Raw genomic sequence first — 144,179 nt, forward strand, 5'->3', positions numbered from 1 at the left:
CACAGGGCTACCACAGCATGGCAGCAGAGTATCAGGAACCAGAGCCACTTTAACTAGTTAGTTTTTAAACAAAGATGTCTAGCCAGCATTAGTTTATTTTTTTCTTTTCCCTATTGGTTGAACAGCCTTTGCACAATAGGATTAAACAATCAATACTGAAACAGCAGCCTGTTTTACATCTCTATTGCTACTTTCAGTTCCATATGCAGATAAGTCTGCTTCTCTCTCACACAGAGGGATGTAGGGACTGGAGGGGGTTACAGAGATACAGAGGGTGCTGTTAGTGGTCTGTCCCATACTCAGGCTCCCGAGGGTTGTCTCAGTCAAACCCTGGTTCCTGTTGTTCTGTAGGATTCCTTTTGCAGTCTGTGCTTTGCCAAGTTATACTGAGAGTGGCACTGTTCACCAACGCACTGAATCCAGGGGTCCCTCTGGAGCAACATTAACAGCAGCAGCAGAGAGTCGCTCAGCCCAGCCCAGCTCACTCTCCATCTCCCTTTAACCACAGATCACACACATCACTCAGTATCTCTCTCCGACTCTCATCAGCTTATCCTGCTGCCAGTAAACAGCACAGACAGACACACACAGCCTCTGCGTTACACCAAGAGATACGTCTACACACGAACCAAGTTGCTGTTGGAGCCCCTCGTCCTATTCCTTCCCTGACAATAATTGTTACCTTCTCCTTGGAGATGAAGTGAAGAGTTTGCGGATGGTGACAGATTGGGAAAAGTTTGAAGAGTGTTTGTTTTGCAAAGTCGCTATCCCCTCCTCCCAGGGACTGAGGAGGGGGAAAGCTGTCCTCAGGTTAATGAGACACAAGGACACTGAGGAAGTGAAGAGAGAGACCAACGTTGCTGATAATCTTTAGCTTTGAAGACCACCACAGGATGCTGCTGCTGCTGCTGCTGGGAGGATTTAAAATCAAGGAGGGTCACTGATGCCTTTGTGTTTAGAGCAAGAATCAAGGTAAGGAGGAGAAAGGCAGAATGATGAATGAGTGCTCTGTTTATACTCTTTCTTTCCCGCTCTCCTCTATGTCTTCATTTTACTTTTTCTCCCTTTCTCCCTTTCTCTTCTCTTCTTCCCTTCAACCTGCTCTTCATTTGTCCCATTTCTCTCCTCTCTCTCTTTCTCCATCTCTCTTTCCTTCTCTGGCTCCTCTCTCTTTCCATCCCCATCTCCCCCTCCCCCTCCACCACCCCCCCACCCCCGCTCTTATTTCCTCTTTCCCACTCAATCCTTCTCCCCCTCCTGTCTCTCCCATTCTCCTCCCCTCTTTCCGGTACAATGTTTCTGGGATTTTTCAATAAGGATAAAGTTCAAGACTTTTGGAAACTTGTAAACCTTGAGCATGTTCCTCTCTCATCAACCCTCTTCACTGTGATACCTCAACAGGTACATTGTTTCTGGCTACTCACTCCCTCACTCACTCACTCACTCACTCACTCACTCACTCACTCACTCACTCACTCACTCACTCACTGACTCACTCACTCACTCACTCACTCACTCACTCACTCACTCACTCACTCATCCAGTCACTGACTCACTCACTCACTCATCCACTCACTGACTCACTCACTGACTCACTCATTAACACACTCACACTCACTCTCACTCACTGACTCACTCACTGACTCACTGACTCACTCACTCAGTGAAAGACTATAATGATATTGATGGGGTTCTTTAAAAGGAGTTTATGAGTGCCTTACAGGATGTGATCATGTTAGAATGGAACCTAACAAGGTTCAAATCCATTTTACACTTGACTTTTAGGCTTGCAATTTGTAAGGTGGTCAGCTGAGATTTACTGTCAGGGATGAGTGGAACAGCAGATGAATATCTGGTGAATTGACTCAGTGTCAAATTGAGTTCCTGGTTCTGCACCAGAGGAGGGGCTCAGATTAAAATTCAAAAACCCCTCACCCTCATTACCCTGGGTTTCTATCTGCTCTGCCCATCCCAATCAACCTCACGGTTCGGGGCTGGCTGGGGGTAGGACAGTGTCTGGGGGTTTTTATCCAGACTGTCATTTGATGCATGAGGAGAGAGACAAAGTGTGTATTCCCTATATACTTGAGCGTAAGTGTAAGCGTGAGCATGTGTGTAGGTGTGTGTGTATATGTGTAAATAAGGATATGAGAACTAGGGTTGGGCATAGGCCATTCAGCCCCTCTAGCCGGCTCCTCCATTTAATACCATCATGGCTGATCTCACCTCAGCCTCAACACCACTTTCCTGCACACTCCCCATAATCCTTCAACCTGTTACTAATTAACAATCTGTCAATCCCCTCCTTAAATTTACTCAATGACCCAGCACCCACCACACTCTGGGGGATTCAGTTCCACAGATTCATGACCCTTTGAGAGACAGTTAAAAATCCCACAACACCAGGTTATAGTCCAACAGATTTATTTGGAAGCACACTAGCTTTTGGAGCGCTGCTCCTTCGTCAGGGAGCTATTGAGCGAAGTAATTCCTCCCCATCTCTGTTTGAAATCTGCTGTCCCCTTATTCTGAACTGTGACCTCGTGTTCTGGATTGCCCTCCCCCTCAGTTAAGAAGGGCAGAAAGTGTGGGAGGAGCTCTGAGAGCTACCTGACCATAACCCTTTCCACGGAAAATAAAGGGAGTGGTTACAGCAGTGAATCACCCAGTTTCACTTCTCCAGCCAAAGTATTAATATGGCCCTGAATAAAACATCTTGTTCCCTTTGGTGAATCAGTATGACTTCCACCGAGATCACAGCGGGACAGGCAGCTTCCATGGAGAGAGAGCAAACTAATGTTTTGAGTCTCATTGACTTTTCATCACAGCTGACACCTTGTGATGAAGACTCATCTAGAGGAGCTTGCTCTGACTTCAGGGATGATCCCGCTGGGATCCTCAGGATCTGTTCATTTCTGGACCGATTCCAGCAATTTGTTCCAATGCGTGGCCTCCATTTGTTTATCCAAACATTGATCACTCTCAGGGTGAGGACAAGTTAAAAGGATTACCAATTCTAGCCTGAACTGGTTGAAATGGTTAAAAGAAGGTGGTGGTGGTGGAGGCAATGGTCTAGTGATATGATCACTGGGCTGTTAGTCAAGCAATGTTCTGGGGACCCAGGTTCAAATCCCACCATGGCAGAATGTGAGTTTATTAAACATCTGAAATGGAGAGTCTAAGAATTGTTGGAGGAAAAACCCATCTGGTTCACTAATGCCCTGTAGGGAAGGAAACTGCCTTCCTTACCTGGTCTGGCCTACATGTAACTCCAGACCCACAGCAATGGGGTTGGCTCTAGACTGCCCTCTGGGCAATTAGGGATGGGCAATAAACACTGGCCTAGCCAGTGACACCCTCATCCCTTAAAGGAAAAGAGAAGATAGTGGTCTGCATTGCTGTAGCCCATAACGTGTTGGTACAAGTGTGTGTGTCTGGGTCCTGGCGTGATGGTGTGATGCTTGATGTTGGGGTGCTGCCAGTGACTGAACAGCCCCGAGCAGCTCAAGCTGCTGAGTATCTGGGTATTGGTGCAGCTTGTGGGTTTGGCAATAGTTATTGATCAAGTTTGATATTCATCCAACAGTGACCCTTACTGACAGCTCAACCTGTGGCTCCCTCTGGCGTCATGGTAACTGCAACTTGGAGGTGCCTGCCCCAATTCCTGACAGGGGAACTGGACGGATCAGCATGGACTCAATTGGCTGAAGGGTCTTTTGCTGTGGTCTGTGTTTCTGCTCAGGATTGAGCAGGATTGAGATCTGAAAATCGAAGCAGCTGTAAGGCATAAAGAATTCTGAAATGAACCAGTTTGATTATTGTCCTTTCTGTCACAGTTCTAGCCCTGACAAGGCAGAACATGGACTTTTGAAACAGACAGAGTTGTACACGGCCCTCTCAGTGTGAGATGACTTTCATATGGATCTCAGGTACCGGAGGTAGGCGATGTCCTTTCACTGTTGTGGTTCGGGGTCAGGAATTGAAGAACGCTCTAATTCCTGTTGAGACTGTGCCTGTTTAATGCTGGAAGCCACGCGACACCAGGTTATAGTCCAACAAGTTGATTTGAAACCATGAGCTTTCAGAGGGCTGTTTCCGACGTTGTCCATCTCAGTCCAACACCAGCACCTCCACGTCCTCTTTACTGCAGCCCTCTATCGCAGGCTTTCTGCTCCTCTTGGCCCCCCAGTGCCAGCAGAGGATCCCACACCCATCCCTCTGTCATACACCCCCCCCCAACACGCTCATTGATCTGGGCTGTGATTCTCCTCATTCACATGGGGGAGGGATGTTAGTGGAAGGCACATTGCAGGTGGCCGGCCCAAACTGGAGAACATCGAGCATGAGGCAGAGAGTGAGTAGGGATGGCACTGTAATGAGAGGGTTGGCTTTTCTGGGACGTGGATGTTCATCCAATCTCAATGACGGGCGAGGGACAGAGCTGTGGCCCCAAGTTCAGAACCGCCTTGTTCAAATCTCATCACAGTAGATGGTAAACTTTACACTCACTAAGATCTAGAATCAAAAGCAGTCCAACAACAACCCTGTAAATTGTTATTATAAATACCCAGCCAGTTCATAAGACCCTCTAGAGAAGGAAATCTGCCATCCTTACCTGGTGCGGCCTACACGTGACTCCACACCCACACCAATGGCATTGACTCACAATGGCTAAAACAAGTCACTCAGATGTAGAGCAATTACTCTGTACCTAACTCCGTGCTGTCCCTCTCCTGGGAGTGTTTAATGGGGACAGTATAGAGGGAGATTTACTCTGTATCTAAACCCGTGCTATCCCTGTCCCGGGAGTGTTTGATGGTGACAGTATAGAGGGAGATTTACTCTGTATCTAACCCTGTGCTGTCCCTGATCTGGGAGTGTTTGATGGTGACAGTGTAGAGAGACCTTTATTCTGTACCTAACCCCGGGTCATCCCTGTCCTGGGAGTGTTTGATGGGAGGAGACAGTGTAAAGGGAGCTTTACTCTGTATCTAACCCCGTGCTGTCCATGTCCTGGGAGTGTTTGATGGGGGGACAGTGTAGAGGGAGCTTTACTCTGTATCTAACCTCATGCTGTCCATGTCCTGGGAGCGTTTGATGGGGGGACAGTGTAGAGGGAGCTTTACTCTGTATCTAACCCCGTGCTGTCCCTGTCCCTGTGAGTATTTGATGGGGGGACAGTGTAGAGGGAGCTTTACTCTGTATCTAACCCCGTGCTGTCCCTGTCCCTGTGAGTATTTGATGGGGGGACAGTGTAGAGGGAGCTTTACTCTGTATCTAACCCCGTGCTGTCCCTGTCCCTGTGAGTATTTGATGGGGGGACAGTGTAGAGGGAGCTTTACTCTGTATCTAACCCCATGCTGTCCATGTCCTGGATGTTGAACCTCAGTAATTGTGTTGGTGCCTCAGGGTGAGATGCAGCAGACTCTGGTCACTGACATTGTTAATTGCAGAAACAAAGGCTGCCAGTGATAGTTGGGTGCAGGAGGTCAGATATTTTACAAGTTTGAAATGGAAGGTCAGAACCCACGCTACGTCCGTGAGGTGATGAAAGAATAGTGCAGAGAGACTCCCAGAGTTTGTATCAGGCACCCTGAATGTGTAACTATTCTAACAATACCTGCCCAGTCCCTCTCTAGGGGAATTGATGCTCAGATCATCAACCTGGGAAAATACCATAAAAATAGACTTGTCAGTGATTTATGTAGAAAAGCAATACAATTTGCATATGAAGCCAAACAGTGTGCTCTATAACTCTGCATATTTAGCTGCAAATAGATCATACTCTTAAAGAAAGTTGCTTCTACTCTCTGTCTCACAGACACTGACTCTGGTGAAGGGGCAGTGTGTGGGAAAGAGACTGGGGGTCAGTTTGTCCTCCCGCACCAGTATTGATGAACGTGTCTTGTCAGTGAGGTTTCGAATAATCCATCACAGTGAAGATAACCCATAACAATACTGAAGCAATTGTTACACTCCCCTGATGGTAGGAGCTGCCATTATCTCTCAACAAATCTGAAGGCGATTGATAGCGAGATTAAACCAATCTTTTTGTTTTAATTCCATCTTGGCCTCCAGTCATTGCATTTTAATCCTATTAAAGTAATATTTTCACATCTATTCAGCTGGAAACAATATTTCAAGGACCAACGGGGTGGATTTCAGCAAAGACTTGGCAAACATACAGGGTGCAGCCCTCGAGAGAGCTGATTAACTTTTGGCAAAGACGCAGTTCTGGATCCTGGACTGTTTTCAAGGCTCTGAAGAAGACAGGGAAAATTGTCAGAAAACCGTTGTTGATTTTAGATTGTCATGGACGGTCAGAACTGTCAAAATGTGAGCAGATTCTTCAGGGCAGATTGTTGGACATAGATTAGCCTGGAGCTACCTCAGTGAGATGGTAGTCTGGAACAATTTTGTTTTCAATTTTATAGTTACAGATCAGCAACTAGGCAGAGAAACGTTCTATATAATCCTAATAATGGCGGCACAGTGGCACAGTGGTTAGCACTGCTGCCTCACAGCGCCAGGGTCCCGGCTTCAACTCCCACCTCAGGCAACTGACTGTGTGGAGTTTGCACATTCTCCCCGTGTCTGCGTGGGTTTCCTCCGGGTGCTCCGGTTTCCTCCCACAGTCCAAAGGTGTGCAGGTCAGGTGAATTGGCCATGCTAAATTGTCTGTAGTGTTAGGTGCATTAGTCAGGGGTGAATACAGGGTAGGGGAATGGGTCTGGGTGGGTTGCTCTTCAGAGGATCGGTGAGGACTTCTTGGGCCGAAGGGCCTGTTTCCACACTGAAGGGAATCTAATCTAATTTTAAAAATGCTGGATTAATGCACGGGGGCAGACCCCTGTTCTTGATTGCGTGTCTTCTTAATTTGTGTAGCCTCTGAATCTTCTCTTCCCAAATTTCGGTCATATCGTACTTCAGTTGTTGTTTTTTATCCAAAGCTAAAACCTCGCTCACTTACCTTAAAATCATTAAAATATCATGAGTTGTTACGGAAAATTTAAGGAAAATTGTAGTGGCATTGGAGACAGTTGAGAGGAGGTTCATTAGATTGACCCCAGAGTTGGGTGGTTTGTATGAAGTGAGATTGAACAGTTTAGGCCTACACTGTCTGAAATTTGGAAGAATGAGGGGAGATCGAATTGAGGTATTCAAGATGATGAAAGGTGTGGACAAAATAGACGTGGAGTGGATGCTTCCAGTTGTGGGGCATTCTGGGACAAGACCTCATTGTCTTAGGATAAGGGGGTAGCAAATTTAAAACAGAGTTGGGGAGACACTAATTCTCCCAAAGGGTTATGAATCTGTGGAATTCTCAATCCCAAAGATGCTGGAACAGTGAGTAAATTCAAGGAGGAGTTAGACGGATTTTTAATTGGTAATGGGTTGGCGGGTTACGGGGAGAAGGCAGGAAAATGGGGGTGAGAACCATATCAGCCATGATTGAATGGCAGAGCAGATTTGATGGCCAAATGGGCGGCATGGTGGCACAGTGGTTAGCACTGCTGCCTCACAGAGCCAGAGACCCAGGTTCAATTCCTGCCTCAGGCAACTGACTGTGCAGAGTTTGCACGTTCTCCCCGTGTCTGCGTGGGTTTCCTCTGGGTGCTCCGGTTTCCTCCCACACTCCAAAGATGTGCAGGTTAGGTGAATTGGCCACGCTAAATTGCCCGCAGTGTTAGGTAAGGGGTAGATGTAGGGGTATGGGTGGGTTGCGCTTCGGTGGGGCGGTGTGGACTTGTTGGGCCGAAGGGCCTGTTTCCACATTGTAAGTAATCTAATCTAATCAAATGGCCTAATTTTTCCCCCATATCTTATGAAAATAATCTGAAAGGCCAATAGAATGCTGCCTTTATGTCCAGAGCACTAGGATTCAAGGGGACAGAAGTTGTGGATCTTTGTACACGGCGCCCAGAGTAGATCACACCGGGAGTGGTTTTGGACACCAAAATGGACATACAGCAAAGACCCAGAGATTCTGGAAATCTGAAATAAAAACAGACATTGCTAAAGAAACTCAGCAGGTCTGGCAGATCTGTGGAGAGAGAGAGAGAGACAAACAGAGTTAATATTTTGAGATCGGCGTTCTGAAGAAGGGGCAATAGACTCAAAACATTAACTTTGCTTTCTCTTCACAGATGCTGTAAAGCCTGCTGAGTTTCTCCAGCAACTTCTGTCTTTGCCTTCAGTGAGCCTTGGAGGTAGTAGATTTGGTGGAATTGGACTCCAAGGGTAAAGTATGTAAAAACAAAATGCACAAACTAAGATTGTTTTATTGTTCAAGGCTAAGATAGAAAGAGTTTAATCACGAAGGGAATTACAGGTAAGGTGGTCATTGGATCTCATTGAATAGTGAGGGAACTCAATGTGCCAAATGGCCTGTTCAGCTGTTATATTTTATGGTTTTATTGGAAATTGAGAAGGTGAAGGGGTGACTTTATTGACAATTTCAAAACAATACAGTGAACAGCTAAGATAGATAGGAATGATTTTCTCTTGTAAGGAGTCAAAACATTACAGCAAGATGGAATTGATGCTCAATTAATTAAAATGTGGAGGTGCTGGTGTTGGACTGGGGTGGACAAAGTCAGAAGTCACATGACACCAGGTTCTAGCCCAACAGGTTTATTTAAAATCACAAGCTTTTTTTAAACAAACCTATTGGACAATAACCCAGGGTTGCGTGACTTCTGATTTTGTCAATTAATTGATTCTGTGATTTTCTTCCGAACAAAAATGCATTGAGGGGCATTAGGCACAGGCAGGAATATGGCGCTAGGTCACAGATCACAGGAACAGGCTCAGAAGTCTGAATGGATTCCTCCTGTTCCAATGCTCCCAACATCAGTTGTCTTGTAGTTGGAGTGCTGGCTGAGATCATGTTGAGGTAGACCAATCCTAGATGTATGTCAACACAGTATGAAGCCACATACCTGGGGTTCCTTGGTGTCTCAGTGGTTAGCACTGCTGCTTCACACCACCAGGGACTTGGGTTCAATTCCAACGTCAGGTAACTGTCTATGTGGAGTTTGCACATTCTCCCCGTGTCTGCGTGGGTTTCCTCTGGCTGCTCCGGTTTCCTCCCACAGTACAAAGATGTACATGTTTGGGTGGATTGGCCATGGGAAATTTAGGGATGAGATGAGTCTGGGTGGGGTGCTCTTTTGAGGGTTGGTGTGGACTTGATGGGCTGAATGGCCTGCTTCCGTTCTATAAACCTTTAGTGAGAGCAAACTAACATATTATAGGAGCAGAGTCCTGTAAAAGTACAGAGATTGCAACAATACATTGAGAAATGATCCCCCAAGGCTTTGCACCTTGCCATCAGGCTCTGTCACTCTTTAATTAGATTACTTACAGTGTGGAAACAGGCTGTTCGGCCCAACAGACTGACCCTCCGAAGAGCAACCCCCCCAGACCCATTCTACTACATTTACTCTTTCACCTAACACTACGGGCAATTTAGCATGGCCAATTCACCTGGCCTGCACATCTTTGGACTGTAGGAGGAAACCGGAGCACCCGGAGGAAACCCACACAGACACGGGGAGAATGTACAAACTCCACACAGACAATTGCCTGAGGCGGGAATTGAACCCGGGTCTCTGGTGCTGTGAGGCAGCAGTGCTAACCACTGAGCCAAATATTGTCGGATGTATAATAGAGAGATAATCAAATGGTCCTGATTTGACTCCGCTATCAGACTTGGAAAGATATCACTGGGTCAAAGTCTTTGGATTTCCCTCCCTAAGGGTATTGTGGGTCAACCCACAGCACAGGGACTGCAGCGGGTCAAGAAGGCAGCTCACCCCCAAAATTCTCAAGGGGCAACTAGGGACGGGCAATAAAGGCTGGGCCCAGCCAGTGACACCCATGTCCCACAAATGAATACATTTTTAAAAAAATAGAGATTGAAAGAAGACACCAGCCTGGAATGGGTTTGTGAAGAAGGAGGATTTGTGTTCAGCAATCTGAAATACGATGATGTAAATTGAAGCGTATTACAGGTCTATCAGAAGTGGAGGAGCCCTATTTAAGATTAAGAACCCAACAGCCTCAGGTATTTAGATTACGCTGGCAACAATATTAGTTACAGGAAGGTGGACAGTGAGCTGTGAATGGCCTGGTGGGGACACTGGGGAAGCTGGAGCATTAGCCAAAAACAGGCTAATAGTGCGTCTCTTTAACCTGCGAGAGTTAACAACTGACACAGTAACAGAGGAGAAAGGAGGCAGGGGATGACTTTGAGTCAAATCAGGTGCAGAAAGTGAAATGCAGTGAGGGAAAGAACGATTGGATGAAGAGAAACAGAGAGAAAATGAGGCAGAAGGAGTAAGTGACTTCACAGGCTCTAGTTTCTAGAAAAAAGATTCTGAGCTTGTTCAATCATTTCTGATTGTTACAATCTTTCTCCATTTTAGTATCTCATGAATACCACTCATGCTTAACAGGAATCAGTCTCGGATGTTTATTAATTCTGGTGGATTGCCAAAAGATAATATATATTTCTAACGAGAAGCCACTCGATCTGAATTGTTAACTCTGATCTACTGAGTTTCCCCATCATTTTTTTGCTTTTTATTTCTGTAGCTAGCTGAAATAAGTATTAAACCCACCTAAGCAATAAAAACAACCCAATAAATAATCCAAGGTGGTGAAAAATGTTATTCTCTATCATGATTTGTTTCATCTCACTTAGCATGTTGGGAAGCGAGTGCCAGGAATATTATTCAGAGAGCAGAGAGGGTTGCTGACATTGAACGTTCAGATTAAAGGCTAATCTTAGGTCCAGAGTTGATCTTGAACTAAATCCTTCTGAATCCCATCACAAGCCAATGCTGGGGATATTTGGCCAAATTGTTTTCCACACAGAGGGAGCATAAGACCAGGGGTAGGCCATTCAGCCCCTTGAGACTTTTCCATCATTCAATAAGGTCATGGCTGATTTACTACCTCAGCTTTATCTTTACACATCGACAAAAAGCTACTCGGCGTACATCTGTCTTGAATGTACTTCATAGAATCCCTACATGTAGGAGCAGGCCATTCAGCCCACATGGACCCTCCAAAGAGCATCCCACCCACCCTATGTTTCCCATGGCTAACCTATATGTCTTTGGACTGTGAGAGGAAACCCATTTAGACACAGATTGCACGCAGCCAGTTGCCTGAGGGTGGAATTGAACCCAGGTCCCTGACGCTGTGAGGCAGTAGTGGTAACCACTGAGCCACTGTGCTGGCCTGGGATCAGGGAAGGTTCCCTTGACTCAGTCCGGAGCTTAGGACAAAAATTGAACCATGTACCTGGCGTTATGAGCCACCATGCTACTCCTGTGCCGCTGAATGTAGAAGGTTATGGTCTCGGACAAGTGGATAATAATAAATTTACAAGCACTGAGCTTGCACAGTGTTCTGTGATAGGGAATTCTTGAGATTCACAGCTCTCTGAGTGAAGAAATTCCTCATCCCAATCCTAAATTATTGATCCCCTCTACAATTCTGTATTCAGCAAGGAAAATTATTTTCTCAGTATTTATCTTGTCAAGTTTGTTAAGAATTTTTATATATTGCAATTAAATCTCCTCTCATTCACCTAAACTTCAGGGAATATAGAATGTTGACTCAATCTTTCTTCATAGAACCATCCTCTATGACACAATATACAAGTGAAAGAATTATTGTTAGGGGAAGGGGGGGGGGTGTATCTCAATGTAAATAGTGACTGGGGAAAAAACTGTACATTGTTCAAAACAGAATTAAAAGAGTGAAAAGCAGGAATATTAAACTGTACAAAGGAAGAACAGGGACTGGGAGTCGCTGTGTTTGTAGAATTAACACCAGCAGACATTCGTTAGATTGAAGGACTGTTCCTGGAGGAAGAACGCCTCATCTTCCGCCTCGGAACACTTCAACCCCAGGGCATCAATGTGGACTTCAACAGCTTCCTCATTTCCCCTTCCCCCACCTCATCCTAGTTTGAAACTTCCAGCTCAGTTACTGCCTCCTTGACTTGTCCGACCTGCCTATCTTCTTTTCCACCTATCCACTCCACCCTCCCCTCCCTGACCTATCACCTTCATCCCCTCCCCCATTCACCCATTGTACTCTATGCTACTCCCTCCCCACCCCCACCCTCCTCTAGCTTATCTCTCCATGCTTCAGGCTCACTGCCTTTATTCCTGATGAAGGGCTTTTGCCCGAAACGTTGATTTCGCTGCTCGTTGGATGCTGCCTGAACTGCTGTGCTCTTCCAGCACCACTAATCCAGTATTTGATTTTCAGCATCTGCAGTCATTGTTTTTACCCTATGTGTTGTAGAGTCTCCCCGATGCAGTAACTAAATAATATTTTGTGGATGGTCAGCTTGATGTGACATTCCCTTCTCTGCTGTTTTACTAGACTGTCATTCGTTCTGAAATAAATCACTATGAAAGGGGTTAAAACACTGACTGGAGGGTCATGTTAACATGCAACATTTATTCACTAATTCCGCCAATAATTTCCAGCCATTATCTCCTGCATCAACTTGTTCTTTCCCAAGAATCCAGGGGGGCCCTCAGCTTCCTCAATCTATGGATAACACACATGAGCTCTATCCCAATGCACCACTACATCCTACTGTATTCTGGGGGTCAGTGACACAGAGTGATACCAACAGTGTGGGTTCAATTCCCACACCAGGTGAAGTCACCATGAAGGTGTCACATCCTCAACCTTCTCCTTCACCTGAATTGTGGTTAAACTGCTATCAAATGCCTCTCTCTAATGCGAGAGTGTGAAGTTGCCCCTCTGTTCCTTCTCTAACTGGTGGCTTTGGTTTTCTCTGGCGCTTTCCTGGCGGGTTGCATTTAGATCAGGTTTCAAAGCGCAGAAGCAATCGCCTTGACATCAGCTATTTACGGTGCTTCAGTCCACGTCTTTGTAAAGCATCACTGGGAGGAGAGAAATGTTGCCATGGCTTTTTTGTCTTCTACAGTTTAAACTGGAGGAGAAAAGGTGAGGGGGAAGATAGATTGTCAATGACTGAGGGGATGAAGGATTATCGGCGACATCCAGGAATGAGGAGTTGAGGTGAAGGCTGGATCAGCCATGATCTTACTGACCATTGGAACAGTCTCTAAGGGCCAAGCAGCCTTACTCTTCTTTCTTGTCCATATGTTTATTGGACGCGGATTGTGTGCAATTCCGGTCTCCTTCCTATCGGAAAGATGTTGTGAAACTTGAAAGGGTTCAGAAAAGATTCACAAGGATGTTGCCAGGGTTGGAGGATTTGAGCTACAAGGAGAGGCTGAACAGGCTGGGGCTGTCGGAGTGTCGGAGGCTGAGGGGTGACCTTATAGAGGTTTACAAAATTATGAGGGGCAAGGATGGGGTAAATAGGCAAAGTCTTTTCCCTGGGGTGGGGGAACCCAGAACTAGAGGGCATAGGTTTAGGGTGAGAGGGGAAAGATATAAAAGAGACCTAAGGGGCAACTTTTTTATGCAGAGGGTGGTACGTGTATGGAATGAGCTGCCAGAGGATGTGGTGGATGCTGGTACAATTGCAACATTTAAGAGGCATTTGGATGGGTATATGAATAGGAAGGGTTTGGAGGGATATGGGCCGGGTGCTGGCAGGTGGGACTAGATTTGGTTGGGATAACTGGTTGGCATGGATGGGTTTGACCGAAGGATCTGTTTCCATCTGTACATCTCTATGACTCTATGACTCTATGACTGTGATCATTTGTAATTTGGCATTCATGCATTTGTCCTGATGAGTTCAAGATTAAAAAAAAGTCTCTCACCAGCATTCAATTCTGTGTGTCCTATTCCCCGTACTGCACGCATATTGCTTTAATCTGAGTTTTATTTATTGTTAAAATGATACAGAAAGCCATTTGGCCCATTGTGTCTGTGCCAGCTCAATGTAAGAGTTGTCCAATAAATCTCATTCTCCAAAGCTCTGCACATTCTTCGGTTTCAATTCTTTAACATTACTGTTAAATTCTTTCATCACTATTTTCAGTTCATTTTGAATCATAACAATTCACAGAGTTAACAAAACAACTCTCATCTCCTCATCTCCTGTCTGGTGCTTTTGTCAATTATCTTTCTTTGGATCATTACACAAGTTCCTTGGGTCTTGCTTTCCTTGTATATTTGTTTATGATTAGGCTGCATTCCATTAGAATTTCTCCCACTGACAGAGAGAGCCCAATTATAATCCTTCCATTTATCACAGTGGGAGGTGGTTCTGGCTTTATGTGATGCACTAACAGACAGCAATAGTGAATTGGGAGACCATATTATACTAACACAGAATATTTATTTCTGAAATGACTGTGTATCATGTCTCAAATTCTTAGAATACTATAAACTAAAATATAACTTTCACAATGAGATCAAATTAAATTGCCTCTGAGTGAATTCAATACTTACCTCATTTCCTGTCTCCCAAGGGTGCAGTCAGAAAATACTCAGTTCACATTACAGTTCCTTCCAGTCCAATCCTTCCAAGGCCCTTTCTGAGATGAGGAGAAATATCTTCAGCCAGAGAGTGAGGAATCTGCGGGACTCATTGTCGCAGAGGTCTGTGGAGGGCAAGTCATTGAGTGTCTTTAAGACAGTGATAGGTAGGATCTTAATTAGGAAGGGGATCAAGGGTTACAGAAAGAAGGCAGGAGAATGGGGTTGAGAAACATATCAGCCAATATCATGCATTTTGGGAGGTCAAGTGCAAGAGGATGTATATTGTAAATGGCCGGAACGCTAGGAGCACTGATGTACAGAGGGATCTTGGGACCCGAGTCCATGGCTCTCTGAAAGTGACCACACAAGGGGATAAGGTGATGAAGAAGGCATACGGCATGCTTACCTTCATCGGTCTGGGCACTAAGTACGAAAGTTGGTAAGTCATGTTGCAGCTGCATATAAGGCTTTGGTTAGGCCACATTTGGAGTAATGTGTGCTGTTCTGGTCGCCAGACTATAGGAAGGATGGGGAGGCTTTGGAGAGGTTTACCAGGATGTTACCTGGAATGGAATATATTAGGTATAAGGCGAGGTTAGACAAATTTGGATTGTTTTTACTAGAGCACTGGGGGCTGAGGAGTGACCTGATAGAAGTCTATGTGGATAGGCTGGACTGTTGGAGTCTTTTTCTCAGGGTGGGAATATCAAATACCAGGGGCCAGGGGTTTAAGGTGAGAGGGGAAAAGTTTAAAGGAGATATGTGAGGAAAGGTTTTACACAGAGTGCAAGGCCCCTGGAATGTGCTGCCAGGGGAGGTGGTGGAAGCAGATACATTTAAGAGGCATTTAGACAGACACATGAACAGACAGGAAATAGAGGGACACAGACCACATACAGGCAGATGGGATTAATTTAGAATGGCATCATATTTGGTACAGACATGATCAGCCAAAGGGCCTCTTCCCTACATGTTCTGTAGTCTATGATAGACATGGCAAATATCACAAAGTGCCAGCAGTAGTCCTTTGGGAATACACAAAATGCAGGAACATACAGTAAATTAGTTTGATCTGATACTCCCTTGTAAAGGTTTATTAAATTTTCTTTCCAAACAGCATTAATGTTTGGAGTTTTCTTTGTTGATAATTAGCCAGAGTCACACTGAAATGCTCCGACTGCAATCCCAAGCTGTAGTTACAGGAATAATGACATTTAAATAATTCACACGGGCAGATTGTAATTATCTTAATAATGTGACTGCAGTTAGTTTGGGAGAAAACCTTCCACCAGTCCCGATCTCAGAAGGCGATGAGTTGTTTTCTTCCAATTCCTTTCAGTTCTTTGCTGATGTCAAAAGGCTGCATACACATCAATACACAGTCTTTGATGATGTCAGAAGGCTGCATACACATCGATACACCGTCTTTGATGATGTCAGAAGGTTGCATACACATCGATATATAGTCTTTGATGATGTCAGAAGGTTGCATACACATCGATACAGTCTTTGATGGTGTCAGAAGGCTGTATGCACACCAATACATAGTCTTTGATGATGTCAGAAGGCTGTATACACACCAATACACAGTCTTTGCTGATGTCATAAGGCTGTATACACACCGATACACAGTCTTTGATGATGTCAGAAGGCTGTATACACACCGATACGCAGTCTTTGATGATGCTTGAAGGCTGTATACACACCGATACACAGTATTTGATGATGTCAGAAAGTTGCATACGCATCGATACATAGTCTTTGATGATGTCAGAAGGCTGCATACACATCGATACACAGTATTTGATGATGTCAGAAGGCTGCATACACATTAATACACAGTTTTTGATGATGTCAGAAGGCTGTATAAACACCAATACACAGTCTTTGATGATGTCAGAAGGCTGTATACACACCGATACACAGTCTTTGATGATGTCAGAAGGCTGTATAAACACCAATACACAGTCTTTGATGATGTCAGAAGGCTGTATACACACCGATACGCAGTCTTTGCTAATGTCAGAAGGTTGTATACACACAGATACACAGTATTTGCTGATGTCAGAAGCCTGTATACACACCGATACACAGTCTTTCATTTGCTGCTTGAGGATTCGTCCTGACTATGCCTCTGCAAATGTGTCTTTTCCCCTTTCCCATTCAGTGGGGGATTTGCAGAGGGAGTGCTTACAGAAGCGGCTGGCTCCAAGGGATGTTCTTTTACTTCTGCACACTGAACAGAGACAGAAACATAAGAACCAGGAGCTGGAGTAGATGATCTGGCCCTTCGAGCCTGCTCCACCATTCAATAAGATCAGGGCTAATCTTTTCATGGACTCAGCTCCACTTACCTGCCCACTCCCCATAACCTTTAGATTAGATTACTTACAGTGTGGAAACAGGCCCTTCGGCCCAACAAGTCCACACCGACCCGCCGAAGTGCAACCCACCCATACCCCTACATTTACCCCTTACCTAACACTACAGACAATTTAGCAGTGCTAACCACTGTGCCACTCAATTCCTTTAATTCCTTTACTGTTCAAAAATCTATTTATCTTTGCCTTAAAAACAATCAACAAGGTAGCCTCAGCTGCTTCACTGGGCAGGGAATTCCACAGATTCACTACCCTTTGGGTAAGTAAGTTCTTCCTCAACTCTGTCTGAAGTCTGCCCCTCCTTATTTTGAGGCTATGCCCTTTAGTTCTAGTTTCACTCATCAGTGGAAACTGTTTCTATCTTATGACAAATATTGTTCCATAATCATCCACGTACAATCTACTCTTAACTTGAAGGAAATTTTTTTTTAGAGTGTGGAAACAGGCCCTTCGGCCCAACAAGTCCACACCGACCCACCAGACCCATTCCCCTACATTTATCCCTTCACCTAACACTACGGGTAATTTATCATGGCCAATTCACCTGACCTGCACATCTTTGTACTATGGGAGGAAACCGGAGCACCCGGAGGAAACCCACACAGACACGGGGAGAATGTGCAAACTCCACACAGACAGTCACCTGAGGCAGGAATTGAACCCGGGTCTCTGGCGCTGTGAGGCAACAGTGCTAACCACTGTGCCACCGTCCCTCCATAATTTTATATGTTTAGTTTAGTTCCAGTGTATTCCATCTCTCCTCATAAGCTAACTCTCTCAATTCCAGAATCATCCCAGTGAACCTCCTCTGCATCCCCTCCTGTACCAGTCCATCCTTTCTCAAGTAAGGAGACCCCAAACCTGCACACAGAACTCCAGGTATGGCCTCACCAGCACCCTGTACACAGCTGCAACATAACCTCCCTGTTTTTAAAATCAATCCCTTTAGCAATGAAGGACAATATTCCATTTGCCTTCTTAATTACCTGCTGCATCTGCAAACCGACCTTTTATGATTCATGGAGGTGGAGACTTTCACTTCACAGATAAAGTTAAAAATCACACAACAGCAGGTTATAGTCCAGTAGGTTTATTTGGAAGTAGCTCCTTCATCAGGAGGTTGTGGAGTATAAGATCGTAAGACTCCACAACCTCCTGGTGAAGGAGCAGTGCTCTGAAAACCAGTGCTTCCAAATAAATCTGTTGGACTATAACCTGGTGTTGTGTGATTTTGAACTTTGTCCACCCCAGTCTAACACCAGCATCTCCAGATCTTCCCAGATAGCGTGTTTCTGCAGTATTCTTCACAACCAAGGCTGTGGTCTCCTGCCTTAGGAGCCAATCAAGTGATTGTTACCATGCTGCACGCTCCTGAACCCACAACAACTAGTCCTGATTGAAAAGCCAATTGAAAGACTGTCTGTGAACAAACACGGGCAGTGTCCATTTGTCTACAATTCTCCATCATTACTTGAATAAGGCAACAGAGAAAGCAAAGTTAACATTTCAGGCCCAGGGACTTATCTTGCAACTTGCTGTTCCACTAATTTGGTTTTAAAACTGCAATCTTCTTCTCACACATCTTCCTTGCTTTTAAGGAGTAACTCTTCCCATTTTACTCCATAGTCCAAAGAAAAATGGTCTTTACGGTTGGCAAGAAAGACTCAATCTGGTTTGATCTTGAACAAAATTTGTTTAAACTTGAATATCGGTTTGTGATTTTCTGGTGCTCTCTCTGTGGCAATACCTCTACTAATCAGGTTTTACCAACCAATCAGCACCTTCTCCTCATTCAATGTAAATTGTTGTTCCCTTTGAGATTTGGTCTTCTTGCTATTCTGTGCCGATGAGTTCTATACCAATAAAGAATGAATAAACATTACATTTTAGCAGATGATTATAGATAATCTAACCTTGTGTACTCCAATAGCACTGACTGGTATCATGCAGCCCACTGAGCCTGTGTTAGCTCTTTGAAGGTGGAATAATCTGTCTTTAATCTATGCACATTAGTCAGGACCATCTTCATATCACGAGCTCCCCCTGACTACAGCCAACTAAGATGTCGTCAATGGGACCACAGTCCAATTGCGGCTCCAACTGTTGGCTCTGGGGTTGGGAGTTCTGGGGAGAGGGAGTGCACTGTGGGTGGGGGTGAGGAGAGGCAATGTGGGGCTGACTGATGGGCCAGGCTGCAGCCAATCTGCACTTGGTCTGGCACTTCATGGAGGGACCCATCCCCACTCGGAGATATGTGGCTTACATTCTGTGTGATGCCCACAAATATTTTGTTTTTATTTCATTAATAATGCAGATCGGCAACAAGGCATTACATCAGTGACCCAATACTTCCATCTCAGAAATCTCTCCTTCTCTCACTCGGATACCCACCCTCAGACTCAGAAAATCCCCATTCTGAAAGTTCAATCCAACTTCTCTAAATCGGCTGCTGCTTCCCCATCATTTTGCCTATTTTTCCTTTTCAAGTTTAGACCTAATACCCTTATGGAAGTTTCACAAAGTGGGAAAAAAATCCCTTTATTATTCACAACCAAAAATAGAAATGGCTGGAGAAGCTCAGCAGGTCTGGCAGCATCTGAATGGAGAAATCAGAGTTAACATTTTGGGTTGAGTGAGCCTTCCTTAGACCCTGAAAAACTGGGGTTGAATATGATCGATTCAAGGACAGTTGCAAATCACCAACAAATGCTGCCCAGGTCCATGGAATGAATTTTAAAAAGTGTTTTGTAATTCTGACCAGGTAACCTGCAATTCACTAACGGCTTTCAAATGAGAATTGAATAAATATTTGAAAGGAAAACGTTTGCAGGACAATAGGGAAAGAGCAGCTGATTGAGACTCATTGGAGACTCCTGCTGTGCTCTACTGTTCTCTGACTGTCAGAAATCACCCACAAATCTGAAAATTTTGTGTCCAACCAACATTCGAGAATTCAAGGCTGGTGTAAGGTTGGAATGACCTTTATAGTCCTGCCCTTAAAGATCTGATTGCTACACATTGATAATCTCCAATCCCAATTAAGAAGCTGTCTTGTCGTTTAATGTGTAAATGCTGACAAGGCAACACGGTGACCTAAACACTGGTGTCAGTTTAAACACTGAGGGGAAACTCATACCTCAGTTAGTCAGCAGTGGATGTGAGGAAGAATTACAAAAGCAGATGTATTCATGCAATTTGAAGATTAAAGTTGTACCTGTTAATTCATCGCCCCCACACATTCTGTTCAGAAACAACCGTGAGAACTGCATTTTCACTGCTGCCGCCAGTAATCCCTGTTCCCAGGAAAATATTCAACAAGGATGAGGCCCCTGCAGTGATGCCAGTGCAGATAATGAGAAATGTGGTCATAGAGGCAGGTGAAAAGGCTGTCTTAAAGGAGGAGAGAGGCAGAGAGTCGGGAGAGACTCAGGCAGCACAAGGCTGCATGGAGCGATTAAAATCTGCAACACTGCAGATCTGCGAAGGTTGGAATTAGATGTTTTGAAGGACTGTAGTGATAGGAAAAGCTAAGACAGTGAAGAGAGAGGCCATGGAGGCAATTGAAACTGAGGATGAGAATTTTAAAATGTCGATATTTCTAATCAAGAGCTGGTGTAAGTCAGTGAGTGCTGATGAATAGGATACAGCAGGAGTTATGGCAATGAGTTTTCAGTGAGGACATCTCAAAAGTACTGACAAAAACTACTTTGCGAATGTGGGCATCACTGGCTGGGCCAGAATTTACTGCCCGTCCCTAGTTGCCCCCTGAGAAGGTGGGGATTAGCTGCCTTCTTGAACTGCTGCAGTCCATGTACTGTAGGTAGACCCACAATGCAATTAGGGACAGAATTCCTGGATTTTGACCCAGCAACAGTGAAGAAGATATTTTCCAGTCAGGAAGGTGAGTGGCTTGGAGGGGAACTTGTGGTGGTGTTCCCCTGTATCTATTATCCTTGTACCAGACAGTCGAGGTTGCTTGAATAATGCTGTTGAAGGAGCTTTGATGAGATGCAGACCTCCTTATCTGTGATACACACTGATGCTATCGTGCATTGGTGATGAAAGGAGTCAATATTGATGGTGGTGCATGTGATGCCAATCATGTGGCTGCTTTGTCCAGGATGGTGTCAAGTTGCACCCATCAAAGCAAGTAGGGAAGATTCCATCATCCTCCTGTCTTGTGCCTTGTACTTGGAGGACAGATTTTGGGGAGTTGGAGAAACATAGAAACTAAGTGCAGAAGTAGGCCATTCAGCCCTTCGAGCCTGCCCCACTATTCAATACAATCATGGCTGATCGTGCAATCTCAGTATCCCATTCCCACCCTCTCCCCATCCCCCTTAATCCCTTTTAGTCCCAGGGCCACGTGCAGCTCCCTCTTGAATCTATCTAACAAACCGGATCCAACAGCTTCCTGTGGGAGAGAATTCCACAGGTTCCCAACTCGCCACATGAAGAAATTCATCCTCGTCTCAGCCCTGAATGGCTTACCCCTTATTTCTAGACTGTGACCCCTCATTCTCGACTTTCCCAACATTGGAATATTCTTGGCCCATCGACCCTATCCAGTCCCATTAGGCTTCTATATGTGTCTATGAGATCCCCCCAATTCTCCTAAATTCCAGTGAGTCCAAGCCCAGTAGATCCAGTCTTTCCTCGTCTGTCAGTCCTGCCATCCTGGGGATCAGTCTGGTGAACCCTCACTGGACTTCCTCAGGAGCAGGAATGTCCTTCCTCAGACTAGGAGACCAAAACTGTACACAATCCTCAAGATGTGGCCTCACCCAGGCCCTGTATGACTGCAGCGAGACATCCCTACTCCAATACCCCAATCCTCTCACTATGGAGGCCAGTATGCCATTAACTTTCCTCACTGCCTGCTGCTCCTGCATGGCAACCTTCAGTGACTGTTCCACCATGACACCCAAGTCTCTTTACACTGGACCTTTTCCTAAACTGCCACCATTCAGATCATAATCTGCCTTCCTGTTTTTTGGGATCAACGTGGATAACCGCACATTTATCCACATTATATTGCATTTGCCAAGTATTTGCCCACTCAGCCAGTCTGTCCATGTCTCCCTGCAGCCTCTTAGCATCCTCCTCCCAGCACACACTGCCACCCAGCTTAGTGTCATCTGCACATTTGGAAATAGTACATTCAGTTCCTCTATCCAAATCATTAATGTATATTGTCAGATAGTGAATTATTCCCTGCAATATGCCTAACCACTGACCTGCTCTTGTAGTCATTGTATTTGCACACTGGAACCAGTTCAACTTCTGGCCAATGGTAAGTCCCCCGGGATGTTGATAGTGGGGGATTAAGCCCTGGTAATGCCATTGAACATCAAGAGGCCATGGTTAAATTCTTCTTTGTTGGAGATGTTCATTGCCTGGCATTTGTGTGGCGTGAATGTTTTTTGTCACTTGTCAGTCAAAGCCCTGACATTATCCAGGTCTTGCTTCATATGGCCATTTACTGGTTCATATGCTTCATTGTTTGTAGATCACTTTGGGAATTCCAGATGCTGTAAAAGACACTGTGGACATAAAAGTAATTTCTTTCTAGCAAAACTTCTAGAAACTTCCAATTTTACTCAAATGAAACTTTCTGGGACGTGCCTGTCTTATGTAAGAGTTTATTTTCTTTTATGCGAGCTGTAACTGTTTGTTTGAGAGAAGTCAAATGTTCCCAGGTGTGAATCCATTAACTGGATTTATTTGACAATACCTCTCCTGGCACCTTGCAAAACTGCCAAAGTTTGGAATGATGATAGATTTTACTCAATAATGAAAAAAATGATGCTACAATTCACGCACTGTGGCAATAAAATGCATCCCTGAAACCAGGTGTCAAAACTTCAAAATGTTCTGGGAGCTGTCATAAAAAAATACCAAATCTGATTGCTTCATTAATTTTCAGTTTCCAGAGTCAGTGATGATAGTGTCACCGTTTTGTTACTGGGTAGGTGAGACAGAACCTGAGAGTACCAAATGCACAAGAGCATTTGAATTAAGATCAAAACACCTGGTAATACAGGCGGATTTACAGCACAGAAACAGACCAACCTGCCAGTGAGCATGCTCAGGATTTTAACATCTGGCTTCACAGAAATCAATGACAAGTACTCCTGTCAGTTCTGTGCAGGTTAATGCAGCACGCAAAACAGCCAGCACATTTACCTGTACACCAGCCAGCAGTCACTGGTATCAATAAATATAGCCTTGGTCTCTCACTCTGTCTGTCTCTGTCTCCCACCTCTGCTTCCCACCACTCTGCTGATCAGCTTCACGAGTATTAACCTTAAAGCCACACTCCTTGCCAATTTGGACACATTCCGATGACAGGTCATTGACTTGAAACATTAATTCTGTTTCTCTGTCCATCCGCAGAGGCTGCTGAGTTTCTCCAGCACCTCCTGCTTTTATTTCAGATCTCTGGCATCTGGAGTTTTTTTGATTGATTGTCAAAGTTAGGAAGCCAGAAGGCTGGAGGATAGCAAACATTGTTCCCTTATTCAGGAAGGGGAGTAGAGACAACCCTGGAAATTATAGACCAGTGAGCCTTACTTCAGTTGTGGGTAAAGTGTTGGAAAGGGTTATAAGAGATAGGATTTATAATCATCTAGAAAGGAATAAATTGATTATGAATAGTCGACACAGTTTTATGAAAGGTAGGTTGTACCTCACAAACTTTATTGAGTTCTTTGAGAAGATGACTAAACAGGTAGATGAGGGTAAAGCGGTTGATATAGTGCACATGGATTTCAATAAGTTGTTTGATAAGGTTCCCCACGGTTGGCTATTGCACAAAATACGGAGTTTCGGGATTGAGGGCAATTTAGCGGTTTGGACTAGAAATTGGCTAGCTGAAAGATGACAAAGGGTGGCGGTTGATGGAAAATGTTCACCTTGGAATTTAGTTACCAGTGGGGTACCATTAGGATCTGTTTTGGAGCCATTGCTGTTTGTCATTTTTTTAAATGACCTAGATGAGCGTGTAGAAAGATGAGTTAGTAAATTTGCGGATGACACTAAAGTCGGTGGAGTTATGGTTAGTGACAAAGGATTTTGCAGTTTACAGAGGGACATAAATAAGCTGCAAAGCTGGGCTGAGAGGTGTCAAATGGAGTTTAATGTGGAAAAGTGTGAGGTGATTCACTTTGGTCGGAGTAACAGGAATGCAGAGTACTGGGCTGATGGTAAGATTCTTGGTTGTACAGATGAGCAGAGAGATCTCAGTGTCCATGTACATAGATAGATCCCTCAAAGTTGCCAGCCAGGTTGATAGGGTTGTTAAGAAGGCATAAGGTGTGTTACTTTTATTGATAGAGGGTTTGAGTTTCGGAACCATGAGGTCATGCTACAGCTGTACAAAACTCTGGTGTGGCCCCACTTGGAGTATTGTATACGTTTCTGGTCACCACATTATAGGAAGGATGTGGAAGCTTTGAAAAGGGTTCAGACGAGATTTACTAGGATGTTGCCTGGTATGGAGGTCTTACAAGGAAAGGCTGAGGGACTTGAGGATGTTTTCGTTAGAGAGAAGAAAGTTTTGAAGTGACTTCATTAAGACATATAATGGGCGGCACGGTGGCACAGTGGTTAGCACTGCTGCCTCGCAGCGCCGGAGACCCGGGTTCAATTCCCGCCTCAGGCGACTGACTGTGTGGAGTTTGCACGTTCTCCCCGTGTCTGCGTGGGTTTCCTCCGGGTGCTCCGGTTTCCTCCCACAGTCCAAAGATGTGCAGGTCAGGTGAATTGGCCATGCTAAATTGCCCGTAGTGTTAGGTAAGGGGTAGATGTAGATGTAGGGGTATGGGTGGGTTACGCTTCGGCGGGGCGGTGTGGACTTGTTGGGCCGAAGGGCCTGTTTCCACATTGTAAGTAATCTAATCTAATCTAATCTAATAATCAGAGGGTTAGATAGGGTGGAGAGTGAGAGCCTTCTTCCTCGGATGGTGATGGCTAGCACGAGGGGACATAGCTGTAAACTGAGGGGCGGTAGATATAGGACAGATGTCAGAGGTAGTTTCTTTACTCAGAGAGCAGTAGGGGTGTGGAACGCCCTGCCTGCAACAGTAGTGGACTGTTTAAATGCTCTTTGGATTGGCATATAGATAATAATGGAATAGTGTAAGTTAGATGGGCTTCAGATTGGTTCCACAGGTCGGCGCAACATCGAGGGCTGAAGGGCCTGTACTGCGCTGTAATGTTCAATGTTCTGGGATCTATGTTACTGGGATTGGAGAGATTCTGTGCCAATGATTGTCACTGTCACAATGAGGTAAATCCTCCATTGGTTGTGAAAAATTCCTCACATATCCAGCACAAAAGCAGGCTATTTAGTCCAAACAGTCCATGGCAGTGAAAGTTTGCATGCTTCATTTGGATCCACCCTTTCACCATTTGCTATTCCTTTCTCTGTCGTCTAACCTGCCTTTCAGTATCTTATACTCTTTGCACTAATACCATTGCTGGGCTCTGGATGTCTTTGAGAGGAGATAGCTGTCCATGATGTTGTCACAGATATTTCCACACACCTCTGGAACAGGTGGGACTTGGAGCCTAGCCTCTTGGCTCAGAGGCAGGGACACTGCCACTGCATGCTGTTATGAACAGATAAACATTGATTGGTATTTACACAGTCTGTGTGGTAGTCTGCAACAGACCTATAGCAGAATCTTTCCCACATTGTTTCCAATAACATGTGATCTGACGTTGTTCTCTAACAATGAGCGTAACAGCCATTAACCCCTTTCCACTACACCATTCACCTCCACCACTTGCGATTGGAAAAGGTTCCACGGTCTGAGTAAGAACTTACTCCTGAATTCTCTCTTGGAATCATTGTTGACTATCTGATAATTATGACCCTTTGAACCATAGAATCCCCACAATGTAGGGGAGCAGGCCATTCGGCCCATCAAGTCCACACTGACCCTCCAAAGAGAATCCCACCCAGACTCACTTCCCTATAACTGTGCATTTCCCCTGGCCAATCCACCCTAACCTGCATGTCTTTGGATTGTGGGAGGAAACCGGAGCACCTGGAGGAAACCCACACAGACACAGGGAGAATGTACAAATTCCACACAGACAGACATCTGAGCATGGAATTGAACCCAGGTCCCTGGGGCTATGAGGCAGCAATTAAGTATCTTCATTACTTCCACCCGATCAAACATATTCATAATTTTCAAAGACTTCTTTCAGGACACCTTCAACTTTATTATTTTGTTGAGAATGTAGCCCCAGCATGATCAGTATCTCCTAATAGTTCTCACCTCGCTGTTCTAGCATCATCTGGTCAAAGCAGCTACCATAATAAATGCTAACGTCCTCTGTAAATTCAGTGGAACAAACTGGGCTCTGTATAAGCTGAAGGCATATGGTCGGTCAGTTAATGTAAACATGCTTCTGGTAATGAAAAGGGAGCTCCTGCTCTGGCCTCCCCTACCGATCATTCTGTGTATGGCAACATGACAGTTGCGTTGCTAGAATAGTAATTTGGCTCAAGGTTGAGAACTGAGCATGGCTGTGATGGAGTTTAGGATCAGCTCATTCAATAAGTTTGAATCAAAACACAGGCTTCAACGATGGTTACTCTGAGTCAATTGACTTGCTTTGAAAATCACTAATGTCCTTCAGGGAAAGAAAGCTGCCATTCTTTCCTGGGCTGGCCTACCTGTAGCGTGAGAGCTGCAGCAATGTGTTCACTCTGATGTGGGAGACTGTGATATTCTGTTGTCAAAATAGTTCAAGGATCTACACCTTTTCAGGGGCATGTGTGAATGGGTGATAAATGTTGGCCTTACCACCGCCTTCTCCACCAGCTATACTGTAAACATATCTCATGGATAAATACAAATAAAAATTACAAATCAACTCGGGGCCATTCAGCCCCTCGCACCTGCTGTGTCATTCACTAGGTTGCTGGCTGATTGTGAGGATAATATATTTCCCATATCTTGGGAACAAATAAAATGATAATGGTGATGTGCAATTATTGTGGGGGTCCAGAAATGGGTTGTGCGAATGTTTCTGGGATGCCAGTCTTCAGTCACGGGAATAGATTGGAGCAGTTTGAAGATGTTCTTCTTGGAGAAAAGGAAATTAAGAGGAGATTGGATCGAGGGGGCCCAGAGGGAATAGATCGAGATCGACTGATCCTATTGTTGGAACAGGCAAAAAACAACAATATTTTAAAAGTATAGTTTGTTTGCACACAACATGAACGTAAACATTGCTAAAAGGAGACTGTTGGGGAAAACCTTTCACCGAGATCCTGTTGGAAACCGGAAGCAAGAAACCAAACTTTGAAAAGGAATACTAACTTACACAGCATGAGAAGGCAATGCTGATTGGTTAGCATGGAGACAAGCGATTGATGAGAGAAATGACATGAACAGAATGATTTTTAGGCGGCGTGTGGTTAGGATCTGGAAAGCACTGCCTGATAATGTGGTGGATGAAAATTCAATCGCAGCTTTCCAAAGAAAATTGGATTGTTGTCTGAGGAGGATGCATTTGTCGGGTTGTGGAGGAAGGTAGGACTAGTTGACTTGTGTTGGGCTGAATGGCCTCCTTTGGTGCTGGAATCATGCTGTAATTCTAGAATCTAACCTTGAGTAACTTGGAGCAGCCTCTGGCCCTGGAGTCTTAAACAATGATTGCTGCTTTTCCATTGTTTATTTGCTTGTTTCCTGAAGAAGGGCTCATGCCTGAAATGTCGACTCTCCTGCTCCTTGGATGCTGCCTGACCTGCTGCGCTTTTCCAGCAACACATTTTCAGCTCCGATCTCCAGCATCTGCAGTCCTCACTTTCTCCTGCATGTTTCAACTAACTGAGAGCCTTTGGCTATGGACAGGTTGCTAACTCTTTATGATTTATCCTGAAGACCTCCTGCCTTTGACATCCCCTTCACCATTTAAACAGCCTTTACAAAATTCCAGGATTTTTAGAATGAAGAAAAATATTTTAAAAGTATAGTATAGTTTGTTTGCACACAACATGATCGTAAACATTGCTAAAAGAGGACCGTTCGGGAAAACCTTTCACCGAGATCCTATCAGAACCTGGAAGCAAGAAACCAAACTTTGAAAAAGAATACTAACTTATACAGCATGAGAAGACAATGCTGATTGGTTGGCATGGAGATGCAGCGGGAATTGTAGACTGTTAATTATAGTTGAGGGTGTGTTGCTGGGAAAGCACAGCAGGACAGGCAGCATCCGAGGAGCAGGAAAATCAACGTTTCGGGTCAGAACCTTTCATCAGGAAAAGTCGATTCTCCTGCTTTTCCAGCAACACACTCTGAACTCTGAACTCAAGCATCTGTAGACCTCACTGTCTCCTAACTATTAATTATAGCTAACTAATCAACCCGAGCCCATTCAGGTAGGCTGTGATTAGTTAGAGAGTTGCCAGGGGGAAAGGGGCAGGGATTTGAAGTCTGAATAGTTCTTTCCAGGATTGAATGTTTACAATCTCCTTTAGCCTATATAGAATTCGGTCCTCTATGTGATTATGTATAGCCTGTAGCACACATTGCAATTTGACTGATAATCTTAAATTGACATCTCGTGTAATTCTGATCACAGTCTGGATTACTTACTAAGTGTTGTCCAATTGTACAAATAGATCAAGTGTTGGACACTACATTCTACATTTTGCCAGGTATGTCATTCAGCTTTGTGTCACTTTTTAGCAAAACTAAGAAACAAAGTAGATTTTATTTAAAATGAACCTGTTACTTTTCTCCTGGATCTCTCCTCACATCATTGACTCGGAGATGAATCTTTAATTTTTGGAGACTTTAGGACTAGCCTGGAGAGCTGCCAGCCCTACTCAAACTTGGTGAAGAAATTGTTCAAAGCTATTGGCTTTGTGTGATCATGAAAATAATGGGATTTCTTTTTAAGTCTTTTGCAATTTGAATTTAACAGACTGAGCTTTTCAAATGGCGAGTCAGGAGCAAAATAAACTCATATCGACTTTTTAAAATCTGGCTAAAGTTAAACAGAATGTGGAGGTTAGTAATCTTGGTGCAGGAGTAGTCCAAAGATCTGACAGACTCTTGCTGTAGTATAAGCCATGGAAATAAATTACATTTTAAGACATCAGTACATCCTAAAGTGCTTTACGTCAATTAAGTAGTTTTAAGGTCCAAATACATAGGAGACATTGTAGCCAATTTGCATGCAAATAATTAAATGTTTACAGCACCGACAGAGACCATTTAGTCCATCTTGTTGCTCTGTAAAGACAATTCAGCAATTGCCATTCTGACCTTTATGCTATCACAGATCATATTGTCAGCAGTTAACTGTCAGTCATCATCTAACTGGTGCTTTCTCTGTGGCAACACCTCTAACCATCAGAGCGCACGTGTTGACTAATTAGCATGCTGTTATAAGATATTATAAATATTAATATATGGAATATATCAGTTTATTATGTTTTTTTCCCACCTTACACTTCCTTCTTTTTCAAAACACATGAAAACTATACTCTCTGGTTTATCCTAAAGAGCAAATTAGATCACAATGAAATCCAGGTCCTTTCTAGATTCATCTCCGAGTCAATGATGTGAGGAGAGATCCAGGAGAAAAGTAACAGGTTCATTTTAAATAAAATCTACTTTGTTTCTTAGTTTTGCTAAAAAGTGACACAAAGCTGAATGACATACCTGGCAAAATGTAGAATGTAGTGTCCAACACTTGATCTATTTGTACAATTGGACAACACTTAGTAAGTAATCCAGACTGTGATCAGAATTACACGAGATGTCAATTTAAGATTATCAGTCAAATTGCAATGTGTGCTACAGGCTATACATAATCACATAGAGGACCGAATTCTATATAGGCTAAAGGAGATTGTAAACATTCAATCCTGGAAAGAACTATTCAGACTTCAAATCCCTGCCCCTTTCCCCCTGGCAACTCTCTAACTAATCACAGCCTACCTGAATGGGCTCGGGTTGATTAGTTAGCTATAATTAATAGTTAGGAGACAGTGAGGTCTACAGATGCTTGAGTTCAGAGTGTGTTGCTGGAAAAGCAGGAGAATCGACTTTTCCTGATGAAAGGTTCTGACCCGAAACGTTGATTTTCCTGCTCCTCGGATGCTGCCTGTCTTGCTGTGCTTTCCCAGCAACACACCCTCAACTATAATTAACAGTCTACAATTCCCGCTGCATCTCCATGCCAACCAATCAGCATTGTCTTCTCATGCTGTATAAGTTAGTATTCTTTTTCAAAGTTTGGTTTCTTGCTTCCAGGTTCTGATAGGATCTCGGTGAAAGGTTTTCCCGAACGGTCCTCTTTTAGCAATGTTTACGATCATGTTGTGTGCAAACAAACTATACTATACTTTTAAAATATTTTTCTTCATTCTAAAAATCCTGGAATTTTGTAAAGGCTGTTTAAATGGTGAAGGGGATGTCAAAGGCAGGAGGTCTTCAGGATAAATCATAAAGAGTTAGCAACCTGTCCATAGCCAAAGGCTCTCAGTTAGTTGAAACATGCAGGAGAAAGTGAGGACTGCAGATGCTGGAGATCGGAGCTGAAAATGTGTTGCTGGAAAAGCGCAGCAGGTCAGGCAGCATCCAAGGAGCAGGAGAATCGACATTTCAGGCATGAGCCCTTCTTCAGGAAACAAGCAAATAAACAATGGAAAAGCAGCAATCATTGTTTAAGACTCCAGGGCCAGAGGCTGCTCCAAGTTACTCAAGGTTAGATTCTAGAATTACAGCATGATTCCAGCACCAAAGGAGGCCATTCAGCCCAACACAAGTCAACTAGTCCTACCTTCCTCCACAACCCGACAAATGCATCCTCCTCAGACAACAATCCAATTTTCTTTGGAAAGCTGCGATTGAATTTTCAGGTTTGGCACAATCTGTGGAGAGAAAGCAGAGTTAATTTTTCAAATCCAGTGACTGTTCTTCAGAACATGAACCTTGTTTTAACATTTCGCCTAAAAGAAGACACCTCTGATCCTTTAACAGTGCGGCTCTCCCTCAGCAATGACTCTCCGACAGTGCAGTACTCCCTCAGTACTGACCCTCTGACAGTGCGTCACTCCCTCAGTACTGACCCTCTGACAGTGCGGCACTCCCTCAGTACTAACCCTCTGACAGTGCGGCGCTCCCTCAGTACTGACCCTCTGACAGTGCAGTACTCCCTCAGTACTGACCCTCTGACAGTGCGGCACTCCCTCAGTACTAACCCTCTGACAGTGTGGCACTCCCTTAATACTGACCCTCCGACAATGTGGCACTCCCTCAGCACTGACCCCCCCCAACAGTGCGCGTTCCCTCAGCACTGACCCTCTGACAGTGCAGCACTCTCTAGCAGTGCAGTATTCCCTCAACTCTGATCCTCTGACAGTGTGGCACTCCCTCAGTACTGACCCTCCGACAGTGTGGCACTCCCTCAGTACTGACTCTCATTAAGAACACAGAAATAGAAAACACACACCAGATCATCAACGCCACACTCACAGGAATCCGATTCACTAGAGTAAGGAAAGAACAACCAACTCCCATTCCCAGACGTGATGGTACAGAGAACACCGAATGGAGAATTCACCACAAAGGTTTACAGGAAAGCTACACACACAGGCCAAGTCCTAAACTATGAAAGCAACCACCCCAACACACACAAAAGAAGTTGCATCAAGACACTGTTCAAAAGGGCCACAACACACTGCAGTACACCAGAACTGCAAAAAGAGGAAGAAGAACACCTATACAATGTATTTGCTGAAAACGGATACCCGCGCAATTTCATCAACAGATGCCTAAGGGAAAGACAATGGAATGAGGACATGCCGCAACCCAAAGGACTAGCCACACCACCATACATCAAGAACATTTCTGAACTGACAGCCAGACTACTGCGACCACTAGGACTCATAACAGCACACAAACCAACAGCCACTCTCAGACAACAACTCACCAGAATGAAGGACCCGATACCCAGCATGAGCAAAACCAATGTAGTGTACAAAATCCCATGCAAGGACTGCACAAAACACTACATCGGACAAACAGGAAGACAGTTAACGATCCGTATCCATGAACACCAACTAGCCACGAAATGACATGACCTTAGTAGCCACACACATGGATGACAAGCAACATGAGTTCGACTGGGACAACACTACTATTGTAGGGCAAGCCAAACAGATAACAGCCAGGGAATTCCTAGAGGCATGGCACTCATCCACAGAGTCAATCAATAAGAACATCGACCTGGACCCAATATACTGGCCACTGCAGTGGACAGCTAGAACTGACAATCAGAAGCGGCAGAGACAAATCACTGTAAATGCCGGAGGAAACATCACAGAAGCGCTTCACAGGAGACTCCCAAGCACTGAGGATGTCACCTAGACAGGGGACGAAACGTCTGCAACACAAATTCCCAGCTTGGCGAACAGAACCACAACAACGAGCACCTGAGCAACAAATCTTCTCACAAACTTTGAACTGACTCTCATGACAGTGTGGCACCCCCTCAGTACTGACCCTGTGACAGTGTCGCACTCCCTCAGTACTGCACTAGCTGTGGTGGCTCTAATTTCTGCTTAAGCCTCTAGAGTGATGCCTGAGCCCACAATTGTCTGATTGGGAAGTGGGAATGTTTCCAACTGAGCGAAACATAAAAAAAAAAGTTGTGTGTGACCTGATTTCACATAAAACCAAACATTTCTCTTTATAGAACCCTCATGTATAAAGTTTAGCTTTAACCTGTTACCCAGCAGTGTTAGTAACTACAGTCTAACTATTGCTCATTGTTAGTTACTCTACCCGTGGTTCCAGGAAATGACATCACCAACCAAAGAAACCCAAACATATAAATAGAAAGCAGGAATTTTCAGCATTGCTTTGCCTGAGGCCCACTGAAGATGTTACCTAGTATGGTGATGAAATGTCTGGAAATGAACCTCCCAGCTCAGCAAGCAAACCTACATCCAGAACCTCAACTTGAGCGACAAATCTTCTCAAAACTCGTAAAGAGATAGTCACTCGACAGCATGAGTCCATGTTTACAAAGGCCGCTCCTTTCACTGCGGTGCTAGTGAATTCTGGGGCACATTCCTGTAAACTGGTGTCCCTGAAACCAATCCCCAGGGAATCTTTAGCAAGCACTTCCTGGTGAACCCCTCACCCTGTTGTGTATACCCCTTAACACTCATTCCTGCCCCATACTGAACTGATACCTCTGGGATTTGTCCCTGTGATAAATAGCTAGTAAATCAGGCAGCATTTTCCATTAATTATCCACAGGTTGGACAGTTATTTTCACTGTGTGGTGGTCTGCAGTTAAATTGTGAGGTTTTTATCTTTGGCTGACAATGGAAATATATCAAATTACATGAAATTCTTGTCCAGATATCAAAGATGCAGAATAACCTTCTCACTGTAAGATAAACCATTCCAGTCTATGTACTTATGTAGAGCTGAAAATGTGTTGCTGAAAAGCACAGCAGGTCAGGCAGCATCCAAGGAGCAGGAGAATCGACGTTTCGGGCATGAGCCCTTCTTCAGGAATGCTCCTTGGATGCTGCCTGACCTGCTGCGCTTTTCCAGCAACCCATTTTCAGCTCTGATCTCCAGCATCTTGCAGTCCTCACTTTCTCCCATGTACTTATGTAGTTATTGTTAAGCTGCAATAAGCCTTAATTATTGCCAGAGAAGCTCTCAGGAGAGTAAAAAATGATGTTTTACAAGTGTGAGATCTCACTCTGTCCAAAGTTAAATTTTGTTACAGATTTCAGAAAAATATTTGAATAAAGTTGTGAATAAAATAAAATAAAATGAGTTTTTTTCACTGTAGCGTAGGAGATCAGAGGATGACCTTATATAAGTTTATAAAATCATGAAGGGTGTAGCTCAGATGAATGGCAGGTTTCTTTTCCAGAGGGGAGGATTTCAAGACTGGGGGCATATTGTTAAGGTGAGAAAAGAAAGATGTAAAAAAGGCATAAGGGGCAATTTTTTTACACAGAGAGTAGCTTGTGTGTGAAATGAATTTCCAGCGGAAGCAGTGGATGCAGGCACGGTTACAACGTTTAACAGATATTTAGGTGATACATGAAAAAGAAATGTTTGGAGGGATATGGGGGTCAAGCGCGGGCAGGTGGGACTAGTTTAGTTTGGGGCAATGGTCGGCATGGACTGGTTGGACCGAAGTGTCTATTTCCATGCTGGATGACTCCATAACTCTATGGTGAAGGAAGTGCCTGTTGGGGGGAGTCTTTCAGGATTTCAACTTGGTGACAATGAAGAAATGGTGTAATGTGTCAGAACATTGACTGATTTGAAGGTAATTCCATGTTTGGAGTCCCCATGTAAGTGGTACCCTCGTCTTCCTGGTTGGTGGAGGCTGTGTGTTTGATGAGGTGAATAGGGGAACAATTATTCACTGAGGTGTCGGTATTTTATATAGGGATGAGCTAAACGCACCATAAACCTCTTGCAGCTCCAGGATTGTTTTCTGACACTAACCAGGTCCTTCTGTTGCTTATTGAAGGTTAGAAACCATCACATGACTGAAAGGCAATCAAAGACCTACTGTGTTGAAACAAGAGCATCATAAGGGTTAAAATCCACAGACCAATGACAGGCTGAAGTTCTACTGATTGGTCACGAGAAGGTTAAAGACTGGATAATGTTTGCAGCCCATAAACTCTGATTATTAAATAATGATTTGAATGATCATTACTATGACTGAACTGAAAATTAGACACATTTTCCATTTACAGATATTTTTGGCTTCTTTCAAGATTTGACTCAGCTGACAGGGTAATTAGTGGAAAGTTCCAATATTAATTTCCCATCTCCTGGAAAAGCTGAAAGGTTGTTTTATTTGATGACTGATTGCATGGCTTGGCTCTGTTTAACATAAACATGCTGCATAGATTCAACAAACAGAAAATGGAGAGGTTGAATATCTTACACCTTCACAGCGTGAGGCTCATTGAATCCGAGAATCATTCACAGAGGCGATCAAGGAAATCCTCAGCAAATCTGGGTCAACTGGAACTCGTGAGGAAGAGAACTCTCACATCTAGCACAAAGGAAGGCTGTGTCGGTGTCATTGGAGGTCTGTGTGTGTGCCCTGTATACCACAAAGTTTGAAGCCAAGATTAGAGTGGTGCTGGAAAAACACAGCATCCGAGGTGCAGGAGAGTTGACATTTTGGGTGGTCAGATAGAGGTAGATGAGAAATCAGCCACAATCTCATGGTCAATGAAATAGTCTCAAGGTGTTAAATAACCTACTCTGACTCGCCAGTCAAGAAGGCAGCTCACTACCAGCTTCCCCCAGGGAATTAGTGGAGGATGATAAAAGTCAGGAGAGTGGTGCTGGAAAAGCACAGCAGGTCAGGCAACATCTGAGGAGCAGGAGAGTCAATATTTCAGGCAAAAAACCCTTCATCAAAACTGACCCAGCTGGTGATGCTCACTTTCTGTGAATGAATTAAAAACCAGATTGAGTCCATTGAGTCGGTATCGACTCTTTGAGAGAGCTTTGTGATTAGCCCACTCCCTTGGCTCCTCCAGTATTTATTCCCTTTTGTAGAGTCGTATTGAATGTTCTTCCATTACTCTCTCAGTCGGTCGGAAACACATTGAATTGCTGCATCCTCCTCTTCCCTTGGTATTTTCATTAATGACATTAAATCCATGACCTTGACTGACAACCCGACAGTTGGTATCAGTCTCTCTTTCTTTACTCAATCAAAACCTTGTATAGATATAAACACTCACATCAATTCTCCTCTTAGCTCTCAGCCGAACAGTTCCTGGTCAATGGTAACCCCCAGGACGTTGACAGTAGGGCATTCAGTGATGGTAATACCATTGAATGTCAAAGCTAATGGTTAGATTGGCTCTTATTGGAGATGGTCACTGATTGGCAATTGCGTGGTGTGAATGTCATTTGCCAGTTGTCAGCTGAAGCCTGGATATTGTCCAGGTCTTGCTGCATTTGAACATGGACTGCTTTGGTATCTGAGGAGTGGCAAATGGTGCTGAACATTGTGCGAACATTCTCACTTCTGACCTTATGATGGAGAGAAGGTCATTGGTGAAGCAGCTGAAGATGGTTGGACCGAGGACACTACCCTGAGGAACTCCTGAAGAGATCTCCTGGACCTGAGATGACAGACCTCCAACAACCGGCCCTGTTTTCCTATGTGCCAGGTATGACTCTGATACCCATAGACTGCAGTTTTGCTCGGGCTCCTTGATGCCACACTTGGTTGACTGCAGCCTTAACGTCAAGGGCTGTCACTCTCCCCCCTTGATTTGGAGGTGCCAGTGTTGGACTGGGGTGGACAAAGTTAAAAATCACACAACACCACGTTATAGTCCAACAGGTTTATTTGGATCCTTCAAATCCTCCCACTTCCTCCAGACCAAAGGGGTAGCCATAGGCACCCATATGTGCCCCAGCTATGCCTGTCTCTTTGTTGGCTATGTAGAACAGTCCATCTTCCATAGTTACACCGGCACCACTCCCCACCTCTCCCTCCGCTACATTGATGACTGAATCGGTGCCACCTCGTGCTCCCACAAGGAAGTTGAGCAGTTCATCAACTTCACCAACACATTCCACCCTGACCTTAAATTCACCTGGACGATCTCTGACACCTCCCTCCCCTTCCTGGACCTCTCCATCTCCATTAATGACATTTTTTATAAACCCACCGACTCCCACAGCTACCTGGATTACACCTCTTCCCACCCTACCTCCTGCAAAAATGTCATCCCATATTCCCAATTTCTCCACCTCTGCCATATCTGCTCCCAGGAAGACCAGTTCCACCACAGAACACACCAGATGGCCTCCTTCTTTAGAGACCGCAATTTCCCTTCCCACGTGGTTGAAGAGGCCCTCCAATGCATCTCATCCACATCCCGCACCTCCGCCCTCAGACCCCACCCCTCCTCTACATTGGGGAGACTGGACGCCTCCTAGCAGAGCGCTTGAGGGAACATCTCCGGTGTTCCAAGCACCAATCAACCAAACCGCCCTGTGGCCCAACATTTCAACTCCCCCTCCCACTCTGCCGAGGACATGCAGATCCTGGGCCTCCTCCATTGCCGTTCTGTCGCCATCTGACACCTGGAGGAAGAACACCTCATCTTCTGCCTTGGAACACTTCAACCCCAGGGCATCAATGTGGACTTCATCACTTTCCTCATTTCCCCTCACCACACCTTTCCCCAGTTTCAAACTTCCAGCTCAACACTGTCCTCATGATCTGTCCTACTTGCCAATCTCCCTTCCCACCTATCCGTTCTACCCTCCCCTCTGACCTACCACCTTCATCCCCACCCCCATCCACCTATTGTACTCTTTGCTACCTTCTCCCAAGCCCCACCCCTCCCCATTTATCTCTCCACCCTGGAGGCTTCCTGCCTCTATTCCTGATGAAGGGCTTTTGCCCGAAATGTTGATTTTCCTGCTCCTCGGATCCTGCCTGACCTGCTGTGCTTTTCTAGCACCACACTAACCTAAAATCTGGTTCCCAGCATCTGCAGTCCTCACGTTTGCCTATAAACCGGTGTTGTATGATCTTTAACCCTCCCCTCTGGATTCAGTTCTTTTGTCCATGTTTGAACCAAGGCTGTAATGAAGTCAGGAACTGAGTGACCCAACCCAAAATGTTAACCCTGTTTCCCTCACGTCAGAAAACAGTCAAATCTGTTGAGTGTCCCCAGAATTTTCTGGGAGGAGGTAATTAATAGTGTATTTCAACACTGACTCTGAGTTTTATATAAACTGATTGGACCAATTGCAATTCAAATGAGGTCCTTGTCAATTTATGCAGAACTTGTCTTTGTTTTAGTCAATGAATGTGAAGCCTAAGCAAGGCGTTGCCATTAACAACTGTGCACTTAGAGCAGTGGAGCTGTTTGTGATGCATCAGCTGAAAGTATGTTGGCCTTTTTCGAAGCAGCTCTGAAATCATTCCTTCCTGTTTATGATTTCATTGTCTATTTTTGTTTTTGAGGAGGCAATGTTCTTGCTTGTGGAAGTTTTGGTACGAACTTGCAAAGTAAGTGGCAGTTCCTTCCTAGTGTGGGTCTCTAGCAATGCCAACACTGAAGGAGTGCTGCACTTCCAGAGGTACAGTCAGACAGGACGGTAATCTGTCTGAAGTTTCATCTGATGTTGAAGGTGCATGTGAAAAATCCCAGAATGCTAATTTTAAATATTCTCCCTGATGTCTTGGCTAATATTTATTCCTCATCAACATCACTTAAGGAGACCATTGATCTCATAAGAAATTAATAAAATAGGTTCCTGATGAAGGGCTTTTGCCCGAAACGTCGATTTCGAAGCTACTTGGATGCTGCCTGAACTGCTGTGCTCTTCCAGCACCACTAATCCAGAATCTGGTTTCCAGCATCTGCAGTCATTGTTTTTACCATGGGAGTAAACCAATCAGCCCCTTGCGTCAGTTCCACCATTTAATGGAATTATAGTTGATCTTCTACTTGAGTTTCACTTTCCCACCCATTCTCGATATCTCTTGATTCTGTTATTGACCAGAAATCTATCTCTGTCAGCCTAAAATCCATTTAAGATGGAGCATCTGTGGTCTTCAAGTTAAAAATCACACAGCACCAGGTTATAGTCCAACAGGTTTACTGTACTTGGAGGCACTAGCTTTTGGAGCGCTGCTCCTTCATCAGTTGGTTTAATGAAGGAGCAGCACTCTGAAAGCTAGTGCTTCCAAGTAAACCTGTAGGTCTATAACCTGGTGCTGTGTGATTTTTAACTTTGTCCACCTCAGTCCAACACCAGCATCTCCAAATCATAGTCATCAAGGTTAGTGAGTTTCAGACATTCACAACTAGCCTCAGTCCTAACACCTTACCCTGAGACTGTTCTCCCTTGTTCTCCATTCCAAACCCACCAGAGACAACCTTTCAGTATCTACCCTGTGAAGAATGGTGTCTGTCACAATGAAATCACTGCCCATTCTTCCAATCTCCAAAGACAATAGACCCAAGTTAGTCAGCCTGTATCCCTAGGACAACTCTCTTGTCCCAAGCACTAATCAATTATGCTTTTTTGCTGCACCACTCCATAGCGAGTAGGTTCTGTCTTAGATATGGGTGGCAGAACTGTGGATGGTATTCCAGGTGTGCTCTCACTAAAATCCAATGCATTTGTTGCATCTGATTATTGTTTGTGGGAGCTTGCTGTGCGTATACTAGCTGCTGTGTTTCCTACACTACAGTGAGAGACTGTACTTCAGAAAAAATGGTAACTCATTAATAAGTTGCAAAGTTTTTTGGGATGTTGCGGAAATGCAAAATATTCATTTCTTCCATCTAGAGATCTATAGAAACATTATGATACAGAAACAGGCCATTCGGCCTATCATAACCATACCTAGCCAATTAGCCCCTCCTGTGTACACTTGCAGTGCTTCAGAGGCAGTTCCAGATTCCTCTTTAATGAGTTGAGAGTTTCTGTCTTAATCCTCAAACTGGGCAGTGAAACCTCCCACCCTCTGGTCTCCCTGTTACAGGAAGGATGTTGTGAAACTTGAAATGGCTCAGAAACATTTATAAGAATGTCGTCAGGGTTGGAGGGTTTGAGCTATGGGGGAGGCTGAATAGGCTGGGACTATTTTCTGTGGATTGTCGAAGGCTGAGGGTTGACCTTATGGAGTTGACTAAAATTATGAGGGGCATGGATAGGGTGAATAGACAAGGTCTTTTTCCCAGGGTAGGGGAGTCCAAAACCAGAGGGCATAGGTTTAAGGTGAGGGGGAAAGATATAAAAAGGACCCAAGGGGTATCTTCTTCATGCAGAGGGTGGTGCGTGTATGGAATGAGCTGCCAGTGTAGGCTGATACAATTATAGCATTTAAAGGACATCTGGATGGGTACATGAATAGGAAGAGCTTGGAGGGAAGATGTGTTGGGTGTGTTAAAAGATATTAAGGTTAGGATAGATTCCCTACAGTGTGGAAACAGGCCCTTCAGCCCAACAAGTCCACACCAACCCTCCAAAGAGTAACCCACCCAGACCCATCTCCCTCTGACTAATGCACCTAACACTCTGGGCAATTTCCCGTGGCCAATTCACCTGACCTGCACATCTTTGGACTGTGAGAGGAGACCGGAGCACCCGGAGGAAACCCACACAGACACGGGGGGGAATGTGAAAACTCCACACAGATAGTCGCCTGAGGCTGGAATCGAACCTGGGACCCTGGTGCTGTGAGGCAGCAGTGCTAACCACTGAGCCACCGTGCCACCCCAAGTCACCCCTCAGCACCCTCTGTTCTCAGGAAAACAGCTCTAGCCTATCCACTCTTACCTCATCGCTGTAATTCTCAAGCCCTGGTAACATTCTTGTAAATAGGTGAGCAGTACTCTGTCAATGAGAGCTTTGTGCTGATTACCTCATCACTAAATATAGGCACGATGACTTGAGACACACTGTCGTAATAAAAGCAGAAAATTCTGGAAGTACTATTGCAGTTCTGGCACTAAGCGTGCGTGGACAGAAACATAGTCAATGCTTCAGACCAGTGACCTATCATCAGATTGTGAAACTGACCCCTTTGATGAAAAGGTCCAGAATCAAAAGACACGGATTTAAAGGAATGGGCAGAAGAAGCAAGAATAACAGTGAGGAGTTTTGTACTCAGTGAGTGAGCATGGTTTGGGATTCACCACCAGAATGCAATGGGGCGACTTGACCGAGGGAGATAACTGGATCATCAACTGAGCAGGAAACAGTTGTGAGGAAATGTAGAGGAGTGCATGTGGGTGAGTTGGTCCTACAGTGAGTCAGCATGGGCCAAATCATCATCTTGTGTAACTGTTTATCGGTTTAATAAATCCCTGCTCAAGCAAAGCACAATTGATGATGTCATGCTTCAATGTAGCAACATACTCATTCTGGCTGGTTGATTCAGGTTAGATTCCCTACAGTGTGGAAACAGGCCCTTCGGCCCAACAAGCCCACACCGACCCGCCGAAGAGTAACCCACCCAGACCTATTTCCCGCTGACTAATGCACCTAAGCTATATATCCCTGAGCATTATGGCCAATTCACCTGACCCACGCATCTTTGGACTGTGGGAGGAGACCCTCGCAGGCACTGGGAGAATGTGCAAACTCCACACTGAGGCGGGAATCGAACCTGGGACCCTGGTGCGATGAGGCAGCAGTGCTAACCACTGAGCCACTGGTTGCTTCTGATGATCACATAAGACCATAAGGAAATAGGAACAGGAGAAGGCCATTCAGCCCATTGAGCCTGCTCGGCCATTCAATAGGATCATGGTTGATCTGACATTCCTCACATCCACCTTCCTGCCCTTTCCCCGTAACCCTTGATTCCCCGACTGGTCAAGAATCTATGTGTCTCAGCCTTAAATATACCCAAGGACTCTGCCCCCACAGCCCTCTGTGGCACAGAATTCCAAAGACTCACAACCCTCAGAGAGAAGACATTCCTCCCCAATCTCAGTCTTAAATTGGTGCCCTTTTTTTCTGAGACTGTTCTCTCTGGTCCTAGACTCTCCCAGGAGGGGAGATATCCTCTCAGCCTTTACCCTGTCAAGCCCCTTAAGAATGCTGTATGTTTCAATGAGGTCACCTCTTGTTCTCCTAAACTTTGATGAAGGGCTTTTGCCCGAAACGTTGATTTCGCTGCTCGTTGGATGCTGCCTGAACTGCTGTGCTCTTCCAGCACCACTAATCCAGTATTTGCTTTCCAGCATCTGCAGTCATTGTTTTTACTCCAGTGGGTAGAATCCCAACCTGATTAGCCTTTGCTCATAAGACAATCCCTCCCATCCCAGGGATGATCCAAGTGAATCTTCCTGCTCTGGGAGTACCTGGTTTTTGAAATTCTGTTTCAGGTTTTCCAATCCGTCCATGAGCTTACCCACCTCCCTATCCCTGTAACCTCCTCCAGCCCTACACCTCTCTGAAGCTTTCTCTGCTCACAGCCCTCTTCAGTTTTAGTGATTCCAGCAACGGCAGCTACGCCCTCAGCTGCCTGGACCCTAAACTCTGCAATTGCCTCCCTAAATGTCTCTGCCTTCTTACCTCTCCCTTCATTTAAGATGTTTCCTAAAACTGACCACTTTGGAAAAATGTTGACCACCTGGTCTAATATCTCCTTATGTGTCTCAATTTCAAATTTTGATTGATAATGCTCCTGTAAAGCACTTTGGGGGAATTTGTTTTTCCTCTTTGAGGTGGTATAGAAATGCAGATGGTTGTTGGCTCGTGGCTTCTTGCTGATCAGATGAGTTAATTTAAGTGCAATAACCTTCCTCATCTGTCAGTCTCCGATGTGAAGTATTGGCTTGGGAAGATTGTAGGAGAAATGTGTTGCTTTTAAAGTTGTGTGTAGAATATTATGGCTTTATTTTGTAAAAGGAGCAAGGCAATTCTCTCCAATGTCATGGGCAACACTAAATCCTCAATCAGCACTAAAACAGTTTTGCTGCCCATTATCTTGTTGCTGTTTGTCAGAGTTTGCTCTGCACAAATTGGTTGTTGCATTCACTGCAGTCTCCTGAGATTGGAAATAAACTGTTCACTGGTTTGAGAACACAAAACAGAGAGAAGGGACAAGGGGATCTTTTCAGTTTCATTGGCTGTTATTGGTGGGCAGTTATCAAGCTCAGAGCTGGAGCCTCAGTTGCTTACCATAAATATTAATGTGCTTCTGTTAAAATCTAGCTAAACATCAACTATTTAACCCTTGCTGATTGTCTTCTAAAACCCACCTGGCTTATTAATGTTCTTCAGAGAAGGAAATCTGCCATCCTCACCCTAAAATTTAAGATCTATTGTTACATGTGCTCGAGTACAGAAGTACAGTACAGTGAAAAGTGTATAATGTCACGACACACAGCTTCATCTTAGGTACCGACGTTCCCAGGTACAAATAATAACATGGAAAAACAAAGTTAAAAGTACAGGTTGTTCTGCTAGAACGCACAACTCGTGAACATGATTTCACTGTAACGCGATTGATGAACTGGGAACACTGTTTTTAAGCACAAACTTTTAAAACATGTGTTGGCTGTAACGCGATTACATTGCCAAATTTAAACGCTGTTTCTAAAGTGCAATTTTTCTAGAACACGGGGTTTCACAAGAACTCAGCCATCACGTTACACAAGAACTACTTGCAAAGCATAACCAGTGTTCTTAGCGTAATTAAAAAATAAAGAAATAGTTAAAAGTTAACATTAAGTGAAAATATAAAGGTAAACATTCAACTCTCTGGGCCGACGTATGACTCACTGCAACCAGGTTGTGTCTCAATTGCCTTCTGGGTGATTACAGATGGCCAGTTAATGCTAGTCTTGCCAGTGATACTCAGATCCTGTGAATGGATTAAAAGGAGAATTAATTTGCTGTTGGGACCTCAGAGATCTTTTCTAAAGGGCAAAGTGCAATAGAATAAAGGAATGACCTGGGTCTAGTCGATGATGGGTGTCCCAGAACATCTACATTGTGGCTACGTGAGAATGGCTCGAGACAGGTGGCCAGGACACTGTGGGATGAGGTCTGACAAGTGTAGATACAAGCAGGAGCAGCAGATGAAGCAACCCTCTGGGTGAAGAAGTTCCTCAACTCAGTCTGAAATGGCTGCCCCTTATTTCGAGGCTATGCCCCTCTGTTCCCACTCTTGTAATGTATCCACTTTTACTGACAATGTAGGAAAGTGAATTCCGAGGAGGGCACACAAAATCACTAAGGCGCAACAAGAAGCTAGGAAAACAAAGGATATATTGAGCCTTCACTGGTGAGGTCACACCTGGAGCACTGTGTACACTTTTGGTCTCCTTACCTGAGAAAAGATGGACTGGCACTGGAGGGGGTGCAGAGGAGGTTCACGAGGTTGATTCCAGAGTTGAGAGGGTTGGCTTAAGAGGAGAGATTGAGTAGACTGGGTTTATACTTACTGAAATTTAGGAGCGTGAGGGGGATCTTATAGAAACATAGAAAATGATGAAGGGAAGCGATAAGACAGAAGCAGGGACGTTGTTTCCAATATCAGGTGAAACTGGAATTAGGGGCATCGTCTCAAAATAAGGGGGAGCAGATTTTGGACTGAGTTGAGGAGGAACTTCTTCACCCAAAGGGGTGTGAATCGGTGGGATTCCCTCCCCAGTGAAGCTTCCTCACTGAATGTTTTTCAAATAGATTTTTGAACAGTAAAGGGATTAAGGGTTATGGTGAGAGGGCGGGTAAGTGGAGCTGAGGCCACAAAAAGATCAGCCATGATCTTGTTGAATGGTAGAGCAGGCTCGAGGGGCCAGACGGCCTACTCCTGCTCCTGGTTCTTGTGTTCTTAATGTTAAGAGGTGCAGTATGAGAGTGAGAAAGTCTTGAAGTAATTGGTTTGGACTTTGATGGCAGTACTGTGTGCAGTTCCCACCTCCTTTAAGGAAGGATATATTTGCCTTAAAAAGATTGCAGCTGAGAGTCAATGGATTCTTTTGGGGGATGAGAGGGTTGTTCCTCATGACTCGGGTTTGAGTACAATGTTCCTATGTGCTTGGGAGTTTACAAGAAAAACTTTGATATCATTGAAATGTATGAAATCCTTAGAAGATCAACAGGGTAGTTACTTAGACATACATTCTCCTGGTTAAATAGTCTAGAGCATGGCATCCTAGCCTCAAGATCAAAGGGCAGCCATTTCACACTGGCATGAGGAGAAATCTTTTTCATTCAGAGGGTTGTGAATACTGAGAATTCTCTAGAGAGCCGTGAATGTTGAGTGGGTTCAAGACTGAGATTCTTAGCTTTTTTGGACTCTAGGGAATCAGGGATATGGGAAAACTGTTGGAAGGGGGATTTCAAGCAGAAGGTCAGCATGATCCTATTGAGTGCAGGCTTGATGGTCTGTGTATTGTAATGATATTTTTACAGCCTTATTATTGCGGTGACTACACTTTGAAAGAAACACCTCATTGACTGTAAAGTGCTTTGAGACATCCTAAGATTGTGAAGGACATTGTAAAATCTTTCTGGCGTAATTATTGCATTCAGCTCAACAGCTTGTCATGGTGGGATTTGAACCCTTGCCCTCTCAGTTGCAAGTCCTGCACCATAGCTGCTGACTTACTCCCTATTCAATGTGGACTGCAACACGACAGATTTCACCATGGTTTTATACAGCTGCTTTTCTCAGTTTAATGCATATCACAGCTAGTGCACAAGTTCCCTGTAGAGTTTTCCTAATTGAATTGCTTCTTTCCAGATGCACCCATGTGTTTGGCTCCACTTCAACAGAACACTGAATTTAAGCTAGCTAATGTACATTCCTTCAGTCTGCACTGCTAAAGAGGTACAGTGCTTTCAGTTCTGTCTTACCCAATGCATGTTCCATTAATTTCTTGTTGATATGTGCTGGTGGCTGCATCTTTTTTATAATGTATGAAGCCAATATAAATGATTTAAAGGCTGGAGCACTAACTGTAATGTCTCACAATAACTATAGTCGAGCCTTTCTCACAAATACCATTCGTCATTCCTCCTCACTCAACAAAAATCCATGGAATGGATAAATCTCAGCTGCTTCCTTAAGGATTACCAAGATTGAGAGGGGGCAGCAAATGGATTTTGGGAAAGATTCCTGGGTTTTTCGATCAGGAAATCACTTTCTAATGAGGAGAGGTGGTGTCTTTTGTTACGGATTCCTGGATGCTTAGGTCAGACAGTTTCATTATCTTGACCGTGTCCTGGATCTATGCACATTGCTGTTGGTCCAGTGGAGCCATATGCAGAGAGACTGTCGTCGTTCAGCAGGTGACATTGGCAGTTCCAGGCTCTCAGTCATGTTCCTGAAGCTTGCTGCTCACTCAGCGCTATTTCCATCACGAGCATTTTTTTTCCCCAGAAGGTTGAACATTTTTACCAGTTCTGTAAACTTCCTCCATGCTGACGATATTAAACAACTCTGTATGGCAACAGAAGTGATCTCACTGGATTCCTTCATCTGTTTGTGATCCCCAATGATTCTGGGACACCCAGTGGAATCTTTTACTGGATTGTTTCTTGATGGGTTGGTCGATGATAATGGTCCTGGGCCAATGTTTATCATAAAGGAGCAAGAGTAGGCCACTCAGACCCTTGAGCCTGCTCTCCTGTTTTCCCTTGCCTTTCTTTTGAAAACAAGGGATAGGAAAGGCAAGATTCGTGAACCGTGGATGACAGGAGAAATCATCCAACGAGCCAAGAGGAAGAGGGAAGTGTACATCAGGTCCAGGCAGCTAAGAACAGGTCGGACCTTAGAACATAGAACATAGAACATAGAACAATACAGCGCAGTACAGGCCCTTCGGCCCTCGATGTTGCGCCGATCAAAGCCCACCTAACCTACACTAACCCACTATCCTCCATATACCTATCCAATGCCCGCTTAAATACCCATAAAGAGGGAGAGTCCACTACTGCTACTGGCAGGGCATTCCATGATCTTACGACTCGCTGAGTGAAGAACCTACCCCTAACATCAGTCCTATATCTACCCCCCTTAATTTAAAGCTATGCCCCCTTGTAATAGCTGACTCCATACGTGGAAAAAGGTTCTCACTGTCAACCCTATCTAACCCCCTAATCATCTTGTACACCTCTATCAAATCACCCCTAAACCTTCTTTTCTCCAAAGAAAACAACCCCAAGTGCCTCAGCCTTTCCTCATAGGATCTTCCTACCATACCAGGCAACATCCTGGTAAACTTCCTCTGCACCCGTTCCAGTGCCTCCACATCCTTCCTATAGTATGGCGACCAAAACTGCACACAATATTCCAGATGCGGCCGCACCAGAGTCTTATACAACTGCAGCATGACCTCAGGACTCCGGAACTCAATTCCTCTACCAATAAAAGCCAGTACGCCATATGCTTTCTTCACTGCACTATTTACCTGGGTGGCAACTTTCAGAGATCTGTGTACATGGACACCAAGATCCCTCTGCTCTTCCACACTACCAAGTAGTCTACCATTAGCCCAGTAATCCATCTTTTTATTACTCTTACCAAAGTGAATCACTTCACACTTAGCTACATTGAACTCCATTTGCCACCTTTCTGCCCAGCTCTGCAGCTTCTCTATATCCCGCTGTAACCTGCCATATCCTTCCTCACTGTCTACAACTCCTCCGACTTTCGTATCATCCGCAAACTTGCTCACCCAACCTTCTAACCCTTCCTCCAGGTCATTTATAAAAATGACAAACAGCAATGGTCCCAAAACAGATTCTTGCGGAACACCACTAGTGACGGCACTCCAAGATGAACCGTTGCCATCAACTACTACCCTCTGTCTTCTTCCAGAGAGCCAATTCCTAATCCAAACCTCCAACTCACCCTCAATGCCATATCTCTGTATTTTCTGCAGTAGCCTACCTTGAGGAATATCAGGAGAGTAGGACAATCTTAAACAAGGAATCAAGTGGGCTAAAAGGGGTCATGAAATAACTTTAGTGAGCAGAATTAAGGAGAATCCCAAGGCCTTTTATCCATATATAAGAAGCAAGAGGGTAACTGTAGAAAGGGTTGGTCCACTAAAGGATAAAGAAGGAAGGTTATATGTGGAACGTGAGAAAATGGGTGAGATTCTGTATGGTTACTTTGCATCAGTGTTCACTGAGGAGAGGGACGTGATGAATGTTGAGATTTTAGATATGAGTTTGTTTACCCTGGATCACGTTGACATCAGGAGAGAAGATGTGTTGGGTATGTTAAAGGATATTAAGATTAGATTAGATTCCCTACAGTGTGGAAACAGGCCCTTCAGCCCAACAAGTCCACACAGACCCTCCAAAGAGTAACCCACCCAGACCCATCTCCCTCTGACTAATGCACCTAACATTATGGGCAATTTAGCATGGCCAATTCATCTGCCTGCACATCTTTGGACGGAAACCGGAGCACCAGGAGAAAACTCACGCAGACACGGGGAGAATGTGCAAACTCCACACAGACTGTCCCCTGAGGCTAGAATTGAATCTGGGACCCTGGTGCTATGAGGCAGCAGTGCTAACCACTGAGCCACCGTGTCGCGCCCTGAGCCACCATGCTGCCCAATAAAGGTGGACAAATCCCCAGGACCAGATGGGATCTATCCCAGGTTGCTGAGGGAGGCAAGAGAGGAAATAGCTGGGGCCCTGACAGATATCTTTGTTGCATCCTTAAATACAGGTGAGGTGCCAGAAGACTGGAGGGTTGCTCATGTTGTCTCCCTGTACAAGAAGGGTAGTGGGGATATTCCAGGTAACTATAGAGCAGTGAGCCTGACGTCGGTGGTGGGAAAGTTTCTGGAGAAGGTACTGACGGATCGGATCTATTTATATTTGGAAAAGAATGAGCATATCAGTGATAGGCAGCATGGTTTTGTGTGGGGGAGTTTGTGTCTTACCAACTTAATAGAGTTCTTTGAGGAAGTGGCCAAGTTGATAGATGAAGGAAGGGCTGTAGACGTCATATACATGGACTTTAGTAAGGTGTTTGGTACGGTTCCCCATGGTAAACTATTGGAGAAAGTGAAGTCACATGGTGTTCAGGGTGTTCTAGCTAGGTGGATATAGAACTGGTTGAGCAACAGGAGACAGAGAGTAGTAGTTGAAGGGAGTTTCTCGAAATGGAGAAAGGTGACCAGTGGTGTTCCACAGGGATCAGTGTTGGGGCCATTATTGTTTGTGATATACATAAATGATCTGGAAGAGGGCACTGTTGGTATGATCAGTAAGTATGCAGATGACGAGAAGATTATAGAGTAGCAGAAAGCATGGGGACTGTCAAAGAATACAGGAGAATATAGAGTTCAATCTAGGCAAATGTGAGGTGATGCATTTTGGGAAGTCTAATTCTAGAGCGAACTATACTGTAAATGGAAGAGCCTTGGGAAACGTTGATGGGCAGAAAGATCTGGGAGTTCAGGTCCATTGTACCCTGAAGGTTGCTGCATAGGTGGATAGAGTGGTCAACAAGGCATATGGTTTGCTTGCCTTCATTGGATGGGGTATTGAGTGTAAGAGCTGGAAGGTCATGTTAAAATTGTACAAGACATTGCTTCGGCCGCATTTAGAATACTGTGTACAGTTCTGAGCGCCACATTACCAAAAGGATGTGGACGCTTTGGAGAGGGTGCAGAGAAGGTTTACGAGGATGTTGCCTGGTATGGAAGGTGCTAGGTTGAGTAGGTAGGGATTGTTTTCCCAGGGTGAGGGATTCAATAACAAGAGGTCATGCTTTCATGGTGAGAGGTGAAAAGTTTAATGGGGATACACACGGCAAGTACTTTACACAGAGGGTGGTAGGTGCCTGGAATACATTGCCAGCAGAGGTGGTAGAGGCAGGCACGGTAGATTCATTTAAGGTGAGTCTGGACAGATGCAGGAGTAGGTGGGGAGCAGAGGATTACAGATCCTTAGGAATTGGGCGACAGGTTTAGACAGTAGATTTGGATTGACTCAGGCTTGGAGAGCCGAAGGGCCTGTTCCTGGGCTGTAAATTTTCTCTGTTCTTTGTTTTTACCCCCATTCAATAAACTCATGACTGATCTGATTTCATCCTCAACTCTACGTTCCTGCATATCGCCGATAATCTTTCACCAGCCGTGGTCATCCAGAATCTAGCTTTTATTTCATAATTCACCCGTGGGATGTGGGTATTACTGGCTGGTCAGCAGTTATTGCCTATCCCTCGTTGTCCTTAAACTGAGTGGCTCACTGGGTCATTGCAGAGGGCAGTTGTGGGTAAGTAATATTGCTATGGGCCTGGAGTCACATATAGTCCAGACCAGGTAAGGATGGCAGATTCTTTCCCCAAAATGCATTAATGAGCCAGATGGGTTTTTCTAACAATCGTTTCATGTTCTCAGCAGGTCCTTAATTCCAGACATTTTTTTATTGGATTCAAAGTCCGCCATCTGACATGCTGGGATTCGAACCTGTCCCCCCAGAAAGTTAGTTGAGTTAATGGAATAATATTCTAGTGATAGTAGCATGACACCATCACCTCTTCCTTTGCCTCAAAAATATTTAAAGATTCTGCATCCACTGCCTTTTGTAGAAGTGAATTGCAAAGCCTCACAACCCCCGAGAGAAAATAATATTTCCTCCTCCATCTTAAATGGGAGCCTTTTTTTAACTGGGGAGGGAAGGTGATGGCCCTCTAATGGTTTGGCAGGCGGTGGAATTTGAATTCAATAGAAATCTGCAACGGAAAGTCTGATGATGACCATGAATCCATTGCTGAATGTAGGAAAAACCCATCTGGGTCACTAATATCCTTTAGGGAAAGAATCTGCCATCCTTACCTGGTCTGGACTACATGTAACTCCAGACCCACATCAATGTGGTTGACCCTTAACTACCCTCGGGGCAATTAGGGATGGACAACAAATGCTGGCATAGCCAGGGCCACCCATATCCAATGAGTGAATAAAATAAAACCATTACCTGTAGTTCTAGATTCACTCACAGGAAGAAACCAGCTCTCCACATCCACCTGGTCAAAACCCTCAAGATCTTACATGTTTCAATTAAGTCACCTCTGGCTCTTCTCAACTCCAGGGGAAATGGGCTTAGCCTGTCTAAAGTTTCCTCAAAAGGCAATCCACTCATTCCACGTATTAGTCTAGCGAAGCTTCACTGATGTTTCCAATGAATTAACATCATCCTGTAAGTACAGTGACCAGTACTGTGCACAATCTTCCAGATATCATCTCACTAATGTCCAGTATAACTGAAATATACCCTCCCTACACTCGCATTCAATTCCTCCCACAATTATATGTAATAATTATATTTGTTTTCTGAATTGCTTGCTGTACCTGCATACTAACCTTTGAATGACTATTTGTTTCTGGATCAGTTGTTCTCAAATGTAGCATCCCTACAGTGTGGAGACAGGCCATTTGGCCCAACAAGTCCAGACAGACCCTCTGAATAGTATCCCATCTGAACACATTCCCCTACCCTATTACCTTACAGTTCCCTCACTGAAGCACAGCACCGCATCTACACATCTCTGGACGCTATGAGGCAATTTAGCATGGCCAATTCACCTGGCCTGCGGGAGGTAACCAGACCACCCGGAGAAACCCGAACAGACACAGGGAGATTGTGCAAACTCCACACAGACAGTCACTCCTAGGCTGGAATTGAACCCAGGTCCCTGATGCTATGAGGCAGTAGTGCTAACCACTGAGCCACTGTGCCACACATTAACCATGCTGCTTGTCAACATGATTACAAGGAGTTAAGGGGGCTGGTACAGATCGAACTGCTCCCTCCAAATTCTAACGGAGAACTTAGCTCCACCCACAGTCTCTGTATGACATCAGTGGAATGGGTGGAGCAAATGCAATATGAACATTAACCCCTTCAGGACCATTACCTCATGCAACGTGAGGTATATAAAAAGTATATAAAACATAGTTTAGGACAAGGTTAAATATCAACAAGTTTTGCATAACATAACTTGAAATTTGGAACAAGTTATTGGTTCAAAGAACATGGATTTACAGTAACCAATGTAAAGGGGTTAATTCCTCATATCACTGTGTAGAAAAAACAGTAGATTGTTGAGTTTGCAAATCCCACAAGAGATGGCAGACACTGTATTTGCTGCTGTTGTTCATCCAAGTTGCGCTCTAACATGTGACTCACATCGATGATAAAGCAAATTGGAAGTGTCACTCCAAGTCCCGTCACATCAGGCTTCTTACATCACTTGTAAATTGTACATCCACTTTTTATAATTTCATTTTGCTTTTGTGAATTGATTGAAAACCTATGGGGAAATGTAGAAATCTCACAATTATTGAACCATGTTGACATAATGGAAGATGAAAGCAGTAGGGATAATGAGCATGTTGAAAGAGTTAGAATGGTTCTCGGACCCTGCTGAGTATGGCATCTGTGCTGAATTAAAGTTTAGAAAATTCCGGTTTTCTCAACTGCTGAAGATTGAACCATGTAGACAGACAAACCCCAGGCCTGAACCTCTGGTCAATACATGGTTAGCTGCTCAATGTTGGGATGATGGTGGCGGGAGTGTTGATGCTACTGTTTACATCAGCACTCCGCAGTTGGACAGTGAAACATCACCTTGGAATTCTGCTCTCAACTGTAAACCAAAAAGCACTGCATCAAGACGGCATGGGATGCAGGTTCAATTTTTGTCTATTCATGTGGAACATGGGCATTGCTGGCTTATTAGCCCTCTCCAGTTGTCCTTGAGAAGGTGGGGGTGAGCTGCCTTCTTGAACACTTGCAATCCATGTGTTGTAGAAGGACAAGGGCAGCAGATACATGGGGACAACACCCTCTGCAAGTTCCCCTCTGAGTCCCTCACCATCATGACTTGGAAATATATCAACATCCCTTCAGTTTGACAGATCAAAATCCTGGAATTCCCTCCCTAATGGTGTTGTGAGTCAACCCACAGCACATGGACTGCTACTACCCAAGTCAGGATGGTGAGGGGCTTGGAGGGGAACTTGCAGAGGGTGTTGTTCCCATGTATCTGCTGCCCTTGTCCTTCTACAGAGCATGGACTGCAGTGGGTCAAGAAGGCAGCTCACCCCCACCTTCTCATGGGGCAACTAGGGATGGGCAATAATGTTGGCCCAGCCAGTGACACCCACATCCCATGAATGAACAATAAAAAAATGGCATTAGGGAGGGAATTCCAGAATTGTGACCAAACGACAACGAGTGAACAGTAATATATTTCTAGTTCAGAATAGTGAGTGGCTGGGAGGACAATTTGCACAGGGTGATGTTCCCATGTATCTGCTGCCCTTGTCCTTCTCAACAGAAGTGGTTGTGGGTTTGGAAGGTGTTGTCTGAGGATCTTTCGTGAACTTCTGTAGGGCAGCTTGTTGGTAGTACATACTGCTGCTACTGAGCGTTGGTGATGGAGGGAGTCAATGTTGATGGATGTGGTGTATTGATGTGGTGCGTTAATGGGTAGGCAGTGGCCAAGTGGCATTATCACTAGATTATTAATTAAGAGATCCCTATCTGGCTTCAAATCCTGTCATGACCGATGGTAGTATGTGTAGCCAGTAACAATCTGGAATTAATGACTCTATTGATGACCATCAAGCCATTGCCAGATTGTCAGGAGAGAAAAACCCATCTGGTTCACTAATATTCTTTAGGCAAGGAAATCTGTCAATCTTTCCTGGTCTGGCCTCCATGTGACTCCACACGACGCGGTTGACTCTCGCTCATTTTCTGGGCAATAAATGGTATCCACGTCCTGTGAATGATTGTAATTGGTTCAGCATTTCCACTGCACCAACTCAGCAAGATCTCATTGATAGCACCTCCCAACCTCATGATCTTGACCATCTCTAATTCACGCACCATCCTGAGTTGAGCATACGCCTCCAGTAGACATCTGGAATCCCTTCGCTAACAGCTCCATGAGCGCATCTACAACCCACACCACTCTGCAGCTGCTCAAGCGCGCAACTCACCCGAACCGAAATTCCATTTGTACATTGAAGAGACATGCTCAGACCAGTTCCATCCTTTCCAACCTTTACTGCTTATTCCTTCTGGCACCCACCTTCTCAAGGAGCAGCCAGGGCTGAGCAATAAATACTGGTCTTACCCATATCCCAAAGCTTCATTTCTGATTCCTCCTGTTATTGACCAGCTGGTACAGAATTCATTCCTGGCTTTGCACTTGTGTGAGGTTGTGGAAAGTTCCTGGGTGTTGCAGAAAATGTAACCTAGTAATTGTTAGTTCCTTCTGGAGAGGAGGGAGAATTATACGTTGCATTTTCATGTTTGTTTATGATTTTGTTGCAGGATGGGTGGGAGCTACTTCCAAAACGTGGACAAGTGGCTAATCCTGCTGACTGTGTGCCTGATAACAATCTGGGGACGGGTAAGCCTGGCCTCAACTCATCATCGGAGCCACTCAGGTCAGTACTGACATTTCCACTGGGGGCTTCAGTTTCCTCCCACTGAACAAAGATGTGCAGGTTAGGGTGGATTGGCCATGATGAATTGCCCATAGTGACCAGGGATGTGCAAGCTAGGTGGATTAGCTGTCGGAAATGCAGGGTTACGGGGATAGGGTGGGGGAGTGAGGCTGGGTGGGATGCTGTTCGGAAGGTTGGTGCTGACCGGATGGGTCGAGAGGGATTCTATCATTCTAATGTATCAGCTCCGTATTTTCTCAATGTGTATCACCAAACGTTCTAGATATGATCCAGGTACTGAAGTGCTTTAGTTTCACAGAACCCAACAGTGGAAACATTTTCTCTCTGACCACTTTACTGAAACCTTCCACAATGTTACAAACACCTGTTAGGTCAGCCCTCAGTCTTTCTTACTAAGAGAAAAGTTAGATTCAGGAGTGCTATCCAAGATTTTAAACACACTCCTCCCAGGCAGGTGATTTCAAATAAAACTATTGGACTAGGCCAGACCACTCAAAATATTCTTGAGCAGGCAACCCAGACCATAACTTTGCAATTTGTTTCAGTAAGTGTATAGTGAAAATTACCCAGAGTGGGGTAGCTAGGTTGACTACTAGATTTTGCAATAGACAGAAATTTATTCATAAAATTACATAATGAAACACAAAGAACAGAATAAAACAAACCCTACAAAACCCAGTCTATCCAAACTAGACTTAATTATGCTGTTTCGAATATACACAACAGTCCCTATATCAAACCCCCTTAAAACATAAGTAAGAAAAAGAACAGATGCTTCCAGGTTTGAAACTAGAAGGGCAGAAAGAGGGAGAGAGAGGGAGAGAGAGAGAGAGAGAGAGAGAGCCTGTTTCCACACAGCTCACTGTTGAACTCCCAATCCGTTCTGGACTGAACTGCTCAGCTAGAGAGCTGACCACTCCCTTTTCATTATACAGGTCACTTCTAAAACATGACCACTTTGGCCTGAAGTCTCATCTGTTTTTGTATAAACAGAAACGGCTCACAATCTCTGTACCAAACCAGTCTAATCAGCACCCGGCCTGGTTTATGCCCCCTCTGAAGCACGTAATCAAGGACACAGTATTCTTGAGAAAAGGAACAGCTTTTAGAAAAAACAGACCAGCTTTGTGACACCCCACCCCTTAAAAAAAACCCCATCAATACCAAAAGATGGCTTCATTTTTAAAACCCTTCAAAACAAATTGGTTAGTAGTCTAAACATACACATCCACTACTAACTATACACATGCACAACATGCAAATTCAGGCTGTGGCACATCAGCCACCGAACACCTCCGTACCTCATTCTGGTCTCAATAACGAATCGGCAATCACGTTTTCGTGACCTGCCACCTGACAATTGTCAAATTGAACGGCTGCAACAACAAACTCAATCTAAACAGACTGGCATTTTTGTCCTTCAGTTTTTCCACAAATGTCAATGGGTTATGATCAGGATATACAATTGTCTCAGCTGCATTGCTGGGAATATAAACACTGTAATGTTGTAATGCCAACACCAAGCTTAAAGTCTCTTTCTCCACTGTTGAATATTTCTGTTGATGAACGTTCAACTTCCTGGAAAAATACCCAATGGGTCTTTCCATTCCCTCGTCATCCTCCTGCAGGAGCACCGCACCGACACCCACATCACTGGCATCGATAGACACCTTGAAAGGCTTCATATAATCCAGTGAGGCTAATATTGGGGCAGGGGTTAACACAGCTTTTAGGCTGTCAAATGCCTTTTGACAGTCCACTGTCCACTGAAACTTCTTGCCCTTTTTTAAGTTTGGAGAGTGGAGCAGCCATACTGCTAACGTTTGGCACAAACTTCCGGTAAAATCCACACAACCCCAGGAACCATAGTACTGTATTTTGGTTGACAGTGAGGGAAATTTCCCAATTACTTTTGTTTAGACACCATGGGGGGCCATTTGTCCAGGTCCAATAACATGGCCCAGGAAGGTGACTTGGGCTTTGGCAAATTCACTTTTAGCTAGATTTACCACCAAGCCTCCCTTCCGAAGTCAATCGAACAAGTCCGATAAATGCTGTAAATGTTCCTTCTGTGAGTACCTAGAAATCACCAGGTCATCAATATACACCACACAGTTGGGTAATCCAGCAATGACCATATTAGTCAGCCTCCGAAATGTGGCTGGAGCGTTCTTCATACTGAATGGCATGACTTTGAACTGATATCGTCCATTTGCCATTAGGAAAGCCGAAATTGCCTTTACTCTCGCTGATACAATTTCAAATTATTTTACGCAAAACTTGCTGGTATTTAACCTTGTCCTAGATTATGTTTTATATACTTTTTATATATCTCATGTTGCATGAGGTAATGGTCCTGAAGGGGTTAATGTTCAGATTGCGTTAGCTCCACCCATTCCACTGATGTCATACAAGACTGTGGGTGGAGCTAAGTTCTCCGTTAGCATTTGGAGGGAGCGGATCGATCTGTACCAGCCCCCTTAACTCCTTGTAATCATGTTAACAGGCAGCATGGTTAATGTGTGGCACAGTGGCTCAGTGGTTAGCACTGCTGCCTCACAGCATCTGGGACCTGGGTTCAATTCCAGCCTAGGAGTGACTATCTGTGTGGAGTTTGCACATTCTCCCTGTGTCTGCATGGGTTTCCTCCGGGTGCTCTGGTTTTCTCCCACAGTCCAAAGATGTGCAGGTCAGGTGAATTGGCCATATTAAATTGCCTCATAGCGTCCAGAGATGTGTAGATGCGGTGCTGTGCTTCAGTGAGGGAACTGTAAGGTAATAGGGTAGGGGAATGTGTTCAGATGGGATACTTTTCAGAGGGTCTGTCTGGACTTGTTGGGCCAAATGGCCTGTTTCCACACTGTAGGGATTCTACATTTGAGAACAACTGATCCAGAAACAAATCGTCATTCAAAGGTTAGTATGCAGGTACAGCAAGCAATTCAGAAAACAAATATAATTATTACATATAATTGTGGGAGGAATTGAATGCAAGTGTAGGGAGGGTATATTTCAGTTATACTGGACATTAGTGAGATGATATCTGGAATACTGTGCACTGTACTGGTCACTGTACTTACAGGATAATGTTAATTCATTGGAAACATCAGAGAAGCTTCGCTAGACTAATACGTGGAATGAGTGGATTGCCTTTTGAGGAAACTTTAGACAGGCTAAGCCCATTTTCCCTGGAGTTGAGAAGAGCCAGAGGTGACTTAATTGAAACATGTAAGATCTTGAGGGTTTTGACCAGGTGGATGTGGAGAGCTGGTTTCTTCCTGTGAGTGAATCTAGAACTACAGGTAATGGTTTTATTTTATTCACTCATCAGATGTGGGTGACCCTGGCTATGCCAGCATTTGTTGTCCATCCCTAATTGCCCCGAGGGTAGTTAAGAGTCAACCACATTGATGTGGGTCTGGATTTACATGTAGTCCAGACCAGGTAAGGATGGCAGATTCTTTCCCTAAAGGATATTAGTGACCCAGATGGGTTTTTCCTACATTCAGCAATGGATTCATGGTCAACATCAGACTTTCCGTTGCAGATTTCTATTGAATTCAAATTCCACCACCTGCCAAACCATTAGAGGGCCATCACCTTCCCTCCCTGGTTAAAAAAAGACTCCCATTTAAGATGGAGGAGGAAATATTATTTTCTCTCGGGGGTTGTGAGGCTTTGCAATTCACTTCTACAAAAGGCAACGGATGCAGAATCTTTAAATATTTTTGAGGCAAAGGAAGAGGTGATGGTGTCGTGCTACTATCACTAGAATATTATTCCATTAACTCAACTAACTTTCTGGGGGGACAGGTTTGAATCCCAGCATGTCAGATGGCGGACTTTGAATCCAATAAAAAAATGTCTGGAATTAAGGACCTACTGAGAACATGAAATGATTGTTAGAAAAACCCATCTGGCTCATTAATGCGTTTTGGGGAAAGAATCTGCCATCCTTACCTGGTCTGGACTATATGTGACTCCAGGCCCATAGCATTATTACTTACCCACAATGCCTTCTTGACCACTCTATCCACTTGTGCAGCAACCTTCAGGGTACAATGGACCTGAACTCCCAGATCTTTCTGCCCATCAACCTTTCCCAAGGCTCTTCCATTTACAGTATAGTTCGCTCTAGAATTAGACTTCCCAAAATGCATCACCTCACATTTGCCTAGATTGAACTCTATATTCTCTTGTATTCTTTGACAGTCCCCATGCTTTCTGCTACTCTATAATCTTCTCGTCATCTGCATACATCCTGGTCATACCAACAGTGCCCTCTTCCAGATCATTTATGTATATCACAAACAATAGTGGCCCCAATTCTGATCCCTGTGGAACACCACTGGTCACCTTTCTCCATTTCAAGAAACTTCCTTCAACTACTACTCTCTGTCTCCTGTTGCTCAACCAGTTCTTTATCCACCTAGCTAGAGCACCCTGCACACCGTGTGACTTCACTTTCTCCATTAGTTTACCATGGGGAACCGTACCAAACGCCTTACTAAAGTCCATGTATATGACATTTACAGCCCTTCCTTCATCTATCAACTTGGTCACTTCCTCAAAGGACTCTATTAAGTTGGTAAGACACAAACTCCCCCACACAAAACCATGCTGCCTATCACTGATAAGCTCATTCTTTTCTAAATATAAATAGATCCTATCCGTCAGTACCTTCTCCAGAAACTTTCCCACCACTGACGTCAGGCTCACTGCTCTATAGTTACCTGGAATATCCCCACTACCCTTCTTGTACAGGGAGACAACATGAGCAACCCTCCAGTCCTCCGGCACCTCACCTGTATTTAAGGATGCCACAAAGATATCTGTCAGGGCCCCAGCTATTTCCTCTCTCGCCTCCCTCAGCAACCTGGGATAGATCCCATCTGGTCCTGGGGATTTGTCCACCTTTATTGGGCAGCATGGTGGCTCAGGGGGCGACACGGTGGCTCAGTGGTTAGCACTGCTGCCTCATAGCACCAGGGTCCCAGATTCAATTCTAGCCTCAGGGACAGTCTGTGTGCCCACTCTATCCACCAGTGCAGCGACCTTCAGGGTACAATAGTCCAGGCCAGCAAAAATGCCTTTGTATTTTATCTGTGTTTTCCTCATCCCTAATGACCTCCAAGTGGTAGCTCATGCACCAGTTGCAGCACCCCCTTTCTATACCCTAGTGGCAAAACAATTTGATGAATCTCTGCCCATTTTTCATCAGCTTGAATGTGTGATGGTCTCCATTTCCTCATTAAGACATCTTTTGTTAAGTAATAACATGTAGGGATGCATTCACTCTCCTCTGTATATGCCTTTTGATGTAACTGTTTTAAGTTCTCATCTTTCTGCTGTAACTCAATCAGCTTAACAGAGCTAAATATACTTGCATGTTTACCTATATGCTCTTGCCCTTTCCCACTTATCTGATCAAAAAAAGTCTCGGATAACGCTATGTCAGCTTCTTTATCTGTGCTTTTTGATCTCTCCTGCTTCAACTTGTGCCTCTGTGATTTGTAATCACACAATCTGGGAACATTTCTGGATAAACATCCTTCCTGTTTTCAGTTGTCTGCGTCTCCACTGGCTTTTTAACTAGAGTAGGCAGCACACCTACCGTTGAATCAGCTATATCATTTGCAAGGTCACATTATATTCCTGGAGCCGAGAGTTTGTCCAGTACTCCGACCACAATTCTCCACTCTTCTCTAGCCTTACTTTATACAATTGAACACTTCTTATCTCACCATAAATTCCTGTTACCAGCACCTTTTCTGGCAATAGTCCCTCAGGTGTACATATCTCCTTATCGTTCAACATCACAGACTGAGAGGATCCTGAGTCCCTTAAGAGTGTAACCTCTGTACCTGTACTCCTAGTCTATGTGAATAAACTTTACCCTTGCATGTATATTTTTAAGCTGATCTGGCACTTCCTCCTTAATCAACCTCTGATCATCTTGTACACTCTGAGGCAGTTGTCTAACTTCCTAGTGCCTTTTGTTACTAGTCCAACAAAATTCCCAAGCTTGTCTGGTTATCCTACCTCTGGCTTTCTCCTAGCCCACCAACACTGTGATTTCGTGTGTCCCACTTTATTACAATGAAAATACCGGAGCTTTTGAACTTCTTTGTCCCCCTCAGTGGTTTCTTTTTGACCGTGTGGTAGGTTATCCTTATGATCTTCACTGAGATCTACCTTTCCCTTTCCACATGATGGTTTCTCTTTGCCCCAATTTCTATCCCTCATTGATTGAAATTGACTCTGGAAGCCAAACCATGTTTTATGGACCAGCTCAGAATCATCAGCCCCTTCAGCTGCTAACCTTGCAGTTTTAACTCTCTGCTCTTCCACATGAATTTGCACTATTTCAGGCAGTAAACTTTCAAATTCCTCCAAAATAATGACCTCTCTAAGGACATCATAGGTTTGCTCGATTTGTAAAGCTCTTATCCACCTATCGAAATTACTCTGTTTGATCCTTTCAAACTCAATGTAGGTTTGACCAGGTTCCCTCCTTAGATTCCTGAAATGTTGTCTATAGGCTTCTGGTACAAGCTCAAATGCACTTACAAAGGCTTTTTACACCTCCTCATAATCCCAGATATCGCCTCTGATCAGGATCCAAATCCTCACTAGCCCTACTTACAACTTCATTTCGATCAACAAAACCCACATTGCCACTGGCCACTTCATTTGTTTAGCTACCTTTTCAAATGAGATGAAAAAAAACTTCTCATTAAATTTATGCAATGCTTGAACATACTTAAACAGTTTCGCACTGGGGTCCTGGTAGGCTTGGTTAGAGTGGTGCTGGAAAAGCACAGCAGGTCAGGCAGCATCCGAGGAGCAGGAAAATCGATATTTCGGGCAAAAGCCCTTCATCAGGAAGAGAGTACCTGAAGGGTGGAGTGATAAATGAGAGTGGGGTGGAGTGGGGGGGGAGGGGGGGAAGAAAGTAGCATAGAGTACAATAGGTGAATGGGGGTGGGGATGGAGGTGATAGGTCAGAGAGGAGGGTGGAGTGGATAGGTGGGAAGAGAGATTGGCAGGTAGGACAGGTCATGAGGATGGTGCTGAGCTGGAAGGTTGGAGCTGGGTGAGGTAGGGGAAGGGGAAATGAGGAAACTGGTGAAATCCACATTGATGCCCTGGGGTGTTCTTCCTCCAGGCATCAGGTGGTGAGGTAAAGTGTCCTTGGCAGAGTGGGAGGGGGAGTTGAAATGTTGGGTCACAGGGCAGTGGGGTTGATTGCTCATCCTCACTCTCTTCCTTAATAAGCCCACCCTCAGCCTTTATCTCTAGCCTTTTAAGCTGACTTTCCATCTTAAGCGTAAGTTTTTGAAGTTTAAAAGCTCTTTCTTTTTCCCTCTGTTCTGCTTCTAATCATAACTCAAACTGTCCCATTTCTGCTGCCCCTTTCCTTATCTCTCACCTCTAACTCAAGCTGCTTCATTTGTAATTGAATCCTTGCCATCTCTATAGATTCTGATGGTATCTCCAGCAAGTTTAAATGCTGAGCTACTGCTGTAATTATCTCTCCTTTCCTCACAGAAGCAGGCAGCTCCAATTCCAGCTTCTCTGCTAATTCCTGCAGCTTGGTCTTATTCATCTTTTGCAAACCTTCCAAAGTCACTGCATCCACATCCAGAAAGCTTTTGGCGACTGAAAGAGCCATTCCTATCCCAAGCTTTGTCTACCCAACCAAACCAACTCCTGAAATAAAGACCCTATCACCTACCACTTGCTGTTTAAAATCCTGCAAAGACCCCCCAGTCTGTCTAGACTAGGCCAGACCACTCCAAACATTCTTGAGCAGGCAGCTCAGACCGTAACTTTGCAATTTGTTTTGGTAAGTGTACAGTGAGAATTACCTGGAGTGAGGTAGCTAGGTTGACTACTAAATTTTAAAACAGACAGAAATTTATTCACAAAATTACACAATGAAACACAAAGAACAGAGTAATGAACCCCTGCAGAACCCAATCTATCCAAACTAGACTTAATTATGCTGTTCAGAATATACAGAATTATCTGATTGTTAGTATATTGGTGTTTGTGGGAAACTGCTGTGTTTATTGACAGGAAGGAATTTGAATGTCTATCAGTGGGGGATGGAGGGACGGGAGCCTGAAAGTGCAAGAAGTAAACTGGTCAGAACTGAATATTGCAGCCAGATTGTAGAAGCTACAAGACCATACGATGTAGGAACAGCAGCAAGCCATTCAGTCCATCTAACATGCACTGCCATCCAATGAGATCATGACTGATCTGACAATCCTGAACTCCACTTTCCTGCCTTTTCCCCATACCCCTTGATTTCCTTATTGATTAAAGATCTGTCTGTGTCAGCTTTGAATACACTCAATGACCCAGACCCGACAGCCTTCTATAGTAAAGGACCTTGCAGATTAACTACCCTCTGAGAGAGTGCTGGAAGATGAGACTTGTGTAGATTTGCTGCAGCGTTGGTAGTATGGATTTGATGGGCCCAAGGGCCTTTTCAAAACTCTGTGATTCTAGAAGAAACTTCTCCTTAGCTCTGTCTTAGATGCACTACCCTTTATTCTGAGATAATGCCCTTTTTCCCACAAGGTGAAGCAATCTTTCCACGTCCCTCCTGGTGAATCCTCAAAGAACCTTGTACAGTTCAATAAGATAATTTCTTGCTTGTCCAAACTCCTGGGAGCAGTGTCCTGTGGATACCTGGGGAGCTCAGTCACTGATACTCAGCCTCCACACCCTCCAAAGAAAATGAAGGAAGTTTTGAATTTATATAGTGTCTTTAACAACCACAGGATATTTGCAAACATTTTGCAGTGTAGTCGCTACTGTATTGCGGCAGTTCTTCCTGCACAGAAAGATCCCACAATTAGCCTCGCTCATGTTCCAATCATCTGGGTTGGGGATGTTGGTTGGGTAGAAGGGTAAATATGGCGCAGACGTCAGGGAGAATTTCTCCTCTCACAGTGACCACGGGATATTTTACATCCACTTGAGATAGCGGTGAGGTCCCATACAGTGGAGAGGCACCTCTTCAGTCCTGCACTGGGAAGCTGGCTATGACCGAGTACTCAGATCTCTGGGCTGGGCCTTAAACCCCAGATTCTGAAGTAAGGGATCTAGCCAATGAGCCACAAAGGGACAATTTTTAAATTCATTCATGTGATGAGGGTGTTGCTGGCTAGACCAGCATTTATTGCCCATCCCTAATTGCCCAGAAGGCAGTTCAGAGTCAACCCCATTGCTGTAGGTTTGGAGTCACATGTAGGCCAGACCAGGTAAGGATGGCAGTTTCCTTCCCTAAAGGACATTAGTGACCCAGATGGGGTTTTCCAACAATCAGTAATGGATTCTTGGTCATTATTAGACTCTTAATTCCAGATATGCAAACTCCACCATCTCCTGTGGTGGGATCCAGACCTCGGTCCATATTTCAGAGAACATCGCTGGGACACACGCACTAAACAACCCCACAGCCCTGTGGCTGAATGCTTCAGCTCCTCCTCCCACTCCACCAAGGACATGCAAGTCTTGGGCCTTCTCTACCGCCAAATCCTAGCCACCTGACGCCTGGAGGAGGAACGCCTCATCCTCCAACCACACGAGATCAACGTCGATTTCTCCAGTTTCCTCATCTCCCCTCCCTCACCTCATCCCAGACCCAGCCTTCCAACTCGGCATCGCCCCTTTGAACTGTCCATTTTCCTTCCCGCCCATCCGCTCTACCCTTCCCTCTGACCCATCACTATCACCCCCACCTGCTTCTACCTATTGCCTTCCCAGCTACCTTCCACCCAGCCCCACTCCCCTCCTATTTATCTCTCAGCCCCACCAATACACCCAGACACCACCCCGCCCCCCCCCCCCCCCTCACATTCCTGATGAAGGGCTTATGCCTAAAACGTCAACTCTCCTGCTCCTCGGAAGCTGCGTGACCTCCTGTGCTTTTCCAGCACCTCTTTCTCGACTCTGACCTCCAGCATCTGTAGTCGTCACTTTTTCCCAGGATTAATCACCCTGTGATAATACCACTGAGGCATAGCCTTCCTGCCTGAAGCTGTGAGCATTGTGGGGTGTACACTGCGTACAGTCTGGATACAGAGGGGGTGTTGGAGGGATTTGCTCCTTACCTTTTGCCTGTCGTTTCCATTTTGCAGTGGTCCATGTTAAAGCAGGCACATGTGAAGTGATCGCTGCTCATCGCTGCTGTAACAAGAACAAGATTGAGGAACGCTCACAGACTGTCAAGTGCTCCTGTTTCCCCGGGCAAGTGGCTGGGACAACACGAGCAGCTCCATCCTGCGTTGACGGTAGGAACTTACCCCCAAGTTAAATGAATTTTAAATTAAGTGAGGCTTCTGATGCTGCGGCCAAACAAAGACCAATGCAGAATTACAGGGAAACAGGCCATTCGGCCCAACCACTCTGGACTGGCCTTAATGCTCCACATACAAACACAAAGAGGCCACTCGGCCCTTCAAGCCTGTTCCACCATTCAATGAGATTGTGGCTGATGTGATTTTGCTCTACATTCCTGCCTTACCCCAATAGTTTTTCAGGAATCTACTGATCTCGGCCTGAAAAATATTCAAAGAGTTTGCATCCACCGAGGAAGGGAACTCCAAATACTCACAGCCATCAGAGACAGAAGAAATGTTTCCTCATCTCTGACTGAAATGGGTGACCCCTTATTTTTAAACTCTGACCCCTGGGTCCACATTCCCTAACAAGAGGAACCATCCTTTCCACATCCCCCCCCACCCTGATCAAGTCAGCTGAGGTTCCCATCAAGGATGCTCCTTCTCAACCTCTCCTCTCTCCCTGGGGTATGGTGGCCTCCAGATTAAGTCACCACCAACTGTCTCTCTCTAATGACAGAGCAGCCCCATGGTCTGCAAAGTCAGGGCCACTTTGTCTTTTCCTTATCTGGTCACTAACCTTCCTGCCAGGGGAAAAGAGTTCTCCTAATTTATACTATCAACATTAAAATATTGTCAAAAAGGGACATGGACTTGAATTTTCTTGAATCATAGAGACACGCAGCATTGAAACAGACCCTTCGATCCAACCAGTCTACGCTGAACATAATCCCAAATGAAACCAGTCCCACCTGCCTGCTCCTGGTCCATATCCCTCCTGCTTCTGGCCCATATCCCTCCTGCTCCTGGCCCATATCCCTCCTGCTCCTGGCCCATATCCCTCCTGCTCCTGGCCCATATCCCTCCTGCTTCTGGCCCATATGCCTCCTACTCCTGGCCCATATCCCTCCTGCTCCTGGCCCATATCCCTCCTGCTCCTGGCCCATATCCCTCCTGCTCCTGGCCCATATCCCTCCTGCTCCTGGCCCATATCCCTCCAAACCTTGCCCAGGCACGTACCTACCCAAATGTCTTTTATATATTGTAACTGTACACACATCAACCGTTTCCTCAGTAAGTTCATTCCACACACAAACCACTCTTTGTGTAGAAAAGATTTGTCCCTCATGTCTTTTTTAAATCTCTCTCCTCTCACCTTAAAAAGGTGCCCCCTAGTCTCGAAAGCCCCATCATGGGGAAAAGACACCCACTATTAACTCTATCTACACCTCTCCTTATTTTATAAACCTCTATCAGGACCCAAACGCAAGAAAACCGACTTGGTTTCCTTTCTCCGCAGTCCGGTCAAGGACACAATGAAAACCTTCACTGTCATGTCTCATTTTGACAATGTTTAAGCTCTACCAAAAAACCTTTCCAGCAGTTTTAAAACCACTTGCAAATTTTCTTTTAACATTCCCTGCTCTATGGATGACATCCCTGGTGTGAGCTGTGGGTAGATCCACAATGCCCTTCAGGAGGGAATTCCAGGATTTCAACCCAGTGACGATGAAGGAGTGACCTTTACCTCTGAGCAGGCTTTAGGGAGTCAGGAGGTGAGTTACTCACTGCAGGATTCCTTGTCTCTGACCTGCTCTTGCAGGCACTATATTAATATGATTAGTTCCAGTTCAGTTTTAGGATGTTATGGTGGGATATTCAGTGATGATAATATTATTGAATGTCAAGGATAGGTGTTAGATACTCTCTTGTTGCAATTAATATTTTATCTATTTGTGGTTCGGAGTTAAGGGGCTGTTTGCAAAACCAAAAGTACAGGATGAAGATGCACCTTATATATTTCTGCCTGGCTATTACAGATTGCAGGATATCAGAATCTGAGTGAGCTACTAAGCATCACTGGGCAGCTCCCACAGAGGAGGAGTGGGCAGGGAGTCACACTGAAAGGAATAAGACTGGTCATGGGAATTGGTGAAACTGAGCACTGCAGATGCTGGAGATTAGAGTCAAGATTGTCTGTAGTGTTAGGTGCATCAGTCAGAGGGAAATAGGTCTGGGTGGGTTACTCTTTGGAGGGTCGGTGTGGACTTGTTGGGCCGAAGGGCCTGTTTCCAAACTGTAGAGAATCTAATCTAATCTAATCCAAAATTAGAGTGGTGCTGGAAAAGCACAGCAGGTCAGGCAGTATCCGAGGAGCAGGAAAATCGATGTTTTGGGCAGGAGCCCTTCATCAAATTGTGGAAATGGGATATTTATCCAGAGGCTCTGATTTCATCTCTCACTACAGCAGCTCGAGAGACTCGGTTCCGAAATGTGATGGCAGTAAATGTCACCATGAAGCTGTTGGATTGTGGTTAAAGACCCAACTGGCTCACAAATAAAGTCCTTTAGTGAAAAACCTGTTACCCTTACCGAGCCCAAAGCTGTAAGTAACAGCAGTCCCAACACAAATAACTGCCCAAGGAAGGGTGTACAAAAACCTCCCATTGGATCAAATGTCCAAGAGTGAATCAAAGAGACTAACCAGCTTCTAGGGAACTGCCTTAAAGGTGGGGTGGTAGTGTGATGGTCGTGTCACTGAATTAGCAATCCCAAGCCCCAGGTAAATGTTGTGGTTACTGGGTACAAATCCCACCCTAGCAGTGGCAAAATTTTGTTCAAATTTTAAAAAAACAGTCTCGAATGAAGAAGTTAACTTAATGTGACCACTACTGATTCTCGTTTGATAGCTATCTGGGTCACTAAAAGCCTTGAAGGAGGGTAGTCTGCTATCTTTACCTGGTCTGGACTATATGTGACTCCGGACCCATGTCAACATAGTTGCCTTTTAACTGTCCTCTGGATAATTACAGGTTGGAAATAAATGCTGGCCTAGCTAGAATCCCACATAACAAACTACACAATCACTCTAGAGCAATGAGCAGCATGGTCTGCTGTTTATAATAGATATTGACTGCACCAAGTATGGAATCAAGCATTGTTCCCTCTGTCTTTTCAAAGAGTGAATTTACAAGAGTGAGATGTGATCTCTTTGAAACATGTAAGATTAGTAAAGCGGCTTGACAGGGTCAATGCTGAGAGGATGCTTCCCCTCATGGGACAGTTTAGGACCTAAGGCCATCATCTCAGAATATAGCGGCAACAATTTAAGATGGAGATGAGGAGGAATTTCTTCTCCTAGAGTCTTTGGAAGTTCGTGCCACAGAGAGCTATGGGGGCAGAGTCCGTGTGTATATTTGACTGGTGGAATGAGCCCGAGGGGCTGAATGGTCTCCTAGTGTTCCTGTGTCCCTGAGTTCCTCTGAGTGTTAGATGAGCCACGATCCTGTTGAATGGCGGAGCAGGTTTGAGTGATTGAACAAGCTCCGACTTCTGATGGCCTTCTGATCTTTGATTTTCCCTTTGCCTGAATTGGTAGAGGATTAGGGTCTCGGAAAACAGAGGGTCAGAGGATCAGACAGATTGGTCGGGGCACTGTGAAGATGGTTTTGTGGCCAGGGCTTGTGACTCTGCTTTGATGCCTCTAACATTTGGTTGGAAACATGAGTAATCATTAATTAACCTTGGTAAATAATAGCATTCAGTCATTAGCAATAATGAATATGGGGTGAATGCTAGCCCAAGCATCACATTGTGAAATCAACCTGGAAATTCTGAAGGTAACGATTAAAAATCAGACATGAACAAGAAAAGAAGCCATTGGATTAATACTGATCCGTGGACAGTAACTCTGCTGTAGTTATTAATCTAAGAGAAAGTATTTGTCACAAGATTAGGGGTTCTTTAATTCTACCAGTGACCAGTAGCTAGCTCAATCCACCTCACAGAGTGAATATAAAATGTGTTTGCCGGTGTAGAATTATAGCAGTGACTGAGTGATCAGCAGGTGTGAGGTGAGTCAGCATTGTATTCATGACAGATGATGCTATGTGATCTCCTTGTTAGAAGCACTGTCTGTTAATCACCAAGAAAACCTGGTGAGATGGAAAGTTCTGGTAAAATCCATCGATTTCCCGGTCTGATGATGACTTCACTCGTGATTGTTAAAGCTCTTGTGTGGTCACTGATGTTTCCCGACTGGGACTTTGATTGTATGATCCTGCCCCACTAGCTGCCTGATGAAGGAACAGCGCTCCGAAAGCTATTACTTTCAAATAAATCTGTGGGACTGTAACCTGGTGTTGTGTGATTTCTAACTTTGTCCACCCCAGTCCAACACCGACACCTCCACATCAAACCGACTGGAGCTATCACAGGTAGTGCAGTATTCTGGGAAAATCTGAACTCACGAATGGTAGAGAAGTCAAAGGGTTAGGGTCCATGTTAGGATTGAAGTCAGGGATTTTACAAACATATGAAATAGGAGCAGGAGTAGACCATTCGGTCCCTTGGGTTTGCTTCACCGATGTATCAGATCATGGCTGATCTGTTTATGTTCCAAACTCCACATTCCCCCCCTCCACCCTGTTGGCCTTGAGTTTCCTGTCTGACAAGAATCTGTCTGAAAACTCAATTATCCCACTGCTTTCTGAAGCAGAGAGTCACAAAACGTTGCAAACTTCAGAAAGACAAAAGGTTCTCCTGATCTTGGTCCTGAAGGAGCGATCCTTAATTGTAAAGCATGCTCCCTAGTTCTGGATTAACCTACGAGAGGAAACATCCTTTCTGCATCAACACTGTTTGGGACGTTAGACACTTCAATCAATTCACCCTCTCAGTTTTCTAAACTCCAAAGGAAACAAGCCCAGGTTGTTCAACCTTTTCTTAGAAGATCACGTTCAAAGTTAGGGATAGAGGCAATATTCAGGTTAGAGCTGGAATCAGATTAGGTTTGGGGTCAAAGAGATGGTTACAGTGTGAGGTCATGTTAGAATGGCTTGTATTGATATTAAAGTGGTGATCAGCTTTGAGACCACAGTCTGTCTGTCCAAGATTAAAGTCAGGACCTCAAGTACTGTTTGGGTTAAAAATTACAGTCTGCTTGTGACTGTGCCAGGGCCTTTGATTATCAACCTCAGCTCTGTCCCTTTGGTCCTACATCCCATTCATTTTCCTGACCCTGTTGATCAGTTTGCCAATGCTTTTAATGAGTCTTTTGCTTTGTCCGATGCCGTTTTGTTTGGGTTCTGTGTTTATTTTCTCTCCCCAATCTTCCACTTGAGCCAGGGAAACGGTCTCGTGGAAAAGTCCGGACCATCTTTATCCCATTTCTTTCCCCATCCTTAAATCCACTGATTAAGGAGATTGACAATTGATCCCATCACTTGCCACATTCACATAGATCCCACTGCTCCTGCTGTGATATCATTAGTTCACATCTCAGCAAATTATGGCAAAAGTATTCATCAAACTGAAATATGACGGCTGGACAGGCTGTAAGAAACTAAAGTCTAGATTAGAGTGGTGCTGGAAAAGCAGAGGGGCTTTTGCCTGAAACGTCGATTTTCCTGCTCCTCAGATGCTGCCTGACCTGCTGTGCTTTTCCAGCACCACTCTAATCTCGACTCTGGTTTCCAGTATCTGCAGTCCTTGTTTTTACCTGTAAGAGACTAGATTCCATCAAATTCTTAACAACTGCCTTTTCCACAACTATCAAACCTTGAGGCATTCATGTTTCAAATGATTCCTTAAAGATATTAAGGAGTGCATGACTAATCTAATAAGCCATTCTTTAGTGACCTTATAGGACAATTGTTTCAGAGTGGTGCACATAAAGAATAACATGCATTTATTTAGCACTTCTGACAGTCTCAGGTTGACCTAAAGGTCAATTGAACACGTTTGAGATGGAGTCACCGTAGCAGAGTAGGAAATGCTGCTATTATGTTGCCCATCGAATCATCCCACTAACACCACTCTGTCAATGACCATGTGAAAAGGTAAAGTTGCCATGTCCCACTCTCTGATTACACAGAGGTGAGTGGTGATAGTTTAACCTGAGGGTCAACGCACCTTAGATGTAGGGATGAGGTAGAGAAAGCGAATCCTCTATGGTGACCTCAGCCGGTGCAGGGATTGAACTCACTGTGTTGGCATCAGTCTGCAAGTACAAACCAGCTCTCCGGGCTAACCAATCAGTGAATGTGTTTGATGGGGTGCTGATTGAAGGGTGAATATTGGCCAAGAAACAGGGGTGTATTCCCCTGTTCTTTCAGAATGAGTTTTCTCTGGATGTGTAGCCCAGTGTTGGGGTTAGCGGGTGGGGGAGAGGTCTTTCTCAGTGCCTGTCTCAATGTGCTGCTTTCTCTTGAGCGCAGCCTCGATTGTGGTTCAGAAATGGTGGTGTCACATGGAACCGTGTTTGGAAGGTGAGGAGTGTAAGGTTCTCCCAGATCTGAGTGGCTGGAGCTGTAGCACCGGAAACAAAGTCAAAACCACCAAGGTTAGTCTGAGCATCTCATCAGCATCACATTTATTTTATAACCTTGTTATTGTCAAATCCTTCCATCATCTTGTCCCCACACCTCTGCCCCCATCCCTTCTCTCTCGGTTCTTACAACTACAGTCAGTTCTGGTATAATATATGTTTCTTCAACATGAATTGGTGATAACGCAATTGGAGAATTTAGACTGTTGTTTGTAGAACGCGAACTTTCCTTACCTGTATTGGCTTTACCGCATTTCTGGTCCCAATGGTTTAAATGATGCTGCTATTATGTGATTTTCATATATTATGAGATTGCACTGGAACAGAACTCTCATGTTAAATCAGAACAGACTGTATCTTCAAGCACTGCTCTTCCCCAATTCTGACCCTACTCTGACGTTGACTAGAGTTGCACAATGTTTTGTCACCACTTTTACACTGGAGTGCTTCTAGAACATTCCTTGCCCATTCCTTCCCATGTTAGAAGAGACTTCAGCAAGGACAGGACATAATAGGGACTTGCTGCAGTAATTTAAAAGTTATTGTAGGTGACCTACAGTGTTACCATTAGATTGTTAATCCAGAGACCTGCTAATGTTCTGGGGACCTGAGTTTGAATCTTGTCATGGCTGATGGTGGAATTTGAATTCAATAAATATCTGAAATTGGTCTGATGGTGACCATTAAACCATTGGTGATTGTCAGGAAAAACCCATCTTGTTCACTAATGCCCTCTAGGGAAGGAACTGCCATCCTTACCTGGTCTGGCCTCCATGTGACTCCTCACCCACAGCAATGTGGCTGACTCTTAACTCTGGACAATGAGGGATAGACAATATATCTCAGCCTGGCTGGTAACACCCACATATCACAGAATCATAAAATCCCTACAGTGTGGAAACAGGCCAATTAGCCCAACAAGTCCAGATAGACCCTCTGACCCACCCAGATCCATTCTCTGGTCCTTTAATTCTACATTTACCCCTGACTAATGCACTATACCTACACATCCCTGAATCACTATGGGACAATTTAGCTTGGTCAATCCACCCTAACCTGCACATCACATCGTTGGATTGTAGGAGGAAACCGGAGGAAACCCACGTGGACCCAGGGGGACAATGTGCAAACTCCATGCAGACAGTTGCCCTGAGGGTGGAATTGAACCTGGGTCCCTGGCGCTGTGAGGCAGCAGGGCCAACCACTGAGTCACCATGCTGCCCCTGAGCCACTGTGGGGTTGGGAGAGGATGGGGTGCAGCCCAGCAGAAAACAAAACTCCTGTGATTGAGTAAAAGAAAGAAACTTCATTCACCTATCAGTGCTGATTGACCCATGTTGATGTCACAACCTGCAATGATTTTAAAGTTCTCATCCTGGTTTTCACATCTTCCTGTCTCTGGGCTTCTAGAGCTGGGGGATGTGGGGAGGGACAGTGGAGGTGATATACCGTTGCCTTTCCTCCAATCTGGTACCATCCTCCAACCCAAGGTCAGATTAGGCCACTCCAGAGACAGCTCATGCCACCACTAGCTCTGTGTGTGTCTGTGTATGTGTGTGAATCTGTGTGTGTGTGTGTCTTTGTGTCTGTGTGTGTGTGTGTGTATTTATGTGTGTGTGTGTGTGAGTGCGTGAGTGTGTGTGTCTGTGTGTGTATTTGTGTGTGTACGTGTGTGTATTTGTGTGTGTATGTGTGTGTGTGTGTGTATGTGTGTGTGTGTGTGTCTGTGTATATGTGTGTGTCTGTGTATATGTGTGTCTCTGTGTGTGAGTGTGTGTGTGTCTGTGTATATGTGTGTGTGTATGTGTGTCTGGGTGTCTGTGTGTATATATATGTGTGAGTGTGTGTCTGTTGTGTGTGTGTGTGTGCCTGTGACTCTGTGTGTGTATGTGTGTGTGTGTGCATATGTGTGAGTGTATGTCTGTTGTGTGTGTGTCTGCGTGCGTGTATGTGTGTGTGTCTGTGTGTGCGTGTACACGTATGTGTGTGTCTGTCTGTGTGCATGTGCGTGTGTGTCTATGTGTGCGTGTGTCTGTCTGTGTGTATATGTATGTGTGTATGTGTCTGTATGTGTGTGTGTGCACGTGTGTGTGTATGTCTGTATGTGTGTGTGTCTGTATGTGTGTGTCTGTGTGTATGTCTGTATGTGTGTGTGTGTATGTGTGTGTCTGTATGTGTGTGTCTGTGTGTATGTCTGTATGTGTGTGTGTGTATGTGTGTGTGTCTGTGTGTTTGTGTGTGTCTGTATGTGTGTGTCTGTGTGTATGTCTGTATGTGTGTGTGTGTATGTGTGTGTGTCTGTGTGTTTGTGTGTGTCTGTATGTGTGTGTCTGTGTGTATGTCTGTATGTGTGTGTGTGTATGTGTGTGTGTCTGTGTGTTTGTGTGTGTCTGTATGTGTGCGTGTGTGAGAGTGAGAGAAAGAGAGGGGGAGAGTGAGAGAGAGAGAGTGTTTCCAGAAGGGGGAGGAAGGCAGCTTGGAAAACCCTCCGATTGGGTATTGTGGCAGACCCTTCCTATTTGGGCACTCTTCAGCAATGGCCATCTCCATGGAGCTCTAATTGCTCTACAACCAACCCTCCCCAGGACCTGAGTCCTGCTCTACCCCCTCCACCATCTGCCCCCAGACCTGACCCACCTGCACCCTCTCTGTCCAGGTCCAGTTGCCAGCCCAGTGACCAGTGTCATGGTGACAGGCATGGGTGGCTATATGTAACTAGGACAGCCACTCCTGCAGCATCCAATTCACTGTTTGTCACTGGCAAGGTGTGAGAGAGCACCCCTCAAGTCTCAAAACAGGGTTAGTATCTGCCATTGAGCCCATTGGTGGGACCCTTCAAAACAAGAACGAAGCCAGCCCCTTCCCCTTCTCTGTAATATCCTCCAACTGTCCATCCCTGTGAGATCTCTGCACTGCAAATCCATTCCCCTGTTATCCCCATCACTCAGTGATCTTCACTGGATCCTGGTCCTGGCTACAATTCAATCCTAAAGTTCTCATCCTTATTCACAAACCACTCTACAGACTCACCCCTCCCTCTCTGTTGCCTTATTCAATTCTACAGCTCTCTGAGAATCCTTGAAACGCTCCTCCAAATTTTGACATTTTGGCTGACCCAGTTTTTAATTGCTCCAACATTCTCTATTGTGTCTTTCAATGATTGTACCCTAAACTTTGAAATGTCCTCCCTAATCTCTCTCTCTCTCTCTCTCTCACTGTCCCTCCCCTCGCTCTCCCTCCCCCCTCTCTCTTCTTCCTCCCTCTCTCCTCTCTGCCTTCCCCACTGTTCCTCTGTGCCTTCCCCCCCTTTCCTTGTGCGCTCTCCCTGTCCCTACCTCTCTCTCTTTTTCCCCTGTCCCTCTCTATCTCATGCCCCATTCTCTCTATCCTTTTGCTCCCTTTCCATTTCTCTCTCTTGCTCTCTCTCTCTCTCTCTCTCTCCCCTCCGCTCCCCCCCAACCACCACCTCTCTCGGTCTCTCACTCCTTCATCAAGACACTTGTTAAAACCTTCTACTGACCAAGCTTTCATCCCTCCTCTCTTAATGTCTCCTAATGCATTCAACTTTCTTTGATTTCCACTTTTGTGAAAAGCCGTGAGACATTTTTCTAAGGATGCTATGTAAATGCAATTTATGTTTGTTGTCAGAAGGAATTAAAACATATTTTTTGCATTGAACAATAGCTTTAGTTTGGGGAAATACATTGGTCCAGGACACGGCGAAAGCCAAAGATGGATTGAAGGACAACACAAAGGTCAAACTTTTCAACCTTCCAGTTCTTCGATGTCACCGGATATGTGCAGGATGCCTGTTAATGGGATTTAATCAGAACACAGATAATTTGATATTTCCACCTGAATTCAGTATTTCCATGTGAAGAGGCCCATTTTCCACATATTTTCACTGGTGCACAGTAAGAAAGTGCCCAAGGAGGTCATTCAGCCCTCATTCTTGGGCTAGCTGTTTGAAGGAAGAACTGACTAATCCAACCCATTCTTTCCCAATGGCCCGGAAGGATTTTCTTTCTTGTGTATTTATCCGAGTTCATTAGATTCTTAACTCCGAATTTTCACGGAATTCAAATTCCACCATCTGCCGTGACGAGATTCGAACCCAGGTCCCAAAACATTTCCTGACTCTCTTGATTATTAGTCTAGTGATAAATGCTATCGTCACCCCATCTTGCATTTATATAGCAGCATTCACTAGCTCATTACCTTCCAAAGTGCTTCTGATATATTTTGTGCTTTTTTGAAGTTTGGTTACCTGTAGCTCTCCCACCAGCAACAGTAAGATACATGTCCAATGCATCTGTTTAGTGTTGATAAAGAGATCATTTTGATCAGGACACCAGTGATAATCTCTGGCAGCTTCTTTTCATTGTTGCTGTTGGATTTTTTCACGTTCAACAGATGGAACCTTGACTGAGCAGTTTATTTGAGACATTGGGCAGTGCAGCACTCCCTCAGCATTGCATTGAAATTACAGTATGGATTACATACTCAACTGCCCAAGAGGGGCTTGAACCCATCACCTTCGTAAGCGAGAAGGGTTTGGGGAACCTGTTGGTGAATTCAACAGGATGCTTTAACAGGGACAGCACATGGCTCAGTGGTTGGCATTGCTCCCTCACGTTGTCAGGGACTGGCATTCGATTCCACCCTTGGTGAGTGTCTGTGTGGAGTTTACACATTCTCCTTGAGTCTGCGTGGGTTTCCTGTGGGTGCTCCGGTTTCCTCTCACAGTCCAAAGATGTGCAGGTTGGGGTAAATTGGTCATGCTAAATTACCCAGAGTGTGTAGGCTAGATGGGTTAGCCATGGGATGGGTCTGGGTGGGATGCACTTTGGAGCATATGTGTGGACTTGATGGGCTGAATGGCCTGTAGGGATTCTATGAATTGTCATTTGTTATAAGCAGAGTAAATAGACAAGTTGTGATTAGTCTATTATCAAATTTAGTCATCTCTTTGTAGCTACAATCTAATCTTCTTTCTCCAGAACAATGAAGGCTAAGGGGAAAGCTATTGGAGATCTTTAATGGACAGTCATAGTGAAAATATTTCTACTTGTTAGCATATCAAAAATAGGGGACCGTGTATATAATATTGATCTGAATAAATCCAACAAGGAATTGAGGAGAGAGAGTACTGAGAATGTAGAATTCTGTAACACGTTAATGGGTGAGACAAATAGCAAAAAATGTATTTGGGAGAAACGTTACTGGGAGTAAGGAATAGAAGGATACTTAATGAGGTGGGATTAAGCAAAGGGAGGTTCATGTAGAACATTGATCATAAGTGGGTGGGACAGAGTGGATAAGGAGAAGCTGTTCCCATTTGAAAAAGAATGAAAAACTAGACATTAGAGATTTAAAGTGATTTGCAAATGAGCAGTGAGAAAACCCTTTTTCATACAGCGAGTGGAATACACTGCCTGGAAATGTGGTAGAGGCGTTCCAGAGAGAAGTGGGTGGTTATTTGGATAGAAATGGTGTGCAAGGGTCTGGGCAGAAAACGGGAGATTGGCTGTAGGCATTGATGCTTAGTTGAAGAGTCAGTGCAAACACAATGGGCTGAATGGCCTCCATCTTCCCTGTAACCCTCTGTGATAAACATTGGCACGGAGCATCTGCAATCAATGGTGTTCTACATGACATTGTGCAGCATTAGCAGTATAGACTTGATGGGCCGAAGGGCCGATTCTGTACTGTATGATTCTACGGTTCTATGACTGTTGTTCTTGTTCGTGAGATATCCCTTACAACTGGGTCATGGGATAGTGACCAATAGCCATTTTGAATAGATGGTCATTTGATACAGAGCAGTGGGTTGTGAGGGTGATTTCATCAGGTCAGAGGGTTGGCGTTGATTGTATCAGACAGCTTCTCAGTGATGAGCTGCTGTATCCCATATTGACTTATCTGTTCACTCTTGTTGTATTCCAGGTCACTCGATAGTCCTTTGGGAAGAAGGGAGGCAGTGTTTTATTTTTTAAAAGCTGAAAAGTGTTCCATCTTTCAACTGAGGGCTCCACAGATGGGACTGGTTAACCTGACTTATAGTTTGTTCCCAAGCAGCTACTTATGTCTGAATGGGAATCTTCTTCGCTCCCAAAGAAACGTCAGAAATAGCAAAGATATTCAAGGCACCACAAGGGAGAGAAGTATCCATCCGAAGGACCCTGGTAATGCGTGAGCGTTGGGATGGCTACGATGGATTCCTTTAGGTCATACCTGCTGGGGTCAACGGACACAGGGTTCAGGGAAAGTTCCACCTTCTTCCAGTGCAATCAACCTGACTTGAGAGGAAGACCTACCCACCCCCTCCACCGTTGTCAAAATAGCGCAGTACTCTCCTCTCCCATCACCCTGCCCTACGTCTCCGATGCACCTCAGCTCACACTCATCCTCGTGTTCTGATGTTAAGCCGTCTTCGAAAGGAAACTTGATCCGAATCTCTCCGGTGAAAACTTTGGTTTTCGTTGCCTCTTCCCATCCAATTCCAGTCAGCGAACACAGTCTTTCGGGTTCAAGCCGCTTTAAGTGGGAGTCTCCCTGGAGCTGTCCCTAGCCCCCATGGCTGAGGGGGGGCCAACATTTTTGCAATGTGCAGGCTGTGTGGATGTGATAGCAAATGCTGAAACTCCTGGTCTTGCTGGAGTTATGCCGATCACCAACACCATTACACAGAAAGGTGACTTAACAATTCCATGTTGTCTACACCTGACTGACTCCGACTCACTGCTCCCTCACAAGGCTTATTGAGCAGTGGGGGGAGCTGTTCCTATTACTGTCCACTTTCAGGAATCTACTGGGATCAGAAGCCCTAGCCTCTTCCTTCAATTACTCCATCTTTCACACACACTGCAGCAACGCTCAGCCGTAATTTTATCAGGGGCCTTCCTGATTGGCTCTTTGTGACTCTGTAGCCAAGATTGAGTAGTGAAAATTAATCGGATCTTATGACCTTCTGTAATCCCCTCAGTTAGATTGTATCATATCTGTACAAATTCAGAGTTAATACATGTTTGTGTCTGATAAAGATAATGCCTTGTGTTTTCACTTCCTTGCTGTTGGTTTCTCTCTGATCAGACCTTGATGGGAAAAGATTCGCGGCTGCAGATAGCTCCAGCTATTTCCGTCATGGTTACTAATTTGACTCATGTCAAAGTCATGATTGACGTCCCTTCTAGATCAGTCTGTGGATCTAAGTGAGCCACTCCCCTTTCATTGGCCAGGGTGGCACACAGAAACAGAAAGTGCTGGTGAAACTCAGTAAGTGTGGCAGTGTCTGTGGAGAGAGAAAGCAGAGTTTATGCTTCGAGTCCAGTGACCCCAATGAATTGAGAGTTCTCACAAGGGTCACTGGACCTGAAACAGTAACCCTCTCCCTCTCTCTCTCTCTCTCCGCCCCCCCCACAGATGCTGCCAGACCTGCTGAGTTTTTGTTTCCGTGTGTTTCAGATTTCCAGCATCTGCATCTTTGTTTTATTACAGGCCTGAGTGGGTCTGCTCCTACCTTGAGACATGTTAAAGATGCTGTGTAAATGCATGTTATTGTTGTTATGCTGTAACAATCAGCTAAAGTTATGAATGTGCCTGCTGTGGTTTTGAACCTAATGAACAAATCATATTTGTGCAGTGAAGCACTTGAGGGATATTTTGGTATTGTCATCACTGGGCGGCACGGTGGCACAGTGGTTAGCACTGCTGCCTCACAGCGCCGGAGACCCGGGTTCAATTCCCGCCTCAGGCGACTGACTGTGTGGAGTTTGCACATTCTCCCCGTGTCTGCGTGGGTTTCCTCCGGGTGCTCCGGTTTCCTCCCACAGTCCAAAAGATGTGCAGGTCAGGTGAATTAGCCATGCTAAATTGCCCGTAGTGTTAGGTAAGGGGTAGATGTAGATGTAGATGTAGATGTAGGGGTATGGGTGGGTTACGCTTCGGCGGGGTGGTGTGGACTTGTTGTAAGTAATCTAAAGTAATCTAATCTAATCACTCAACAGCTCCCCACATCCATAGAATCTATACAGTGCAGAAGCAGGCCATTCTGTCTATCTCATCTGCACCACCCCTTCGAAGGGTATCCCACTAAGATCCCCCCCACTCCTGTAAGCCTACGTTTCCCATGGCTAATCCACCTGACCTGTACATCCCTGAACACTGTGGGGTAATTTAGGATGGCCAGTTCACCCTAACCAGCACATCTTTGTGGGAGGAAACCGGAGCACCCGGAGGAAACCCACACAGACACAGGGAGAATGTGCAAACTCCACACAGTCAGTCACCTGAGGCGGGAATCGAACCTGGGACCCTGGTGCTGTGAGGCAGCAGTGCTAACCACTGAACCACCCAAGGAAGGTTCATTCGGTCAGGGAGTTAGGAAGAAAACAGTATCCCATATTTTGTTAGGTATTCTTGACAAACGTTTAACATTCAATAATCTGAGGCTCAAATGTTTCTTACTTTTATGAGTAACTTTAATGTTTTTCTCTCTCACATTGTAGATCTACGCAACACAGGGTCGCAAAATATTTGTGGCTGGTCCTTAAGTCAAGCATCAGATCAAGAAGTCTTGGTTGGGGCAGTGATAAATTATAACATATGGGGTAATACAATATTCAGTGCTGTTTCTCGGCACTGACAATACAATTACTGACACACTAAAATGGATGAACATAAAACAGCAAGTATTGGGCTTAAAGTCACTGGATTAGGAGCATTTGCAGAGTTTTTCCATCAGCCCGACTTTCTCATTATCCATTGCAGATAGACCTGTGGCCTATCAAAGCTCTGACTGAGATGTGGCTGAAAGATGGTTGGCAGCTCAACATTCCTGGTTATAGGATATTCAGATGTGATAGAGACAGGATGTTAAAGGAAAGTGGGAGAGGATGTGGTTTGCAAAATTGATCAGGAATCAAATGTAAAACAAAACTGAAAAACTGTGGATGCTGGAAATCAGCAACAAAAATAGGAGTTGCTAGAAAAACTCAACAGGTCTGGCAGCATGTGTGGAGAGAAGGCAGAGTTAATGTTTTGGCTCCAGTGCTCCTTCTTCAGAACTAATTGTACCCAGGGAAAAAGTTGGTAAATATTACTGAAAATGGGGTAGGAGGGAGAAGACAGGTGAGAAGGATAGGTGGAGCCCAGAGAGACAGAAAAGTAAAAAGAAAGAAAGAATTGTGGATGCTGAACATCAGGAGCAAGACCAGTTCTGAAGAAAGGCCACTGGACCCAAAATATTAACTCTGATTTCTCTCCATAGGCACTTCCAGACCTGCTGAGTTTTTCCAGCAATTCCTATTTTTGAGAGAAAACAACAGCTGTACAGAAAGCAGAATGTGTACAGGTCAGTCTGGGAGAATTAATAGCTGCTAATGGGATCAGTTCTAGCAGTGATGGGTATGATACTTTGGAAGGATCATCAGGTGGGTAGCAGTATAACACACAAGAGCTAAACACACCGTTGGGTGTATACTATAGGCCCCCAGACAGTCAGAGAGCGATCGACTGTCAAATATGTGATCAAATTTCGGAGACGTGTAAAAATAATGAGTAATCATAGGGTATTTAGATGACCCAAATATTAACTGGGATAGTTATTGTGTTCAAGGTAGATAGAGAACAAAATTCTTAAGTTATATCATGGAGAACTTTTTTTAACCAGTACACAGAAACCCCAAAAAGGGAGTAAGCAGCCTGGACCTAATAAGTCCAGGTCAGTGGGACATGTCTCAGTTGGACAGAATTTCGGATATAGTGACCAAACCTCAAGTAGATTTAGGATATTTATGCAAGAGGATAAGGATGGCCCAGGGTTAAAATTTCTGAACTGGGGAAAAGCTAATTTAATCAGTAAGACTTGGCCCAAGTAGACTAGGAGTAGCTACATTCCTGATGAAGGGTTCATGCCTGAAACATTGACTCTCCTGCTCCTCGGATGCTGGCTGACCGGTTGTGCTTTTCCAGTGCCACACTTTTTGACTCTGATCTCCTACTTCTACAATCCTCACTTTCTCCGAGAAGCTAGTAGATAAAACAGTGTCAGAGCAGTGGGAGTCATTCGAGACGGAAATAGGGAGAGTACAGGACAAATATGTTTCCGTAAAGACAAAGAATTGGACAAATACTGGAGAAACCAGGATGTCAAAGGAATTTAAAGGTCAGATTTCAGAATAAAAGAGAAATTTATGGCAGATATGAAGGCTCAGTACAACAGAATCTTCAGAGGAATATAAAAGAAGTGCAGGAGGGTTCTTAAAAAGAAAAATGGGAAAGCAAAGAGGGTTAATGAGGAAATATTGGCAGGTAGAATAAATCAGAACTATAGGGTTTTTTAAAGTTTATAAAGAGCAGGGGATTAGCTAGGGAAAGAGTAAGGCCTATCAGGATACAATCTATGTGTGGACTGAGAAGATGTGGGCATAGTCCTCACTCAATACTTTGAGTCACTCTTCACAATGGAACAGGACAATGCAGGCATCGGCATCAGAGAGGAGGACTGTGAGATATTAAAATAAATTAACACCGAGAGAGCGATAGAGAGGAGATACTGGCAGCTTTAGCAGCTTTATGAGTTTATAAGTCCACAGGCCTAATTGACAGGCTAGCAAAGGAGGCAATGGAGCGATAATGTCCTGCCCTGAGATTAATGTTCCTGCCCTCACTGGCCACAGGGTGAGGTGCCAGCGGATGGAGAACTGCTAACATTGTCCCATTACTGAAAAGGGAGGAAGGGGCAGAGAGAGACTACAGGCCAGTCAATCTCACCTCAATGGTGGGGAAGTTATGACAAAGAATTGTAGAGAATATATCTTCACTTGGAGAGATATGGATTAATCAAAAATAGTCAGCATGGATCTGTTCAGGGAAGATCGTTTTTGACAAATATAATTGAATATTTTGAGGTGGTAACCATTAGTTTTAATGAGGTTAATGTATTTAATGTGGTCTATGTGGACTTTAGCAAGACTTTCGAGAAAGTCCCTTATAGCAGACTGGCCAAGAAGGTAAGAGTCTGTGGGATCCAAGGCAAAGTGGCACACTGGATTGAAAACTGACTGAGTGTCAGGAAGCAGAGGACGATGGTACAGGATGTTTCTGTGACTGGAAACCAGTTTCCAGTGGGGTTCCATAGTACCCAGTGCTGGGACCCTTGCTGTTTGTGGGGTACATTAATGATGTGGATTTAAATGTAGGGGATATGATCAAGAAGTTTGTGGTTAAAGATATTAAGGTAATAAACAGGGAGGAGGATAACTAGACTACAGGAGGAAGTTGATGGACTGTGCTAACAATACTATCAATGGTATGACCTTTGAACATACTGAAGATGGGAAGGACATTGGTGTACATGTCCATAGATAGCTGAAGGTGACAGGGCAGGTTGGGGTTCAGATGGTTAATAAGGGATATGGGATACTTGCCTTCATTAACTGAGCTATAGAATACAATTTATGGTCATTACATTATAGGAAGGATTGGTTGCTTTAGGGAGGGTGCAAAGGAGATTGACCAGGCTGCTGCTGAGTTCCGAGGCTCTGAACTATGAGGAAAGATTAGAGAGGCTGGGGTCATTTTCACTCGCACGGCACAGGTTGAGAATGGGCCTGACAAAGGTATAAAGGAGTGTGGGGGTCATGGATATAATGGATAGGAAGATACTTTTTCAATTAGTCGAGGGGTAAATAACCAGGGTCATCAATTTAAGGTAAGAGGTAGGAAATGAAGAGGTGATTGAGGAGAATTTTTTTTAACCTAGATAGTGGTGGGAGTCTGGAACTCATTGTCATAAGAGTCATGGAGTCATAGAATTATAATTCATAGAGATCCACAGCACAGAAAAAAGCCATTTGGCCCATCAAGTCTGTGATGGTCACAAACAACCCCCTAACTACTCTAATCCCATTTCCCAGCACTCGGCCAATTGTCTGTCTTGACATCACAAGTGCACATCTAAATCCTTCTGAATACTGGCGGCATGTGTTGTTAAATCAGAAATTCTCATAGCATGTAGACAGTATTTAAATATTCACTTGTGTTGCCATGGTGTCCAGGCCAAATGTTGGGATTAGTGTACGGTAGTCAGATCTTTGTTGACTGGTCCAAGCATGATGGGCTGAATGGCCTTCTTCTGTATATGTCCATGAGTCTATGTTTGCCTCAAAATCTTCTGATTACTTTTTGTTTCGTGGGATACGGGCATCACTGGCGAGGGCAGCATTTGTTATCCATTGTTTAGTTCTTTTGAGCTGAATGACTTGCTGGGCCATCGCAGAGGCCCAGCCACGTTGCTGTGGGTCTGGAGTCACGTGTAGGTCAGACCAGGCAAGATTCCCATCCCTAAAAGATATTGGTGAATCAAATGTACATTTTACAACAATCAATGATAGCTTAGTGGTCATCATTACTGAAATTAGCTGTATATTCCATTTCTTTTTAACTAATTAAATTTTATCTCTTCTAGTTGTCAGGTGGGATTTGAACCAATCTATTCAGAGCCTTAGCTCGGACTTCTGGGTTACTTGGGGCATAGATTTGAGGTAAAGGACAGGAGGTTTCGAAGGAATGTGAGGAAAATTGTTTTCACCCATAGGCTGCTGGCTCTCACTGCCTGGGAGGGTGGGAGGGACAGTAACTCTCACCACATTGAAGAAAGATTTCGATGTGCCTTCAGGATGCAAAGGCAGACAAGACATGATTCCTGATGAAGGGCTCCTGTCGGTTTTCCTGCTCCTCAGATGCTGCCTGACCTGCTGTGCTTTTCCAGCACCACTCTAATCTTGACTCTAATCTCCAGCATCTGCAGTCCTCAGTTTCGCCCATTCCCATGACCAGTCTTATTCCTTTCAGTGTGACTCCTTGCCCACTCCTCCTCTGTGGGAGCTGTCCAGTGATGCTTAGTAGCTGGAAAATGGAAGAAGAATAGTTAGGGGATTGTTTTTGACCAGCATATACTTGATGGGTTGAAGGGTCTTTTTCTGTGGTGTAGACCTGTGTGACTCTATGACTAGGTCAATGATACTACCCTGAATACCCTCATATTGGTGAGAGTGGGAACTGGTAACAGGGTGAGGACAGCAACAAAGGCATTTGTGACCATAGTCCATCTCTTTAATCCAAGAGAAGCAAGGAGTGAGAAAGAAATACAGAAGGAACAAGTGAGGAACAAATAGGGTGAATGAGATTCAAACCCAGTACAAAAAGAAATAGAGAGGTGAAAAAATGCTGGACAAGAGAGAGAAAAAGCACACAAAATATTAAAAATGTCAAGGCAGAGTGTACCAACTGCAGGAATGAACATTCACACTCTCAGGGCTAGAGGGGAACTGCACAAATGCAAATCTTACCATCAAATGGGTGCGAGCCCTAATTTTCATGGAATCTCTACAGTGTGGAAACGGGCCCTTCAGCCCAACAAGTCCACTCTGGCCCTCTGAAGAGTACCCCACCCAGACCCATTCCCCTACCCTATCACTTTACATTTACTCCTGACTAATGAACCTAACCTACAGATCCCTGAACACTATGAACAATTTAGCATGGTCAATCCCCCCTCAACTGTATATCTTTGGATTGTGGGAGGAAACTGGAGCACCTGGAGGAAACTTATGCAGTCACAGGGAGAACGTGTAAACTCCACACAGACTGTCACCCAAGGCTGGAATTGCACCTGGGTCCCTAGCACTGTAAGGCAGCAGTGCTAACCACTGTTCCACCCTTACTACCTGCACGGATTATACTTGAGATTCAGACAACAAATGTTGCAATTTCACCAAAACTTAGGGATGTTGACAGAGGGGCACCACAAACTATCCGGCAACTTGTGATAATTCAGAACTCACAGGGAATCGTGTTTTGTCCTCCAGAACCAGGGCCCACAATCTAAGGGAATGGAGTAGACCATTTAGGACTGAGACGATCAGGGATTTCTTCCCCAGACAAGTGGTGAGCTTGTGGGATTCTCATCCACCAGAAAATGTTGAGGCCAAAGCATTGAATGTTTACAAGAATGAATTAGACACACACCTCAGCGCTAAAGGGATTAAAGCGTATGGGGAGAAAGCAGGAATTGGATGATGAGCCATGATTGTATTGGATGGTGGAGCAGGTTTGGAGGGCTGAATGACCTACTCCTGCTCCTATTTCTATGTTTCTGCAGAAAGAATGGAGAAGACCTCAGTATTCGGGACATCACATGGATGATAGTAAAATGAAGGGTATGTAGGTTAGTCTGATCTTAGAGTAGGATAAAAGGCTGGCACAACATCGAGGGCCGAAGGGCCTGTAATGTGCTGTACTATTCTGTGCACTATGTTCTATTAGTTTTTTTCTGGTACCTGTCATTTAGTTACATTGCTCAAGGATAAAGAACTCATCTTTTTTCAAATTCCCAAACGGAGTTGAAAATCTGCTCATGATTCATATCAGACCTGTTGCTCAGTGCCTACAATGTGAAGTCAGTGATGTTCTCATCAAGAATGGACAGAATTCTGAGTGCTCAACATAACAACCCATCAGTTTATGACTCGTGTAATCAATAAAAGAACTATCTCTACAGGTTTGCAGTAGAGCAGAGACAGAAGTTTTATTGAACGGTGGATAATTTAACTGATGTACCACCCTTAACTGAGATCACATTGAGAGGAAGGAGGATGTGAGATACTGATCAGAACAGGCCCTGTTCGTTTATTTTCAAACTGCTCCCTGGATCAGACAGAGATGGTGTTGGAACAACGTCCCACAGAATCTGAGATGCAAATTCCTGAGATTAGTTTGCCTTTCTTATTGTCCCTTTTTCAAAACGAAGAAAGAATGTCAGCAGCAAAGTGAATTTAACAACCTCTGAAACACTTGCCTGAAGTATGGCTCACTGTGATGTTGGAAATGCAGCACACAGGGAGCACATGCAAAGAACAATTCTCATGGTCCATCTGATTGTAACCTCATATCCACATTCAACTAAACTCTGATAACCCTTCACCCCTTTGCTTATCAACCACCTATCTACCAGCACCTTAACCACAGTCAAGTACTTGTCTTCCACTGGTTTTCCAGGGAAAGAGTTGCAAAGTTTCACTGCCACTCTTTAAGATAAAAATTCTGCTTATCTCTATTTTAAGTCGGTGGTAGCTCTAATTTTAAACCATGACCCCTCATTCTAGATTCTCTCACAAGGGGGAACGTCCTTTTCATCTTGTCAAGATCCATCAGGAATTCATCTCTCTCTCTTCGAAAGCACAACAGATCTAACCTTTCCTCACAAGATAACACTTACCCCATTTCCTCCCTCTCGTCCTGCCCCGCATCATCCAGGTTATTAGTCTGGTAAACCTTCTTTGAAATGCTTCCAATGTGCTTATATTCTTCCTCAAATCAGGAGACCACTCCGTGCACAGGATTCCAAATGAGATAATGGTTTCTAGCAATGGTATTGGTTGATGAGTGAGTATTGACCCCATTCATTTCTTCAAAGTAATAATCATGGAATCTTTGCCAGGCAAAAGTGGGTACTGCAGATGTTGGAGATCAGAGTCAAGATTAGAGTAGTGCTGGAAAAGCACAGCAGGTCAGGCAGCATCCGAGGAGCAGAAAATCAGGAAGAAGAGCTTTCGCCCGAAACATCAATTCTCCTGCTCCTCGGAGGCTGCCTGACCTGCTGTGCTTTTCCAGCACCTCTCTAATCTTGATGGAATCCTTGCTGTATTCCTGAGAGTATTGACATGGCTTCCATTTTACATCTGATCCAAACAACACCACATCCCACAGTGTAACACTCCCTCAGCATTAAAACAGAAATTGCTGGAAAAGCTCAGCAGGTCTGTCAGCATCTGTGGAGAGAAATCAGAGTTAATATTCGGGTCCAGTGACTCTTGCTCAAAGATGATCTGGACCCTAAACGTTAACTCTGATTTCTCTCCACAAGTGTTGCCAGACCTGCTGAGCTTTGCCAGTAGTTTCTGTGTTTGCTGCTGATTTACAGCATCCAGAAATCTTTCAGTTTTTACTCCCTTAGTGTTGCCGAGGAACTTTGTGCTTGAATCTCTGGGGCTATGACTTGAATCCACGGTCTCCTCAATCAGGGACCATGGCCCACTGAGCACAGTCGACACCAGATGATTCATCACTACATCAGCAGCAATATATTCTGTGTGCTTTGGTCACGCAGTTCTACTATATACACACACACACATTGTCAATCACACAAACTAACTGCATCTCCAGGGCGTAGCTCTGACTGATTTTGATTGAGGTAAAAACAATGACTGCAGATGCTGGAAAGCAAATACTGGATTAGTGGTGCTGGAAGAGCACAGCAGTTCAGGCAGCATCCAACGAGCAGCGAAATCGACGTTTCGGGCAAAAGCCCTTCATCAGGAATAAAGGCAGTGAGCCTGAAGCGTGGAGAGATAAACTAGAGGAGGGTGGGGGTGGGGAGAGAGTATCATAGAGTACAATGGGTGAGTGGGGGAGGGGATGAAGGTGATAGGTCAAGGAGGAGAGGGTTAGGGTTAGGGTTAGGGTTGATTGAGTTTGAATTTGATTTATTGTTGTCACATGTACCGAGACACAGTGAAAAGTGTTGTTTTGCATGCTCCATAGACAGATTGTACCATACAAAGTGCATTAGAGTAGCAGAACAGAGTGCAGAATACAGCATTACAGCCACAGAGAAGACGCAGAGAGAAAGATCGACATTTCAGAATCTGGGGAGGGAGTTCGTTGAGGCTAGGAGTCTCTGCTCAAATCTGAATCTTGTTTGTGAATTGCCTCTTGCAATTCTGAGGAAGGGTCACCGGTCCCAAAACGTTAACTCTGATTTCTCTTCACAGATGCTGCCAGACCTGCTGAGTTTCTCCAGCAACTCCTGTGTTTGTTCCATGATAACAGTCTCTCCCTATTGCCCGTATCTTAACTTGTACTAAGTCCCATCCCCTTACCATTCTTGTGCTCACTGACCTACATTGACACTCCATCAAGCAACATTCTAAAATTCTCAAAGAACCGCAGATGCTGGAGATCGGAACCAAAAACCAAAATTGCTGAAGAAACTCAGCAGGTCTGGCAGCGTCTGTGGAGAGAGAAACAAAGTTAATGTTTCAAGTCTGGTGATGAAGAGCCACCAGATTCAAAATGTTAACTCTGCTTTCTCTCTACGGCTGCTGCCAGAGCCGCTGAGTTTCTCCAGCAATTTTGGTTTTTGTTTTAGTACTCTCATCCTTGTTTTCTACTCGCGTGTGGTCTCACCACTCCCTATCTCTGACCATCTCCTGAAGCTCCACAACCATCTGAGGCCTCTATTGTCCTCCACATCTGGTCTCTTGAGCACAGCCCATTGTAATTGCCCCATTGGCAGTTTTGCTGTCAGTTGACTGGGGCACTCCCTTCCTCCAACTCTCTACCCTTTTGCCATTGTTTCAGACCATTCTTTAACCCCTCCTCCCATAACCAGGCCTTTGTGATTTGACCTAATCACTCATTATCTGACTCAGCATCAGGTTTTAGTTTGTGAATGGCTGTGAAGCACCTTGGGTCATCTATGAACTCCTGAGTAAGGAACAGCAGAAGGCCACTCGGCCCGTCAAACCTGCTACATAATTCAATACAATCCTGGCTGATCCACATTCCTGTCTACTTCCAATAACTTTGATTTTATTTTCATTTGATTTGATTTATTGTAGCCATGTGAACCTGAGTACAGTGAAAAGCTTTGTTTTGTAAGCAGTAGAGGGAGATCATAGCAAACAAGGAAATAGAGATCAAAATGGCGGCGTTGGCGTAGCAGTGTATCGCACGTGCTCCCGAGCCCCAGGAGTCCGTTGCTTGTCTGCTCTGTTCACCTTCGCTATTTTCTTTCGATTTTAAAAAATGTTTTAAATATAGTATAACTAATCATCAAATTCATCTCACCTTCATTTTGGAGGCTCCAGCCATGACTGGTGGCTGCTCCTGGTGATGTTTGGCGGTTTTTGTTTTTGGCGAGTTAGTCTCGGCCTGTGGAGTGGTCTCAGTTGGAGCAGTTTGTGAACTTGGTGACTGTCTGTTTATTTCTCGGTCTCGGTCTCGGTCTTCAGCAGTTGCTTCCAGCTCGCGGCTCCAACCTGTCGCCATGTTGTGACGTCTCGGCCTTCCCTCCAAATGGTGTTCTCCGCGGTGGTTTATCCTCAGAGGCTTTTGGCTCCCGTGGAGTTACGTCCCAGAGTTCCAGTTTTTGTCCGGCTGTGTCATTCACGTTGTGGATCAACTTTATTGGAGATCAGGAGCCTTTAAGACGGACTTAGATGAACTTTGTCATATATTCAATTAATTTTATAACTCATGATTTTTACCATGCCACGCTGGGTAATGTATAACACTCACCATTATATTTTTCTTGTAAAAATGCATTATAACAATAAATTCTAAAACTTAATCTAAACCTAATCTAAAGGGAGCTTAGATAGAGTGAGGCATACAGGTTACTATTGCACAAAGGGGCACAAAACAAGATCAACACTAACATTATTTAAAGTTAGAGAGTCCCTTCATCAGTCTAATACCTGCAGGGAAGAAGCTGTTCCTGAAATTGCTGATGTGTGTGTTCAAGATTCTGTATCTTCTGCCTGATGGAAGAGGTTGTAGGAGATCATTACTGGGGGTGGGATGGATCTTTCATGATGTTGGCAGCCTTTCTGTGGCAACAGGCTGTGTAGATGGAGTCCATGGATGGGAGGTTGGCTTCCGTGATGGTTTGGGCTATGTGTCTCACCTTCTTGTTTCTCACGGTCCCGGGCAGAGCCATTATGCACTCAAACAGTATTTTTTCTATACTGCATCTGTAGAAGTTGGTGAGGGTCCTTATGGATGTGCTGAATGTCCTGAGCTGCCTGAGGAAGAAGAGGCATTGTTGTTCCTTCTTAACCATCACATCTACATTGGAAATCCTGGACAGATTGTCAGTGATTGTCACTCCTAGGAATTTGATGCTCTCCACCCTCTCCACCTTAGCACCATTGATCTAAATGGGGGCATGTCCTCCTCCTGTTCATCTCTTGCCTGTTATTAGGTTAAAGGTGCTATATAAATACAATGTGTTGCTATAGGTAAACTCTGGGACAGGGTACTGCAGATGAATGATCAATCCTACGGCTGAACTGTAGGTTATATTTGGTTAAATTCCCGATAATGTTGGGTTAAATTCCTGTTACGCTGGGGGCTGGTTAGCTCAGTTAGCTAGATGGCTTCTTTACAATACAGAGTGACTAACCACAGTATGGGTTCACTTCCCATCCCATGAAGGACTCTCCTCTGCAACTTCTCCTGTTGCCTTGAGGCGTAGGGACCCCTCGGTTAAACCACCACCAGTTATCTCTCTCTAACAAGAGAGCATCCTTAATGGGTTGGTAAGATTTGTATGGTTATAAATGTGGCCATTTGTCAGCCCAAGCCTGGATACTGTCCAGATCCTGTTGCATTTGAACGTGTTTCAGTATCAGAGGAGACATGATGGTACTGAAGTTTGTGCAGTCATCAGCGAAGGTCCCCATTTTGGACCTTATGATGGAAGGAAAGGTCATTTCAACCTCTGGGTGCAACAGCAACAAGCCCGTGAATGTGTTACTTTGTGACGGTTTCTCCAACATATATTCAGATATCCTGGTAAACATTGAGATTAATTAGCATTTTGTTATCATTCCCTGACTTGTAGCCCCTCTGGGCACTAACCCTCTCATTGACATGCAATCACAAAAAAATCTAAGTGCTAATTATTATTTTAGATGAGCACCTTAGAAGTGGAATTGTAAAGGGCTCTGTATGTCTGATTTGTAGCACAGCACGTTCACAGCCTAGGATCCCTGAGAGACCCATTCATCACAGGCTGTCTTTACAATCAGCTCACCGTACAGACTCCAGGACACATGTCTCACCTGTTTCTGCACAGGCTGCTTTACAAGCTCTCATCACAACAACAGAAAGCACCGGAGAAACTCAGCAGGTCTCACAGCATCTGCAGAGAGAAAACAGAGTTAACATTTTGAGTTCGGTGACCCTTCATCAGAACCAACTAACCACTCTGAAGAAGAGTTATTCCAGACTCAAAACTTTAACTCTGTTTCTCTCTTCACAGATGCTGCCAGACCTGCTGAGTTTCTCCAGCAATTTCTGTTTTTATTTCAGACTTCCAACATTGGCAAATGTAGTTGTACTTATTGGGATCCTGCAATAAACCTTCTAGTTAGGAGACCAGTGTTTCTCTGTAGATACTCTATTGTGGTGTATCTTCCATCACTACTTACTTGCAAGGTCTCAGGCTGTGTACGACATCAACCAACTCTTACCCAGTACCACATATGGGTAGAGATGGCAAACACCACAAGGTGCCTGGAGTGGTCATCTGGCAAAGGCTCTGGCCAATATCTGACTCATGACACTGTGGCCAACAAGAATAATGGAATCAATGCCTTGCCATACCAGTCTGCTCCCAGTTTAGTCATGTTTATCCATTTAATCTAGAATTGAATGGGTGACTGTGTGATTCTGAAAGATTACTAAGTGGTTGTTCAGGGGATAGGGTCCTCAACTCTCACCGTACAGGTCAAGGAGACTGTGTATTGAAGTTCTACTCTAGAGACTAACAATTTCAATTCATAGCAGACAGACTGCTACACTGTTGGAGCTGTCACCATTTCAATGACATGTTCAACTGAGGAACCTTCAGTTCCCCTGTGTGGATGGAGAACAATCCATGGCTATGATGTCAAATAAGGGTAAGAGAGTTCCCATTGGGTCCCAGCCGGATATTGACCGCTCAGTGAGCATCACCAAAACACACCACTCTGATTGTTATTACATGGCCACTTAGGGGAGGTCATCGTGAGTATTTTGAATAGTACAATGACAGCTACACTCAGAGTAATGTTCAGTTGGCTGCAAAATGCTCAGGTACACCCTGAGGTTGTACAATGAGTTATAGAAGTAAAATATCTTTTCTTTGGTACATGTTGTTTCCTTCTGCTGTTGATCTAGTTCAGCTTCACTGTGTTTAGGATCCTGATCCAGGAACCTTTACCAATTCAGCATCAATATACTTCTGGTGGGGAATAAATATCAGTTTACTATTGGACCAATAGCTATACACCAATATCTAGACTCAGGAATTTTATAAAATTGAGCAAATGATGCTTCTATTATTGACTAGAAAAATTTATTGTTCATCTTCATGGTCCATTAAAAAAAACAGTTAAAGATTTTCTCGGGCAGAGCATTTCCAAAAGGAAACATTTGTCTCTGCAACATTCATGTCCTTTAGTCATAGAGTCATAGAGTGATACAGCATGGAATCAGACTTTTCAGTCCAACTCTTCCATGCCGAGCAGATATTCCCAATCTGACCCAGTCCCATTGGCCAGCACTTGGCCCTTATCCCTGGAAACCCTTCCCATTCATGTACACATCCAGATGCCTTTTAAATGTTGTTATTTTACTTGCCTCCACCACTTCCTCTGGCGGTTCGTTCCATATACATATTTTTGAAAACTCTTACAATAAAAATTCAAGGTAGAAAGATTTTTGTTTTCCTTCTTTCAGGGAATGTGGGTATTGTTGGCTGGGCCAGTGAAGGTGAGAAACCTTCTTGAACTGCTGCAGTCTGTGGGGTGTAGAGACACTCACATTATTGTTAAGGGGACAGTGCCAGGATTGTGACCCATATTTCCAAGTCAGGATGGTGAGTGACTTGGAGGGGAACTGCAGAGGGTGGTGCTCCCATGTATCTACTGGCCTTATCCTTCTGGATTATAGAGATTACCATATCTGATGGTGTCTACAAAGGAGTCATGGTGAGTTCTTGTAGATGGTACACATTGCAGCCGAAGCTGAAGGGGGTAAATGTACAGTGGTTGATGAATTCGATTTATATAGTGCATATTAGATTCTTAAGGAATTCTAAAGTGTTTCACCATTAATGTATTGTTTTGAAATGCAATTCTTGATAGGTAGATAAAACAAAATAGTGTTGGGTTTGAATACTGCTGTTCTCTCGTTGTAATGGCTTCTTCTTGCATGTCATGTGCAGTTTACAGTATTTGACATTCCTCTGGTGCTTTGACCCCCTCTTTCGAATGTTCTTGGCTATATTAATGCACAATATCCCATTTGATTCTTTCAGGAAACTAGAGAAGATGCCTCATGTGTATTTAAATGTCAATTCATGCTGTTGTTATGAAGGCACTTCATATTTAATTATTTTGTGGAAATGTGTTTTGAAGGATTGCAGATAAACTGATCTATTTTAAGATATATGTGGATATCTGGATTAAGTTTGATAAAAAAAAAAACTAGTTACTGGCCCTTAGATATTGATTTCATTTTAAGCAAGGCTCTGTAGAAATCATGAGATTTCAGATAATTACATAGACTCACTTCTCAGATGTCTCCTGCCTGAATTTTATGACTGCTTTTTCTGAGCAGTTTGTATCATGGAGAATTTAGATCTGCTTCACGTTAGATGGGGAAAGCCTGCTAAGAACGAGCTTTCTAGCTCGAGTCTCCAGCTTCTGAAACACTTTTATGGTGAATTCAGTGTGAAACTTGCCTGTTCTGTTGGAAGGGAAACTGAATTTTTCAATCTTATATTTTCTGGGCAATCTGTATGTACCAGAACTCCAGAGAAAACTGTGTGCAATTAGTGACTCGACCACGTATTCATGACCACTGGGCTGGCAGTACTTAGGGAGTGCTGCACTGTTGGGGAGTATTCAAAATATTCTATGCTATAGTCTTTTTGCCCTCAAGATTAACCAACTTTGAAAGAAAAGGTTTTTCTTTATAAAGTGAACCTGGTGAGAAATCTACTCATGAGAACAGAAGTGACATTCTCCTCTGTGTTTTGGCCAAGAACTGCTGCCCAACCAGTTGAAGTCTATGACTTTGCTATTTGCCTCAGCATCTGTGTGAGATCCTTCTGTGCCAGAAGATTGGCTGCTGTTTTTCTCATGCTATAACAGTGACTGCTGTGTAAAATATCCCAGTTGAATAGTGCTCTGGGCTGTGGATAAAATTGTCTCAAACCACGTCATTGACACTCAGCTATTTCTTCAGCAGCCCGTGGATTTGGCCGCATTTCTTTTCTGTTGTTCGAATGCATTTCTCTATAGCCCTGTCCCTTTAATTCCACAACACGCACCAAGACCGGACAGGGCTCTGAACACGAGCAAAAGATGGTGAAGCCAATCACTGAGCATGGGAAAGAATGGGACTTTGAAATATAATAGTTTGTAAAAATGATATAAGGTCAGGGGAATGGCGCTATTTTGGAATTAATGAGGCGTTTAAAGAATTTTACAACACATTATACATCCTGGAATGTAAATCACACAAGGCAGTTTTTAATAAGTCTTCCCAGGTTAACCTTGACAAAGTATATCCTCAACAGGAATCCGTCTGCGCTTCAACTAAAGTCACAAACACAACAAATGTTTCTTAACACTACAACAGACATTATAGACACATGATTAAGGTACTTATGTAAAGACACTCAATTCTCTAAAAATAGCGGCATGGTGGCTCAGTGGTTAGCACTGCTTCCCTCACACCGCCAGTGATCTAGATTTGATCCCAACCTCAGGCGACTGTCTGTGTGACATTCTCCCTGTGTCTGCGTGGGTTTCCTCTGGGTGTTCCCGTTTCCTCCCACAGTCCAAAGGTGTGCATGTTGGGTGGATTGGCCGTGATAAATTACCCATAGGGTCCAGGGACTTGCAGGTTGAGTGAATTAGCCATGGGAAATGCAAGATTGGGTTGTATGCACATTGGAGGGTTGATGTGGACTCAATGGGCCGAATGGCTTGCTTCCACTCTATAGATTCTAAGAATATTCTGGATGGTCTTTTGCATCTACAATGCTGTTTTATTGTTTTGTTAACTTCTTTCTAAAAGAAGTTTTCACATTCATTTCACATCAACTCAAGTCCCCAGAACGTGCACTCATTGGAGTTTAGAAGACCATATCGAAGCATAGAAAGTTCTTCAGGGGTTTGACAGGGGAGCTGCAGAGAGATTGCTTTCCCTTGTAGAAGCGTCCAGGACTAGAAGGCATAGTTTCAGAATAAGGGATTGAACATCTAAGACAGAGATGAGGAGGAATTTCTTCTCTCAGAGGTTAGAGAATCTGTTGAATAATTAACCACAAAGGGCTGTCGAGTCTGGGTCATTAGGGATCTTCAAGACTGGGATAGATAGACTTGAAGGGAATCAATGGTTATGGGGAAAGGGCAGGAAAGTGGAGCTCATTGGATGATGGAGCAGGGTCCACGGGGTGAATAGTCTGTTTTAGCTTCTACAGCGAATGGAGAGGGAGTTTGAGTACTGCTGACTCAGATTTTATCACCAGCAAATTTCCTCAAAGTTGAAGCCTGTTTGTGAAAGTTACAGTGTGGCAGATGGCAACTGACTGGCTGAGTGCTCTATTGTAACATTAACATAACATTCAAGGCACCTTCTTTCCCAAACTTCATGTGTGTGATATGTCCTCCCAGAGTGCCGTGGATGCTGGGATATCGAGTAAAGGATGGTGTTACATTACAGTTCCAAAATAAGGAAGCTGTGCTTCCATCTAGCCCAGAGTCAGGAGATTTTTGTACGTTGGCATCTACTGCCGGAGTTTACAAAAAAACTACCTACCGTCAATGTCAGTCAGTGTTCAGGATTTGGCTGGAGAACATTGTTGCATAAGGTAGCTAGGAACTGAAATGGTTAACTAATATCACATATTAAGTTCCATTCATCGGGATTTACAACACTGTTCTCACAAAGAGCTAACTGGGGCTGTACCACAGTAAGAGATTAGATTTCATTTCATTGATTATTGCTACATGTGGAAAGTTTTGTTTTGCGTGCAGTACAGGCAGTTCATATTGTACAAAGTGCATTGGGGTAATGGAACAGAGTGTGGAGTACAATGTTATAGCTACAGAGAAGGTGCACAAGGAGAGAGATCACCATTAAATTTAAAGTTTGAGAAGTCCATTCAGACGTCTAATAGCAGCAAGGTGTGTTTAAGCGTAATATGTTTCATTTACCCGCACAAGGTCAACAGTCTTGAAGGTTATGATGCTTCAAGTACCTATCCAAGAACTTTTGGAAGTTTTTGAGGTTTCCCTCATTACCACCACCCTGACCCCACCCCACCCCACAGGTTAAAATGCTGTGTCACCAAATCCCCTCTAATTCTCCAACCTTTCACTTTAACAGTGTGCCCCTTCATCCAAGGGGGAAGCTGTGTTCCATCCACTCTGTCAATGCCCCTAATAATCGTAAGCAGTTGGTGAATGCTGTAACAGTAAAGTGTGCCATCCTTTGAGCATTGCCTGAGGTGTCACAAGCTAGCATGAAGTCAGATGGACTACCAACTAACAATTTAGTCATATGTGATATTCTGTTTATCAAAATTGAGACTTTCTTCTGCCAAACACATCATATGGACATTCTTCCTCACTTGCTAGCAGTAATGCAAACCGATACCAACAAGGAGGACTGGTGACAAATAATCTACCCGAACCATCCCAGATGGTTTTGGTGGGTATCACTGCCTCAGTAGCATGGTCGCAGCATCTTGGAGCATACATGTAGCAGATACCTCCGGGACATCACAACCCTGGGACAGTGCTGCCTGGAATCCTGGACCAATATTTATTCCTCAACCAACATCCCAAGAAGACCCGGCTTCTAGAATACTGTGTCCAGTTCTGGTCGGCCCTGTTATAGGAAGGATATTATTAAGCTGGAGAGGGTTCAGAAGAAATTTATTGGGATGTTGCTAGCTATGGAAGGTTTGAGTTATAAAGAAAGGCTGGAGAGGTGGGGAGTTTTTTCACTGGAGTGTAGGAGGTTGCGAGGTGACTTTGTAGAGGTTTATAAAATAATGCACGTTATAGGTGGAGTTAATGGTAGTTGTTTTTCCCTAGAATGGGGGATTTCAAGACTAAGGGGTGCATTTTTAAGGTGAGAGGAGAGAGATTTATAAAAGGCGCGAGGGGCAAAGCTTTTACACAGAAGGTGGTTCACGTGTGGAATGAACTTCCTGAGGAAGTGGTGGATCTGGGTAGAGTTACAACTTTTGAAAGACATTCCGATAAGTACATGAATAGGAAAGGTTTGGAGGGATATGGGCCAGGAGCAGGCAGGCGGGGCTAGTTTAGTTTGGGATTATGTTTGGTATGGACTGGTTGGACTGAAGGGTCTGTATCCATGCTTTATGACTCTGTGTCTATGAAGATGTTCTGAGGTTGTGAAAGGTGCTTTGTGATTGTTTTGGTGATGGCTGACCGAATGATATGCAGTTTTGAATTCCAGAATGTGCAGCAAAAACAATTAATTCAGTTGTATGAGCAGCATCTTGTCCTCAGACACTGTCCTCCCAATGGAAGAACATGCCAGGCACCAGCATGAGAACACTGCTCTCATCTCTGTCAGTGTGATTCCCAACTGGGGAATATCCGACAGCATAATTTCCTTCATGGACAGCTTCTAGAGTCTTATATTTTAACATTTTCATTCTTGTTTTCAAATACTCTTGTAGCTTCAATCTCTCTTTCTCTGTGCAACCTCCTCCATCTTTCAGATCTCTACTGCTTTGGGATTGGTCCAATTCTGGTCTCTTGAGTATCCCCAATTGTAATTGCTCCAATATTGATGGTCATACAATCGGTCACCTGAGCTCCATAATTCTGGAAACACCACCAAAGAAACCCAAACATCTAAATAGAAAGCATGAATTTTCAGCAGTGCTTCGCCTGAGGCCCACTGAAGATGTTACCTAGTAAGGTAATGAAACGTCTGGAAAAGAACCTTTCAGCTCAGCGAGCAAACCTACATCCAAAACCTCAACCTGAGCTACAAATCTTCTCAAAACTCACTTAGCAGATAGCTCTTAGACTGAGCGTCTGAGTTTAATCTCCTTGCGTCACTGTCAAATGTTGTTCGCTCACATTAACTTCACTGAATGGCTTCAGTTTTTTTTATGATGTTAAAAGTGCTAATTAAATACAAATTGTTGCTATTTCAGTCAACAGGAGAAGTTTGGGAGTTTGATTTTACAGAAATTACCGGTGGTCTGAAGATAAAAGTCTCAATAGCTCCACCTACTCAGTGGAGAGAGCTAACTGGTGGGGAATTTAACTGAAGGTCACTGCAACTGGGTGAGATAGGGAGGCATGGAGGGTTAAGAAGGTGGGATGCTGATGGTGACTTCTCTAGCATAGGAAGTGAACCCATGCTGTTGGTGTCACCGTACATTGCAAACTGGCCATCCAGCCATCTGGGCTCACTATCTCCTGTCGGTCAGGCCAATTTAGTCAAGTAGTGGAACTAACCCATGGAGCTGTCTGTCTGATTTGATTGTAGTTGCAATATTGTGCATGCTTGGGATTAGGAGGATACTATTTATTTGCACATGATAGCTTATTTATTAACTTGTATGAATATGTTTACTTTTTATAGCTAAGTTATCTTGGAGTTGAATTCAATGACTGTGAACATAGAGAGCACACAGGAAAGGAACAGACTGGGCTATCTGTTGATTAAATATCACATTGATAGTTTACAATTGCATAATTGTAATGAATTGGATGACTTCTCAAATTTGATTCAGTCCAGTGGGGGTCAGTTATATGATTGACATTTCCAAAGTGACATTGAGTGTTCAATCCACACAGGGAACTGTCCTCTGATTGGTGATGATCTGCTAAAGTAATATCTTGATATTTATTTACTGAAAAGACACAATGTTTTTTCAAAAACAGACTGTGAAATAACTCCTTGATTAGCGTTTAATCTAAAACATGTCTGGTTTCTGCTTTGAGTCATTACATTTGACTTGTGACCAATTTTAAGCAACCACTTTGCATGGTTTCTGTTAGAAAGTGACACATTCCCTTGGAAACACACAAACTGTCGGGGCTGGTTAATAACTGAAGAGCAATTAAATAGCAAGGAGAGCTTTAGAACCTTTTGTTAATAAATCATAATCCTTTCTGCCCCCCCGACGCTGCAGATTCTTTTCTTCATAAATGTTTATGACTGTTTGAGTTAGTCTCAATTGTATGCATAATGTGTGCATGGTAGTGTGTGTGAGAATATGTGTGTGTGATTGAGTGTGTGCAATAAGGTGTGTGTATGTGCACGTGTGTGTTTATCCGTGTGTGCATATCAGTGTGAGTGACTGTGGGAGGGTGTGATTGTATGTGTGTGTGTACATGTGTGTGAGACTGTGCGTGTGAGTGAATGAGTGTATGTGTGTGTGTACATGTGTGTGAGACTGTGCGTGTGAGTGAATGAGTGTATGTGTGTGTGTGTATGAAAGTGTGTGAAAGTGGAGGACACTGGAGCACCCGGAGGAAATCCACGCAGACACGAGGGGAATGTGCAAACTCTACACAGACAATCGCCCGAGGTGGGAAATTAACCCGGGTCTCTGGCACTGTGAGGCAGCAGTGCTAACCCCTGTGCCACCGTGCCGCCCCTATCTTAATATTGTATTATTATTATTACAACACCCCATGTTGTATCTCTCTCCTTAATCTTCCCCCACATTCTATCTTTCTCCTTAATCCTCTCCCACACTCTATTTCTCTTCTTAATATTATCCCACATTGTATCGTCCTCCTTATCCTGCCCCACACCCTATCCCTCTCACTCTCCTCAATATTCACTACACTCTATCTCCCAGGTACAAGCCGCATGTTCACATTCTTTCATAAATGCTCCAATTATTCTGCTTCTCTTCAGCAGTTGGTGCTGAGAGCTCAGTCGTTAGGGGGCTCCTGTGTTCAGTTGGGATCCCATTTAGGGGACATCTACACTCATTAGTAATTCACCATTAGATGCCATTTCCCAAACTGCTACCCATGTGAAGGATTAGAGAGCAGAAGACGAACAAAGATTTGCAAGACCTTTATTGTAAACCTAGAATTTAGTGCAAACACCAGTTTCCACCTTGGGAAGGATCCAATTCTTACAGCTACTTTAACTCAACCTTTTCAGACATAGTATGAAACAACTCCTTGAATCCAGATCTTTGGGTCCTGAGGTAGAGACACTACCACTGCGACACAAGCCAGCTCTCAAATATAAAGTCCAGTGTGCATCTCCTGCTCTCAATTGTCTCCAGAGATTCTCTGGCTCACTCTTAAAGGGACTTTTTATTGCCACGAATTTACAGCATAGAAACAGGCCATTCAGCCCAACTAATTCATGCTAGCATTTCCAGTCTGCCTGAATCTCCTGTCAAGCTCACGCTGTCACCATGTCCTCCTATTGCTTCTCACTCTTAAACTTACCCAGCTCCCTCTTAAATGCACTTTAGAACTTACCTCACACATTCCACATGTTAGTGAGTTCCAAGCTCTCAGTGCTCTCTGAGCAGTGTTCATCCTTTCCTGATAGATATCACCCCACAGTTATCATCCTTGTAAATCCTCTTGAGCAGCCCGTTTCCTTTTCAAGATATAGCAACCAATCCCATACCGAGTCCTCTGAGGACCTCCTCAGGGCTTGGTACATGTTTAGCCTGGTGTCCCTACCATCCAACTCAACCGCTGCAGAAATAAGCCAACAATGAATCACAAAACATTGTGGGCAGTACGGTGGCACAGTGGTTAGCACTGCTGCTTCACAGCGCCAGAGACCCGGGTTCAATTCCCGCCTCAGGCGACTGACTGCGTGGAGTTTGCACGTTCTCCCCATGTCTGCGTGGGTTTCCTCCGGGTGCTCCGGTTTCCTCCCACAGTCCAAAGATGTGCAGGTCAGGTGAATTGGCCATGCTAAATTGTCCGTAGTGTTAGATAAGGGGTAGATGTAGGGGTATGTGTGGGTTGCGCTTCGGCGGGGCAGTGTGGACTTGTTGGGCCGAAGGGCCTGTTTCCACACTGAAAGTAATCTAATCTAATCTAATCTAAAAACATTGGTTTGCAGATGCAGCAGGTAGTTAACAAGGCAGATGGAATATTGTCCTTCATTGTGAGATGGATGGAGTTTAAAAACAGGGAGGTTATGTTGCAGCTGTATAGGGTGCTGGTGAGGCTACACCTGGAGGACGGTGTACAGTTTTGGTCTCCTTACTTGAGAAAAATTGTATTGGCACTGAAGGGAATGCAGAGGAGGTACACACGGTTGATTCTGGAATTGAGAGGGTTGGCTTATGAGGAGAGATTGAATAGACTGGGACTATACTCATCGGAATTTAGAAGAATGAGGGGGGCCTTATAGAAACATATAAAGTGATGAAGGAAATAGATAAGACAGAAGTGGGGAGGTTGTTTCCACTGGCAGGTGAAACTAGAACTAGGGGTATAGCCTCAAAATAAGAGGGGGGGGGGGGGCGATTTCAGACAGAGTTGAGGAAGAACTCCTTCACCCAAAGGGGTGTGAGTCTGTGGAATTCCCTGCCCAGTGAAGCTGTTGAGGTTACCTCGTTGTGTGTTTTTAAGACAAAGATAGGTAGATCTTTGAACAGTAAAGGGATTAAGGGTTATGGTGAGAGCTGAGTCCATGAAAAGATCAGCCATGATCTTATCGAATAGTGGAGCATGCTCGATGGGCCAAATGGCCTATTCCTGCTACTATTTCTTATATTCTTACATTGTAACAGCCGTAGAAGACAGTAAGGACTGCAGTTGCTGCAGAGTCTGAGTCAATAAAGTGTGGTGCTGGGAAATGCAAAGCAAGTCAGGCAGCATCCGAGGAGCAGGAGAGTCAACATTTCAGGCAAGACCCTTCAACAGTCTGGTCAGTTTACCCTTTTTGGATAGCCTTAATGACCTGCACTGTTCCTCTTCGTCATCTGTGTGATTATCCTCCTGGGACTCCCTTTCTCCCTCACCTAGTCCATGCAATTAGAAATAAAATAATCATTTTTCCAGTAAAATAGGACCAACTTATTTTTCTTGTTGAAATTCAATTCCTCATTTCAAAAAAAGGTACATCAGCATTTATATTACAGGAAATAAGAAATAAACTATACCCTTTAATAATAAATGCAAACATGAATGCACATTTCTATATCGCCTTTCTTGACCTCAGAATGACCAAATATCCTGCACAACCAAAGAAGTGCTTTTGATGTCCAAAGTAATTGAAAGTTTCAATTACGATTGATTTTTTTCCCCCTATTTTTGGCTGAATTATCTTTAAGGATTGATCTCCTTCAGAAAATAGCAAACATCACCAAGTAATGTTCCATATCTTTATGTCAAGCAAGAATAAATGAGGACATATGCTTTCACACACTTATACACTCATACACACACACTGACACACACACACGCACACACATATACACTCATACACACACACTGACACACACACACACGCACACACATATACACTCATACACACACACTGACACACACACACATGCACACACATATACACTCATACACACACACTGACACACATACACATGCACACATATACATTCATACACACACACTGACACACACACACATGCACACATATACATTCATACACACACACTGACACACACACACATGCACACACATATACACTCATACACACACACTGACACACATACACATGCACACATATACATTCATACACACACACTGACACACACACACATGCACACACATATACACTCATACACACACACTGACACAGACACACGAACACACACATATACACTCATACACACACACTGACACACACACATGCACACACATATACACTCATACACACACACTGACACACACACAAATGCACACACATACACTCACACATACATTCAGACACACACAGTCCAAAGATTAGGTGAATTGGCCATGCTAAATTGCTGGTAGTGTTAGGTGGATTAATCAGCAGTAAATGTAGGGGAGTGGGTTACTCTTCGGAGGGTCAGTGTGGACTTGTTGGGTCAAAAGGGCCTGTTTCCACACTGTAGAGAATCTAGAGAATCTAATAGGAAGAGAAATAGTGTGTGGGAGAGGGTTAAGGAGAGAGATAGAGTGTGGGGGAGGATTAAGGAGAGAGATAAATCTGAGTGTGGGGGAGGATTAAGGAAAGAGTTAGAGTGTGGGGAGGATTAAGGAGAGAGATAGAGTGTGGGGGAGGATTAAGGAGAGATATAGAGTGTGGTGGAGGATTAAAGAGAGAGTTAGAGTGTGGGGGAGGATTAAGGAGAGAGATAGAGTGTGGGGAGGCCTAGGAAGAGAGATAGTTTGGACGACGTTTAAGGAGAGAGACAGAGGATTAAGGAGAGCAATGAAAAACCAAGGATGAGAAATTTGGATTATTTTGTGATTGTTTTACAGCTGGTAAGCCCCTGTGTTGAGTGTGAATAATCTTCCTCCATCCCTCAATGCAAGGAGGGACCAACTGGGGAAAGGGGTATATTGTAAGAAGGGTCTTCAAGGAGCTTGGACCTCAGTCAGAGAGATCACAACTACCAATGATAAAACTGGGACTGATGAGGAGAGCAGAACTGGAGGAGTGCAAAGATTTTGGATGATTTTTATATTCATTTCTGAGATGTTGGAGCCACTAGCTGAGCCAGCATTTATTACTCATCCCTGCATGCCCTGGAGTAAGGGGTAATAACCATCCTTTCTGAACCATTGCAGTTCTTGTGGTGTAATGTCATTCAATTTTTGATGTTGAGTTTGATTTATTGTTGTCACATGTACCAAGATGCAGTGAAAAGTGTTGTTTTGCATGCTCTGTAGGCAGATTGTACCAAAGAAAGTGCATCAGGGTAACAGAATAGAGCACAGAATACAGTGTTACAGCCGCAGAGAAGATAAAGAGAGAGAGAGAGAGAGAGGAGAATCAATATTTAAGAAATTCTGTTCAAAAGTCTGATAACAGCAGGGAAGAAGCTGATATTGAATCTGTTTGTACATGTTTCTTGCAGCCCTGAGCAGACCATGCTGTGATGAACCTGGAAAGGAGACTTTCTGTGGGGCATCTATAAAAGGACATGCTGAATTTCCTTAGCCTCCTGAGGAAATAGAAACATTGTTGTGCTTTCTTGACCATCACATCTGTGTGGGTAGACCAGGATAGATCATCACTCACAGGAACTTGACGCTCTTGACCATCTCCACCTCAGCCCCATTGATGTAGACAGGGGCGTGGCCACCACTTCACTTCCTGAAGTCAATGACCAGCTCCTTCGTTTTGCTGATGTTGATGGAGATTGTTGTCTTTGCACCATGCTGTTAAACACTCTATCTCCTTCCTGTGCTCTGTCTTGTCATTGTTTGAGATCTGACCTACAACGGTGGTGTCATCAACAAACTTGTAAATGGAGTTGGAGTGGAATTTGGCCACACAGTGAGTGTACAAGGAGTATACAAGGGTGCTGAGTACACAGCCTTGCTTGTTGAGGATCATCATGGAGGAAGTGCTGTTGCCTACCCTTACTGATTGTGGTCTGTGGGTCAGGAAGTCCAGAATCCAGATACAGGGTGGGAAGCTGCGACATTGGGTCTCGGATTTTGGAGATGAGTTTGCTTACAATTATAGTGTGGAAAGCAGAGCCCAGGAAGAGGTAACAGAGAGTGGGCGAGGATGAGGAGGCCATAGAGGGATTTGAAAGTAAGAGTAAGAAAGTTAAAATTGAGCTCTTGTTGGGCTGGGTCACTGTGGTTCAGAGATGATGGAGAGGGCAGAACTTGGTGTGACTCAGAATACAATCAGCAGAGATTCAATGGAAATAGTGAATGGGAAAGTTTCAATTCTGTCTTGATGGAAAGATTTGAACTCAGGATTTGTCTGCAAAAATCAGAGCTCTGCTGTAGCTTAATAAAAAAATAAACACAATAAGTAACATGTCAGTAAGCAATCCTACATGAAAACATTTCTCCTTAAGGCTTGATATATTCCATCATGTCAACGTGAAGATGGAACACATTTGAATGTAACTGTAAAGTGTGTAATCATATTTTTTTCTCTCTGTGTGAAAGCTGCATCTGGAATATTGAGTGAAGGAGGAATTTATTGAGAGCTGTGAGCACAGCTCAAAATCTTTGCACTGGAGGATTTGGTGCTTAATCTAATATTATTAGCGTGACCTTAATGAGAATGAAGTCAAACATCTCTTATTAAATGACTGCTAACTGGGAACATGTATAAATTATCTCACACATCACTGCTTCTAAACAACGCCCTCCTTTTTGTTTCATTTCCCACAGCAGATCAGAAGTAACTTAAAATGCTGTGAAAATCAGTGCTGCTGCATAGGTACAGACACTTCATTGCTGTGATCAGTATTCAAGAGGTAACACCTAGATTCAGCATTGCTAAGGTTCACAGAACAGTTCCTGGGTTTAATAAAGTGCCTCTGAAGTCTTTCTCTTGCCTGTAAGCTGTGCAGAATTCATCCCTATTCCAGGGATGTGTAAAGTATGTTGTTCCAGACTCTCCAAAACCTCTCAAAATTACTTCTTCCATTAAGAAAGAGCTCCATCATCATATAGCCCATCTGCAATTCTCCTTCCAAAAAAATTACTCCCATTGATATGGTGCCCTTGAAATGGTTGTATGTTCTATAAGGCACTTTGCAAGAACAATATTGAACAAAATTTGACACTCAGTTATATCAGCAGCTATCTGCAGAGGTGGCCATAATTGGTCAAAGAGGTAGATTTAAGGGCGTGTCTTCGGGGTATAAGAGTTAGGAACAGGAATAGGCCATTCAGTCCCTCAAGCCTGCTCCATTATTTGATACAATCCTGGTTGATCTTATCTCTACCTCAAATCCACCTTTCTGCCCCTCTCCCAGCACCCATTTCTAAACCACGATTAATATACTGCTACAGAGGGACAAACCGGGGAAAGGGGTATATTATAAGAAGGGTCTTAAAGGAGCTTAGACCTCAGTCAGAGAGAGCACAGTTACCACTGATAAAACTGGGACTGATCAGGAGGGCGGATTACTAATTCAAAATCCATCTAACTCCACCTTAAATTTAGTCACGATGTGGAGGTGCTGCTGTTGGACTGCGGTGGACAAGGTCAGAAATCACACAATACCAAGTTATAGTCCAATAGGTTTATTTGAAATCACAATCTTTCAGAACGCTGGTGACCTGATGATGGGGCAGTGCTCAAAGAGCTTGTGATTTCAAATAAACTTGTTGGACTATAGCCTGGTGTCATGTGACTTCTGACCTTAAATTTATTCAGCATCCAGGTATCCACCGAACTCTGGGGGAGTGAATTCCACATAATTGTGACCCCTTGAGAGGAGCCATTCCCCCTCATCTCTCATAAATTTGCTACCCTTAGTGCTAAAACTATGACCCCCTGTTCTAGATTGCCCCACAAGGCGAAACACCCTTCCTAATTTTCTGTTGTGATGATGCTGCTTCTTTAACAAGGTTATGTTGTCCTTGGGTTTTGTTTTGAAAGAGGGGCTATAAACACAGAGACTCTGGGAGATCTAGGTTTGAAGGGTTTTAGCGCTAAATGGATTATAACTATCAGATACCGCCTCAAGAAAAAGGCTTTCAAGTTTAAAAAAACACTCGTACAATGAAAGGGTGGGGGCTGGCCAGTTCTCCCAGCTCAGCTTTTCTCTGGTTTTAATAGGCAGTCAGTTGTGAAGCTGATGGACCCAAAAAAGTAGGTCCATGCTGATCCTCCCTCTCTCTGACATCATACCTGTATGAACCTGTGTTGGAGTTTTCCTTTTTCTGCAAAGGGGTGTTTATTGGGATTGTAACAAGTATTAAGCTGGGAGAATCTTTTGAGTTTTTTTCAGATAAGTTATTCTGTATTCTGATCTCTTTTGTTTGTGTTTCATTCTGTAATCTTGCAAATAGATTCCGTTTTGTTTAAAACTAAGTGGTTGGGCCAACTGCATCCCTCCTGGAATATCCACTCTACACCTGCTTAAAACAACTAGCAAAGCTAGGGTCTGGGCTACTCTCTTGAAATGTTTCAGGGGACTCTGGCCTGGTCCATAACACTGTTTTTAAGGTGAGCTGTGAAGAGATGGGAAAGGTTTAGGGAGGGGATTGCAGAAGTTAGAATGCAGGCAACTATACGTAAAGCCACAATGGTGGAGGGATTCAAAACAGAAATGTTCAAGAAACCAGAATTGGAGGAGCACCAAAATGTTGGAAGGTTGTAGGGCTGGAATAGGTTAGAGAGGAGTGGAGCGCAATAGGAGGAAGTTGGATGAAAAATTTAAAACTGAGACGATAATGAATTCAGAGTAGGTTAGAAATCATGGGTTAGAAATCTCTGGAAACTACAGATTCTCTTGTTCCTGTGGAGCTTTCTCAGTCTGTGAAATTTCAGAGAGACTGTGAAAAGGGAAAGACTAATAAATTTGAGAAATATTGAGCCTCAATTAATGATTTCTATAAACATTGCCATCACTCGATTACATAGCCGAATGAAATCTATTCCTGTTTGGGACCATGAATAGATTTGTGACAAAGCTTCCTAGTGTAAACGGTGAATAACTTTAAAAGTTTGCATTTGTTAAACTTCCAGGCTGATGTGATTTAAATAAGTTCTGAGTGTCTAGTAAAAACAATGCAATCCAGGGGAGTTTGGGAGGTAGCATCAGAGGAATCTGGTGGGAATTGAAAAATAAATATACTTTTCTTGTGTGCAAATGAAAGGCTGAGTATTTATGTGACTATAAATCTAATTAGGCAACTGTGAACATTATTAATATTCCAGCATCTGTACAATACTTCCATCAACTAGGAATAATTTAATTTTATTGAATTTAACAAATGCATGACTGGAATAAAGTAGATGAAAAGCACTGGCTGCCTGGAAAGGGGTTTATTTAGTTAAGAAATGATTAAAAGAGTGCAGTAACATTTAACTCCTTTAACATGGTCTGTCTTTGTTCCTCCTTCATAAGGTGAAAGACCAAAGAGGGTCAAATGTGAAAGGGCATTGGAACGCGGTTCAATAATCAATATTTGTGTGAGTTGTGCTCCAGTGAGTGTTCACTCGATGCAAAAATACTTATGCTATCTCTCATAGTATTAGCCATTGGATGTGGATATTGTGATATCAGTGATGTACTGTGAGATAGTCTCTTGTAGATTATACCTTGTGGCGTCACTTGCTGAGGTTTTACAGGATGCATGGTGGTCATACGCTGACACTAACTCCTGTTCTTGGTTTTAGCGTTTAGTGTGTGTCAACCAGTGTTACCTTCAGGTTGCATGATGTTAATGATTGCAAAAGCTTCTGACCACGTTGTACCATTAATAAGGTATGAAAGGTTAACAATGTCGGAAACCTGACACTGAGAGTGGGTATGTCTAAACCTACTAACTATCGTGTGGTCTTTCCTCCAGAAGTGTACTTCATTCAAAACAGAAACAGAAATTGCTGAAAAAAACTGAACAGTCTGGCAGCATCTGTGGAGAGAGAAACAGAGTTAATGTTTTGAGTCCAAAGACTCTTCTTCAGAAATGATGTTTATATTCTCCCTCATGACTGAAGAAATTAGGTCTGAATCTCTTAGTAATTTGTTACAACTAGCTATCATATTCAAAGGTTACGTTCATTGGCATCAGTGTCTGGATTAGCACTAAGTTATTAATTAAAACATGCTTCTGGTAGCACGCTATGCTTCAGGTGACCCTGGGGTAAGACGGAATCTGAAACTTTTATACCCCAGGTCACATGCTGTTGTATAGTGAAGATATCATGAGCATGTCCTCAAAGGTGTACTGACTTCCCAACTTCAAAAGGCAATTGATTAAATAATTAATGGGAGGAATTTGAAAAGCTACAGGGCAAGAGGAGGAAAGTGGTATCAATTAAATGGTTCCACTTAAACAGCTGGCTCAGACAATGGTGATTTGGATATCCTCCTTCAGTTGAAAGGGAATTAGATTTTCACCTTATTCTCTCTTCACTGCTTACACAACTTGTAATATGTATTTCACCACAGCGACTTTCAAATCACTGACTGCTCAAAGTGACAAAGCTCTTGGCTCTCCAAGCCCTTCCAACCCTGCTGCCTTAATCTCCTGTATTCTACTGACCTGCCCTCCTCCCCACAAGGAGCTACAATCAGGCTGTTCTCAGACTGTCTCCCACACCAGCACATTCCCTTCCAAATCTCCAGTTTCAGGGACATTGTTATCTCCCTCAGGTTCCTTTTCAGCTTAAGGTTGACCTCAGAACCACAGAGTGTGCTACAGCATTCACCCATTGTGGTGATGCTACACTTTCAAAGAGCTGTCTGGTTAGGTGCCATTCTCCTGCTACTCCCACAGAGCTCTGCAAAGTTCATGCCTCAATTTCCGTTGGGTGCTAACTCACTACAGGGAGAGGTTAAATAGGCTGGGGCTGTTTTCCCTGGAGTGTTGGAGGCTGAGGGGTGACCTTATAGAGGTTTATAAAATCATAAGGGGCATGGATAAGGTAAATAGACAAGGTCATTTCCTTGGAGTAGGGGAGTACAGAACTAGGGGGCATAGGTTTCGGGTGAGAGGGGAAAGCTATAAAAGGGACTTGAGGGGCAACTTTTTCACACAGAGAGTGGTACGTGTATGGAATGAGCTGCCAGAGGAAGTAGTGGAGGCTAGTACAATTGCAACATTTAAAAGGCATCTGGATGGGTATATGAATAGGATGGGTTTAGAGGGATATGGGCCAAGTGCTGGCAAATGGGACTAGGTTAGGTTAGGATATCTGGTCAGTATGGACGAGTTGGACTGTAAGATCTGTTTCCTTGCTGTACAGCTCTATGACCACCTTTTCAAACAGATCATTCCCAACCCCACCAACTCACTATATGAAAATCCTTCCCCACATCATTCAACCTTCTCCCATGATACTCTTTATTTTTTCTGTCAATTCTCAGAGTGTAGGTGTTTTGTCACCCAGTCTACATTTTGTATCTCCCAGTGTAGAGGAGACCACAATCTGAGTGGTGAGTGCAGCAGATTGGATTGAATGTCGTGAGGGTAAAGCACTGCTTCATATTCTATCCGCAAAGAGACCCTGAGCTTCCAGCAGCCTGCCACTTCAGTACACCCCCCTCCCCACCCCTGGCCAACATCTCTGTCTCAGAAACAAAAAAAGCAGAAGTTGCTGGAAAAGCTCAGGAGGTCTGGCAGCATGTGTGAAAGGAACTCAAACTTAACGTTTTGGGTCCAGGAACATTAACTCTGATTTCTCTTCACAGATGCTGCCAGACCTGCTGAGCTTTTCCAGCAGTTTCTGTTGGTTTTGATCTCTGTCTCAGGCTGGCTGCAGTGCTCCCGCAAAGGTCAGCACAAGCTGCAAGAACAGCACCTCATTTTCCACTTCAGCATTCTGGACTCCACCTCCCCACTCCCTGCAACACCAACCCCCCCACCCAACCTTTTCCCTGCTGGAAGAATTCTCTCCTGAATGTCTCATCAATTACTAACAAAACTGAGAAAGGAGAAAACCTAGAAGGAGGCCATTTGGCCCACTGTGTTGGTGCTATCTTTCTGCAAGAGCGAATTCGAACTCTACGTGGAGCTTTATTCAAGACGGTGTGCGGATTGAAATGGAAGAAGGATCTGTCTCAAATCAATAAATACAGAATACAAAAGACAGCCATTTCAGCAACTTTTTACATAGAAATTAAATGTTTAAATGCACATTTAAATAAAAATAAGCACATTTTAAAACCCTTTCCTGAAACAGGGTGATGGCAGAAATGGATGTACAAATTTCTCTCTCTGGATTCTACACCAGAATTGTTTGTAGATCAGTAATCAATGCTTATCATGTTCTGATTCTACACCTTTGATTGATGACAGGGCAGTACCTGTTGTACGAGCTTTTCAGAGCACGAGGGAATGGATAAATCATTCCTCTTCCAGTGTCTGATGCCAGAGTTTAATCTGAAGTCTGGCAAGTTCTGTCACCACTGAGATTAAACTCTCAGTTCCTTGGAGATTTACTTCCTATCTAGTACAACCGACTGTAATGCTGCTGAGACTTTATGACTCCTCAGTTGTTGATGAGCTCTAAGCTGATGGCTATTTCAGACAGCTGCTCGAGTGCTGTCAGTGACATGTATAGCGGGGGGGCACAGGGGCACGGCAGGGAGAAGCGAGGTGGGGGAATCTGACACAACTATTGCTGGAACTTGTTGTTAACCTGATTAATTAAGTCTCCGGTAGCTAAAACCTGACCAGCTGCATGGAGCAGTCAAGGTGAAGATCTGACCCATTTCCTTCTTCTTCCCAGACGGTTGCGGAGATGGGGGATGTCTAGAGTTGTGCTCCTGAGGGGTAGGGAAAGGCTCCACGACTGGGCTCCCTGGCACACTTGGGGGCAGGTGGTACTTAGAGAGCTTTAAGGGGGCGGATTCTTGAGTCAATGACACACTTCTTCTGCTGTTTGCACTACACCTCCACCTGGGCCTGTCGGAGATGATTGAGACTCGCTGGTATCTTTGCTGATGCTTCACCCAAGTTTAGATGATCCCCTTCGGACAGTGTGGAGACAGCAGTTTCTCTCGTGGAGTCTTCAAAGGAAAGCTGGAGAACTGAGTGTCAGAATGGGTTGCTGGGCTGAGATAGGGTAGAATGGGAGGAGGTTGATGTGTAGCACTACACCAACACTGAGCAGCTGGGCTGAATGGCCTGATTCCATGTTGTACCTTCTGTGACATTATAGAAACATAAATAATAGGAGCTGGTTTAGGGCATTTGGCCCGTCATGCTTGCTCTGCTGTTCAATTTGGTCATGGCTGATCATCCTATTCTGTATCCTGTTTCCATAGAAACATGAAATGTTTGATGATGTTAATCGAGCGATAAACATCAATAAGGACATTGATGAGGAAGAACCCAATTGGTTTTTTATTGACCAGAATTGTTCATCCCTTTCCCAGCAGCTCTGATGAGGGAAATAATGTAAATCTTTACTTCTTTATATTTAAAATCATATATAATTTTGCAGTTCAAGTGAATATTTCAGCAATTAATCTATTTCTCTTCTTTGAGTATATGTATCACTGTAATATTCTTGTTCAATTATCACACTATAGGAAAACAAGCTAACCTTTCCCAGGGGTACCTCTGCCTTAGAATCTGCCTGGTTGGCACGGTGGTGTGGTTAACACTGCTGCCTCACAGCGCCAGGGACCCAGGTTTGATTCCACCTTCAGGCAACTGTCTGTGTGGAGCTTGTATGTTCTTCCTGGGTCTGTGTGGATATCCACCCACCGTCCAGGGATATGCAGTCTGGGTGAATTGACCATGGGAAATGCAGGGATAGGGAGGACTGGTATGGGCTGAATGGCCTGCTTCCACACTGTAGGGATTCTATGAATCTGAGTTCAATGAGACAGTTCCTGTTAAGATTGAAATTTGAGTGAATGAAGTTGTAACTAACTGTGTGCAGATTGCTGCTTGTATTTTCCTCTTGTTGACGGTAAATAGTTGCATTTTAAACATTAGAATAAATAGATTCAATTAAATGTGAGAGTTCTCACAGAATTGGCTAATAAATACATTCTCTTTTATCTGATATACGACTGGAATGGTGCTCATTAGGAGATTGCAGAGATGCAGTTTCCACTGAAGTACACTTTGAGATGCAGTAGCTTCTTTAATTCAGCAAATGCTGCAGCTATAACTATGCACAGCAAGATCCCACAAACAGTGACGATGCAATAATCACCTAATCTGGGCCTTTTCTTCCTCAGCTATTGACTTTGGGATAAATATAAACCAGGATGTGAGGGAAACCTCCCCTGAAGTAGTGCAATCAATTGGTAGTGAGCTGGGAGGATTGGATAAGAAAAAAACAAAGAACAAACAAAGAAAATTTACAGCCCAGGAACAGGCCCTTCGGCCCTTCAAGCCTGAGCAGATCCAAATCAATGTGTGAACCTGTCTCCCAATTCCTAAGCATCTGTATCCCTCTGTTCCCCACCTCCTTATGCATCTGTCCAATTCACCTTAAATGAATCTACCGTGCCTGCCTCTCCCATCTCTGCTGGCAACGCGTTCCAAACGCCCACCACCCTCTGTGTGAAGTACTTGCTGCGTGTATCCCCCTTAAACTTTCCACCTCTCACCTTGAAAGCGTGACCTCTCATTATTGAATCTCTCACTCTGGGGAAAAGCTTATCTCTATCCACCCTGTCTATACCCTTCAGGAATTTGTAAACCTCAATCAGGTCCCCCCTCAATCTCCTTTTTTCTAATGAAAACAATCCTAACCTACTCAACCTCTCTTCATAGCTAGCACCTTCCATACCAAGCAACATCCTCGTAAACCTTCTCTGCACCCTCTCCAAAGTGTCCACATCTTTTTGATAATGTGGCGTCCAGCTCACCTTCTTGAGTCTCAGGGCAGGGAGTTGAATGTACCAATTCATGGACTTTGAGGTGGCACTGTTCCTTTCTCACCCCTCCAGACAGGGTGGGGGTCAAGTCAATGGGTGTGTGGCTCAGAGATGACAGCAAATCAATGGCTCCTCTGATTCAGTGACTCGTGCAGCCATTGACCGAATAACGATGAAATCCTCTGTAGTGGTGTCGTGGCAATGCAGAACCTGGTCTTGTAATCCAGAACCTCAGGCTAATGTTCTAGGGACACAGGTTCAAATCCAACCACAGCAGAAGTTTGAATCCAGTAAAAATCTGGAATTAGAGAGAGCTGGGCTACTGGCAACTATGTAACCATGGTGATTGTTACTAAAAACCATAGGGGTTCACTAATGTCCTTCAGGGAAGGAAATCTGCCATCCTCACCCAGTCTGGATTACATGTGACTCCAGAACCTTGCAGTTGACTCTCAACTGCCCTCTGGGCAATTAGGGGTGGACAATAAATGCTGTCTAGTGTCAAGAATTGTGCGGTGCTGGAAAAGCACAACAGGTCAAGCAGCATCCGAGGAGCAGGAAAATCAGCATTTCGGGCAAAAGCCCTTCATCAGGAATGTCAATGATCCCATGAGGTCCAGTCAGGAATTTTCCTGCTCCTCGGATGCTGCCTGACCTGCTGTGCTTTCCCAGCACCACTCTAATCTTGACTCTGATCTCCAGCATCTGCAGTACCCACTTTCGCCTAATAAATGCTGCCTAGCCAGTGACACCCACATTACATATGGATTAAAAAAAACCCTTCTCAGTAACAGATGAAAGCTCCAGGAACATTGTTCATGTCTGACATTGTACCGCCTCTGAGATTGTCTGAATATCCACAATCCTTCAAGTTTTCTGATCTTCTCTCATCCTGGTCTCCCGTGTCTCCCCAGTTTGAATTGCACCACCATTAGTAGCTGTGTTTTCAGCTACCTGACCCCAAACTCTCAGCTCCATGTGCTTCCCCACCTCTGTACCTCACCTTCTCCCATTATAATGCACCTTGCGATTTACCTCCTTGACCAAACCATTTTGGGTCATCTGCCCCAAGGTCTCCATATATAGCGCTCAATGTTACATTTTATTTCATTATGTCCCAGCTCTGGAGGATCTTGGGACATTACAATACATTAAGGGAGCTATACCTAAGTATAACTTGTTGTTGTATCTTAGGCTGGCTTTGAGTATTAGAGTCTGGTGCACACAAGGGACAGTTTATTTTCAAGCAAAGACTCAGGGAGTCAATGTGATGTTGCAAAGGTTAAAACGGACGGTTAGACAAGTCAGGTGTGGAATTGAACGGAAAGGGAAGGGGAGGAGATGGTTTCAGTTCAGCTCCAAGCTGAGCACTGCCGAGCGAAATTGTGTAGAATGTTTCCAGACACTGACCTGAAACTGTCACAATTTATCAAAACTGAATCCGCTTTTGCATTTGTTTTCATTTATTGGGACATTGTTTCTCCACACATATGGGCACGGCGTTACAGAGATGTGTTCCCAGTGGGAGCTGCTTCTCAGTAATTGTTGATTATGTTCTGTTGAGTCCTGAAGGTAATACAACTTCCCAGGATTAGTGACATTGCTAAGCTTCAACAGACAGCGCACTCAGACTGCATTCAGTGTACAGCCACCAGCTGCTGTGCTCTGTACCTCCCTCAGGCATAGGTCCTCTTATTTATTCTTCATTATTCCACACAAATCAAACACAGAAAATGCTGGAGAAACTCAGCAAGTCTGGCAGCATCTGTGGAGAGAGAAAGTAGAGTCAATGTTTCGAGTCCAGTGACCCCTCTAACATCATGAGGGACAATGTATAGTGTGAATAGCCAAGGTCTTTTCTCCAAGGTAGGGGAGTCCAAAACTAGAGGGCATAGGGGAAAGATTTAAAAGGGACCTAGAGGTCAACTTCTTCCCACAGGAGGTGGTCTGTGGGTGGCATGAACCCCCAGAGGAGGTGGTGGAGGCTGGTACAATTGCAACCTTTAAAAGGCATCTGGATGGGGATATGAACAGGAAGGGGTTCGAGGGATATGGGCTGGGTGCTGGCAAATGGGACTAGATTGATTCAGGATATCGGTTGGAATGGATGAGTTGGACTGAAGGGTCTGTTTCCGTGCGGTACATCTCTATGAGCCTGTAACAATTCTGAAGAGCAATTTGAAACATTAATGATCTCTCCACAGATTCTGCCAGATGTGCTGAGTTTCTCTGGCACTCTCTGTGCATGCTGCAGATTTTCAGCTTCCGCAGTGTTTTGCCTTTATTGAAGGAATGAGTAGGCCATTCAGCCCTCCAAGCCTACTGTGCTATCCAATAAGATCACAACTGATCTGATTTTAACCGCAACCATATATTCCTGCATATCCCTGATAATCTTTCATCCCCTTGGTCATCACCTCCCTCTGCCTTACAAATATTTAAAGATTCTGCATCCACTGCCTTTTGAGGAAGGGAATCTGAGATAAAAGATATTCCCTCAATTGCCCTCACAATAAACCATAGGCCAGGCCAGGTAAGGATAGCCTTTCTTTTGCTAAAGGACATTAATGAATCAGATGACTTTCGTCCCCAAACAATTGACTATTCATCATCATCATTAGCCTCTTATTTTTATTGAATTCAAATTCCACCATCTGCAGTGGCAGGAATTGAACCTGGGTCCCCAGAACACTGTGAAGGTCTCTGGATAAATAATCTAGCGATTATACCACTGGACCTTCACCTCCCCATGATAGGCTGAATGGTCCCTCCCACGCTGTCAATTTCTATTGGACTGAGTTTGAACCTGAATGCTTGTATTTATGGGTTGGTAAAATGTGTAAATTGTTGTGCATGTATTTCCTGAGACTGTACAAAGTGCAAAAAATTTCAAAAGTCTCATTTCCCCTCTCTACTGGAGTCATGGTTAGGTTTGGTTTTATACTCGTTGTAGAATATCCTCCGTTCCCAGGGAGAGAAGGTATTGGTTAAACTTGAGTATCTCTTTCTTATTTATTTTCCAACTTACTGCTCCTTTGATCGATTTGATGTTGAACCAAGATCCCGTCTTCCCTGGAGGTATGTGCACAAAGCATGTCCCAGGAAGAGGAAGGAATTCTTCATCGTGTCCCCAGTAATATTTCTCTGCCAACCACCATGAAACTGATTACAACTCAAAGCACACAGTTCCTCAGCAGATCTGGCAGCATCTGTGGAGAGAGAAACAGAGTTCATGTCTCAGGTTGATGAACCTTTCATCAGAGCTGGGAAAAAATTCAATGTGTTTCACAGTCAATGAAACTTGATGGAATTAGGAAGGATAGTCAGTAACGGGAAGGAAGGAGGAGGTCCATGAGAAGGTGGAGGCAGAAGAAAAATTAAATGGCGAAAAGGTTCATAGTTAATAGGAGCAGTAACTGAACATGCCGAAATGCCTAACAAAATCCAGGAAGAGCCAAAATCTGGGAAAAACAAATCAAACAGGGAGTAAAAATGAAGTTACAAGTTACAGCACAGTTACTGAACACAGAGGGTGAAAGTGAGAACTGCAAATGCTGGAGATTGGAGTTGAGAGTGTGGCGCTGGAAAAGCACAGCAGGAAAATCAACGTGCCGGGCAAAAGTCTTTCATCCGGGATTGGCAGAGAGTTGAACACGTACTGAACACAGGGTTGGATCTGAGGCTGTAAGGTGCAGAATCGAATGAAGCAGTGATGTTTCTCGAACTTCATTCAGCCTCATTGGCACATGGGCTAGAGGTAGAGGATAGTGAGGTCATTGTGAGCACTCGATGGAGGATTACTATGAGAGGTGACAGGAGCTCTGCGAGTCATCCCATGGTAACCAGTATTCCCACAGTGACCAAAGGGAGGTCGCAGGTAGATGGGATAGTGAAGAAGGTGTTTGGTATGCTTGCCTTTATTGGTCAGTGCATGGAATACAGGAATTGGGAGGCCACATTGTGGCTGTATAGGACATTCGTTAGGCTATTTTTGGAATACTGTGTTTACTTCTGGTCTCCCTGCTATAGGAAGGACATTGTTAAACTTGAAAGGGTTCAGAAAGGATTTACAAGGATGTGGCCAGGGTTAGAGAGTTTGAAGTTTAGGGAGAGGCTGAATAGGTTTTCCCTGGAGCGTTGGAGGCTGAGGGGTGACCTTATAGACGTTAATTAAATCATGAGGGGCATGGATAGGGTAAATAGCCAAGGTCTTTTCCCTGGGTTGGGGAAGTCCAAAATTAATGGGTTATAGGTTTAAGGTGAGGAAGAAAGATTTAAAAGGGACACGAAGGGCAACTTTCTCATGCAGACGGTAGTGTGCGTACGGAATGAACTGTCAGAGGAAGTGGTAGATGCAGGTCCAGTTACAACATGTAACAGGCATCTGGATGGGTATGTGAACTGGAGGGGTTGAGAGCAATATTGGCCAAATGCTGGCAAATGGGACTAAGTGAGTTTAGGATATCTGGTTGGCATGGACATATTGGACTGAAGGGTTGTTTCCATGCTGTACATCTCTATGACTCATTGACAGACTGAATAGAGATGGTCCCTGGTCTGTATTTAATCTCCCTCGATGTATGTGAAGACCACATTGTGAGCAGTGACATTCATAGACTAAACTGAAACAAATACTTCAGTTGTTGTTTGACCCGGAAGGGGTTATTTGAAGTTTTGAAGAAGAAGACACAACAATTAAAATTGAGATCTAGCTTCTCTGTGTTGAAGAGTAAGACAAAAAGTTACAGGGAGACCTTGGCCCAGCACAATGAAGAGGAATGGGGTGGGTTGAGGATTCTTATGGAAACTTATAAAATGACGAAGGGAATAGATAGGATAGACACAGGGAGGTTGTTTCCTCTAGCAGGTAAAACTACAACCAGGGGGCATAGCCTCAAAATAAAGGGGAGCAGGTTTCAGACAGAGTTGAGGAGGAACTTCTTCACCCAAAGGGATGTGAATCTGTGGGATTCCCTGCCCAGTGAAGCAAGTTGAGCCTACCTCACTGAATGCTTTTCAGGCACAGAGAGATAGATTTTTGAACAGTGAAGGGATTAAGGGTTATGGTGAGAGGGCGGGTCAGTGGAGCTGAGTCCATGAAAAGATCAGCCACGATCTTACTAAATGGTGGAGCCGGCTCGAGGGGCCAGATGGCCTACTCCTGCTCCTGGTTCTTATGGGCTCCTGTGTTATTTTGCAGTCGGTTGTTTCATGGGGAATCAGACAGGCCAAGGGAATGGGCTGAGGGTGGGCAGTGAGAAATGTGAACTGGTCAAAGGACAGAGGAATGAGGTTGGATGGTGGAGAGTAACAATGAACAAAACTATCTCCAACTTTAGCCGCTGAAAGAATTTGCTGGAATAAAGTGTGAAGCAGAGACAGAGAGAGTGTGAGAATTGGATCAGCACGAGTGAAGCTTTGGGATGAGCCTAAATCTAGAAGGAGCTGTCTGGCCAAAGAGGGAAGTCACAGGATATCACATGCTCTCCTCCAGAGGACTCTGTAAGGGGATGAGTCTTGCTCTGAGGAGTTTGCGGTAAAAAGGGTGTTTATTTTCTGCACAAACTGGGCATCTGTCTGATGAATTGAATTGAAGGTCTGGAGATTACAAAGGAGACATGGTGTTTAGGATTCAGAAAAACATTTCCACCCAAATTGTGTTGTGAGCTGTGGAGGAATTCACAAGGGAAGGCTGTTAAAATGAATCGGGTTGAGGGAACTCGATGCACTTCTGCAGCTGGGGACTTAGGGATTTAGTGAAAGTGTGGGTGATTGGAGTTGAGATGTATCAAAAAGGACAGTTTTACCAGCACAAAGTCCTTCTCCAGTTGCTAGAAGCCCTCCTGCTGCTAATACACAGATGGCTATGGCACATAGAATCTACTGTGTTGTAGATTCACATTAGTGAGGCTGTATTAACATATACCCAGCCTCAGCAGTACATCCCTGTGTACCAGTCATTAAACCATCTTGCCTGAATCTCCTTTCCAATTCTGTGCACACCTCTGCTTCCCGCCTATCCAGGGCTATCTTGTCACTGCTGCCTCTGCCTTATTATTTTAAATTAATCCTATTAAGCTGCAGAAGTTGTTTCATTTCATCTGCAGCCTGTTACTTATCTAGTGAGAATATGACATCAATTATTCAGTAGGTATAGTGCAGTAAAAACGTTGATATTAATTATACATTCAGATGTCTTAGAAGATTACACTTTAATATCCTGATAAGTGTTAGGGAGCGTCACTGTGTGATCAGGACTGAGCTACAGATGTGGCCCTGTTCCACGGGGTATATCCAATCGGCTGGTGCTCTGAAAGTTATCACTTGCATTGATTGCGTTGCTGATCGACTGCATGAAGGTTTGAAGTTAGAGAGAGTGTCTTTCCTCTGATTCACTCAGCTGTGTGACAATGTTACAAACCAGTTCATTCATTCACTTCCATTACACCAGGGGCTTGAGCCCATGAACTGAGTGTGAATCTCCCAGAGCAGGACTGAGTGTTGGCGGAGTCACTGGTTTTTGGACGAGATGTTAAATTGACTGTTCTGGGACGAATGCAAAAGACACTATTGGCAACATTTCATTTACAGCAAAGGCAGGGAATTCCTGGTCAGTGCTTTAGTGAACCTCACCAGGCTGTGTGGTCATTATCACATTGCTGGTTGTGGGATCTTGCTGTGCACAACAAAAACTGCAGTTCCACATATTACAGCCCACAATTCAAGAGTTCAGGCTTGATACAAAATGCTGAAGAACATTTTGTGGTTGCTAAGTGTGGTAGCTAAAGATTTTTTTTGTCTTATTAACAGCTACTCACTCTCCATAATCCCTGACATGTCAAACTATCTCTCTGTTCAATGCTTCTGGAGCTGCTTTTATTCATAGGCATTGCTGGCTACGACTGCATTTATTGCCCATGCCTAATTACCCAGAAGGCAGTGCAGAGTCATCCACATTGCTGTGAGTCTGGAGTCACATGTAGGCCAGACTAGGTAATGACAGCAGTTTCCTTCCTTAAAGGACATCAGTGAACCAGATGGGATTTTCCAACAATCAACAATGGATTCATGAATTTAGGCCTAACTTCCAGATGATTATTGAATTAGAATTCCACCGTCTGGAGTGATGGGATTCGAATCCAGGGCCTCAGAATGTTACCTCCCCTTATCTTTTCCCTCTTCTACCTTCACATACAACCCCTTTCCCTACTACCCCTCCCCTTCAATCCTTCTCCAGTTAACCCCCTTCAACACTGTCACTCATCAAACACTCCCAGGACAGGGACAGCACGGGGTTAGATACTGGGACTGAGCTGCTGCTCTGTAGATGGAGCTTCCTTCTCTGATCTGAGTTGCTCCCGTGAAAGGGCAATGCTGAGGCCGAGAGATTGAAACAGAATTGACTTCATTCCTGAGACTTCATTCTCCTCCTCCCTCCATGGTCACAAAGAAAAGTCTGAATCTGAATGTAAAACAAAAGGGAATGATCAAGTCTGCGTTGTCACTTCAGGTGTGTGAGTCTCACTGACAGTAAACATCAGGAGCTGATCCTCGCAATCACTGCTGTAGTGGGATCAGCTCCCAGTGCGGGATCATAGAGAATGGTGGCATGAGTGTGTGAGTGTGTGTGAGTGAGTGTGTGTGCGTCTGTGTGTGTGTGTGTGTGTGTGTGTGTGTGAGTGAGTGTGTGTGTGAGTGTGAGTGTGGGAGTGAGTGTGTGTGTCTGTGAGTGAGTATGTGTGTCTGTGTGTGTGAGTGTGAGTGTCTGTGTGGGAGTGAGTGTGTGTCTGTGAGTGTGTGAGTGTGTGAGTGTGTGTGTGTGTGTGTGTGAAAGTGAGCGTGAGTGAGTGTATGTGTGTGTATGAGTGTGCGTGTCTGTGTGTGTGTGAGTGTGCGTGTCTGTGTGTGTCTGTGAGTGTGAGTGTGTGTGTGTGAGTGTGTGAAAGTGAGTGTGAGTGAGTGTATGAGTGTGTCTGTGAGTGAGTGTGTGTGTGTGTGTGATTGAGTGAGAGTAAGTGTAAGAGTGTGAGTGACTGAGCGAGAATGAAAATGAATAAGTTCAAGCGAGAGGATGAGCTACTTTGAATAAGTGAGTAAGTAAGTTGGAGTGAGTGTGAGTGAATGAGTGCGAGCGAGTGTGAGGGAGTGTACATCGCGGTAGTGAGAGCTCTGTGGAGGGTGGAGCTGTAGCAGCTGGTCGAATGTCCCTTGGGAGCCATTACCTTCCGTAGTGAGTGGGATGGTGCTTGGGTGATTAGCTTTGTAATGTGAATTAATCGATAATTGATGCAAGAGCATCAATCTAATCATTGCCAATCACAGCCTGGTTTCTTCAAAACTGCTCTGAGCTGTGTTCACTCCACGTGATCGAAGAGAGTTTGGGATTCAGTCCTCAGACACAATCAGAGCCAGGTTCATCACCGTCATCAGGTTTTGGAATTTGATCAGTTCTTCTTTGGGGTAGAATGTGTTAACAAATTACACATTGCTTCTCCCTCCTGTCCTCTCTCGATCAATGTGACCTTTAAATTACCCGCACAGCTCTGCTTATGTCCTGCTGGAATGCAGTTGCCATTGAGGCTCACATTACAGGCAGCTTGAGGCTGTGGTTCCCCTCTCACTGGGAACTGGCTGGAGACTGCCACCTCATGTGATTTATTTTGATGGGTTTCAATACAGCCACTGAAAACTGAAGCAATTGAGATGATCAGGAATCAGAGCCTGTGTTACTCTCCAGTACAACTGTTATCGTACATGCAGGCTTTACCCCTGAGAGACCCTCTGTACTGTCAGGGAGGATGCTATCAGACATTGGTGCATGGAGTTCTGGTGCCCTGAGGAAGGTTGGCATGAGGTGGTGTAAAATGTAACCTCCCTTCCATAGTCGGGGTGTCCTCTGACTAGATAGGTTAGATTACTTACAGTGTGGAAACAGGCCCTTCGGCCCAACAAGTTCACACCGACCCTCCAAAGAGCAGCCCACACAGACCCATTCCCCTACATTTACCCCTTCACCTAACACTATGGGCAATTTCCCATGGCCAATTCACCTAACCTGCACGTTTTTGGACTGTGGGAGGAAACCCACGCAGACACGGGGAGAATGTGCAAACTCCGCACAGACAGTTGCCTGAGGCGGGAATTGAACCCAGGTCTCCAGCACTGTGAGGCAGCAGTGCTAACCACTGTGCCACCCGTTGATCTCTTAAATAGTGACCCCAGTTTGCTGAGGGTATTACTGGTTCCTAAACAGCAATATTAACTCAGTCACTGCTGTCATTGTCCACTGTCTTCAATCCAAGGATGGTGTTGACTCAGGGTATTGAGGACCTGCTGTGACTGAACAGATCGATTCTCAGGCCGCAGATCTCTGGGCACGTGGAGCAGAGTGTCCCACAGGCACTGGGACCTGGAGAATGGGACTTGTTCCTCTCCCTTTCCTCTTCTACCATTGCCATTTCATCTCACCATTGAGACACTGGTACTCAAGGCCTACTGCTTTTTGAACAATTAGTCATGAATTCCTCCCACTCGTTAACCTGGCTACGCTGCTGTGATTCAGATTCAGTGTCTGGGTCACATTTGCTTTGCCCTCTCATGGAGTGTTGGCCGTTTGTGAGTTGGAAGAATGGGGTAGATGCTTTTCGGACAGTGTCTGGTTCATGGACGCTGATTTTTGCAGGAGTTTTGCCAGAATGCTTGGTAGAGCTGGTCTCAGGAATTGGTCATTGGTCAGCATGTTAAATCTGGAGAATATAACAGTGGGCTGGTCCCAGTGCTCTTGTTTGTTGCTGTCACACAGTCTGGGTCTCACTGCCATACAGGAGTGGGGTCACAACAACTTGCATTGGAGTGCTTAGTTGTGAATCTCTCACTGCTGTGGATTGTTGAAGGATGTGCTGGAGCAGCTGCTCTGGGTCTCCATGTGGTGTTTCAGGAGAGGCCATGGATCAGGTCTGGGTGAAGACAGCAGACAATGACAACAGTGACCGAGTTAGTATTTCTGTTTAGGAACCAGTGATGCCCTCAGCAAACTGGGGTCACTATTTAAAACTATACCTGGAGATTAGTGGTGTCAGAGGACAAGTCTCTCCTTTAATCACTGGAACGAGGGGGTGGAATATCTGACTGATCAGGCCTGGGTTGGTATGCGAGATCTGTTTTAGCCACACTCAGACAGGCAGACTCTCATGTGTACAGCAGAATACAAGAGACTGAGGGTGGTCTGTCCATCTGGTAAAGGGTGGTCAGTAACACTGTAATGGGAGAAAGTGCAGACTGCAGATGCTGGAGATTCGAGTCGAGAGTGTGGTGCTGGAAAAGCACAACAGGTCAGGCAGCATCCGAGGAGCAGGAGAGTCGATGCTTTGAGTAAAAGCTCTTCTGGGTGAAGTGCTTATGCCCAAAATGTCGATCCTCCTGTTCCTTGGATACTGCCTGACTTGCTGTGTTTTTCCAGCACCCCACTCATGCAAGTGCACTTCCCTGACATTGACAACAGTTTTGAGGTCACCATTAGAGTTATAATTCCAGATAATTATTGAATTTGAATTTCACCATTTGCCCTGCCAGGATTCGAAACTCCATCCCCAGAATGTTAGCTTGGTTCCAGATTGATAATATAGTGTTAAAACGATCAATTCTGGTTTTCCACCTTGGCAGGTATTGAATATTCCCACCAGAAGATAGTTGGTTTGTGATGGTGAATACCCCCTTGTCAGGTAAATGGCTAACACCACTGGGCTATCACAAAGCCTTGCCAGACATCATTGGAAAGCAGCTGTTCCTGCTCTCCCACTCAGGATGTTTGCAGTTTCATCAGCAGGAGCAGTCGCAGGATTGTGCTGATGTTTCTCGGATATTAAAATCACTGGGACACAATCCACACAGCCTCACGATTGAGTAAATCAGGTGCTTTGGGCAGACGTATGAATAGAAAAGGATGGTGTTGGGAAAGCACAGTAGGTCAGGCAGCATCCGAGGAACAGGAGAGTCGGTGTTTCGGGCATAAGCCCTTCATCAGGAATGTGGGAGGTGGGGATGGGGGTGGGGGAAGGGGGCATGTTCTTAGATTTCTGTGGAAATGGAAGTCAGTTAGAGCTTCCTCAGGAAGGACTAACACCTCATTGTTTCTCTGGCAGGAGTTTGTCAGTGATGGTAAACGGGGGATGCAGAGAATGGGAGTTAGCACCTGCCTTGCTATGGACAAGAGAGGAATACCTTTACAGATCCCAAAGCACGATTGATCTGTCTTCTTATAGATAGTTATAATTGTTGCTCACCAACCCAGTAACCCTGTCTCTATGTGGGGTGTGTGTGTGTATAGGTATGTGTGGGTGTATGTGTGTCAGTGCTTGAGTGTATGTATGGGTGTGTGTGTGTCAGTGTGTGCATGGGTGGATGGGTAAGTGTGGGGTGGGTGTGTGTGAGCATTTGAGAGTGTGAAATGGGTGTGTGTGTGTGCCAGTGTGTGTATGGGTGGGTGTGTGCATCGGAATGAGTGTGTGTGTGTGTGGGTATTTGTGTGAATGTGCATGTGAGCATGTGTGACAGCCTGTGTAAATGGTTCAGTTCCTGTTTTGTTTGTTCAACTCAATACACAGCATGTATTTGTACTTGACAGTGTGTCTGTATTGCAGTGTGTCAGTATGTTTGTCTATCTGTGTGTACACCAGTATGCATGCTGATCAGTGACTGTGCATGCATGTACCCCATGTTTATCTGTGTGTTGTTTGTGTGTGTATGTCCATGGGTGTCTGTCTATTTATATATGACTGTGTATGTACTTGTATATCTGTGGGCCAGTGTCTGTGTGTGTGTCTGCCTGCATGTGTCAAAGCCTCTATGTGTCTCTGTGGATGCCCATATTTACGTGTATGTCTGTGTGTGCCCATGTCTGTGTATATGTGTATGTGTGTGTGCACGCGCGTGTGTCTGCATCTCTCCACATGTCTGTATGTGTGTCTGTGCGACTCTCTCCACCTATTTGGATGTATACGTGCATGCCTTTGTGTGTGTGTGTATGTGAGAGACTGTCTTTGTGTGTCTCTGTCTAACTGTATGTCTGTGTGTATCTGTCTGTCTCTGTGTCTGTTTGCGTATCTGTCTGTGTATGTACACGTATGTGTCTCTTTCCAAGTGTCTGCCTATGCCTCTGTACGTCTGTGTGTGTGTGTGTGTGTGTGTGTGTGTGTGTGTGTGTGTGTGTGTGCGTGTCTGTCGAAGTGTATGTCTGTGTGTATCTGTCTGTCTGTGTGTGTATGTACATGTGTATGTCTCTGTCCAAGTATCTGTCTCTGCATGTGTCTGTAGGTCTGTGTGTGTGCATCGCACGCTCGTGTGTGTTGGCGCGTGTGCGCACATGTGTGTTTGTCAGTATGTCTCTGTGTCTGTGAGTGTGTGCATCTCTGTGTGTCTGCATGTCTGTGTCTATGTATGTACGTTTTCGCACATCCATGTGTCTGTATGTGTGTGTGTATGGGCACTTCTGTGTGTCTGTATGATTCAGTGTCTGTGTGTCTGTGTATATGTGCACATCTGTGTTTCTGTACGTCTGTGTGTATGTCTCTGGGTGTCAGCCCCAGTTGGCTGGCCCAGACATTGTGAATGATGAGATGGAATGGATGCGGTTTCCACTGTCTGACCCTCCCTGGGCCTGTGAACAGCTCGGAGGTTGGCCAAGCTGCTAAAGAGAATCAGCTGGATCTCAGTAAGCGCTATGCACTCAATCCCAACCAGGAACGTAGCGCCAGGTATTCGCTGGTGCCAGTTTGAAGAGAATTTCTTCTGTACAGGCAGCTGGAAAGGCGAATAGCTCTCAGAGTTGTGTGTGACATCTGTGCAGCACCAAGAGTCATGTTGAACAAAAGCTGACAACCACCCTGGAAGCATGAGAACAGAAGTGACAAAAAGAAAATCTGTCAGCTGAGAGAACGTTTTTAAAATGAGTAAACAAATATGGTGAGCACAGGGTTTGTGGGTAAGTCTGACCACAAGGCACGAGTCAGGAGGGTGAGGGAATACTCCCCAAGTGCCTGGATGGGGGCAGCTCCAACAACACTCAAAAAGCTTGACACTATTCAGGACAAAACAGCCCCCACTTGATTGGCCCCACATCCACAAACACCCACTCCCTCCACCACCGACACTCAGTAGCTGCAGTGTGTACTATCTACAAGATGCCCTGCAGAAATTCACCAAAGATCCTCAGACAGCATCTTCCTAACCCACGACCACTTCTATCTAGAAGAAGGGCAGCAGATAGATGGGAACATCACCCTCTGCAAGTTCCCCTCCAAACCATTCACCATCCTGACTGGGAAATATATTGCTGTTCCTTCACTGTCACTGCTTCTAAATCCTAGAACTCCCTCCATTAGGGCATTGTGGGTCTACCTAAAACCAAGTGGACTGCAGCAGTTCAAGGTGGCAGCTCACCACAACCTTCTCAAGGGCAACTAGGGATGGGTAATAAATGCTGGCCCAGCCAGTGATGCTCACATCCCATGAGTGAATAAACAAAAATAGCTTGGTTAATGAGCAACTTGACTGGGGACAAGGACACTGATCCATTGCAATTCCCACCCCGTGTGGCTGCTTTATTGTGTGGTTTGTCAATGGTCCATTATTAATTTAATCAGAAAACTGTAAATGGCTGACCACACCAGTCTCCTCAAGTACCAAAAGAGAGAGCTCAGAAGAGCCAGGAGGAGACATGACAAGTCTTTGGCAGGCAGGATCAAGGAAGTCCCTCAAGCTTTCTATCGCTATGTCAGGAATAAAAGAATGACTAGGGTAAGATTAGGGCCAGTCAAGGACAGTCATGGGAATTTGCATGTGGAGTCTGAAGAGATAGGAGAGGCCCTAAATGAATCTTTCTTGTCAGTATTCACACAGGAAAAAGACAATGTTGTCGAGGAGAATACGGAGATACAGGCTATTAGACTAGATGGAACGGAGGTTCATAAGGAGGAGGTATTAGCAATTCTGCCAAGTGTAAAAATAGATAAATCCCCTGGGCTGGATGGGATTTATCCTAGGATTCTCTGGGAAGCTAGGGAGGAGATTGTAGAGCCTTTGGCTTTGATCTTTATGCCGCCATTGTCAGCATAAATAGTGCCAGAAGACTGGGAGGATAGCAAATGTTGTTCCCTTGTTCAAGGAGGGGAGTAGGGACAACCCTGGGAATTATAGAGCAGTGAGCCTTACTTTGGTTGTGGGTAAAGTGTTGGAAAGGGTTATAAGAGATAGGGTTTATAATCATCTAGAATGGAATAATTTGATTATGGATAGTCAACACGGTGAAGGGTAGGTCATGTCTCACAAACCTCATTGAGTTCTTTGAGAAGGTGACCATCCAGATGGATGAGCAAAGTGGTTGATATAGTGTATATGGATTTCAGTAAGGCGTTTGATAAGTTCCCTATGGTAGGGTATTGCAGAAAATATGGAAGCGTGGGATTGAGGGTGATTTAGCGGTTTAGATCAGAAATTGGCTAGCTGAATGGAGGGTGGTGGTTGATGGGAAATGTTCATCCTGGAATTCAGTTACTAGTGGTGTATCACAAGGGTCTGTTTTGGGGCCACTGCAGTTTGTCATTTTTATAAGTGACCTGAATGAGGGCAGAGAAGGATGGGTTAGTAAATTTGTGGATGACAATAAAGTCGGTGGAGTTGTGGACAGTGCGGAAAGATTTTACAGGTTACAGAGGGACATAGATAAGCTGCAGAGCTGGCTGAGAGTTTAACATGGATAAGTGTGAGGTGATTCACTTTGGAAGGAGTCACAGGAATACAGAGTACTGGGCTAATGGTAAGGTTCTTGGTAGCGTAGATGAGCAGAGAGATCTCTGTGTCCAAGTACATAGATCCTTGAAAGTTGCCACCCAGGTTGATAGGGTTGTTAAGAAGGCAAATGGTGTGTTAGCTTTTATTAGTAGAGGGATTAAGTTTCAGAGCCTGGAGGTCATTTACAGCTGTACAAAACTCTGGTGCGGTCGCACTTACAGTTCTGGTCACCACATTATAGGAAGGATGTGAAAACTTTGGAAAGGATTCAGAGGAGATTTACTAGGACATTGCCTGGTATGGAGGGAATGTCTTTTGAGGAAAGGCTGAGGGACTTGCGGCTGTTTTCATTAGAGAGAAGAAGGTTAAGAGGTGAATTAGCGGAGACATACAAGATGATCAGAGGATTCGATAGGGTGAACAGTGAAAGCCTTTTCCTCGGATAGTGATGGCTAGCACGAGGGGACATAGTTTTAAACTGAGGGGTGATAGACAGAGGACAGATGGAAGAGGTAGTTTCTTTACTCGGAGAGTAGTCAGGGTGTGAATGCCCTGCCTGCAACAGTAGTAGACACACAACTTTAAGGGCATTTAAATGGTCTTTGCATAGGCAAAAGGATGAAAATGGAATAGTGTAGGTTAGATGGGGTTCAGATTGGTTCCACAGATCATCTCAACATCGAGGGCCGAAGGGCCTGTACTATGCTGTAATGTTCTGTGTTTTATGTTCTATACTTCACATCAAAGGCACATGGGACACTGGTGGGACCACACTTCAATAGCAGCCACCAGTCCTCAGGAGAGTCATAGACTACAGAACAGAAAGAGGCCCTTCAGCTCATCAGTTACTGCATTTTTTCCTTGAAAGATGGACCTGACTCTCGGCTGAGAGTCCAATTTGTATCTAAATCACATTGATAGAGAATACTGTTACACAACAAAAGCTCTATTTCATGCAGGATTTTCTCCAGAAAGGGTTATCCACTGAAAGCACAATGAAGCATTGGGTAAGAGGAACCAGGCTTTAATCTCACTGAAATACTGTTCCATAAGTTTACAATCTAATGTTAAGGTTTGGTCCACATACCTCTCTGGGTGTGTTTCTAACATTCACATGGCTAGATGTCAGACTCCTGCCACCCTCTCCATGAGCTTCTCTCTATCCCCAACTCTACACACACTCTGCTACTTATATCTAGTGGAGCAGATCCATGCTATCACCACATGGTTGCTCCAGTGTTCTAAGGTCCTTCCATAACACCTTCTCCAAATCTGGAGGTAAAGTTGCCTTCTTTGTTGGAACAGCAATAATGCATTTGAATGGGGGAGCAAGCTTGAGGGGCTGAATGGCCTCCTCTTGCTCCTATTGTTTCCAGTCTTATGGATTCCAAGTTGACGTTTATAATTATGCCTTGTAATAGAACAATGAAGAACAGGTCAATACCTAAATGGAACAAGTTTCTTTATATTGTGAAGAGTTAACTATGGGCAAACAATGTCCCTCTATTTTTGGTGAATTCACAAGATTACCCACTCCAGGTGCAAATGATGGAGAAAATTTAAAAACATTCCCATATATTCCTATAATTACAGCCTGGTATGTCTCTGAACCTCGCACATTGTAGTATTTTGATTTACTATGTCATTGCCAGTGTAATAAAGAAGGCCAAGAAGACAGTTTTTCCCATTCCCTCTGTGGGGCCTGTTAGTCTTAAACACAATCTCATGGATGTGTGATTAAAGCAACCCAACAAGACTATAGTGTCTCTTTATCTTTCAGACTCCCTCTCTCTCTTTATTTCTCTCTCTATTTACTTAGAGTCAGAGATATACAGCAGGGAAACAGACCCTTCGGTTCAACCCGTCCATGCCCACCAGATATCCCAACCCAATCTAGTCCCACCTGCCAGCACCCAGCCCGTATCCCTCCAAACCCTTCCTATTCATATACCCATCCAAATACCTCTTAAATGTTGCAATTGTACCAGCTTCCACCACTTCCTCTGGCAGCTCATTCCATACACCTATCACCCTCTGCATGAAAAAGTTACCCCTTAGGTCTCTTTTATATCTTTCCCCTCTCACCCTAAACCTATGCCCTCGAGTTCTGGACCCCTGACCCCAGGGAAAAGACTTTGTCTATTTATCCTATCCATGCCCCTCATAATTTTTTAAACCTCTATCAGGTCACCCCTCAGCCTCCGACGCTCCAGGGAAAACAGCCCCAGCCTGTTCAGCCTCTCCCTGTAGCTCAGATCCTCCAACCCTGGCAACATCTCCCTCTCTATCATTCGGTTTAGCCCAGAAAGCACAGCTGTTCTGATTAGAATGTTCCATACCCATGGCCTCTTCTATCTAGAAGGACAAGGGCAGCAGATACATGGGAACACCACCCCCTGCAAGTTCCCCTCCAAGCCACTCACCGTCCTGACTTGGAAATATATTGCTGTTCCTTGAGTGTCACTGGGCCACAATCCTGGAATTCCCTCCCTAATGACATTGTGGGTCTACCTACAGCACATGGACAGCAGCGGTTCAAGAAAGCAGCTCAACCCCAGCTTCTCAAGGAGACCTAGATATGGGCAATAAATGCTGGGCCGACCAGCAACACCCACATCCTGTGGGTGAATATTTTTGAAACTAAATTCTCACCATCTCCGAGGACTGCCCCTCACCCTTGCCTGGTGCAGGTGATGGGGAGAACATAATTTCTTAAAAGTTATGAAAGCAAAGTAAGAATAGCTTGGTCATTGGTGTGGGGTGCGATTTGCAGATTGCTGGCTCTTTGCTCTCTGTGGTGTTGGTGAGTTGGTCGGGATGTGGGAAATGTCCAAAGGTAAAGTGGAGCTGGCTGGGACAGGGCCAGGGTGGATGGAGTCAGTGTCCACGAGATGGACAAAAGCAAGAATTCATGGTTTCTGGACACTAGGTTATCATAGAGGCGAATACCTGAAGCATGCTTTTTGAGAACTCCAGTGACATTTCATTTGCTCCAATTTCTTCAATGTTTTACAGTGAACATATTTAAGTTCCAACTGATGGCTGACTGTGATTGGCACAGCATCATTGATGGCCCCTCGTTTACCTAAACTCCAATGATTATGTTCCCAACATACTCAACGTCTCCTCAGGAGAACCTATAGATTGCGGACAGGGAATATGGGCGGTGAGCTTATAGAAACTTACAGGACCCTTCGAGGATAATTAAATGCAAGGCAGAACCGTGGATGCTGGAGATCTGAAACAGACAAAAACAGAAAGTGCTGGAGAAACTCAACAGTTCTGGCAGCATCTGTGGAAAGAGGAGCAGAGTTAACCTCTTGAGTTCACTGATCTGAAATGTTAACTGCGTTTTCTCTCCACAGATGCTGCCAGACATGCTCAGATTCTTAAAGGACATGGCACAATCGATGCAGAAAGGTTATTTCTGTTTGTGGGTGAGTCCAGCACCACAGGGTCCAATCTCAGAATGAGGGATTACACATTTAAGAGAGAAGTGAGGAGTAATTGCTTCTCTCAGAGGGAGTGAATGTGTGGAACTTCTTTACACAGAGGCTGGGTTGGTAATTATATTCAAAGCTGAGATAGACAGATTTTTATTCAGGAAGGGAATCGAGAGGTGTGGGGAAAAGTGGGGAAAGTGGAGTTGAAGATGATCAGACCAGTAATTATCTGATTGAATGGTGGAACAGACTCGATGAGCTGAATGGTCTACTTAGCATCATTGAATCACTATAGTGTGGAAGCTGGCCACTTGGCCCATCCAGACCACACTGACCCTCCAGAGGCCATCCCATCCAGAGCCATCCTTCTCAACCCTGCACTTCCCAAGGCCAATCCAATCTTTGGACTGAGGAAGATATAGTTTGCAGCGATGAAATAATACAGGGAGCTGCTGGTGCCTCAGTTTTGGTGAAGAACCAGAACTGGGCATGTGTATCACTGCTGACCGTGAGCTGGCAGAGGAGGTGACAGCTGGAGAGAACACCTCAGTGCTCAGCTTCCCCTTTCTGCTCGACTGCACGCACACATTCCCAATCAGAACCAAGTGCAGAGATTGCTGGAAAAGCTCAACGGGTCCAGCTGCATCTGTGGAGAGAAATCAGAGTTAACGTTTTGGTTTCGGTGACCCTTCATCAGAATACATTCTGAATGTCTGCTTCAGCTGTTTCATTCCAGTTGCACCAAGAATTTTTATAAGTGATCAAAGAACTCACTTTGTACGAAGGGAAGCAGTTTTTTTCTCCATTGTTTCTCTGATTTTGTGGATGTAGCAGGGTATTTACACATTCAGTCACAATCATAAATAATTCATTTTTAAAGTGGGATAATGGGATTCTATTTATAAAGCAACAATTAACGCAATATTATCAGCTGTTCAGGTCCGGTAATAGGTCCTAACGTTTCCACTCATTCTCCAAGGTGCAGGTGCAGTCAAATCCAAGGCCACTTGGTATTTTCCATGACCAAAATATCACTTGACAATCTCATCATCAATACCAGCCAATCACACAGCCCATACCCACAATACCAGCCAATCACACAGCCCATACCCACAATACCAGCCAATCACACAGCCCATACCCACAATATTACAAATCACACTCCACCAGGTTATAGTCCAACAGGTTCATTTGGAAGCACAAACTTTTGGATCAGGTGAACTTTGTCCACCCAGTCCAACACGAGCACCTCCATATCATGGCATAGCCTCTATACCAGCCAATCACACAACTCCTTCTATAGCTCAGTCCCAACCCTCGGAAACATGCAGGCCCTTGGCCTCCTCCATCGCCAGACCCTGGCCACATGACGCCTGGAGGAAGAGCTCCTCATCTTCCGCCTAGGAACCCTCCAACCACAAGGGATGAATGCAGATTTCTCCAGCTTTCTCATTTCCCCTCCCTCCACCTTATCTCAGTCCCAGCCCTCAGACTCAGCACCACCCTCTTGACCTGCAATCTTCTTCCCGACCTCTCCGCCCCCAACCCCTCTCCGGCCTATCACCCTCACCTTAACCTCCTTCCACCTATTGTAATCCCAGCACCCCTCCCCCAAATTCCCTCCCCCCTACCTTTATTCTCAGCCCGCTTGGCACACCAGCCTCACTCCTGAAGTAGGGCTTATGACCGAAACGTCGATTCTCCTGCTCCTCGGATGCTGCCTGACTTGCTGCGCTTTTCCAGCAACACATTTTTAAGCTCTGATCTCCAGCATCTGCAGTCCTCACTTTCTCCTAGTTGATCTTAACCTACTGCGAATCCTCTTGCAAGGATGCCTCACTTGAAGAAGCTCTCCTCCTCCCTCTATACATCTCCATCCCCCATCACGAAGGCCTCCAAGTCCTCCGCTTCTTCCTCTCCCGCCGACCCAACCAGTACCTTCCACTGACACCCTCCTTCGACTGACTGAATTGGTCCTCACTCTTAACAACTTCTCCTTCTAATCCTCCCACTTCCTCCAAACCAAAAGGAGTAGTCATGGGCACCCCCATGGGCCCCAGCTCTGCCTGCCTCTTCGTCAGATATGTGGAACAGTCCATCTTCCGCAGCTACACTGGCACCACACCCCCACCTTTTCCTCGTCTACATCAATGACTGTATCAGCGCTGCCTCGTGCTCCCACGAGGAGGTTGAACAGTTCATCCACTTTACTAATACCTTCCACCCCGACCTCAAATTTACCTGGACCATCTCAGACACCTCCCTCCCCTTCCTAGACCCCTCCATTTCTATCTCAGGCGACCGACTTAAACGTTTACTATAAACCGACCGACTCCCACAGCTACCTAGATTACACCTCCTCCCACCCTGCCCCCTGTAAAAACGCCATCCCATATTCCCAATTCGTCTGCCTCCGCTCCCAGGAGGACCAATTCCAATACCGAACAACTCAAATGGCCTCCTTCTTCAAAGACTGCAATTTCCCCTCAGACGTGGTTGATGATGCTCTCCACCGCATCTCCTCCAATTCCCGCTCCTTCGTCCCTGAGCCCCGCCCCTCCAATCGCCACCAGGACAGAACCCCACTGGTCCTCACCTACCACCCCACCAACCTCCAGATACATCATATCATCCTCTGTCATTTCCACCACCTCCAAACAGACCCCACCACCAGGGATATATTTCCCTCCCCTCCCCTATCAGCGTTCCGGAGAGACCATTCTCTCCGTGACTCCCTCGTCAGGTTCACACCCCCCACCAACCCAACCTCCACTCCTGGCACCTTCCCCTGCAACCCCAAGAAATGCAAAACTTGCGCCCACACCTCCCCCCTCACTTCCCTCCAAGGCCCCGAGGGATCCTTCCATATCCACCACAAATTCACCTGCACATCCACACACATCATTTACTACATCCGCTGCACCCAATGTGGCCTCCTCTACATTGGGGAGACAGGCCACCTACTTGCAGAACGTTTCAGGGAACACCTCTGGGACACCCACAACAACCAACCCAACCACCCTGTGGCTGAACACTTTAACTCCCCCTCCCACTCCGCCAAGGACATGTAGGTCCTTGGCCTCCTCCATCACTAGACCCTGGACACATGGCCCTGGAGAAAGAGCACCTCATCTTCCACCTAGGAACCCTCCAACCACACAGGATGAATGTAGATTTCTCCAGCATCCTCTCCTCCCCCCCCCCCCCCTTTTCCCCTCCACCCACCTTTTCTCAGTCCCAACCCTTAGACTCAGCACCACCTTCCTAACCTGCGATCTTCTTCCCGACCTCTCCACTCCCACCCCCTCTCTGGCCTATCACCCTCACCTTAACCTCCTTCCACCTATCGTATTCCCAGCACCCCTCCCCCTACCTTTTATCTCAGCCCACTTGGCACACCAGCCTCATTCCTGAAGAAGGGCTTATGTCCAAAACATCCATTCCCCTGCTCCTCTGATGCTGCCTGTCCTGCTGTGCTTTTCCAGCACCACATTTATCAACCCTTCTATACCAACCAATCACATAGCCCCCTCAATACTAATCAATCATGTGGTCCCCTTAATTTCAGCCAATCACACCCAGTACCAGCCAATTACAGAGCACCCTCCACAATACCAATCACATAGCCTTCCACCCACAATAGCAACCAATCAGAAAGCCCACTCCACCTCAATCCAAACCAATTAAAAAGCCCATGCCTCTCAATACCAGCCAATGACACAGCCTATCCCCACACAGAACACCCAAAACTAGCCAATCATGTACAACCCTCAGTATCATCCAATGACACAGCACACTGCTCAGTACCAGCCAATCACAACATACATTAGTCCAAGCCTATTGGCACAGTGGGTCTGTCCCTTCCTGACTCAGTTCGACTGTGACCAGATCCAGTGATTCCTATTGTTTCTGTTAAAAATCTAACAGGACTAGACAGGATATGTTCGAGAAGGAGGTTCCTGATGTCTAGAGAGTCCAAAACCAAGGATGATGGCCTATTGATACAGGGTGGGCCATTCAGGACTGAGCTGAGGAGAAATGTCTTCGCCGAGGGGGGGGGGGGGGGGCTGTGGAATTCTCTGCCACAGAAAGCAGTTGAAGCCAAAACATTGAATGATTTGAGGTAGGACTTAGAAGCAGTGTTTAGGGCTAAAGGGATCAAAGGGTATGGGGAGAAAGCAGGAACAGGGGACTGAGTTGGATGATCTGCCATGATCACACTGAAGGAAGGAACAGATTTGATGGGCTGAATGGCTTACTCGCACTGAGTTTCTATGTTTCACAACATCACTGAACAGGTTGATTAGGAAATATTTAGCAGCATCAGCCAATCGCACGGAGGATTATAGCTACAAAAGCAAACTTGGACAATGCTGGAAATCTGAGGCAAACTGAAATTTCTGGAGGTAGGTGTGCCAAGAGAGAGTGGAGTAAATGGGCTGGAATCTTCCCAACCTGAGAAGGGGCAGAGATGTCATTGGGTGGACTGGGGGGGGGGTGCAGGAGGTCTCCAGAGGAACCAAGTTGAAGGTGGGAAGGTCTTTGCAATCAGATAAAAACAAGGACCGCAGATGCTGGAAACCAGGGTCTAGATTAGAGTGGTGCTGGAAAAGCACAGCAGGTCAGGCAGCATCTGAGGAGCAGGAAAATCGACGTTTCAGGCAAAAGTTCTTCATCAGGAATAGAGCCTCGTACCAATGGGGAATCTCAAGGAATTCATTCAGGAGAACTCAAGGTCTCTTCATAGTATTGCCGTGATATTCCCATTCCGACAGGCGGGAACACTTGCTACCTCTTCCCGACTGGTGAAAGAGAGCATCCTGATTGTAGGGTGGCCATGGGCAGAGGACGGAGAGAGGGAAGGAGGGAGGGAGGGAGCTGCTGTGGGCAGCAACAGAGAGACCTGGGGAGTTGCTGACACAAATATTCAGAAAGCCTGATGAGGTTGTTTTGAAAACAGAAGCAGATGTGGGGGTGGGTGATTGAGGTGGAGGTAAATAGATTCTCGTCAGGCAGAGAAACCAAAGGTTATTGGGAATGTGAAACTCGAAGGATAAACAGACCAGCCATGGCCTTGCTGAAAGACCAGAGGGGCCGAATGGCCTGCTCCTGCACTTACTGTGTAAGTTCCTTTGTTTATTCTTGGCGTCATGAACAGTAGCCCAGAGTGCTGAAGGGCATTAGAATACGAAAAAACCTCATTGCTTCGGTCCCAGCTGGAGACCTCTGTCCCAATGTGAGCATCACACTGTAGGGGCACAGAGTCATAGAGATGTACAGCATGGAAACAGACCCTTCGGTCCAACTCGTCCATGACGACCAGATATCCCAACCTAATCTAGTCCCATTTGCCAGCATTTGTCCCATATCTCTCTAAATCCTTCCTATCCATAAACCCATCCAGATTCCTTTTAAATGCTGTAGTTGTACCAGCCTCCACACTTCCTCTGGCAGCTCATTCCTTACATGCACCACCCTATGTGTGAAAAAGTTGCCCCTTGGGTTCCCTTTATATCTTATCCCTCTCACTCACAACCGATGCCCTCCGGCTCTGGACTCCTGCGTCTGGAGAAAAGACCCGGAATAGGAAGGGTATTGAGCCGCTGGGGAATCCGAGAGTGATACAGCACAGAGCAGTAGCATTCAGCACATTGTGGCAGTACTAGCTCATTGGTAGAGCATTCCAAATCAGTTCCCCTCTCTTTCCCCGTTTCCCTGCATCTGTGGAAGTGGGATTTCCTTCAAATATTTACATTTCCTTTGGAGGTTTGAGGCAACACATTCCAGTTTACAACTCAGGGTTGGGGGGGGGCAGAAACATTTCCTGGTGTCACCCATGGTCGTTGTGCCAATAGCCTTCAGTCTGTGACCTCTGATGGGTTTGTAATGAGCTTGACAATTGGAGGCACCATTATTACTCACTCACGGCCCATCTCTGACATCAAGGTGGTAGTGTAATGGTCATGTGACTGTAATCCAGGCCCTCAGCCTAATGTTCTGGGGACATCAGCTTGAACCCACCATGACACGTGGCAAAGTTTGAATTCAATAAATAGCCGGTCTAAAGACAGTAACTATTGTCTAATGTTTGACAATAGGATTAGCCGACGCACATCCCAATGATTAATGTAATAAACGGACCTGAACATGATCGGATTTGGAAGGTAATAAAGCTGTTTGAAGTTGTCATTGGAGTGGAATTGTTCTGGAATTTCTAGGAATCAAAGATTAATATCCACCAGCAAAACGCTCCTTGGGAGCAATAAGACTGACCTGGTGAAATTTCCCAGCCCCTGAAAACCATGATCATTGTTGAGAAAGTCGGGAAAGTTGGGAAAGTTGTTTGAGATTTCCAGTGAGGAGATTCTTGACTTTGGGAGCAGGAGTCCTGTCTTCCACCTAAGTGTTGCATGGTGAGGCACAGTTCTTGTGAGAGAATGCTGAGAGAGACCTATTTTTATGGATTATCACTAATGGACAATGTCATTATTACCTCATTAACGTCCAGTTTCTCATTCTCCCAGCCACCAGATGGAAACCAGACACCGAGAATTCCCAAACTGGAAGCCTGAGCAGGAACCTAGCGAACCCCGTTTGATCCTGGGGACCTCGAATCCTGGGCACTGACATCTCAGGGCTCACTCAACAGGATGGACCACGCACACCTAATGCCCAAGGAGCCAGGCATCTGTCACATACCAGCCTCACCACATCGTCTTGGCACAATTCTGATATACACACACACACACACGGTAATACACAGTAATACACACAGACAGAAACATACACACGCACACAGACACACGCACAGACACAGGCAGACAGAAACACACACACACAAACACCAGCACAGACAGACACACAGACACATGCACAGACAGACACATACACACACACATGTACACATAAGCACAGACAGACACACGGACACAGGCATACACACATACATACAGCACGGTTCTGCACTCCAGTCCTGCAGCAGATCCTCTTGTTGTGAGGCTGCTGTGGTGAGAAGACTGTATCCTCCCCTGCTCATGGTGATTCCGGGCTCCTCACTTGGTCTATGAAGGCTCACTCACCTTGCACCCACTTCCACGTTCACAGCATCATGGCCTTGCTTTGTCCTCTCAGCCAGAGGCCTTGCCTTTCAGCGTAGACACAAAACCAGGCCAAGGGGGGGGCAGTTTGTGAGACAGCACTGTGCTACATCAGGCCCACACCCACACCATCTGCTACAGCAGCTTATTCCGCACACTCTCAGCACTATGTCTCCAAGTGTTGTCTTCAACCAAGGCAAGGGAGACAGCCTTTCACAGGAATTCAGGAGAGCCGGGGCAGAGGTGTGGGTAGTGACCATCACTCAGGAGAAGGTGCTGGGGAAGCTGAAAGGTCTGAAGGTGGATAAATCATCTAGGCTGGATGGACTATACCCCAGGAGATAGCTGAGGAGATTATGGAGGCCTTGGTGGTGATCATGAGGAATCATTGGGGTCAGGGAGAGTTCCATAGGACTGGAAAATGGCAAATATAACATCCTTATTTAAGAAGGGAGGTAGTCAGAATACAGTAAATTATCAGCTGGTCAGTCTAACCTCGGTCATTGGTAAGAGTTTAGAGTTTGTTATTACAGAAGAGATTACAGAGTACTTGATAAAATAGGGTGTAGTCAGTACAGCTTTGTCAAGGGGAGGTCATGCCTGACAAATCTGATAGAATTCTTTGAGGAGGTAGTGAGCAACCTAGACAAAAGAGAGCCAGAGATGTAATCGATCTCAATTTCCACAAGGTCTTTGACAAAGTACCACACAGGAGGCTGCTAAATAAAATAAGAACCCATGGTGTTAGAGACAAGGTCCTCGCGTGGATGGAAGATTGGCTGACTGGCAGAAGGCAGAGAGTGGGGATAAAGGAGTATTTTACTGGATGGCAATCGGTGACTAATGGAGTTCTGCAGACGTCTGTGTTGGGACCACAACTATTCACGTTACACATTAACTGTCTAGACAATGGAACTGAGGACACTTTTGCTACGTTTGCAGATGACTCAAAGATAGGTGGAGGGACAGGTTGTGCTGAGGAAGCGGGAAGGCTGGAGAAGGACTTGGTCTTGGGCTAGAAGAGTGAACAAAGAAGAGGTAGATGTAAAGCAGTATGGGAAAGTGTGAGATTATGCTCTGTGGTATATCGAGGCATGGGCTATTTTCTAAATGGGGAAAGGCTTTGGAAATCTAAAGCACAAAGAAACTTGGGAGCCTCAGTTTAGGATTCTCTTCAGGTTAAAATGCAGGCTCAGTTAGGAAGGCAAATGCAATATTAGCATTCATTCCCAGGGAGCTCGAATACAAGAGCAGAGATGTCCTACCGAGATTGTATCAGGCTCTGGTCAGACTCGGAATATTGTGAGCAGCGTTGGGCACCATGTCTAAAGAAGGATTTTCTGGCCTTACAGTGGGTCTACAAGAGGTTTTTAAGAATGATCCCAGGGATGAAGAGCTTGTCATATGTGGAGTGGTCAAGGACTTGCCATATGTGGGTCTGTGCTTGATAGTCTTCAGAAGGATGAGTGGGTGTCTGATTGATGCTTTCAGAATACAGAGAGACCCGAATAGAGTGGACATGGAAAAGATGTTTCCCTGAGTAGGGGGGACTGGGACCCAAGGGCACAGCCTCAGAGTGAAGGGATGACCCTTCAGAACTGAGATGAGGAGGAATTTCTTCAGCCAGAGGGTGGGAAGTCTGTGGGAGTTCATTGCCGCAGAAGGCTGTGAAGAGTATTTAAGGCAGAGATAGATAGGTTCTTGATTAGTAAGGAGGTCAAGGGTTAAGGGGAGAAGGCAATTAATAGATTGAGAAACATATCAGCCATGATCAAATGGTGGATCAAACCCAGAGTAATTCTGCTCCAATATCTTATGGTCTTATGGCCTTTAGTCAGGGGGTCCCCATGGAACACTAAGCCTCCAATTTCAGTGCAGGTCCATAGGTGTAGTCAGCTGATCACTTAGGGTCATCATGGTCAGGGGGTCAGTACCCCTACAGTCAGGGGAGTGGGACTTGGTCAGTCCTGGGGAGTGTAACCAGTCCGGGGAGTGGGCCGCGGTGTGTCATGGGGAGTGTAACCAGTCTGGGGAGTGGGCGTATAGTTCAGGAAGCTGTGCAGATGTCAATCAGGAGTCAGTCATCTCTCGAAGTTGTTTGTCCAAATGGCTCTGGGTCAGTCTGTCCTGGGGGATCTGTCCACTCAAGGTCAAACAGAGAGGGTGATCAGGGGTCAGCGTTGCAGGATGGAAACTGGGAAACTGAATTGGTGGACAGCAGAGGGCCTTATCTGGAGGGTTTGGACTGTATCTCAATCTATAATTGAACATGGAAGGGAAAGGGCTGATATGGGAGTGGGAGTCATTAATAGTCAGCACCACCCAATGTAGGAGGGTGGAGAATGGCAACATTCTATCAGGGCAGTTTACCTGAGGGGCCTGGGGGCTGAGGTCTGGGGGCTGGGGCCTTGGGCCTCAGGGCTGGGCCTCAGGCTGGGCCTGGGGTTGGGGGCCCGGGGGCTGGGGGCCTGGGGGCTAGGTTTGTGGGCTGGAGGCCTGGCCTGGGGCTTGGGGGCCTGGGGGCAGGGGCCTCGGGGCTGAGGCCTGGGACTCATCCTGGGTGCTGGAGCCTGGAGGCTGGGGCCCAAGGGCAAGGGCTGGGGCCGAGGGAGGGGGCCTGGGGGCTGGGTTTGTGGGCTGGAGGCTGGGGCGGGGGCTGGGGCTGGGGCTATCAAGTGGAGAATTGGAAATATAGGCAGATGGGGCAGGGAGTGACTTGGGGAAGTTTGAAGCTAATGCGGTTGATGGGGAGGGCTACAAAGAAGGGACCGTGTGAGTATGGGATGCTACCCATTCTCAGAGGCACAGTCTGAGACTCTGTGGTTGAGGATTGACCGCTGCTGGTTTCCATTGTGTTGTGATTAAAAAGTCAACAATGGAGCTTAAAATTGGCTGAAACCCCACACCTCCAAACCCCTGAGTGATCGGGGTAAATGTTTCACTCTGTGAGGGAGAGGGCTTCATTTTCGAGGGATGTGAGGCCCTTTGTGGGGCAAGAGTGTTACACGGGCCCCCAGAGAGTGCAGCTGAGAGACACCTGTACCTGCTGCAGGTGATCCTGGACTATTAACCAACTGTGTGAGCATTAAATCCTCAGCCCAAGCTGTCTTCACCGTCAGGCAGCATCAGGAACCAATCCCAGTCAGGACTGGCATCCAGGAGCAATGTCTGTTCACCTGGAAAGAGGGAGCCCAGTTGTGAAAGTGGCAATGAGTTTCAGTGGGACACAGCAGCACAGACAACGTAGATTTAGATTTATTGTCATGTTTATAAAAAATACAATGAAAAGTTTCTTTCTTTGTGTTACATGCAAAGTCTTGCCACACTCTGACGCCATCTTGAAACACTCTATAACACAAGGTTTTACTGCAGTAGTCTTCATCTTTCTCTTTTCTTCTTGTTCCTCCTCTGCTGCTCCTCCAGTTGCTGCTGGAGTCTCTGTAACAGGCTCCGGGATCTCAGTTGTTGGCCTCAGCTGCTGCCGTAATCATGACTACCATGTCTGAGCTGGGGTCCTGGGCCTGGGGATGTGCGGGCTCGGTCCTTCATCCATCGGCCCTCCGCACCCTGCTGCTGGCCATTGGTCATTGAGGTCCTCCATCATCTCCTGTGCTGATGCTTCTGCTCCTTCAGGCCCCGGGGCCTCAGCTCAGCCTGGGAGACTAGGCCAGGGGAGGGTCAGCCTGGGACCTGCTCCTCGCTCACCGGGAGGCCTCGGGCCTGAGGTCGGGGCAGGGAGTCAGCCTGGGACCTGGTCCTCGCTCACCAGGAGGCCTCGGGCCTGAGATGGAGTTGTGTCTGGCCCGTCCTCGTGTTGCTGCCGCTGAAGGCCTCCTCCTCCACCCACCACTCCCCAGGCTTTAAAGAAAAGAAAACAAAGAGAAAAGGGGAAAGAAAAAGAAAAGGAGAAGGAAGGAAAAAATGTGAAAGAAATCAGATGGAATTGGACTCAGTCCTGCTACTCTGTGTTCAAGTTAATGTTTGTGGGGTCTGTTAGCCCCACTCAAAGACAGTCTCAGGTCGATAACACATCTACAATCTGTGCTTCAGACAGCACAGCAGCCTCGCCCCACCCCCACCCCCACCCCCCCACCTCTGGGCTACACCATGAGCACCAACTTCAATTAGTTCAGTCAGTTGAATGGATCCTGACTGACTGACCCTGCTCGAACCCAATTAAATCACTTTCCCTCTGGGAAAGCTCAGGCAGAAATGGCCATCTTTGTGTTTGAACGTTTCTCCCATTCCAAACAAGATCCCAGTTTAATGCTCGTTGGGAAATTGCCAGGAGAAGATCTGGATGAAGAAGTTGGGAAAAGTTACATTTTCAGCCAAACCAGTGGATTGAAAACTTGTTTCTATCTGTCACAAGGATTGTGACTGTCAGACCCAAGATAGACATTACTCTGGGTGTGTGATGGGCAGGGACAGTTAGACGTTGCTGTCTCTGAAGCTCACATTGACAGGCAGTAAGTCGAGTTGCATATAACTGCTCCCAGCCAGGGGGTAAATGTTTTACCTTTCTATTGCCTTGTGAGACCAAGCTGTACTGAAGTGAGGCTCTGCATCTTAACGTGACATAACAGGAACAATGCAAACAGGCAAGTCTGTTACGAATTCCTCTGTTCCTCTGCTCCCCCACAAACCAATCAATATGCAATCGGTAAAAAAACCAGAAAAGTCTAAAATGCAAACAGAAAGTTTTCTCCTCGTGGGGATATGGGACTAGTTCATTTGTCTTTGGAATTCTTGACCCAAGGGAGTGTTGAGTCTGGGTCTTACTCATAGTAATTCTCCATTTTCCCATGTGATAGGGATGTTGCTGGGAACGCTGGTGTTTGCCGGGCTATTTGAGAGGATACTTAAGAACCAATCACATTGCTGTGGGTTTGGAGCCACACATAGGCCAGACTGGGCAAGGATGGCAGTTTCCTTCCCTGAAGGACATTAGGGAACCGTTGGTAGTTTGTGCAACAATCATGATAGTCGTCACAATTGAGATGAGCTTTCATTCGCAGACTTTATTAATTGAATTAAAATTCTACCATCTGCCATGATGCAGATTAGAAAGTACTTTTCTCTTAGCAGTGAGTCATTGTGATTTGTGATGTGCCGTGCTACCTAAATGGGTGTGAGCAGATTATAGATATCATTCTGTGAAACTGACACAGCAAGAACTGAAGGAGAAACCGACAGAGAAGGCTGTCATTGCATATTCAAGAGGAACTTTCAAAACTGGAAAGTGTTTGATGGAAACACTGTTTTAGGCTTTAGAGAAATAATAGAATGAGACAGGGTAAACACAGGAAGGATATTCCAAATGACCAGGGAATCCAGAACCATGGGTTCAGTATCTCAGGGTATAGGGTAGACCATTCAGAACTGCAATAAGAAAAGTATTCTTCATCCACAGAGTGGGCAGCCTATGGAATACTCTGCCCCAAAAAACAATTGAGGCCAAAACATTGAATGTTTTCAAGAATTTATATAAATAACTTGGATGTGAACGTAAGAGGCTTAGTTAGAAAGTTTACAGGTGACACCAAAATTGGAGGTAATAGACAGCGAAGAAGGTTACCTCAGAATCTTGATCAGATGGGCCAATGGGCCGAAGAGTGGTCAATGGAGTTTAATTTAGATAAATGCGAGGTGCTGCATTTTGGAAAGTCAAATCAGAGCAGGACTTATACACTTAATGGGGAGGTCCTGGGGAGAGTTGCTGAACAAAGAGACATTGGCGTGAAGGTTCACTTCTTGAGGATAGTGAAGAAGATGTTTGGAATACTTGCCTTTATTGGTCAGTGCATTGTGTATATGAGTTGAGAGGTCATGTTATGGATATGCAGGACATTGGTTAGGCCAGTTTTGGAATATTGTGTGCAATTCTGGTCTCCTTCCTATCAGAAAGATGTTATGAAACTTGAAAGGGTTCAGAAAAGGTTCACAAGGATGTTGCCAGGGTTGAAGGGTTTGAGCTATCGGGCTGTTTTCCCAGGA

General features: G+C 44.9%; 1 protein-coding gene across 3 annotated transcripts; it reads left to right on the top strand.

The window, feature by feature from the left end:
• The first annotated feature begins 370 nt into the window (after nucleotides 1–370).
• LOC140467490 (chemokine-like protein TAFA-2) lies at nucleotides 371–77,564 on the top strand. 3 transcript variants are annotated; one of them, XM_072563905.1, is made up of 6 exons: nucleotides 371–972; nucleotides 3,837–3,938; nucleotides 53,714–53,829; nucleotides 64,008–64,160; nucleotides 70,427–70,551; nucleotides 76,615–77,564. In XM_072563905.1, the coding sequence occupies exons 2-6, from the start codon at nucleotides 3,919–3,921 to the stop codon at nucleotides 76,666–76,668; spliced, it is 468 nt and encodes a 155-aa protein (XP_072420006.1). In that variant the 5' UTR covers nucleotides 371–972; nucleotides 3,837–3,918; the 3' UTR covers nucleotides 76,669–77,564. The 3 variants fall into 3 exon arrangements, with proteins under 3 accessions (XP_072420006.1, XP_072420005.1, XP_072420007.1); XM_072563904.1 differs by lacking the exon at nucleotides 3,837–3,938 and having other exon boundaries at nucleotides 376–972; XM_072563906.1 differs by lacking the exon at nucleotides 3,837–3,938 and having other exon boundaries at nucleotides 389–972; nucleotides 76,483–77,564.
• The last annotated feature ends 66,615 nt before the right edge of the window (nucleotides 77,565–144,179 follow it).

Source organism: Chiloscyllium punctatum, chromosome 45 (genome assembly GCF_047496795.1).
Source record: "Chiloscyllium punctatum isolate Juve2018m chromosome 45, sChiPun1.3, whole genome shotgun sequence".
Classification (NCBI taxonomy): Eukaryota; Metazoa; Chordata; class Chondrichthyes; order Orectolobiformes; family Hemiscylliidae; genus Chiloscyllium; species Chiloscyllium punctatum.

Coding starts and splice junctions, on each gene's coding strand:
- LOC140467490 (XM_072563904.1), top strand. CDS start 944: ATGCCTTTGTGTTTAGAGCAAGAATCAAG. Junction 973..53,713: donor TGTTTAGAGCAAGAATCAAG/GTAAGGAGGAGA, acceptor ATTTTGTTGCAG/GATGGGTGGGAGCTACTTCC. Junction 70,552..76,614: donor ACAAAGTCAAAACCACCAAG/GTTAGTCTGAGC, acceptor GTTCCCAAGCAG/CTACTTATGTCTGAATGGGA.